General features: G+C 38.3%; 2 protein-coding genes across 3 annotated transcripts; both read right to left on the reverse strand.

Annotated features, from left to right (window-relative positions):
• Window positions 1–18286: 18286 nt before the first annotated feature.
• Window positions 18287–18844, reverse strand: LOC122734032 (sex-determining region Y protein-like). Its single transcript, XM_043974706.1, has one exon. It carries the CDS (start codon window positions 18827–18829, stop codon window positions 18287–18289), a length of 543 nt encoding a protein of 180 aa, XP_043830641.1. The 5' UTR covers window positions 18830–18844.
• Window positions 18845–27020: 8176 nt separating this feature from the next.
• LOC122733708 (E3 ubiquitin-protein ligase HUWE1-like) lies at window positions 27021–121297 on the reverse strand. Of its 2 annotated transcripts, none has more exons than XM_043974330.1 (78): window positions 121239–121297; window positions 119598–119675; window positions 119009–119056; window positions 118853–118921; window positions 118179–118278; window positions 116698–116798; window positions 116179–116329; window positions 115939–116066; window positions 114959–115099; window positions 114630–114735; window positions 111029–111151; window positions 110321–110422; window positions 109099–109179; window positions 107866–107972; window positions 107424–107601; window positions 105196–105287; window positions 104572–104783; window positions 97647–97704; window positions 95313–95489; window positions 93011–93256; window positions 92296–92429; window positions 92005–92105; window positions 91454–91648; window positions 90238–90454; window positions 87091–87213; window positions 86400–86634; window positions 83626–83856; window positions 80495–80617; window positions 79667–79762; window positions 78843–79112; window positions 76885–77037; window positions 76417–76544; window positions 76043–76124; window positions 70317–70493; window positions 69377–69530; window positions 68471–68829; window positions 64918–65113; window positions 62902–63069; window positions 62337–62479; window positions 61680–61746; window positions 59540–59754; window positions 58781–58992; window positions 57779–57961; window positions 56591–56763; window positions 54637–54785; window positions 53962–54037; window positions 53110–53208; window positions 52412–52560; window positions 52090–52264; window positions 50906–51131; window positions 50056–50234; window positions 49592–49681; window positions 49274–49422; window positions 48440–48485; window positions 47716–47982; window positions 47174–47426; window positions 46808–46941; window positions 44238–44452; window positions 43279–43567; window positions 43050–43152; window positions 40895–41441; window positions 39642–40206; window positions 38792–38910; window positions 38511–38667; window positions 37950–38082; window positions 37551–37753; window positions 37343–37425; window positions 35813–35909; window positions 35241–35396; window positions 34902–35147; window positions 34108–34225; window positions 33204–33344; window positions 31945–32232; window positions 31732–31837; window positions 31094–31211; window positions 29215–29396; window positions 27405–27595; window positions 27021–27286 (listed from the first exon to the last, which is right to left on the reverse strand). In XM_043974330.1, exons 1-78 carry the CDS (start codon window positions 121242–121244, stop codon window positions 27184–27186), a joined length of 12591 nt encoding a protein of 4196 aa, XP_043830265.1. In that variant the 5' UTR covers window positions 121245–121297; the 3' UTR covers window positions 27021–27183. The 2 variants fall into 2 exon arrangements, with proteins under 2 accessions (XP_043830265.1, XP_043830264.1); XM_043974329.1 differs by having other exon boundaries at window positions 37298–37425.
• Window positions 121298–122471: the final 1174 nt, after the last annotated feature.

The raw sequence follows: 122471 nt of genomic DNA on the forward strand, positions 1-122471 counted from the left end.
ACTCATCATCAGCCCACACAAGACCCTCCAGGTTTCTTTGAACTCCTCCTGCTCATCGTTTCTTACAGCACAATAGTATTCCATTGTATTCATATACCACAACTTGTCCAGCCATTCCCCAATTGATGGGCACCCCCTCAACTTCCAATTCCTTGCTACCACGTAAAGAGCAGCTAGAAATATTTTTGTACATGTGGGTCCCTTTCCCCCTTCCATGATTTCTTTGGGAAAAAGACCTAAAAGTGGTATTGCTGGGTCAAAGGGTATGCACAGCTTTATCGCCCTTTGGGCATAATTCCAAATTGCTCTCCAGAATGGTTGGATCAGTTCACAGCTCCACCAACAATGCATTAGTGTTCCAATTTTCCCACCGCTTCTCCAACATTTATTATTTTCCTTTTTTGTCATTTTAGCCAATCTGATAGGTGTCCGTGGTACCTTAGAGTTGTTTTAATTTTCATCTCTCTAATCATTAGAGATTTAGAGCATTTTTTCATATGGGAATAGATAGCTTTGGTTTCTTCATCAGAAAACTGCCTGTTCATATCCTTTGACCATTTCTCAATTGGGGAATGACTTGGATTCTTATAAATTTGATTTAATTCCCTATATATTTTAGAGATGAGGCCTTTATCAGAAGTACTGGCCTCAAAAATTGTTTCCCAACTTTCTGCCTCCCTTCTAATTTTGAATGCATTGCTTCTGTTTGTACAAAAATTTTTTAATTTAATATAATCAAAATCATCCATTTTGCATTTTATAATATACTCTATCTCTTGTTTGGTCAAAAACTATTTTCCTTCCCAAAGATCTGATAGGTACACTATTCCTTTCTCTCCTAATTTACCTATGGTATCACCTCTTATGTCTAAATCATGTATCCATTTTGACCTTATTTTAGTATAAGGTGTAAGATGTTGGTCTATGCCTAATTTCTGCCATACTATCTTCCAGTTTTCCCAGAAGTTTTTGTCAAATACTGAGTTCCTATCCCAGAAGCTGGAGTCTTTGGGTTTATTACTAGTGTCATTTACTACTGCATTTCCTGAGCCTAGCCTATTCCATTGATCTACCACTCTATTTTTTTAGCCAGTACCAGATAGTTTTGATGACTGCCGCTTTATAGTAAAGCTCCAGGTTTCGTACCGGTAACCCACCTTCCTGTGAATTTTTTTTCATTATTTCCCTGGATATTCTTGATTTTTTGTTTTTCCAGATGAATTTTGTTATTATTTTTTTCTAGCTGTATAAAATAATTTTTAGGTAGTCTGATTGGTATGGCACTGAATAAGTTAATTTAGGCAGTATTGTCATTTTTACTATATTAGCTCTGCCTATCCATGAGCAATTGATATCTTTTCAATTATTTAGATCTGATTTGATTTGTGTGAAGAGTGTTTGGTAGTTGTGTTCATAGAGTTTCTGGGTTTGTCTTGCCAAGTAGACTCCCAAGTATTTTATATTATCTACCATTACACTAAATGGAATTTCTCTTTCTATCTCTTGCTGCTGGACTTTGTTGGTCATGTATAGAAATGCTGATGATTTATGTGGATTTATTTTATATCTTGCTACTTTGCTAAAGTTGTTAATTGTTTCAAGTAATTTTTGAGTTGATTCTCTAGGATTCTTTAAGTATACCATCATATCATCTGCAAAGAGTGATAGTTTTGTTTCCTCCTTGCCTATTCTAATTCCTTTAATTCCTTTATCTTCTCTGATTGCTAAAGCTAACATTTCTAGGACAATATTAAATGTGATAATGGACATCCCTGTTTCACCCCTGATCTTATTGGGAAGGCCTCTAATTTATCTCCATTGCATATAATACTTGCTGATGGCTTTAGGTAGATACTGTTTATTATTCTAAGGAAAGCTCCACCTATTCCTAAACTCTCTAGTGTTTTTATTAGGAATGGGTGTTGTACTTTGTCAAAAGCTTTCTCTGCATCTATTGAGATAATCATATGATTTTGGTTGGTTTTCTTATTGATGTGGTTGATTATGTTAATAGTTTTCCTAATGCATTCCTGGTATAAATCCCACCTGGTCATAGTGTATTATCCTGGTGATCACTTGCTGTAATCTCCTTGCTAATATCTTATTTAAGATTTTAGCATCAATATTCATTAGGGAAATTGGTCTATAATTTTCTTTCTCTGTTTTTTGCTTTGCCTGGTTTTGGTATCACTACCATATTTGTGTCATAAAACGAATTTGGTAGAACTCCTTCTTCACCTATTTTTCCAAATAATTTGTATAATATTGGAATTAATTGTTCTTTAAATGTTTGGTAAAATTCATCTGTAAATCCATCTGGCCCTGGGGATTTTTTCTTAGGGAGTTCATTAATGGCTTGTTCAATTTCTTTTTCTAATATGGGTTTATTTAAGGATTTTATTTCTTCTTCAGTTAACCTGGGCAGTTTGTATTTTTGTAAATATTCATCCATTTCATTTAGATTGTCAAATTTATTGGCATACTGTTGGGCAAAATAATTCCTAATTATTGACTTAATTTCCACTTCATTGGTGGTAACATCACCCTTTTCATTTTTGATACTGGTAATTTGGTTTTCTTCTTTTTTTTTTTAATCAAATTAACCAATATTTTATCTATTTTATTGGTTTTTTTTTCATAAAACCAGCTCTTAGTTTTATTGATTAATTCTATAGTTTTCTTGCTTTCAATCTTATTAATTTTTCCTTTAATTTTCAGGATCTCTAATTTAGTGTCTAATTGGAGATTTCTAATTTGTTCTTTTTCTAGCTTTTTAAGTTGCATGCCCAATTCATTAATTTCCTTTTTCTCTTTCTTATTCATGTAAGCATTTAGAGCTATAAATTTTCCCCTAAGCACTGCTTTGGCTGCATCCCATAGATTTTGATATGTTGTCTCATTATTGTCATTCTCTTGGATAAAGTTATTGATTGTTTCTATGATTTCTTGTTTGGCCCATTCATTCTTTAGAATGAAATTATTTAGTTTCCAATTGATTTTCATTATACTTTTCCCTGGCTCTTTCTTATATGTAATTTTTATTGCATCATCATCTGAGAAGGATGCATTTACTATTTCTGCCTTTCTACATTTGACTATGATGTTTTTGTGCCCTATTACATGATCAATTTTTGAAAATGTGCCATGTACTGCTGAGAAAAAGGTATATTCCTTTCTATCTCCATTCAATTTTCTCCAGACATCTATCATGTCTAACTTTTCTAGTAATCTATTCACCTCTTTCACTTCTTTCTTATTTATTTTTTGGCTAGATTTATCTAATTCTGAGAGGGGGAGATTCAGATCCCCCACTAGTATAGTGTTACTGTCTAATTCCTCTTGTAACTCATTTAACTTCTCCTCTAAGAACTTGGATGCTATACTACTTGGCGCATACATATTTAATATTGATATTACTTCATTATCTATAGTACCTTTAAGTAAGATGTAATTTCCTTCCTTATCTCTTTTAATGAGATATATTTTTGCCTGCACTTTGTCTGAGATAAGGATTGCTACCCCTGCCTTTTTTACTTTAGCTGAGGCATAATATATTCTGCTCCAGCCTTTTACCTTTACTCTGTGTGTATCTCTCTGCTTCAAATGTGTTTCTTGTAAACAGCATATTGTAGGATTCTGGTTTTTAATCCACTCTGCAATTTGCTTCTGTTTTATAGCAGAGTTCATACCATTCACATTCACAGTTATTATTACTGACTGTTTATTCCCCTCCATTCTATTTACCCCCTTTGTACTTTCCCCCCCTTCTTTCACCCTATTCCTCTTCACCGACATTTTACTTCATACCCCTGCCTCCCCCGATCTGCCCTCCCTTTTTATCACCCCCCTCTCTTTTCTTTACCCTTTTCTCCCTTGCTTTTGTCCTCCCTTCTATCAGTCCCCCCCTTTCCCTTCCCCTTTTGCTTCCCTAAAGAATGAGTTGTTTCTTTATCCCAATGAACGTATATGTTATTCCTTCTTTGAGTCAAATCTAATGAGAATAGGGTTGAAACAATGTTCCCCCTCCTTTCTTTCCCTCTATTGTAATAGGTTTTTTCCACCTCTTCATATGATATAATTCATCCCATTCCACCTCCCCTTTCCTCTCCTTCCCATAGACTCCCTTTTTAACCCCTTAATTCTTTTGTATCATCACATCAAAGACAATTTATATTTATACCCTCTATGTAAAGTCCTTCTCTCTGCCCAAATACATTTATAATTCTTAAGAGTTATGAGTATTATTTTCCTGTGTAGGGATATAAACAGTTTAACCTAATAGGGTAACCTTTTTTTTTCCCCCCCTCTGTTTACCTTTTTAAACTTCTCTTGAGTCTTGTATGTTGAGATCGAATTTTCTATTCAGTTCTGGTCTTTTCACCAGGAAAGATTGAAAGTCCCCAATGTCATTAAATGTCCATCTTTTCCCCTGAAAGAAAATGCACATTTTTGCTGGGTAATAGATTCTCGGCTGCAATCCAAGCTCCTTTGCCTTCTGGAATATCATATTCCAAGCCTTGCCGTCCTTTAATGTTGAAGCTGCCAGGTCCTGAGCAATCCTGACTCTGGCTCCATGAGATTTAAATTGCTTCTTTCTGGCTGCCTGATAATTCTGGAATTTGGCTACAATATTCCTTTGAGTTTTCCTTTTGGGGTCTCCTTCAGGAGGTGATTGGTGGATTCTTTCAATGATGATTTTATCCTCTGATTCTATGATATCAGGGCAGTTCTCCTTAATAATTTCCTGGAATATGGTGTCTAGATTCTTTTTCTGGTCATGGCTTTCAGGCAGTCCAATGATTCTCAAATTGTCTCTCCTGGATCTGTTTTCCAGATCAGTTGTCTTTCCAATGAGGTATTTCACATTTTCTTCTATTTTTTCATTTTTTTGATTCTGCTTGACTGATTCCTGGTGTCTCATGGATTCCTTATCTTCCAACTGTCCCACTTTAATTTTTAAGGCATTGTTTTCTTCAGTGAGATTATGCACCTTTTTTTCCATTTGGCCAAGTGAATTTTTTAAGGCAGTGTTTTCTTCAGTGAAATTATGTGCTTCCTTTTCCAAGCTGCTGATTCTTTTTTCATAGTTTTCTTGTTTTGCTTTCATTTCTCTCCCCATTTTTTCTTCTACCTCTCACAATTGATTTTTAAAATCCTTTTTGAGCTCTTCCAGGAAGGCTTTTTGTTCTTGAGACCAATTCACCTTCCCTTGTGAGGCTTCAGATGTAGGCAATTTGAGGCTATTGTCCTCATCTGAGTTTGTGTTGGCTTCTTCCCTATTGATACAGAAGCTCTCAATGGAGAGGGCTCTTTTTTGCTTCTTACTCATTATTGCAGCTAACTTATTTATTTTTTAAGTTGAGGTCTGCTCTGGGGGCACCAGGGTCCCTGTTTTGGGCTTCTTGTGCAGGGGTATAGGTGCTGTGTGACCGGGTTTTTACTCTGAGGCCTTTATGGTGTGTGGAGATCCCCCTGTCCCGCACTTCCTGTCTGATTGTGCTCGGCCAGCCAGGCGCCGGACCCCGGCATCTGATCCCATCTGACCTGTTCGTGGCCCTCTCGACCGGTGCAGGTAGGTTTTTCCACTGTCCTTCTTGGCCACCAGATTTTTGAACCAGGTTCCAGGGGCCTCAGTTGTTCGGCTGTGGCCCGCAGCTCCTGCTGACTTGCCCCGACCCCCTAGGCGCTGGGTTGCTGCCCTGGGCTGGGCCTCCCTTTTGCCTGAGTCAGACAGACCTTTTCCTGAAGTCTTCTAAATTATCTCTGGTTGGAGGACTGTGTCTCTCTGTCTCTTTGCAGGTTCTGTAGTTTTAGAATCTGTCCAGAGGCTTGATTTAATGTTTGTTTTGAGGGAATAGGAGAGCTCAGGCAGCTTGCTGCTTCCTCTCCACCATCTTGGCTCTGCCCCTCGGGTGTAATTCTTTAAAGAGGAATTCCTAAGTATCCCAAACCCCTATCCCTACCCAAACCTCCTACCCCATTTTCCCCATGATATAAACTGGTGCCCAACGCAGAAGGGTATGGGAAATTTCCTCTTTCCTCTTGGCACACAAAACCTGGAGGTAGGAACCTCCCTTTTGGGTTTCTTTTCTCCCTATCCCACCTGACTCAACCTCCTGTTTGAGTCACAGAGAGGTGGAGACGGTCAGCTTTTGTGTGCGACAGTGGACGGGCAGCCTGGGTCTCCCTCCCTTGCCAAAAGCTCAGCTAGATGTCTGAACCATGCTCAGACCCTTGGACTCCATGTTTCTGGGTAAGAACTTTTGTGTTTGTGTGTCTGTTCTTTGCCAGTGCTCTGGTCTTCCACGAGACAGGCAGCCAGCGTCTCTATCCCTTCAGAAAGCTCAACCTAACATCTGAACCACATTCAGACCATTCTCCTTGGACAGGACAATATCTGGGTATAGTCATGGGGCAGAAAAGGAGTGTACTGAAAGGTTCACCACTGTGGTGCATCCTAAGAGATTGGACTAAATTAGAACTTAACAAATTTGAGAAAGAGATGCATGATCTATTATTGTAACACTGTCTGGCTGCAGTATCCACTAGGATCTCAAGGAAACTGACTTGGACATGGAAACTTTAACTACAATACAAGTTTGCATTTGGACAAGTTTTGCAGACATGAAGGGAGATGGACAGAGATTCCATACATATTGGACTTTATGGCTTTAAGCCAGAAATCAAAAGGAAAGGAACAGATTGTTATACCTTCCTCCTCTGGGACCCCATCCCCTTCTGCTCCTCAGCCTCATTCCTGACCTGTTTCTTGCTTAACCCCTTTTTCCCTGCCTGGTTTCGTACCCTATGGGTCAACCACTGTCATACCACTCCATGACTGAGAACTCTCTTTGCACACCAGCTGATCTCAGAACCAATCCCCTATGCCCTCCACAGCCAAGCTCCAACCACACTGGGAGTGGATGTCAGTATTCTTCTATTTGCCCCACCCAACAGTGGTCTCCACAACCTATCCAGCTGTACCCCTGTCACAATCTGGAGGAACTCCAAAACGTTCTCTATTCTATTTTTTTCATTCAGCAGTTGCTCCCATCTGCTTTACCTAATCTGCAGTTGCCTACTCCCATTCCTCCAGTCTCCTTTACCATTCTTCTAGCCACTCCACAGCCAAAGACTGCCAACCCTCCCCCACCTACCTCACAGACTAACCTGGCTCCTCCACCCAATCCTCTGCCTCAATCTCCACCCAAGCCACCTATTGTATTAGCCCCCTCATTACCTCTCCAACTGCTTTCACCCAGGTCCTCTCCCACTGCTCCCCTGCATCCATTAAGGGAATCTCCCATTGGGAAGGGTACAACATTAATGCATGTTCCTTTTTCCATGAGCAGTTTATCTCAGATTAAAAAGAAATTGGGGTGTTACTCAGAGAACCCCACAAAGTTCATAGATGGCTTTAAGTCTGTGATAGTGCAGTTTGACCTTTCCTGGACCAGTTTGCAAATTATTCTTGCCAGATGTTGTGACCCCAAAGAGAAAAAACAGATTTGGGACCTGGCTGTACAAATGGTTGATGAATACTCGCAGGTTGGAAATTGGGCTGGGGTTCTTGGAACTACAGCTAGAACAAGGGCCAGAAGAAAACCCAGCTCTTTTCATGAGTTGCCTCGTAGACTCTCTGAAGAAATAGACCAACCTAGATCCAGGAAGAAATATAGGAATAACTGTCTTCAATATTAATTTTATCAGCCAATCTGCTCCTGACTTTAGGAGAGAACTCCAGGAGTTAGACTGGGGTCCTGAAATCCCATCCTTACAACTCCTTGATATTGCTTTTAAGATTTTTAATAACAAGACCCTTGTGATAGCCAAAGAGAAGGAAAAGATGGCTTGTGCCTGCTCAATAGAACAGGCCTCACTAATAGCAGCAGCCATCACATCTGCTACTAGCAGATCTCCAGGTGGCCAAGATTCTGGAAGCTGCAGTAAACTGGGACACAGGAGTGGGGGACACCCCACAAAGGTGAGGCCACCTCTCCTACCTCTTTGTCTCCAGTGCAGCCCCCAAGAGGCTGGCATAGCAAAAACCCAGCTCCCTGCAGTTCAGTCTCCTGGCCAGCCCCTTGTCACTGACATCTCAAGTATAGGGATTATTCAGGGTTGACCTCTGAGTTACTTTCTCATTCAAGGCACAAAGTCGTGGGGATCAGGGAAAGGACCCTAAAATGTAGACAAATACTGCCTTTCACAGAACTAAGCTTTGATCTGATTACTTAACTTTTGTAAGGCCACACCCTGTCTTGCATTCAGACTTTCCAGATTCCACTGGAAAAAAAAAGCAACCACACTTTTTACTCCTTATCTGAAAAAGTCCTTTTTCATTTTTGCTCTTGTTGGCTTTAAATTTTTTTTGTTTAAGTCTGTTTCTTCTAGGCTCAAGAATTCAAGGCTTTTACCCACTGTGCCTATGTGTGTCCTCCTACCCTCTGGACCTCACAGCTCCTTACACTTGGGACCAGGCCTTCTCCATTTCTTCCTTCCCCCTCTCCTGTGCCATGATTTTTTCGACCCCACTCAGCATGAAGCAGTTTCAGAAGAATCTTCCCCTTTCCCTATATATAGAGAAGTGGGGAATGTTATGGGCCCAGGGCACCCCAGAAATTCTCTGGGGTACATCAAGGAACCTTCTCCTTGGAAAGTTAAACCAAAGGACAGACAGACCTAAAGAGATAAGTGGAACCAGATCTGACTGAGCTAGCTTCAGGACCTCCACCCTTCATTCTAGTCTCCCACAACCCTGGGGAGATAAGATTAGGTGTGGCTGCTGCCATTGTGTCCTGAGGAGATGGTTTGTGAGAGATCTGCAGCCACCCCTCACCCAGTTCCTCCAGCTACCAACAGTGGGGGATGGTCTTCCCTTACTAAGAGATCTTTCCACAGTCAGATGGTCACCCCCATCAGTCCTCTATAAAAGTACCTGCCTGTCTCCTGCTTGAGGAGATTGGTATCTCAGAGTCACTCTCTGTGCCATGCCTTTCTCCCCGTGAGAAGTCCAAGGATTTCTTTTATGGTTTCCCTTCCCTTCCCTTGCCCCTAAATAAACTACTATCTTATTCTAATTGTTTTTGTGTGCAAGAGGGTGTAATTCTTTAAAGAGGAATTCCTAAGTATTCCAAACCCCTATCCCTACCCAAACCTCCTACCCCATTTTCCTCATGAGAGTTTCAATAGTATGATATAAGTATCAACCCAGAAGCAAAAAGTACTTTAACAAATTCAGTTATGGGGGCAGCTAGGTGGTGCAGTGGATAGAGCGCCAGCCCTGGAGTCAGGAGTACCTGAGCCTCAGACACTTAACACTTACTGTGTGACCCTGGGCAAGTCACTTAACCCCAATTGCCTCACACCCCCCCCCAAAAAAAAATTTAAAAAAACAAACAAAACCAAATTCAGTTATAACAAGTATGGAGGAAATACAGAAGCATCATAATAAAACTACAGGATTCCAAAAAAGGGTTTGGCAAGGATGAGGACACCTGGGTGTCACCATAAGATAGGGACTTACTATCCTGTGGGAAAAGAAGTCACTAGGTAGGGTCTTTTATCTGCTAGCTATCTGGGTCCAGTTTGAAGTTCAGCTGAAGGATATTTTGTTCCTATTAATCCTATTAAATCCAGGGTTTAATTAAAAATACTTTTAGATAAGAAGGCACCTCCATAAAATCCAGGTGATCCATATATTCATATTAAGGGGCTTGATTTGGAGATGTCTTGATAAGGAGATTATCTGAATAATGGGGGTGGCAAATCAAGGTATCCAGTTTCACAAGGTTGAAGATCATGGTTGACACAGCAAATACATCATAAACTCAACTAAAGAGAGAAAAAGAGATAATCCTATCCCTACCTTTTTTTTTTGGAGGGAGGGGCAGGGCAATGAGGGTTAAGTGACTTGCCCAGGGTCACACAGCTACACTTGGTTTTTTTGTTTTGTTTTTTTCGGGGCAGTGGGGGGTTAAATGACTTGCCCAAGGTCACATAGCTAGTAAGTGTCAAGTGTCTGAGGCCGAATTTGAACTCAGGTACTCCTGAATCCAGGGCCGGTGCTTTATCCACTGTGCCACCTAGCTGCCCCTGTTTCTCAGTTTCTTATGCCCAAAGGATCAAAGTGATCTCAGATAGCTAGCAGATAAGTCCCTATCAACTGACTTCTTTCCCCAGGATAGTAATTCCCTATCTTGTAAAAACATCTGGGTATCCTGATTTTTACCAAACCCCTTTTGGAATCATATAATCTTATCATACTGTTTCCTTTAACTATGATACTGATTGGCATTTCATGTGTTCTTATTATAGCTGAAATTGTTAAACTGATTCATGTCATACATTCTTGTCAGTGTTTGCTTTTAAGTTGATTTGTATTATGCTGATGAGACTAATAACATCCTGTTTATATGCCATTACAAAAAAGGTGTCTTTGAGCTTCTTTGGAAGGAGTCTCTGCATATTTAATATGCCTGCTTCTTTTGGAGATAAATAAACTGGTACCATGTTTTTTCTATCTGTCTCTGATCTAGTTTCCCATGGGAGATGTTATGAAAATAATTTCTCTGATCTGTTTTCTGTAGGAGAAAAGCATAAAAACAAAAATTTGATTACACAAACTTTATCTACAGTTTCCCCCCTCAATAGCCACAAATGTATTCTTTTGTGTGTGTGTGTGTGTCTGTGTGTGTGTGTGTGTGTGTGTGTGGTTTTGCAGGGCAAAGTGACTTGCTCAGGGTCACGCAGCTAGTAAATATTAAGTGTCTGAGGCCGGATTTGAACTCGGGTCCTCCTGAATACAGGACCAGTGTTTTGTCCACTGTGCTGCTTAGCTGTCCCCACAAATGTATTCTTTAAGGAAATATTTGATAAGTATTCACAGCAGCATATAAAATGCTAGTCTTTTTTTTTTTTTTTGGGTGAGGCAATTGGGGTTAAGTGACTTGCCCAGGGTCACACAGCTAGTAAGTGTTAGGTATCTGAGGTCAGATTTCAACTCAGGTCCTCCTGACTCCAGGGCTGGTGCTCTATCCGCTGCGCCCCCTAGCTGACCCCCAAAATGCTAGACTTTTAATGACTGTTGTACATATTCTTAAAAAAAATTTTTTTTTTGGTGGGGCAATGAGGGTTAAGTGACTTGCCCAAGGTCACACAGCTAGTGTCAAGAAGCTGGATTTGAACTCAGGTCTTCCTGAAGCCAAGGCCAGTGTTTTTTCTACTGTGCCACCTAGCTGCCCTGCTGTACATATTCTTACCACTAATAACCATGCTGTTCTTTGCATTTGTTATGGGGGAAATGGGGTACAGGTTGGGGTTCTTAGGCATTCCTCTTTAAAGAATTACACCCTCTTGCACACAAAAGCAGTTAGAATAAGGTGGTAGTTTATTTAGGGGCAAGGGAAGGAAAGGGGAGGGGAAGGGAAACCATGACAGAAATCCTTGGACTTCTCATGGGGAGATAGACACAAAGCACATGGCTCAGAGGTACCAATCTCCTCGAACAGGAGACTGGAAGGTACTTTTATAGAGGACTGATGGGGATGGACCATCTGCCAGTGGAAAGTTCCTTTAGTGAGGGAAGACAATCCCCCACTGGTGGTGGCTATAGAGGAACTGGGTGAGGGATGGCTATGGATCTCTCAAGACATCTCTCTCTTTAGGACACAGAAGCCACAGCCACACCCAAAGTTATCTCCCCAGGGGTAAGGTAGATGAGAATGAAGGGTGGAGGTCCTGAAGCTAGCTCAGTCCAATCTGGTTCCACTTATCTCTCTAGGCTTTATCTGTCCTCTGGTTTAGTTTCTCAAGGAGAAGATTCCTTGGTGTGCCCCAGAGAACTTCTGGGGTGCTCTGCACCCCCAACACACCCCTCCTAAGTGTCATGGGGTGCACCATGGGGGTGACCATTACATAAGAAAGGAGCTCATAGACTCTTTTCTGAGGATACATAAGGGTTTTTTTTGTCCACTGGTTAGAGTGTTATCAGTTTCAATAATATTGTAATGGGGGGAAATGGGGTACGGGTTGGGGTAGGGGTTCTTAGGAATTCCTCTTTAAAGAATTACACCCTCTTGCACACAAAACTTAGTTAGAATAAGGTGATAGTTTATTTAGGAGCAAGAGAAGGGAAGGGTGGGGGGAGGGAAACCATGAAAGAAATCCTTGTGCTATAGTGGGAAATGGGGTACGGGTTGGGGTTGGGGTTCTTGGGAATTCCTCTTTAAAGAATTACACCCTCTTGCACACAAAACTTAGTTAGAACAAGGTGATAGTTTATTTAGGAGCAAGGGAAGGGAAGGGTGGGGGGAGGGAAACCATGAAAGAAATCCTTAGACTTTTCATGGGGAGATTTGGCATAAAGCACATGGCTCAGAGGTACCAAATCTCCTCGAACAGGAGACCGGAAGGTACTTTTATAGAGGACTGATGGGGGTGGACCATCTGCCCATGAAAAGTTCCTTTAGTGAGAGAGGACCATCCCCCACTGGTGGTAGCTGGGGGAATTGGGTGAGCAGTGGAGGACCATCCCCCACTGGTAGTGACTAAAGGAATTGGGTGAGGGGTGGCTACGGATCCCTCTTCAGGACACAAAGGCCGAAGCCACACCCAAACTTATCTCCCCAGGATAAGGGAGACCGGAATGAAGGGTAGGAATCCGAAGCTAGCTCAGTCCGGTTTGGTTCAGTTTATCTCTCTAGGCGTTATCTGTTCTCTGGTTTAGTTTCTCAAGGAGAAGATTCCTCGGTGTGCCCCAGAGAAATTCTGGGGTGCTCTGCGCCCCATGACACTTGGATTTTCATGGGGAGATTGTCATGAAGCACATGGCTCCAAGGTACCAAATCTCCTCGAACAGGAGACTGGAAGGTACTTTTATAGAGGACTGATGGGGGTGGACCATCTGCCCGTGAAAACTTCCTTTAGTGAGGGAGTACCATCCCCCACTGGTAGTGACTAGAGGAATTCTGTGAGGGCCGAAGCCACACCCAAAGGAGACCAGAATGAAGGGTGGGAATCCAAAGCTAGCTCAGTCTGATTTGGTTCCACTTATCTCTCTAGGCGTTATCTGTCCTCTGGTTTAGTTTCTCAAGGAGAAATTCCTTGATGTGCCCCAGAGAAATTCTGGGGTGCTCTGCACCCCATGACACCTATAAAAACCCTGTTTTCAGTCCCCCTCTTTTGGTATTCTTAGCATTTTAGTTTATGATCCTAAAGACCTTATTTCTCCTACATTGATTGTTTCTTAAATTTCCAGGTTAACTATACATATAATATAAATAAAATATATAAAGACAAAATGCACAAAACTGAAAAACAGAAAGTACATTCTACAAATGAAAACTATAGTTATATTCAAGGAATCAGTATCTATATCTAGAATATCTATTTTTTAATAGTCACATATAAGGGAATCAGATAATCTGGCCTCAGACACTTAATACATACTAGCTCTGTGACCCTGCCTCACCAAAAAAAAAAAAAAAAAAGAATTACACCCTCTTCCACACAAAAGCAGTTAGAATAAGATAGTGGGGCTGAGGAAGGGAAGGGGAAAGGAAGGGAAGCTAAGAGAAATCCTTGGACTTCTCATGGGGAGAGAGGCATGGCACAAAGCCTGTGACTCAGATACAATCTCCTGGAGCAGGAGACTGGCAGTTACTTTTATAGAGGACTGATGGAGGTGACCATCTGACTGTGGAAAGTTCTTTTAGTGAGGGAGGACCATCCCCCACTGGTGGTGGCTGGAGGAGTTGGGTGAGGGGTGGCTGCAGATCTCCCAAGCCATCTCTTCAGGACACAAAGGAAGCAGTCACACCTTTTCTTATCACCCCAGGATTGAGAGAGACTAGAATGAAGGGTGGGGGTCCAGGAGCTAGCTCAATCCAATCTGGTTCCACTTATCTCTCTGTGTCTGTCCTCTGGTTTAGTTTCTCAAGGAGAAGATTCCTTGATGTGCCCCAGAGAACTTCTGGGGTGCTCTGCACCCCATGACAGTTCAATCTATATTCATAACCCACAGTTCTTTTTTCTGGATGTTGAGAACATTTTCTACCATGAGTTCTTTTAAACTGTTTTGGATTTTTGCATTGCTGAGAAGAGCCAAGTCTATCACCATTGTTCATTACATAATGCTGCTGTTACTTTGTACAATCCCTGTGTTCTGCTTCTCTCAGTCAGCATCAGCTCATATTAGTCCTTCCAGTTTTCTCTGAGCTCTTTCTGCTCATCATTTCTTATAGCACAATAGTATTCCATTATATTTATATACCACAACTTGTTTAGCCATTCCCCAATTGATGAGCATTCCCTCAATTTCAAATTCTTTGCCACCACAAAGAGAGCTGCTATAAATATTTTTGTACATGTGGGTTCTTTTCCCTCCTCTATGATCTCCTCGGGATATAGACCCAGCAGTGGTACCACTGGGTCACAGGGTACGGACATAGCCCTTTGGGCATATTTTTTATTTTTATTTTTTAGTGAGGCAATTGGGGTTAAGTGACTTGCCTAAGGTCACACAGCTAGTAAGAGTTAAGCTAGCTGCAACTAGAACATTACTTTTAAGGTCAAGTTGCCTTTAAATTAGAACATCTTGATCCAAAGCAGCATTATTTCTTTCTTCCTTTTTTTTTTTTTTTTTGGTGAGGCATTTGGGGTTAAGTGACTTGCCCAGGGTCACACAGCTAGTGTCAAGTGTCTGAGGCTGGATTTGAACTCAGGTCCTCCTAACTCCAGGGCCTGTGCTCTATCCACTTTGCCCCCTTGCTGCACAGCATTATTTCTTAATCTGCAGAGCATTAGGCATAATTTTCCTACAGCAATTCAAGGCAATACTTTTATTCCTATTATGTCTTTGAGCAAATTGTTATAAAATCTAGAATGGTTCTTGTTATCTTGTTTTGCTACATTAACTATTAAAATAAAATACAGGGTACTATATTTTGAATTATTGTAATATTGTTACTGATTAGTGGTTACAAAGATCTTAGAATTAATACTGAGTAGAGAATTGTTGTCATGTATTTTAAAAATTTCCTTTTAGTCTGAAAATATAAAGAATATTAATTCTTGTAGTCTAAAATCATCTCTAGATCTTGTCTCTTAAGAATATACATAAAAATTCAAGAACAAAATCTTTTTGGTCGTTCAAACACTCAGTTGTGCCTGACTATTCATGACCCCATGCACCCCATGCACTATCTCTAAGTTTGTCTGGATCCATGTTCCATAATACTATCTATCCATCTCACCCTCTGCTGTCCTCTTTTCCTTCTGCCAAACCTAAGGACTCAAAAATAGAGATTAAGGATACAAAACAAACTTTGAACAAAAAGTACAGTTCCCCACCCCCAGAACTGGTTGGTCCTCTTCTTCATTCAGAAAGGATTTTATTCATATTCTGTTTAACATGTAGCAGTTCCAAGTGACTTAGAAAATAGATTAAATTTCATTTTTCAAAAGAAAATCATTAACAAATATATTTTAGATTGGTATTGAAAATCTGTTTTATTACATTTCTAGATAACAACCAGGCAAAATAACAGATCCACTGTCAATCCTCCTGTCTAGTTGATAATGTTTAAGGTAGTATGTTTCTGTATACAGAATGGTGGATATAAGGCTAGAGATTGAAATTACAGTTTAGCTATAGTTATATTATAAATCAGCAGTCCATTTTGATCAGCCCTTCAGATGGCAGATGCTTCTCTGTGTTCTTGTTTGTTTTTTTTAATTTGTAATAGAGAAGAGATAAGTGACCTTGGGAATTGCTCCTTTGGTAGGAGTATGAGCCTGGAAGTCATAATCCATCTCTCAAGGTTGTAAGGCTCAACTGTTTATCTCCTCAAAAGCTAAATTCTTTCATAGGATTTCAAAATCAGTAATGACAGAATAAAGCAAATTTGAAGAAAGCTATTAAGCTGTCATTTAGGGTTAAGGACACTCTAAGGGCAGTGAAAATATATGCTACTCAATAATTACCAGAAATATTTTATATTCATATTATTTTTATTATACTAAATGTAGCTATTTCCCATTAATTTAGAGATAGAGATGGAATAAAATGAGAAAAATATAAACTAAAAAAATCTCTATATAATAATACCATACTTTCTGTTTTATTTATTTCAGCATGAGATTTCATTCACAAATCAAAATGTTAGCAAGCCCCCACAAATACCTTTTAAGGTAGATGCTATTGTTAACCCCATTTTATAGTTGGGGAAACTGAGGCAAATAGAGAGTAAATGACTTTCCCAGGGTTACCCAGCTAGTAAATGTCTGAGACCAGATTTGAATTTAGGTCTTCCTGACTTCTGGCCCTGATCTTTATTTGTTGTATCACCAGCTGTTTATTGAGTAGCAGTTTTTGTGATAGTAAAGAATCAGAAATTATTATTATTATTATTTTTTTGCGGGGCAATGGAGGTTAAGTGACTTGCCCAGGGTCACACAGCTAGTAAGTGTCAAGTGTCTGAGGCCGGATTTGAACTCAGGTACTCCTGCATCCAAGGCTGGTGCTTTAGCCACTGCGCCATCTAGCTGCCCCCAAGAATCAGAAATTTTAACAAGTCTGTCAGCTGAATAATTAATTGTGTTACCAGGAGTGATAAAATACTATTGTATAATATGCAATGAACATTGAGATTGTAGAGAATTTTGTGAAAGCTTTTAATGATGGAGAATGAATTAAACAGAATTAAGAAAATGACATGTGCAATTTGTATAGTAATGCAGTTGTTCTTTTGAAGAGTAAAACAAAATTGGACATTTTGTGACTATATTGACCAAATTTGGGCAAAGGAAATTGATCTCTTTTTCTTTTCAGAAGTGGGTGATCTTTGACATAGAATATTGCATATACTGCAGCTAGGTGGTGCAGTGGATAAAGCACTGGCCCTGGATTCAGAAGGACCTGAATTAAAATATGATCTCAGACACTTGACACTTCCTAGCTGTGTGACCCAGGGCAAGTCACTCAACCCTCATTGCCCTGCAAAAACAAAAAAAAGAATATTGAATGCAATATCAACTTTTGGGGGAGTTTGGGTCTTTAAAAACAAACAAACTGATACCATAGATTTGCTGGGTAGAATTGGATTAGAATATATTTCAAATTTTTATTTCAAAACATTGTGGGTTGATGACTAAGATTGTTATAAATTTAAGGTCTTTGGTAAGGGTCTTGAGGTTGGTAGCTAAGAATGAAAAGTGTGATATGAAGGTATGGGATAAAAAATAATGATTGCTATCTATAAATTTTGACTGATTTAGTAAAAGTATAAAGAGGACTGCATTTTAAAATATTTTTCAACATTTATTTAACATATTTTCAACATTTATTAGTTATGACTCTGGATAAGTCATTTAATATTCAGGCAATATATTTTTATTTAGTATCAACTATATGCCAGCCATTGTGCATAGTGTTGGTCGTCTGAATCTGGAGCTTTAGTAGAATTGGATGGGATTATAGACCTTACTTGTTTCTGTTTTATACCTGAGAAAACTGAGATGTAACATACTTGATTCAAATTCAGTGAAATGAATTTAGATATTTTAAAAAGCAATAGTGGAAAACATGGTTTAGTGGAGTAAAAAACACAAACACCTATTATTTTTTTCCTGATAATTTAGAATTTTGCCTTTGACTAGAGTAAATTTAGGTCTGTTAAGAGTCTCTGTATATATTTGCAAAGCATTGCTATTTAAGTGAGAAAGTGCTTTTTAATTTTTAAAATTTAACGATTAGTAATATAAGCTGTTTAGTAGTTAAGAAATTTTAGATAGCGTAATAAAGATAAGAAATATACAAATATAAATAGATAAATTTGGTTTTGAAGTTGAAATTGAACCTGTCAAAATAAGTTTATTGTTTTAACTAAAATTTTTCATATAGTTTGTTTTTAATGTTATTCTTACTCATGTGAAAAAATAATATTTCTCTTTAACTTGGCAGTTGGGGAAGTTCACTCCAGCCTAAGTATATTAAGATAAATGCTTTTGTAATGAAATGTATGAAATCACAGACGAAGTGAGAAATTAAAGAGTTTGGAAGTATATTTGTTTAAATGTTTATTTCCATTATGTGAATTTTTAAAGAAATAAAAGGCACAATTTTGGGCATAGAAATAAAAGACAGTCACTTAGTAAAAACATCGTTAATCAAACAAACGGTAAGTTTGCTTCTTATGTCCACATAAAATGATATGGAAGGTATACATTAAAAAAAATTTCAATCAATGAAATATTAAAGTCTTAAAGTTGCTGGGCTTTCCAGAATTTAGAAATTCTCACTAGATTCGAGTTTCATAAATGAGTTAATGTTATTTACCGCAGTCCCGAAATTCTGAAAACAGCTACCCTGCAATGGCCAAATCTCTGTATTTTCTTGTTCAGGCGGCAGGTTTATCATATTAATCCAGTTTTCCAGGCACATGGGAGGGGGTTTGGTGCAGGCTGGCTGTGAGTAGTTGAAATTGGAGATTTCTGGAACCAATGTGGTATTTTCATAGGTTTGGGTAGTAAAGTTTTTTGGTTGTTGTATCAACGAATCTGTCTCTTTAATGCAGCGATTCTTGTCCTTATAAGTGTTTTTCAGAAATGATTTCGTTTTCCGTCGGGGCTGGTATTTGTAATCCGGAAACTCTTCCCTGTGTTTAGCGCGCAGCCTTTTGGCTTCATCAATGAATGGTCGCTTTTCATTTTCTGTCAGAAGATTCCAAGTAACCCCTAATTGCTTACTGATTTCTGAGTTGTGCATTTTGGGGTTCTCCAAAGCCACCTTGCGCCTCTCACTCCGTGACCACACCATAAAAGCATTCATGGGCCTCTTCACCCTACTCGATTCACTTTTCATAAACTCACTGACCCCGAAATCACTTTCCACAAAAGGTCTTTTTGCCTCACCCTTCAAGAAGTTATTCATAGCTAAGTCTTGCACTTCTTTTCACAGTCACCAAAAAGAAAAAAAAAATGACACTAAAGTTTTACTATTCTGAATAGAAACGGTATAGCGTTTTCCAATCTTCAGATTTCCTTTATTATTTTCTTTTCCCACATCCAGGAAATAGATTTTTAACACTTCTTAACCCCACCCCTAAAAAATTCCAAACCAATCTTATAGTCCCCTATCCACAATTGGTTGATAACCCCAGTTTTTATTCGTGACGTAAGTGTATTTACAGAAACAGAACAATTAAAAGCAAGCTAAATCCTTTGAAAGAACCTTATATTTTGTAAGAAAAAAATTTAAAAATTATCACCAAGTATCTTAAAATATGAAAATCACATAAGCTTATGTTTCCTCTTTGATTTCAAAGAACTTAAAACAAAAATCTTACAATTCATTTAAAAAACTTTTTCTATGAATTATTGTAACCTTTTAATTAAGCACACACATGAATTAAAGCTTCAAAACACATAAATCTCAACATCTCAAAAATTATTATATCTTCTTAAAATTTCCAAATAATTTCTAACATGTGAAGAAAACATATTGGAGTTTGATCACTCCAAAACAGATTTTAAAAGAATGAATTTCCTTTACCCTAAAAAAACCTTCTATTTGATTTGATTTGATGTTTTAAACATTTTAATTTAGTTTTGAGTTATAAATTTTATCCCTCCTTCTCTCCCTCCCCTCCCCTCCCCACTCCCTGAAGCAATCAGATTTATACTTTCAATTTTAAGATAAAAAAATATTAGTATTCTTCATTTTACTCTTCCACAAACTCTTATCTTCCTAAGAAAATAAAGTCATTTACATTGTGATAAAGAACTGCGTAAGGTAATCTTTCCAACATTTGAAATACCTTATAACAAAAAACCTACCTTGAATAACTTTTATATTTTATTTCATAAATGTACTCAAGAGGCAGCTAGATGGTAAAGTGAATAAAGCACTGGCCCTGGAGTCAAGAGGACCTGAGTTCAAATTTGACCTCAGACACTTAACACTTACTAGCTGTGTGACCCTGGGCAAGTTACAACCCTCATTGCCCCCCCCCCCAATAGCTTTTAAGGGGTGCAGTGGATTCAGAAGGACCTGAGTTCAAATATGACCTGAGACACTTGACATTAACCAGCTGTGTGACCCTGGGAAAGTCATTTAACCCTCATTGCCCAGAAAATTTTTTCCCCCAGCATCCTAAAAATAGCTTTTAAAAATACATTTTAACTTCAGATCTACAGCATACAGAAGTAAATTCCACTTAAAATGAACTCCCAAATTTAAAATAAAAAATATTTCATAAAAGTATTCTGAAAAAAAACTTTGTAACATACCTTAAAGGAATATAATTTTAAAAATAGGGACCAGATCCCTCCCATAGCACACACACAACATACATGGATTCAGTCATTTAAACATATTTTTAAAAAATTCACTAAAGTGAGAAATAATGACTATATTTCATAAAATCTTAAAAATCTATAAAACACAAAATGTATTTATAAAACACAGTGAACTGACTCCCAGGGTGAAAAGTATTACATATTCCCTCAGAATTCTAAAAGTAATTTGAAAGATTTTTATTATGTAGCCCAAGAGAACTCTAACCAGAGAACTTTCTCCTAGAAACTTGATTATCTTATTCCAAATTGTATTTTGTGTGATTAAATCCTTCAAGCAATCTGAAGATTTACCATAATAAATTAAACAGAGATGTTGACACCACGTTTCTGGTTGATATAATGTATATATTTCTTCTTCTGATAAAAAATGGGTTGGAAGTGTGGTGTATGTCTGATTTGTGAATTACTCAAATCCCAACTCTTATATGAGTTAAAAAACATGTTTTCTTTGTAAATTTTAAATTTAATTAACTTTGATTATTAATTTTATAACTATTGATAACTACAAATTGGGGTTATGGTATTTCTGCCAGGAAAAGCTGAAATGGAATGAGTCAGACATGACTGAAAATGACTCAACAACCACCAAGTATTAGTAATTTGCAGCATTTTTTTATGTAGCTCTTGAGATTTTGGATTTCTTCCTTTGAAAATTTAATTGGGGGGCAGCTAGGTGGTGTAGTGGATAAAGCACCGACCCTGGATTCAGGAGGACCTGAGTTCAAATATGGCCTCAGACACTTGACACTTACTAGTGTGTGACCCTGGGTAAGTCACTTAACCTTCATTGCCCCGCAAAAAAAAAAAAAGAAAGAACATTTAATTGAAGAATTTTCTTATAAATTTGTCTCAAAAAAAAAAAGAATAAATTTGTCTCAGTTTCTTTTATATCTTAGAAATGAGACTTTCAGAGAAGCTTGTTTCAAAGATTTCCCTTCTACTCCTTTCAGTTTCCTGCTCTTTTAATTTTATGGGCACTGGTTTGGTCTGCCATGTCCCATGAACCTTTGTCTTTTTTTAGTCATAAATTATGACAAATAATTTCTTACAGGCTCCTCTAATTTGTTTAAATGTTTCCCTTTATGTTTAGATTGTATAGCCATAGGACTAAGAGTGGGGAGGGAAGAAAAAACTGTACATAATTTTACTGTATAATAGGTGGGTTGTTTTTTTTTTTTTTTTTTTTGGTGGGGCAATGAGGGTTAAGTGAGTTGCCCAGGGTTACACAGTGTCTGAGGTTAGATTTGAAATCAGGTCCTCCTGAATCCATGGCCGGTACTTTATCCACTACACCACCTAGCTGCCCCTAGTTGTTTTTTGTTTTAATTTTTGCTGTATATTTGAAAGAAATAATATATTGTACATAGACTTGAAGCTTAATGAACAATCATCTTAAAAAAATTTTTTTTGTGGGGCAATGAAAGTTAAATGACTTGCCCAGGATCACACAGCTAGTGTCAAGTGTCTAAGCATGAATTTGAAATCAGGTCCTCCTGAATCCAGGGCCAGTGCTTTATCCACTGCACATTACCTAGCTGCCCCACAATAATTTTTTATTATTGTACTGTTATAGAAATGCTTGTTTTATTCCATAAATTAAAAATAAAAAACAAAAATAGTGTACTCATTTGCTGTTTACTTAGTTTCTACTAGAGTACTTTGAAGTTATACCAAATTTTCATTTAATAACCCAATAGCTGATTTCTTTGGATTTATCCACCACAAGGTTACTACTGTATATTGTGTAACTAATCTGTTCCACTCTATTTCTTAACCTCTGTATTGTTTAGATTTGGATACATGAGTAAACACCTTTTAGTCACACTTTACAAAAAAAACCCCAAAGAACATAAAAATTATGCATTGACTCTACTACATAAATTCTACCTGCATTTCAACATACTGATTATAAACTGACATGTTTGATGTCTGCACAACGTTAAAAAACCAAAACCAAACCAAAAAATCCCACCTCACTATGTCATTTTATCTTAAAATGGTTTAAACACATTTAAGTGCAGAGACTTTATAATAAAAGTTTAAGTCGTTATTGGCAATGACTCATCCACTGTATTAAAAAATGTTAACAGCAATCTGCATTTTTCCATTAATGTTCATACAGTGCCCTTCTGCTTCCCTACCTGTGGTTGAAACAAAAGCAGTTAGACCAAGCTCTTGGAATTAATTTAATTCATTTTTGAAAGATGAGAGAATGAATGGATAGAGCACCGGCCTGGGATTCAGGAGGACCCGAGTTCAAATATGACCTCAGACACTTACCCTGGCCAAGTCACTTAGCCCCAGTTGCCTCAAAAAAAAAAAAAAAGATGAGAGAATGGGAAAAGAAGTTATGTTTTTCAAGATAAAGTTGGCTTTACATCTTTAAACTACTAATGGCACTATGAGCAACAAACACAGTATATGATATAGCAAGTCTTGCTTGATACTAAAATAATGCTTGGTCACTTTAAAAATGATCTGAGGGGGCGGCTAGGTGGTGCAGTGGATAAAGCACAGTCCCTGGATTCAGGAGGACCTGAATTGAAATCCGGCCTCAGACACTTTATACTTACTAGCTGTGTGATCCTGGGCAAGTCACTTAACCCTCATTGCCCTGCCAAAAAAAAAAATTGGAGAAAATTGTAGAGAAAATGATCTGAAAAATTGTCTTGGGAACCTGTTCTGAATATACATCTAATTTACACAGCTTCATAAATAAGAAAACATTACTTTTTTTTTCCTTTGAAATCTGGTACTGCTAGGCTTCCTAATAGTTCCATTAAAAAAAAATTACTTTGAATGTTCTTATCTTTTTGTCCTAACACAAATTTTGTTACTTTTTTTTAGATCTATACAGCCTACAAAAAATGAGTTTTGTTTCTTCTTTACTTATGTTTATTCCTTCAAATTATTCTTCTTGCTATAGCTATCATCTTTTGGTAGAATATAGAATAGAAATGGAATAACGGGTATCTTTTCTTTATTCTTGATTTTATTGGAAACTATTCTAGCTTATCCCCATTGTAGATAATGCTTGTTTTTTATTTTAGATAAATACTACTTACTACTTTAGCTGCAACTCTATTTGTTCCTTTTTTCTAGTGCTTTAAAAAAATAGGAATGGGTGTTGTATTTGTCAAAAGGCCTTTCTGCATCTACTGATATGAATGTGTGGTTCTGTTGGTTTTACTGCTAATATGGTTGATTATGCTTATTGTTTTCAGTATATTGACCAAGTCTTTTATTCTCGGTATAAATTCATCCTAGTTATAGTATATGGTCTTTTTTTTTTTTTTTTTTTGCAGGGCAATGAAGGCCAAGTGACTTGCCCAGGGCCACACAGCTAGTAATTGTCAAGTGTCCAAGGGCAGACTTGAACTCAGGTACTCCTGAATCCACGGCCAGTGCTTTATCCACTGTGTCACCTAGCTGCCCCACAGTATATGATCTTTATGCTGTTTTTGTATTCTCCTTGCTAATAGTTTATAACTCAAAATTATTTTAAATTCCTTAATTGTGAATTGATTATTTTCATTTTTGCTACAGGTTATCTGGCTTACTTCTATTTCTTAATCAGTAGCTTATCCATGTCTTTCATTTATTTATTTAATTTTTTTTTTTGCCGGGCAATGGGGGTTAAGTGATTTGCCCAGGGTCACACAGCTAGTAAGTGTCAAGTGTCTGAGGCCGTATTTGAACTCAGGTCCTCCTGAATCCAGGGCTGGTGCTTTATCCACTGCGCCACCTAGCCGACCCCCATTTATTTATTTTTAAGAACAGTTTCTTTTTTTAAAAAATTTTTTAGTGAGGCAATTGGGGTTAAGTGACTTGCCCAGGGTCACACAGCTAATGTCAAGTGTCTGAGGCCGGATTTGAACTCAGGTACTCCTGAATCCAGGGCTGGTGCTCTATCTACTGTGCCACCTAGCTGCTTCTTTATTTTTTTTTAAAGGGACAATGAGGGTTAAGTAACTTGCCCGGCGTCACCCAACTAGTAAGTGTCAAGTGTCTGAAGCTGGACTGGTTTAAGGTACTTTTTATGCCATGTTTTACCTTTCTTGTGTTTACCTGACAAATTATACAAATGTAGAGTTAGCAAGTTATGAACCTTATTGCTTACAGCTACACTATGAAACTCTTTCCCCATTTAGTAAACTCAACATAAAATTTCGTCTCCAGGGAGAGCCCCTTTCAGTAAAGTAATAATTACATGTTATCAAATAATGTAAACTTATTATTGGCTATATTTTCTTTTTTTTTTTTTTTTTAGTGAGGCAATTGGGGTTAAGTGACTTGCCCAGGGTCACACAGCTAGTAAGTGTTAAGTGTCTGAGGCTGGATTTGAACTCAGGTACTCCTGAATCCAGGGCCGGTGCTCTGTCTTCTGCGCCACCTAGCTGCCCCCACATGTGAATACTTTAATGTCTTATATTAAAGTTGATTTTATTCACTACTATAGAAATGGTCTTTGCCTTACTCTAGTTCTAGTACTCTCAAATTGAATCTTTCTTTTTTTTTGGGATGAGGCAATTGGGGTTAAGTGACTTGCCCAGGGTCAAGTGTCTGAGATTGGATTTGAACTCAGGTCCTCCTGAATCCAGGGCTGGTGTTTTATTCACTGTGCCACCTATGTCCCCCAAGTTGAATCTCTTTTAGAATATCTTAGAAGATGGAAAGTATACCCATCAAAGTGAGATTTAAGACTGAAATAGCAGAAACAAAAAGGCAGAAGTGTCTTCCACATTTTATAGGGACCAAAGAGATAAGTGAATGAAATAAGAACATCTCAAGGATAAGTGGAAAAAAGTATGAGTACAAATAGAAGGGTTGAACTGAGAGAGCAAGAAAGAATATGCTGAATAAAAAAGGTCAGAATGCAATCTAAGATTAGACTAAGGGGCAAAAGAGATCTGAGACAGAAAGTTTTTCCTGATGTAGTGGATGTTTATGAATATCCAACATGAAAAAATTCAGTAAGAATACGTCTCTCAGGGCAGCTAGGTGGTGCAGTGGATAAAGCACTGGTCCTGGATTATGGAGGACCTGAGTTCATATCTGGCCTCAGACACTTCTTGACACTTACTGTGTGACACTGGACAAGTCTCACTGCCCTGTAAATAAAAAAGGGCTCTTGTTTAAAAGAAACAGAATGAAAAAAAATGTAGGGTACAATAGGTTTAGTGATAATATTTTTAGGTTATGACTCCAGTGCCAGGAATGGAATCAATAAAAATTTGAGTACAAATCTAGCCTTAGCCATTGCCTAGATATGCAAATGTGGGAAAGCCACTTATAATTCCTGCCTACCTGTTTCTGCATCTGTAAAATGGGAGTAATAGAATCTATTTCATAGGGTTGTAAGAATTACACTACTTAATGTGAAGTCCTTAAAAGCAGTCTGGTACATAATAATGGAAAAGAGGTTTGGAAAACCATGTTTAATTCTTTGGGTGAAGACACAAAATCAAAGAAATTAAAATGATAGAGTGATCAGTGTGTGATGTAGCACCAACTTGAAAATTAATTAAAACAATCAATATAACAGAATTAAAGTCTTTAATTGGGGAAGAGGAATTATAATTTGGAGTATTGCAGAACAGATGCTACGAATATCCAAAGATTGGAACTGAGGACAGGGTATATTTGGGGTAACAGAACAGAGACTGACAGATTTGAAGAGTAAGTTTCTCAGTTTCAGACAGGTTCATTTGCAGAACAAGCTAAAGATCAGGAAGAAAACTTGGGAATCTCAGGAAGAGGAAAATTTTGTGGGAGATTTATAAAAAATCAGAAGCTAGTATTAACACAGTCCTCACCACTTCAATATGAATTCTCTTCCTAACTTTAAGAATGAAAACCTAGAATTTTAGAGTAGAAAGAACCTAAGACATACATATAAATCACATTCCATAAATCCTTGATCAAATTCTAATTTGGCAGTTTTTTCCTTTGCCTTTTAGATATCTTCTTCCTTTGCAGTGTTCTTTGGCTCCAAACTTTAAAAACTCCTAATTTGGCTCCAGTTCACTGCAAAAAAATACATTCTTTTCAAGATAAGGATTTTTTTCTTCTTTGGAGGAGTCAAATCCTATTTTTGATTGCCAGGTCCCTGCAACCAAAAGATGAAAGATTCTCCCATTCCAAGGACATTGTGGGCATGGAAAAAGGGTGGAAAAATTCCTTTGCAGTTCAACATCTATTCAAAGTTTAGTTATCTTCTTTCTACCCCTTAATTTGAAAAGCAAATATTTATAAAAAGACAGTTTAAAAAAGCCCTAGCTCCCAATTCAAAGCTGGGGATAAAGGGAAAAACCTTTACTTAATGTTCAGTCTTTCATTTTAAACTTCATCTCCATACCACTGACACTAATTTCCCCTTTCACTAAATGTGCATATTTGATGAACAAATTAAACTTTGTAAGCAGAAAAATTATGTGTATTTATAAACACACTCAAATTTAGTTACCCCCCCCACTCTCTTATTTATGCTTATACATCAAAAATTAGTTTTTTCTCCTTTCCTTTATATCCAAAATGTCAATCCTTCTTAGTACAGTTCAGAATCTGTGGTACATGAGGAGTTTGTCTGAAAGGTGTTTACAGGGCTCCCACTTATGGGAAGGGAGAGGATTGAAAGAAGCAAGTAGTATACACAACGAGAGTTTGGTTTAATTTATTTATTGGTTACGCTTTCTCCTGTGGTCTTTTTGTGTTTTGGAGTAAATTTTTTTTGGGGGGGGCTTCTGCCTTTTCTTCTTTCCTTCCCCAAATCTCAGAGTAGAAAAAATAGCAACAGTGGGGAGTAGTGATGCACAGCCCTTAGGGTTATGCTAGCCCGAAGCCCTCTGAGCACTCCTGTATAGCCAGAAGCAGCATATGGCGTAACTTCTCATAGCTCTCATAAGCAGGAAGGTCCAGTTGATTAAAGCTAGGAAGAGGTGGAGACATAAGTAGAGAAAAGAGAACCTTAGAATTCTGAGTGATTGAATAGAACTGTTTCCCCATCCCAGCTTTTTCTAGTACCTACCACCCCTGTTGTTTCTTACCAAGTGTGAGCTGAAGGTAATCGGTCTGTGGATCTGTCATCACGGTGAATCTGGAACTTCTGAATACCATTCATTCCTTCAAGTGCTGCAAAGCCCTGAAGAGGTACCTTGGAAGTGCCTGTAACAAACTGCAGGAACTTGGCTCGGTCTGCCTGATCAAAAGAGCGAAGAGCTCTCCAGAACCACTGGATCTATGGAAAAAAAAAACGAAAAAAACATTCAGGTCCAAGTGTTAAAGACTTGAAGTGGCTGCTACTGATTAGAGAAATGCAAATTAAACCAAGATTGAGGTACCACCTCACACTTATCAGATTGGCCAATATAACAAAAAAAGAAAATAATAAATGTTGAAAATTGGGACACTAATGCATGCTGTTGGAGCTGTGAATTGATGTAATCACTTTGGAAAGCAATGGAACCATGCCCCAAGGGCTTTAAAACTGTATACCCTTTGATCCAGCAATACCACTACTAGGTCTATATCCAAAAAAGATCATGGAAACTGACTCACATAATACAAAAATATTTATAGTTGCTCTGTTTGTGGTGGCAAAGAACTGAAAGCTGAGGGGATGCCCATTAACAGGGCAACGGCTGAACAAATTGTGGTACATGAATGTAATGGAATATTATTGTGCTGTAAAAAAATGATAAGCAGGTGAATTTCAGAAAAACCTGTAGATTGAGAAGAGCCAGGAGAACCTCTTACACACTAACAGCAACACCATATGATGATCTTCTCTTCTCAGCAATACAATGATCCAAGGCAATTCCAAAGAACTCATGATAGAAAACATTCTCCACATCTCAAAAAAAGAACTGTAGGGGCAGCTAGATGGCACAGTGTATAGAGCACCAGCCCTGGATTCAGGAGAACCTGAGTTCAAATCTGACCTCAGATATAACACTTACTAGCTGTGTGACCCCTCGGCAAGTCACTTAACCCCAACTGCCTCACTTGGGAAAAAAAAAAAAGAACTGTGAAGTCAAAATGCAGATTGAACCATAGTGTTTCTATTTTTTTTTTTGTTTTCCTTTTTGAGGTTTTCCCCTTTTGTTCTGATTCTTTTTTCACAACATGACTAATGTGGAAATATGTTTAATGTGGTTGTACATCTATAACCCATATCAGATTGCCTGCCACCTTGGGGAGGGGACAGGGAAGGGAGGGAGAAAAATCTGAAATCAAAAGGATGTGAGTGGGCAGGCCAACATGATGGCAGAAGTGAATGTAGGTGGAAGAAAGTTGGGAATTCTGAGATCTAGTTAAGTTTTTTAATTTTTTTAAGTGAGGCAATTGGGGTTAAGTGACTTGCCCAGGGTCACACAGTTAGTAAGTGTTAAGTGTCTGAGGCTGGATTTGAACTCAGGTACTCCTGACTCCAGGGCCGGTGCTCTATCCACTGTGCCATCTAGCTGCCCCAATCTAGTTAAGTTTTAACTCTACCTCTGACAGAAAAATCTTGGGTTTATTTCTTCCGTTTTTTTTTTTCATTTTCTCTAAGGTATTTTCTGTTTCAAAGAAACTATGCTTAATGTCCTTCTGCCCTCTTAAATGAGTTCTGTTTATTCTCTTCCTTTTCATTCCTTAATTCCCACTCAGAAAAAGAGTGAGCTGGATCAGAAAGTCACTAGGATACTCTCCAAGTTCTGATATTTTGACTTTAGAATGTGTTTAGTTAGAAAACAAACTTAAAACAGCTTAGTATATTTATGCATGAACATGGGAAAGTCTCAGAAACTAGCATTAATTTTAAAGCCCAACATGGCACACAGGTGGGAAATATGAATTAAAACAAGAAAGTCTTACCTGGATGGAATTACATTGGTACTTGTGATACTCAGTGTTTGACTTTAGGTCATCAATGTCTATTGTGGGAAGTCCTGAGATTAGAAGTTCTAGTTCCTGTTCCGTAAAGATGGAAATGAGGCGCTTAGGGATAATTTCATAAAAGCCCTCCAGAAAGGCGGCCAGCTGTTTTCGGATTGCTCCTGCAGGAAAAATAAAATCCTTACATATGTCCTTAAATAACCACTACTCTCTTTTTAAATTTTATGTTTAGAATTTTTATTTTCCAAATTACATGTAAAAGCAAATTTTGACACCAAATTTTGAAAACTTTGTGTTCCAACTTCTCTTCCCTTCCTTCCCACCCCCCATCCCAAGAACTCAAGAAATTCATGGAAAACATCTCTACATTAGCTAGGTTGTAAGAGAAAACAGTTAAAAAACAAGACTTCAGATTAAGTTGTCCAAGAAAAAAAAAAGTAGTCTGTTTTCAGATACCATAGTTCTTTTTCTGTAGGTGTACTGCAATTTTCATAAGTCCTTCAGAGTTATATTGCCTTGCTGAAAATAACCACGTGCTTCCCAGCAGATCATTTTACACTACTGCTATTATTTTGTATATAGTACATTTCTCTCTGCCTCAGTTCATGTGGGTCTTTCCAGGTTTTTCTGATAGCATCCTGTTCATCATAACGTTTATATAGTACCTTAAACTTTATAAAGAATTTTCTTCACAATAGCCCAGCAGAGTAGGTACCATATGTTTTGCCATTGTAGTCAATCATAACTATTTCCCAATGATATTTACTCTATTTTCTATCTTATTTTGCCTTATTCCTCCTCAAAAGTGTTTTGCTACTGACTGCCCCCGCCCTTCATTCACCCTTCCCTCTTGTTCCTCTTCCCCCTCTACATTCCTGTAGGGTTATTCATACATACCTACCAATTGGGTGTGTATGAATAACCACTACTCTCATCACTTGCTTGCTATTCGGAATATATGACAATGCACTTCCTTTTTGGACTTTGGGCAAGTCACTTAATCCTGTGTCCCGAAAACAAACAAACAAACAAACAAATAAGAAACTTGTTTGAAGAATTTACAATCCAATCACGAGATACCCTTCTTCCCCCCTGCCCCCCCCTTTATTTTGGGGGGGGCAGGGCAATGAGGGTTAAGTGACTTGCCCAGGGTCACACAGCTAGTAAGTGTTGTGTCTGAGGCCAGATTTGAACTCAGGTACTCCTGACTCCAGGGCCGGTGCTCTATCCACTGTGCCACCTAGCTGTCCCCTGCCCCACTCTTTAAATCAATTAGCATTGCCATTTTTTCTTTCAGCATGTGCCAGGCACTGTGCTAAATAGTTTCCAATTGCTATTTTCCTCTGATCCTCCCAACAAACCAGAGAGAAAGATGCTATTATTATCTCCATTTTATGGAGGAATATACTGGAAGTAAATATGGGCTTGCCTAGGGTCACACGGCTGCTAAGTGTCTGAGGCTGTATTTGAATCCAGGTCTTTCTGCCTCTAGATCCAGCAGTATCCATTATACCCCACACCTGTGTCTAATTGTTGTTTGTCCCATATTCTCGAAGAGTACTACTACATTAGGGTGATGTCATGACTTGCAGTGAATTGGATTCAAGTGAGGCAGGGCTGTGAAAGGTCACCAACCTCACTCCCTCCTCCAGGGTCAATACATACATCAGGATGACTAAAGATGGTACCAAATGTTTAAGGCAATTGGGGATAAGAGGCTTGCCCACTGTCACACAGATAGTAAGTGCCTGAATTGAGATTTGAACTCTGGTCTTCCCAACTTGAGGGTCAGTGCTCTATCCACTGGACTACCTAGCTGCTCTGTCTCTAAGTACATCACAACTTAAACTTCACATACCTGTCATTCTCATCTGGCAAACCAAATGTACATATTCCTTTTTGTTCTCCTCAGTGACCAAAACATTAGCTCCATTCGGCTTGAGGTCTCGAACCTCACAGACTCCAAACTCTTGAACCTGAAAATAAACACCCCACCAAAGGAATTAAAACAAAAGAGAACATTCATTTTACCAAATGAAGCTAGTTATATTTTCAAAGGTTTTCAACTTCAAACTGGTTAAAAACATTTCAAAATCTCTTGCTTTTTCTTCATCTCTTTAAAACAAAAAAAGCAATTAGATCTGTACCTCTCAGGCCCTTGAGGTCTCAAAGAGAAAACATGTAATCAGGAAGATTGGCTTAAAACTGGGTGATGGGGAAAAAAAGCCTGGGGTGCAAAGAAAGGAAATAGAATATTCAAAAACCAGAAGGGTTTAGTTTAAGTTGATACCAGGGAATTATTTGCTCCCTTTTAGTCTTTCTTTTCTTTTTTTTTCTTTTTAGTGAGGCAATTGGGGCTAAGTGACTTGCCCAGGGTCACACAGCTAGTAAGTGTTAAGTGTCTGAGGCCAGATTTGAACTCAGGTGCTCTATCCACTGGGCCATCTAGCTGCCCCTCCCTTTTAGTCTTTCAAAAAGCCCAACCCCCAGTATTACCTCAGTACTAAAAGTAAGATCATATCCAAGTGAAGAGACATCATTTTCCAGCAGGTAGACTAGGCCCTGATAAAAGTGGTAGTCTTCACTCTCCATATCTGTGTACCTGAAGGTAAAGACAATTTACTATCAACTATAGAAAAGGAAATGGTAGGGTGAAGGCAGTGGAGGTTTGGGTTTAGGGAGAACTATTTGTAGACAATATAAACTCACCTGACTGACTTGCCTAGGATGTGCTTGTAGAAGGATCTAGTAAAGTAGCACTCTAGAAGACGGTTATCATAGACAGCCTTAGCCACAATTCGCCCAACAAACTTGAAGTAACTAAGGTGGTTGGGGTTACAATGGGAGGAAGGGTTGATGGTATAGGTGACACGGTCACCTGGTGAAGTCCGGAATAAGGCATACATAGGGTTAAACATCTCCCTTGAGATGATCATGTACCATTCCCGAAGGAGTCCACCAGCATCTTGGCCTTCTTCTCCTTCAAACACTATATACCTAATATGGGAAGGAGATAGAGAACAAAAATGTTATGTACTAGATGTATAATACTGACTTAAGACTATCTGGGACTAGCCATAAAATAAGCAATAAAAGAAAGGTAACTGTGTGACCCTGGGCAAGTCACTTAACCCTCACTGCTTTGCCTCCCCCCTACCCCCAAAAGACATAGCTAAAAGAACATTATTATTCATTTAATTTTTAACTCCCTCATTTTATTTTAGGGCAGTGAGGGTTAAGTGACTTGCCCAGGGTCACAAAGCTGGTAAGTGTCAAGTGTCTGAGGTTGGCTTTGAATTCAGGTCCTCCTGAATCCAGGGCCGGTGCTCTATCCACTGTGTCACCCAGCTGCCTCAACTCCCTCATTTTGGAGATGAAGTAGCAGAGTCCAGGTCGTCTCAGTGCTTCTATTTCTATATAGCAGAAAATGGAACAACTTAGCCAATGAATGGATTTTTTCTTTTGCAGGGTAATGACTTGCCCAGGGTCACACAGCTAGTTAGTGTCAAGTGTCTGAGGCCAGATTTGAACTCGGGTACTCCTGAATCCAAGGCCAGTGCTTAATCCACTGCACCACCTGGCTGACCCCCAATGAATGGATTTTTAAAGGTATGGTCTTTACATTTAAGTGATACATGCACATTTTAAAGATAAGGAAACTGAGGCTCAAAAGTAAAGTCATTTCCTGATAGTCACACATATGAATAAACAATCCCAACTATTTATAACCCTAACCCTAACCCTGAACAAGTCCTTTCACTGGAAGTCAGTTTTTCCCTCTCTGTAAAATGACAATTTGACAAAATAAACTCCAGACTGTTTTTAGGTAGCTGAGGATGTGGTTATTTGAAGCACTATGGGAAATCATAAGCCAAAAATGGTCAAATAATCCTTTGTATGTTCCCAACAAAGGTTTAATAGCTCTAGCAAAGCTTTCTGTTTCTATTACGAGAATTACTAGTCCTTACAATCGATTCTTCATTTCTTCAGGGGATTTTCGATGTAGCTCACGATATGAGTCTTCAAAAACATGGTCACGACGGACATGCACAGCCATGTCTTCTTTCCGGAGCCCCTCATCTAGGCGCTCTAGCTCTTGGCGGAAATATCTAGGAGATGGGAGGTGGAAAAGAGAAGAGGGCTGCCTTTATCAGCATAACAATGATTTTCAGAAACTATCAAAAGAATGTAGCTCAGGAAGAGGATCAATTGAAATAATATTTGCACAGCTAACCCTAAACATAGGTATTGTTTATCCTATCATGAGACAAAATGAGATTAAACCAGTCATAAAAATAAAGATCATGACAAGATAAATGCTTCAGGTCAGGGCTGGCCTAGAAATGTACCTTAAATGTACCTTCATGTATCTTAAATGACTATATGTAAATAGAACTTACTTAAATAGTTAAATATTTTGAGGTCCCTTTTGGTCCTGAGATTCATGAATTCTAAACTATTTATTCATTTTAAGGATAGGGAAAACTGAGACTGAAAGAAAAAAATAAACCAAATAAAAAAATAAGGTTCTATATAGTCAGTTCATGGTAGCCAGAACACTAGAATGAGATCTCCCATTTTACTGCTCTTTATGGTCATCTGCTATCTTTCTCTTACTGAAGAACTAATACTTTTTTTCTGTGAAAATGGTTGACAGATCATAAGTCTCTATGTGCTATGAAGGATGACATTTGAAGGTATTAAATTTTTTTTCTTTTTTCTCCATTCCATCATGTTTATCTCCTGCCTATTTTAGTACTAGTTTTGACATGAGTGAAAATTGCTTTCTATGTGGCCTGTATGCCTGATTCTCACTTTGGAATCTCCTTTTCCAGTTTTGACTTTTACCCTCCCTAATTTTCATGGACATACTTGCGTTTCACATCAAAATCAAGGACCCGGATATAGTCCACAAGGACAGCAAAGGGCCCATCTGAAAGATGTGTGGTAGACTGCCGTAGGATCTGGTTTAACACAGTTCGATGAGTTTCTGAGAAGAGAACAAAATGAATTTCAGTACACTATAGGACTTAAAATGAATATTATCGTAATGTTTAAAAAGGGGAAAATAAAAGACTTAGAAAGGAAGAGGTGTACATTAAAGACAAAAAGGCCCTTTGGCCCCAATACACATATTTTTTTTAAATGGTGGGGGTATCTTACCTCTTTATTTTTTTGTGGGGCAATGAGGATTAATTAACTTGCCCAGGGTCACACAGCTAGTAAATGTCAAGGGTCTGAGACCGGATTTGAACTCAGGTCCTCCTGAATCCAGGGCCAGTGCTTGCCCCCCCAATACATATTCTTTTAACCCTCACAACTAATTTCATTAGCCAGAAGAATTTGCTAATAATGTACATCCTTTTCTCACAGGTCAGTCCTAGTCTTCTTTTGACTTCCCCACATCCTGAAATTCTAACCACAATACCTTGTGAAAAGCCATGGTCTTATTCACAGTGCTCCTTCAGTTTCTTAAAAGGTGACATCAATTTGTTTCTTCAAACTGGTCTTACCTTTCCCTAGTTTCTGGTTACCATAATTATATCACTTTTTGAATCCTACTCATAAAAATCTCACCCCAATCCTGATAATTACAATCTCTGAACTAATATGAGAAAGTTTAAAGCCAGAATTAAGAACACTTTCAGGCTCTGGGGTTTCCTCACCAGCAAATCGAAGGAACTTCTGTGTGTCAGGTGGCAGACTGGAGGAGATATGCATAGAGGAAGGTTCCCTGGAGAAGAATGGGTCCAGGGAAGAAGGAGTAGCAGGGGTCAAAGGGGCAGGAGAAAGTGGTGGAGGCTCATCTTTGATGTGGGCAAGCTGGCTCTCCCGGGTGTCCCTTATAGGTGGCTTGCTCTCCCGTTCTGTTGCATGTACTAGAAAAAAAGCCTCAACAGCTGGCTGTAGCACTGGATGGGAGGGGGAAAAGATAGGTAATAAGGAATTAGGAATAGAGGAAGTGACCTAGGAGATAGACTAAAGTGTTCTAAAAAAATACTCACCCAACACTGCATGTTGGTCATGGGATTCCTCTAATTCTTTTAAACATTCACCCAGCATGTCCCAAAGCTCATCCAAGTTCAACTGTTCGCTTAGTAAGGGAAGGTCTGGAATCCTCTCTTCTCTTTCCTTCTCTCCCTGTTGAGGTCCTTTAGAACCTGGGGATGCCAGGAAGTAAAGAACAGGACTGAGCCTAGAGTGCTCAAAGAATTATTTGTTCTGCAATAACGATGTCTTTACAGCAAAAAAAGGGGGTGCTAACAAAGGCCTGTCTGATCAGAACAGATGGTGAGAGCATTCCTTTCAAATAAGACAGTTGTGTGTTTACCATAAATTCTTTATTCTTTTGTCACTCGTAACTAAGGCTTAGAGCCTAAATGTTCACTGAACCAAAAATTAGTTAATGCTTCCCTAAGTTAGAGAAAAGAAATTACTAATGCCCTCTATTTATCTGGCCTTGCCTAATAATCTGCTCTCAGTATCTCCCACTTTTTCCTACACTGATCTGTACTATCAAAGAAATAATTTCTATTATATATACACAATATAACTACTGTAGCAGAACAATACTGACCAATAGGTTGTACATCTTGAGTGCTAGGGGATGGCTGGTCCACATCCATAGGAGATTCATCTCTTCGAGCAGAAACTTCTGATTGTTCTGACTCCGACTGGACAAAATAAAAATAATAACAGGAAGTCTGGGTCTCCACTTTTCCTGACAAGGTGACCTTCCCACACATGAAAGAGTGATGTTCTGCTTTCTCCTAGACCCATCTCAGCATAATACTAATGGGAGTCCAGAAGTTTTTTTTTTTTGGTGGGGCAATGAGGGTTAAGTGACTTGCCCAGGGTCACATAACTAATAAGTGTCAAGTGTCTGAGGCTGGATTTGAACTCAGGTACTCCTGAATTCAGGGCTGGTGCTTTATTCACTGCCTAGCCGCCCCTGTCGTCCTTCTTTAAGCCCCCAAAAGTTTCTACCATAACCCTTCTATTTTCCTTATCAGTTTCAGAGGAGGAAAAACATTAAAACATAGGCTAGAACCAGGACAGACCTATTTAACACTCTTGACATGCTGTCACGAAAAGGACATTGAAGAGATAGCAGTGAAATTAAGAACTTGGTTTTTTTTTTTTGCAGGGCAAGGAGAGTTAAGTGACTTGCTCAAGGTCACACAGCTAGTAAGTGTAAAGTGTCTGAGGCCGGATTTGAACTCAGGTCCTCCTGACTCCAGGGCTGGTGTTCTATCCACTGCGCCACCTAGTTGCCCCAGAACTTACTTTTAAGGGAGGATTGAAATCAATAAATTAGTAGAAAGTCTGAGATATGAGCACATGATTCTTGAAATAGGCTCCTCTCTCACTGAAGAGTCAATTTTAGGCAGGAGATGGAGATAGAAGAAAAGAAATGACTCAGCAGAGAGTGAAACTGAGGCACCATCTGTATTATTATTTCGGGTTACAAAGACAATTCCCATTCTCTTAAAATCATTAGAGGGCTTTCAGTAAAGTACTGGGATTATACTTCAGACCTCCAAATTATGTTTTTTTTCCAGGGGAAAAAAAAGGAATTGTTTTCAAAGACATTCACTCCCTTGGCTTTTAACTAGATAATTTTTCACTGGAGAAAAAACTCATGATATGATACCAGTACTCTGATTTAGGGCCAGTCAACTTCCAATGTAGTCTCCCTTAAAAACTCCCTCTTTCCAAGGTTATTGTAACATAACATAACTTATCTGGCAGTGTGCCTCCCTAAAGTAAAGTTAGTGTTTGGGCCTGGAGGACGCTACACTAAGTGGGAATGGAGATGTGGAAGTGAGTGATGAAAAACTGAGTGGAACTAGAAAACCAGGTGACTTACAAGGAAAACAATAGAAATCTAGGAGAATTAAGCTTTAGGCTAAATAAGGAGAGAAAGAAAAGTGATTAGAACAAAACTATTTTCTAGAAAAAATTTCAAATATACAAATAGTATGGAAAAAGTTGACGAGAAGAACACATAGATGAAGAGAAGGGGTAAATGAAACAAATGAGAATCCCCAGGCATGCTAACCGTTGGTGCTTGTTGCTGTCTCCTCGCCCTTTGACCCTCACGTACCATTTGTATAATGGCATCAGCCTCAGCCTCCAGCTGCCGAACAGCTGCCTGGATGCTGCTAGCCGAGCCCAGGCTGGAAGCACCTGGAAGGAGTGATATGATTTGCAGACATTCAGTTAAGGGAAACATGATAGAAGTCTAATTATGGAAGGTTAGCTCTGCTACAAATAATCCCAGGAAACCAAGCTAATATCCCTCAGTTCCATACCTAGTCTGCTTGTTTGCCTGGCTTTCTTGTTAGCTCTTCGAGTGTCATCCCGAAGTTGAATGATGACTTGTAGTACCCGTAAGAAAAACTTCTGTGTAGATGTCTTGGATGTCAGCATGGACATAGAAGGTAGTTGTAGCTCCCGGCCACCCAAAGGACGTTTCTGAGAGGCCACTATCACCACATTCTCAGCAATATCAAACCTAAGCATCGAGAAGAAAAAAACACAAAACCTTAGTAAACTAGCTACTCTGGATAACCTTTTATGGATGTTTGTGAGATTATAAGACAAAACTTAAGCACAATAGTATGTTAATCTAGAGAAATGAAGACTCCATAAGACTTTCAAACTTTGAGTATATAAGGAAGAACTTTCTAATAATTCTGTATATTATTCACCTGCTCTGCATTTTCCCTTTCAACTTAGTGGCTTGTGGCTGTTCTTCAGGTAGACCATCTGGAGAAAGTGTCTCACAATGGGTTCGCCGCAGCTGTTCTAAATTGTATTCTCGAAGCTCAGCCAGAAGAGTCCCTGAATGAATATGTTAACTAGAGATTACTCAAGAGTTCTATTCAGAGATAAGGAAATAAAACTGTTGTGAGAAGCCAGACTGCTCAGGGGAGAAGAAAACATGCTCTGTGGAGAAACTACAAATTACAGAAAAGGCAAAATTTTGTTGAGTGCTTTTTGTTTAGTCATGATTTGTGGAAGATAAGATCATCCACAAAACCCCAGTAACACTAACTTTCAGGCTTACACACTCCCAAGTGCTTGTCTGATTTCCAAATAAGTCAAGTAATTTCTATGCTACAGGAATAGTTGTGCATTTTGTGCCTTCTGACTCTCATGTATGTTTGAAAAGATTTGTATCTTTGAAAGTCTACAGATATTGGAGTGCCCTTAAGAGCAAGGAAAGGGTAGTCATATTGGGTGACTACAAGAAGTTAAATTCCTCATACCAATCTGTTTGCAGAGAGTGTAACCCAGGTGTCTGGAACCATTCAAAAGCAGCTTGAGTACAGTGTCTCGGGTCAAGGGGTCCCCCCTGGAAAGCTGTAGTAAGACATTGGCTGCATCTTCCAGACCCTCCTCTGAACAGGAATGTGATGTCAATACCTAATAGAAAAAAGTTAGAAAATATGTGGGATTTAGGTAGCTACAAGTAATAACAACAGTCCTTCTGTAAAAGATACTGTCATTCATTTTTCCACCCTAAAAAAAAAAAGACTTAAAGGCCTACCTCCACAGAGAGTTGGAGTTGGTTTTCTGTTAAGCCTGATGCCACTATCTTGTCAGTACTGCTGCCACTTCCTCCTTCACCAGCCTTTGCTGGGGATCTGATGTTCTTAGTACTATTAACTTTGAGGAAACAAAAACGATAGGGGTTGTACTGAAGTACTTGAGCTGCTAATTTAGTTGTTTCCCATGTAACAACTGTACTGAACTTGGAGCAGTATAGCCAGCTTCAGTATACACTTTCAGCTTCTGGTCTTAGTTTTTCCTTTTAGATATATAATATAAAGGCTAGATGTTAACCCTGGGAGTCCATCATTCCTTATGTAGCTCCTGGGAAAAGCTTAGAATTTTAGGAGACTAAATCTATAACATGTCAACTCCCTATATTAAATCTTTCCTGATTGAGTCAAAATGATTTTTCTACTGGATTTCCATGTTTCAGTCTTTTGCCTCAAATGAAATTGTAGGTCATCCAAGGGGTAAGAACTCCTCTATTTCTTGTCTTCAACAGAAGAGAATACTGGAAAAACTTATAGAAACTAAACACAATCTAACTTCACAGGGAGCTTCCATATCTGAATGATATAAACAGCAAAACCCACAAACCCACAAACCCCCCCCCCCCCTTCAAAAATGTTCAGCAGTTTCCAGATAGAATAAAAAAGTTAGTCTTCAATTTCAACTTACTTGAGTTACTTCTTTTTTTTTTTTAAGTGAGGCAATTGAGGTTAAGTGACTTGCCCAGGGTCACACAGGTAGTGTTAAGTGTCTAAGGCCGCATTTGAACTCAGGTACTCCTGACTTCAGGGCTGGTGCTCTATCCATTGCACCACCTAGCTGCCCCTTCAACTTACTTGAAACTGTAGTGGAAGATGTCAATTCAGCAGCCGTAGTTACATCATCTAGGGCAATGACAGGTGTGACCAGGGCAGTGGCAACTGTGGCGGCAGCAGCAGTGGAAGCAGCGGTAGAAGATGTGGTGATGGCAGAAACAGTGGTGGAAGCAGCAGAACTACTGGTGCCATGGTTGGCCAGTATTTCTGGAATTTTGTTTTCTGGGAGAGCAATCGAGATGAGAGATAGGAGTCTGAGAAGCTTCTCAGTCAAGAGGGAGCTCCGTCGGATAACTGGGTGGGACAACATGTTCATGAGCTGACCCAATGGCGAAGCCTCGAGACTATATGGAAATGTCTCCCCCTCACCACCAGCGCTCACAGGTACAGACCTGATGGAATTTTTGCCTTTACGGCTGACATTCATGTTGTCAAGTTTTACCAACAAGTCCCAGAAGTCAGTGGAGATGCCACTATTAGTGGACTGCCCAGGGCAAGGGCTGCCGGCCTGTTTGTTGCTTCTCTCCCGATCATTCTCACAGTTTGTCTCTCTGGTTCCCTGTTGTGTGAAATGGCTGGGAAATACCTGCAAAAGAAACTGCACAGTCTCAATCAAGAAGTTTACAGAATGAGTTTATCTTAAACACAGAGAACTAGAATAGTTTGCTTGGACCTGGAAGACTACATACCCTGCATATCTTTTTGGCATTACTAAGATTGGGAAAAAGGGGCAGTGGTTATAAGGAAGAGGGTATAACCACAAATTGAATGTAACAAAGCAAATCCACAAAAAGCTACTGTGAAGATGGAAAACACTCATTTAACTCAGGTTTTCACTTTTGCTAACTTGACTGACTTTAGGATAAGTTCTTTTAACCTCAGGTTATTTAAAGGGACTGGGATAAACATTTTCATTAATTTTTTTGTGTGTTTGGTGAGGCAATTGGGGTTTAAGTGTCTTTAAGTTTAAGTGTCTGAGGCCAGATTTGAACTCAGGTCCTCCTGACTCCAGGGCTGGTGCTCTAACCACTACATCACCTAGTTGCCCCAAATGCTCAGTTGTTTTTGTTTTTTTGGTGAGGCAATTAGGGTTAAGTGACTTGCCCAGGGTCACACAGCTAGTAAGTATTAAGTGTCTGAAGCCAGATTTGAACTCAGGTCCTTCTGAATCCAGGGGCGGTGCTTTATCCACTATGCCACCTAGCTACCTCAATACCTTTTAATTTTAACCTATTATGAGTAGTTTGCTAAAAATCAGACTACAGGATACTCACCTTGGCTAACTGAATAAGTGTTTCTAGAACATGTCTGCAGACTACAGGTGCAGCCTGAGGGTGGATGTGGACAGTAGAACCGCAGCCAGCATGTTTTTCCATGTGTTTTCGACTTCCTGATCTCTGAATCTGGAATATATTAGTTCGGCAGCCCAAAGCTGCATCCATGGACACAGAGAGCCAAGAAAGCTGACTGGAACTCTTAGATTCCATCTTATGCATCAGGTCCAGGGACCGGTTGTCAAGGGTGCCTGAGGTACAACTTTTTGATGACTTCTTCCCCTTGTCCTCAGCAGCAACTGACTTGGGAGTTTCTATGCATAACTCACTCTCACTACTTCGCTGCAGGATGGAAAGCAGACTTCGGATAACCCAATGGCGTGTTTGTGCATGGTAGCAGAGGTTACGCAGGACCCTGTGCAGACGACTTGTATTTAGCTTGGGTTCATCAACAAAAAGGAGGACCAAAAGGCAAGACAAAGCTTCATGGTCCAGAAGAAGACGGCCACGGAGACGGAGAAGGCTTTCCATGTTACTACCTGAGGGTCTGCAAAATAGTATAAAATCAGATGGCTAGTTCTTGTTCTTCTACTATCTCCTTTTCTTTATCTCTGAAAAGGCCAACTGTTCATGGCTTTTCTTTTGTGGGTAATTTAATAATTTTATTAATAGGCCAGCAAATTATTAATAAAAGGATTGTCCATAGCTATCTATCTCTCTCAGACCAAAGACCCCTAATGGCAGTGGGGGGGGTGTGTGTGTGTGTCAAAGTTTATAAACCCTTCTAACTGTGGGAGGTCCATACCATAGCAATCACATCTAATTGGCTGACATGATTAGAAGTGGGTAATATTAAGATGAAGTCTGGGGATGACTTACTCATATCTTGGTAAAAAAGGCATAGAATGTAGAAACACAGTATCTAATTACTGAACAAATAGGTCTTAAAACAAAAGCCAATGAAAATCTATTGCTACAGAAAAATTTTGGCATTGGAAAGGATATCAAGAATTATGCAGTCCAACCAGTTCCTTTTATTGTGCGCACGCACGCACACATATCATTTTTGTTCAGGTCTCTCAGGTCTTCCCTTTGGAATGTCCTCATGGTATAGCACTGGGCCTGGACCCAGGAAGTCCTGAGTTGAAATCTGGCTGGAGAAAAGTCACTTAACCCTGCATCCCTCACTGGAGAAGGAAATGGCAAACCATTCTAATATCTTTGCTATGAAAATCCCAAATGGGGTAACAAAGAGTTGGACATGACTGAAAAACAACTTCAAAGTGCTTTAAAAAAAAAATCTACACTGCATAATCTGGTGCTGTGACATGTATAAAGCTTTTTTTTTTTTTACAACCCTTTGTGCCTCATCATTCAACTGAAAACATTCCATATGCCAATAATCTCTTATTTGCAAAGTCTGATGCCCTTTTCAAAATTATTTCTTCTAAACCTCTTTATAGCACATAACAGAAATGACTACTCTCTCCTTCTTGTTACCTTCTCTATGTTGTGATATTACTTTGCTCTTTTATTTGCTTTGCTGGTTCATTATTTTTATGTTGAGCAGGAACTGAGTACATTCCAGGATCTGTCCTAAGCTTTCTGCTCTACAGTATCTCATTTTGTAATTTTATTAGTGCAAAGGAATTTAAATTGTTATGTTTTTGTTTTAGTTGCTTTCTTTTCTTTTTTTTTTTCAGTGAGGCGATTGGGGTTAAGTGACTTGCCCAGGGTCACACAGCTAGTAAGTGTTAAGTGTCTGAGGCTGGATTTGAACTCAGGTACTCCTGACTCCAGGGCAGGTGCTCTATCCACTGCGCCACCTAGCTGCCCCTTTAGTTGCTTTCTTAAATTCCAGTCCTGAAGAATTCTCAAACTCAGCAAGCCCCAAAAAGGAAATCATTCCCAATTCCTCCCAGTCCTTGAAAACCTACTGTTCTTCTGAACTATCTTATTTTTGCTTATGCCATCACTTTCCACTTATCACCCTACTGTATCGTATTTGATCCTTTATGCATCCTCAGTCCACATATAGTTAGTTGTTCAATCTTGCTATTTCTATTCCCACCACATTTATCATATGATCCCACTTTTCTGCATTCACATAACAATCAACCCTTCTTGGAGCCTCCTGAATTGACTCACAAAATACCTGTTGTGACTGCTGGTTCCTCCCATTTGGAAAGTGCCACCTCTTTGGACAGCTAGTCGTGTGTATTGGACCCCTCGGTTGCCACTCAGACGACTTGTGAAGGCTGCCAAAAAAGGAGAGAAAGTTAGGAAAGGGCATAAATTAGGCAACAATCTTGACCATGGGGAATCAAAGAGAAAGATCAGTCTTCCTGGATACTCAAACAAAGAAATTCCCATGGCTTTTATACCTGGACTCCGAAGGATGGCAGAGAGTGCTGAAGTGCTACTGTGCCCAAATAACCTCTCATGCATAAGCTGTCTCTGCCTAGCTTCCTGCTCCCGCCGTAAGGCTTGGGCTTCTGCAGCAATATCTGGTGGCATAACAGCTAATACACTGTCTTCCATGTCTTCCAGAACACTGCGGCGCAGGTCTGATGGCAATGTCTGGATGAAGGTCACTGGGTCCACTGGGGTGTCTGAATTAGCATTTTGTGCCAGTTCTCGCCTTTGCTGCTCAGCTCTCTGTTGTGCTAAAACCTAAAGAAATCAATATATTATTGAAGGGAGTCAAAAAACAAAACAAAACAAAACAAAAAAAACCCTAACCAAGAAAGAGATGAAAAAATTAATCAGTCCACCTATATCCTCCATTTTATGGAATAGAAAAATTAAGGCTCCAAGGTAAATGGACTTAGTCTGCTCAGGTAATAACCAGCAAAGTATCATCCTCCGAACAATATAAAGGACTCATAGGAATTATGTATGTTGCTATCACTTAGGTACAATGAAGTGTCTTGCATGAATAGGTCCAAGAGAAGGGGATTTAGAACCATACCAGGACATTATTTTGGTCTAATTCTCTTAATTCATCAATGAAGAAACTAAATTCTAGAGCAATTTGCTCAAAAGCAAATAGACTAGGGCAGCTAGGTGGCACAGTGGATAGAGTGCCGGCCCTGGAGTCAGGAGGACCCAAGTTCAAATCTGGCTTCAGACACTTAACACTTACTGGCTGTGTGACCCCGGGCAAGTCACTTAATCCCAATTCCCTCACCAAAAAAAAAAAAAAGACAAATAGCTTTAGTATAGGTTGGATACTACTGAATGTACTGAATTTAAGGACCATAGATCTCTATGGATTTGATTCTTTAGTAAAAAGAAAACCTTTAAAGCAAGGCGTTTATGAAGCCCCAATACTAAAATGTACCTCTTCTTGAATAGCTGGAGGCAAAGCAGCCAGGAATTCAGGGCTCACTTCAGTCAAACTAGTGTTCCCAACCACAGGAGGAACTGGATTGGTGGTTGTTGGTGTGCCCCTTGCAGGGGGTCTGATGCCCAGTTGGTTTTGTAAGACTTCCCGTCGGATGTCATCTGGCAGAGCAGCCAAAAAGGAGGGATCTACACCCTCAGGAAGATTGATACCTAAAAGAAGATATCTAAGATTGTTCTAGTTCCTTTTACCAGTGAGTTTGCTCACTTCATTTCTTCTGTCTACCCCAATCTTTATTAATCTTTTCAAACCCCTAGTTGTGTACTATCAAGTCAAAAACCATTAATTTAATGCTTACTAAAATATAAATAAAAAGACAGTACCTGTTCTGAAGCTTATATCTTAATAAGGGAAGACAAAAAATAAGATAGCTGAGAATGGCGGGAAATAGGAATGAAGGATAGCTGGTCTGGGCCCCTTTTTTTTTCATCATTATATATAAAGATAAAACTTCTTTTTCACCCCTCACTTTTTCTCTCTCAATTACATGCAAAATTAAAAAACAAACAAACATTCTTTACAAAGATTTTTAGTTCTAAATTCTTTCCCTCATTTCTTAGAAGACAAACAATTTGATATATTCTTGAAGTCACGTAAAAACATAAACAATGGGGGCAGCTAGATGGCGCAGTGGATAGAGCACCGGCCCTGGAGTTAGGAGTACCTGAGTTCAAATATGGCCTCAGAAACTTAACACTTACTAGCTGTGTGATCTGGGGCAAGTCACTTAACCCCAATTGCCTCACTAAAAAAACAAACAAACAAAAAAACCCCCATAAACAATGGGGCAGCTAGGTGGTGAAGTGGATAGAGCATTGGCCCTAGAGTCAGGAGGACCTGAGTTCAAATCCAACCTCAGACACTTAACACTTACTGGCTGTGGGACCCTGGGCAAGTCACTTAACCCCAATTGTCCCACAAAAAGAAAAAAAAAAGAAAGAAAAAACATAAACAATAAAACACACCATGCCTCAATCTGTATTCGGACTCCATTTTTTTTTTCTTGGGGTGGATAATATTATCCATTAAGCCCTTTGTATGCTAAGAGCTAAGTCATTCACAGTTGATCACTGCCCAATGTTGCTGTTATTGTGTACAACATTTTCCTAATTCTGTCCACTTCTAATGTCTGAAATCATCTTGCTTGTCATTTCTTAGAGCACAGTTATATCCCATCACCATCATACCACAGTTTGTTTAGCCATTCCCAACTCTTAATTTTCCGTTCTTTGTCACCACAAAAAGAGCTGCTTTCGATAGTTTTGTATTGACTCTAACTTTTCTTTTATCTTGCTGAGATAAAGACCTAGCATTGGTATTAATGGATCAAAGGGTAAGCCCAGTTTCATACCCAAATTGCTTTCTAGAAACAGTTGGATCAGTTCACAACTCCAGCAACTGTGGATTAGTGTCCCAGCATTTTCCTTCTCTGTCATCTTAGATATAAAGTAGCACCTTGGAGTAATTTTAATTTGCAGTTTTCTCACTGATAGTGATTCAGAGCATTTGTTATGATTATATATTACTTTGATTTTTTTTCTTCTGCAAACTGTCTACTCATCTCTTTTGACCATTCAACTGGCAAATGAGTTGTATTCTTATAAACTGACTCAGTTCTTTATATATTTAAGAAAAGGTGGGCCTTGTTTCCATATGGAGGTCCAGAGAAGAATTCACAAACAGGAAAAAGGAGACAAAGGTGGAGAAAGAGAAGACAGGTTAAAAAAAAAATAGTCAAATCTGCAGTGAAGCAGATGGTCTTTGGCCTTATTCAAAACACAACTCCTAACAGGGAACCTTCTCCTAGGACATCCAACTTGGAAGCATCTTAAAAATCTAGTTTAACCCATAGCTGAGCAGGAACTTTTCTGGGGTGTCCAAAGTTCATACCAACCTCCTTTCCTGTTCCAGGATATTTATAGCACTTAACTGTTCCCTGTCCTGGCAATTAATTATGTACATTTTCTTATAGTAGCTTACATTGGTTTTAAAAATGCTTTCCTCAGCACAATACTGAGGTAGGGAGTTCAAATTTTATACTTTTTAGGTGAGAAAACACATAAAAAGCTTAATAATACGCTGAAATGACATGACTAATAGTTTAAGAGATTTCATGTTTCTAGACTTAAGAACACACATGAGGGAATTATATATGTGGTTTAACTCATTAACCAGACTTTCAGTATCACCAACAATGACCACTGAATAAATGCCTATTCTACAAAAATAGACATGAAACTTCTAGAAGGTAATGATTATTTCTATTAGACCAAACAAGCTTAAGCAACTACACTGGGCATCAACAAGATAAGACTATCATCAAGCCTGAAAACTATCCAAAGACCATTTATCTTTATTCCACCGACATAAACTAACAGAACATGTCTCTCACCCAAAAGAGGCCTTTTATAAAAGTTCCCAAAGTTCTCCTTGTTTACCTGATTATTTACTGTCAACTGACACTCCCTAGCATTATCTGAAAACATGTGCCATTACTGAGGTATCACCTGCAAGAGGATCATCTTCTTCACTGCTTGTTGAAGGCAGTGGCTCTTCTAAGTTATCCCTGGAATCTGCACCAGAAATGGCTACAGCAGAATCTCGGGTGGAGGAACTTTCAGAGGAGGATGCTGGAGGAGAGCTAGGTAAAACATGAAAGGGAGGTTATTCTGATGAGTGGAATACTTTGGAACAATCACATTCCCTTCTAAGACAAGAAACACAGTTCTTGCCCCTTTTCCCAATCTTCAAGGTCTTGTTGGGCTTGAAAAAATCCTTTGCTTCCTGGCACTTCTACTTTGATCCTCCCAAATTTAATCCGTCCTTGTAATTAAAAAAAAAAAAAAAAGGAGTTACATGAAAACATATTTCACCTGTCTTCAGTTTGCTGCTGGGATTCATTCGGCCCATCTCCACTACCCTGTGTTTCTGTACCAGGCTGAGGAATATCCACAGGAGTAGTGGTGTCTAACCCAGAGGGGTCTATACTGCTGGATATTGCACTGTCCCCAACTCCCTCCTCCAGGTTGCAGGATGCCAGGCTGCTAGTATCCATTGGGGAGCCTTCCAATTGGCTGCTCACGGCAGTTAGGACATCTGAATCCTCAGCTCTTTCTGGAGATGAGGCTGTGTAAAACCCACAAGAAGTCAGAGAATATAAATTCAGAAATCAATGAAAAACCTTGTTAGACAACAAACTGGTCATAATTGCTAGTAAACACCAGGCTTCCTAGTCTTACTTTATACAGAGACAAGAGACTACATTACTTATTGAATTATGTCTCATCAGGAGTAGAATCAGGAGAATTGGTGCTAGGCTTTTTAAATCCTCTTCTAGTTCTAACACTCTGTGATCCAAAAAATGTATGGAAAAAATACATTTTAAAAATGCAAAAGGCAAAAATTCTTTACTTACTTATTGTGGGAGCTGGTGATAATTCCATTTGTATCGTCTCTGTTTCACCACTTGGTCTTCTGGGATCTAAGAGTTCTTGCTGTACAGGCATCACAAGCTGTGAAGAGGACTCTGGTGTATTTGGCATGTGAAGCTGCTGGGAAACAGCTGGTAGGGGTGGCACAGATGCTTGTTGGTGAGAAGATTCCAGAGCAACAAGAGTGTGTTTGGGTCTAACTGAGGTGCCTTCTGTTGTAGCTGGGTAGTTATCAGGCCTGGAGGTCCTATCTTGTTTGGAAGAAAAAGAAGTTATATTAAAAAGAAACCTGGGGGGCAGCTAGGTGGTGCAGTGGATAAAGCACCGGCCCTGGATTTATGAGTTCCTGAGTTCAAAATCTGGCCTTAGACACTTGAAACTTACTGGCTGTGTGACCCTGGGCAAGTCACTTAACCCCCATTGCCCTGCAAAAAAAAAAAGGAACCTGGCTGTCACTGGTAAATACATTCAGTTTAAAAAGGGCCTGGTTACATGTAAGAGAACTCTATTTTCCTCACCTCTGTCCTACAGCACAGCTCAACAAAAGAACATATAGGGTATAAACTTAAACTATACAATCTTATCCTCCTTCCATAGAACACAGGGTTTCTTCAATTTTGGGCCACAGTTATCTACTTGGAAGAGGTGGGTAAAATATGGTAACCATTGATTTTTATAAGAAAGGTTGGAAAAAGAAGAAATAATTACCTGATAAATTTTGTTCAGTAGTATTACTTGTTTTGGATGCGGTACCCTTTGGAGGGAAAATATGGAATTTTGATTAACAAAAGGTCTTATTCATTTAAATTTGGAATGCATTATTAATCTATACATATTTATGTCACTAGAGAGTAGAATGTTAGTATAAAAATCAAGGTTTACTTTTGTACTTGTACAATTTTGTATTATTCAAATCTAAAAAAAATATTTGGTATATAGTACAAACTTAATGCTTTAAGTTTTCTGGTATAGTGAGTATAACTAAAGATACATTTTAAAAAGTGTGTCAGAACACATTGGGGATGCCATGAATATATATCTGAGAGGGCTAATCCCTTTTATGACCTAGTATACTCTACCAATTCCACCTAGCCCTGACTTTTGAGAGTAATTTTTTCAATAGTTCATTTACTTCACTAATTGTGACAGAGTAAAACTGGAACTGAGTTTAACTATTTACTATTGCTAAATCCAAGATGTTAGGGTTAGGGTTATATTTCCTGGTCAATTATAGGGTAGAGTTATGAACTATGAACTAGTTTTATCTAAGTTACTATCTTTGTTGTATGACCATATGGACTAAAGTCTTCCTTTGGGTTGGACTAGATGATATCAGATATGACTTCATGGGGCAGCTAGGTGGCACAGTGGGTAAAGCACCAGCCCTGGATTCAGGAGTACCTGAATTCAAATCTGACTGCAGAAACTCGACACTTACTAGCTGTGTGACCCTGGGCAAATCATTTAACCACCACTGCCCCCCCCCAAAAAAGAAAACAAAAAAGAAAAAGAAATGACTTCAATTAAAATAATTTAAGTAACCTGTGTATTCTGATCCTTATTCTCTTCTTTAGTCATGCCACCTATCTTAGTTTCTTCCTCAGCTAGCTGCTTCCTGCGTTTCTCTCGCCTCTCCTCCAGTTCCTCATCCCTCAGGGACTCCAGGTGATTGATGATGGGTACTTTCACCACTAAATGTGAGAAGACAGAGAAGGAATCAGAAACCATTTTTTGTTAAAGTGGAAGGATAAAATGAGATAAAGGGAACCGGAGATGAAGTTCTTCCTTGTTCACAATCTCCTTTGGCTCCCAAAACTCTACGGACCACCCACTTCCTATGGCACTGACCCTTAAACTCACCAGAAACACAGTCATGCATACTTTCAGCATCAAGAACTTTGCATTCTTCTGTCCACCGGGTTAGGGCTGTGGGAATGCTAGAAAGAGTTCCTGCGACAGGATGAAAAGGATTAAGAATCATTTCTAACTATTCTCTTACTCTCTTTATGCCTCCCTCCTGACGAATAAACCAAAGCTGAGGCTATATGAACAAGAGTATGAGAGCTAAGGGGTCAGAAAGTGTCCCTAATAGTGAAACCAAAGTTCAAAACAGGTTGGAATACTAATGGTTATGCAATTCCTTACTCTTTAAGAAAGCACACTAAATTTTGATTCTGTATACACAGTGACTAAATTCTTGCTCTCAAAGGGTTCCATTACATTTTCTGAAATCCAGCATTAGTAAGGAATATTCTTGTTGGGCTGTAAATTGATAGCTGGTAACAGAACAGGTCCTGCCCTCTGAACCCCACCCATAAACTTGCCTGCCTGGCTTGTAGCTGTGCTCTGATCATGGAAGAAGTCATCAAGCAATTCATCATCTGAACGGGCAATGATATGTACATCATCATTACCCACTAGAAGGCGTGCTCGTCCCCGGCTTTGAAGGGGGAGACTGCTACTAAGCTGAAGAATATCTGCAGCAGCAGAGGGACCCAGCAACCTGTAATCGCAATTTGACAACCATATCTCCAAGAGATTATTTTCCAGGTAAAACAACTCACCCTTGGTTATTCTTTCGCTTGTCATTACCTTTCTGAAAATAGCTGTATTTAATTTTTTAGTATTATTATCATGAGACTAATATTTAACTTGGGTAGAAAATAAGGTTTTTCTTTTCCTGATTCTGCAAACTATACAGTTAATGTAATCTCAAGATTACATTAACTTTTTGACAAGCTATGTCACACTGTAATGAAAATGCAAATATGTAAATGAGCATAAACTCAGATATATAAATAAGAGTTTAAGAAAACAAGCAAAATGAACGAATTGTATCCTCACTGCTTAATCATGTATTTATTTAGCTCACTTCACTGATTTCCAATTGTTAACTTTGATCTAAAAGATGCAATAACATAGTAGTATCACATCACGTGATTAATGTTCTACATAAGAAATGTAAAACTCATGTTAACTCATGTTTATGAATGAATATTAACATCTGAAATACATAGCAATATTAACTCTTCCTAACTTGTACAATAAATTCTTGGATTTTTGTACCGAAGAATGAAAAGCTTGCAGTAAACTGATTACAACATTATAATTTGGCAGAAATAGGAAGTCTGATATAAATTCCTAGGAGCGAAGATAGTCTTAGTGCAAACTCACCTCTGCAGAATGAGAGGAGGATTGGGCTGTCTATTTCCAGGGTAGTGGACATGGATCGTGTGGCCTGTGTTGGCAGTCAATTGCCTCAATGTCCTCTGGCTTCGACCAATGCTCTGTGCCAGGCGGGTGGTGGAGCCACTACCAAGGGTAAGGGAGCTATGATCTGCATGCCGTACCATCAATGGATGTGTAGTAGGGATGTTTCCTGGGGAAGGGGGTATATCTGCTGTAAGGAGATACACATGCGTTAGGAGTGTTTTCTTGATCCCTATATGCTGTCTTGGATAAAAGTCTGGGTAAAGAAAGAAGCTAAGATCTTTGTGGAGCAGAAAAAAGTCTAGGAAAATCATAGACTGTTAGAGCTGTTAGGGCACTAGGGATTACTGGATGAAAACATTTTGGACCCCCAAATTTAACAATATATCTATTTGGATAGTTTTTTAATGAATTTTTAAATGTGTTGTACTTGGGTTAATACAGGATTGAGGGCTGAATGATTCAGAAAATTCTCATTTGGACTGAGTGACAGGATCATCAAACCAAAAAAATCTCTAAAATATATTGTTGATATAACCCTAACCCTAACCCTAACCCAAAACTGAGAAAACTGCAAAGCTAAGAACCAAACTCCTTGTCCTTCTACAGAACTGCTACCTCATTTTCTAAAATCACCTGTCTCACTTAAAAATTCTTCTTTCAAGGGCAGCTAGGTGGCACAGTGAATAGAGCAACGGCCCTGGAGTCAGGAGTACCTGAGTTCAAATCCGGCCTCATACACTTAACACTTACTAGCTGTGTGATCCTGGGCAAGTCACTTAACCCCAATTGCCTCACTAAAAAAAAAAAAAAACCAAAAAACTTCTTTCAGGGTGGAAGACTCAGCTTCCTTAAGATCATTTGTAATGGCTGTACTTTGTCCTGACTTTTGAAAGTGCTGGTAGAAATATCTTCCATGGGGCATATTCCCCCAAAGATAAATTTAGTATATGTTTGGTTTAAGTTTTGGCAAAAGTTACATAACTTCTATGTGCCTCAGTTTCCTCATGTATTAAATAGTCCTAAAATCTAAATACACCGCTTTTCCTCTCCTCTAGAGGTCACTGTTTATCAAATCTGGTCATTTAAAGTGTTTATCGTTATCTGTAAGAGTTCAAAATAAATGACTCATATTGTGACTATCTTACTAGCACTGGAGAACATGTTGTCAAACTCAATTATAAGGTCATCTTCCCGGTCAAAGCGTTCAAAGCGGACCAGAGGAGAAGCATTCATGTCAGGATAATCTTCATCCAATTCCATCTCAGATCCATCATCATCCTCATCCTCATCCTCATCTCCTTCTTCACCCTCTTCATCGTCCTAAAGTAGAAAATAGGAAAAAATGGAACTGAAGTTTGTAAGCCTACTTCCTAGAAGGTAGAAATAGCAGGAACATCAGATGGAAATATACAATCAAGATTTATGCAACCTATTTCTGTTTATATCCCAACACTCTTGGTTTATAACCTGATCGTCATCATCGTCGTCATCGTCGTCATCATCGTCGTCATCTTCCTCTTCATCTTGACTATCATCTTCATCCTCATTGCTACCACTGCTATCCTCTTCCTGAGTGTGCTCTTCCTCATCTTCAGGATCCAAGATATTCATTGAATCTAAAACAAATAGCCACAGTAGTGAATAATGTCAAGGACTATAAACATGGGCTAATACATAGGCAACAACAAGTGAAAAGGGAGACTAGCTACCAATGGAGAAGGAAGAACCATAAGTTGGATCCCACTAGTGAGGCACAACATATTACTGCTATTTAAAGGGGTACTTATAGATCTTGTGGCCAGGGCTGGCTAGGGCTACTGGTGGTCTTGGTGCACCGCCCCCCCCCACTTTTTGGTAATATGCCTCCCTCTTATCTGCCACATTCTTTTGGTTAATGGATCTATATCACTGGGAGAAATGAAACAAAACAAAAACTCAGGTAAGACAAAATTTTAGTCAATTAGCCAATGTAAAACTGCTAACTTAAATTCTTCACCCAAGAACAGATTGGGCAACTTGCAGAAGTGCATGCACAGGGTTTGTGAGACATATGAAGATCAGAAGAGACCCAAATACTATCCATCTGGGTAGGTAAGAACCTGGAGGAAAAGAGTGCCAGGCTTGAAGGGCAAAGAGGGAGGGTCATTTTGCCTTTGCACTCTCACCTTCTCGGTTGGCCTGTAAGGTGGAACCCTGGCTGAGGTTGGAGGTAGCTTCATCCATCAACACATCCTCCTGTGACTCGTCCTCTCCGTTTCTGCCCACTGAAGGTTAAGAGCAGACCCCCCCAACCACTGAATAACTGGGAATGGTTTTCTTTTTCATCTTAGGTGGGCCCACACTACACCTTTATGTAGATCCTGTACCTATTCTTCTCCCAGAAATATTTCCTTCAAATGCAAATGGACCTCTAGCTTTTCTATTCATCAAACAGAACCACAAATAAGTTTGTCCCTTTTAGGAAGAAAGGGCACATATTACACTTATCCGGGGCTTCATAAAGTCTAATTTTTGAAACAAGATCAATATCATACTGCATGAATATTGCTGAATTCTGGGGAAAGGCAGATAATAATTACCATAATTCAAACTAAGAAATGAAATATTTAACTTGCAGCTCTCTTAAAGATTCTTGGAGTAAAACAGGGATTTTGTATTTGCTTTGCTGAGCCCTCCTTTAGCCAGACTTTATTTTTTAAATTTTTTGTGTGGCAATGAGGGTTAAGTGACTTGCCCAGGGTCACACAGCTTGTGTCAAGTGTTTGAGGCCAAATTCGAACTCAGGTCCTCCTGATTCCAAGGCCGGTGCTTTATCCAATGCGCCACCTAGCTGCCCCTTAGCCAGACTCTAAAATACTTTGAGATAACATTAAGGATGTTATTTCAAAGATCTAAGAAAAAGCCTAGCATTATACATTCTTACAAAATTAAGAAATCAAAAGAAACATTTTCCCAGAATTTCTCAAAGAAAGAGATATTTAGCAGGAAAGAAACAAATTCAGTTCTACAATGCTCACCTATGATTGTACTGTTTCCTGATCCACCATCCCTTTCAAGCAACTCATCTATCAAGTCCTCCAGGTCATTCTCCACCTAAGAACAAACAATATAAAAGTGAAGAAAATCTGCTATTCTGCTCAATATTGATACCTCTAAGGGGATAGCAATGAAAATGGAAATTTGTGGCCAGATGTAAGGCGTAAGTTACTTGTGGTCAATCCTCACATCTAGACTATTCTTTGGCATGTCAGTACTGACACATAATAAACAACATAAACGGCTGCATTTGCCAGGAACAGATGCAAACACTAAATTGCTTTTCACTTGGACCTCTTTAAAAAAGACTGTGTTCCTTTTCAGGTTTCGTAGAAAATTCACACTCACCAGGAGCTCAGAATTAAAAAAACAAACAACCAAACAAAAACATTTTGGCTTTCTTGAAAAAAAAATGACCACATTCATTTTATGGGTTGGAGAAGCAGGATGAATTGACTTTCTCATTTGCAAATAGGCATTAAGTAGTTGAACCATAATATTAAGAAGATGGGAATTATGGGTATATGAGAGGTGGAGTTAGTAACTATGGACTAAGATACGAACTCACTTTTATCATTGGACTGGAGTTTCCTTAGAAAAGTTCAAAGGTGGGAACACAAAGCAGAAGCTCTGAGATTGATTCAGTGTCCTCATACCTGCATCTCCTGGGTACTAAGTACCTCTGGTTGCCCAGCAATCACAAGAGTATCATTTTCAGTTTCTCCATCCATTATATCCCCATCTGCAACCTCTGTCTGATTAACGTCATGATCCTCCTCATGCACTTCTGCCTCACCAATTAACCCTGAAACAACAAATTTATAAATTTACTCAGTCCTTAATAGGCACAATGTGAAGATGTTAAAGATCACAAAATTCTTTTTTCTTCTCCTCCCCCAACTAGATAAATTTTCTCTTAGGAGTGAATAAACATGGCAGTTTACCATAAGAACTAAAGAAGCAACATACAGTAAAGACAAAGGTGAAGGAGAACTCAGTGAGGGCTTCAAGTAGTCATGGAAGAATTCCAATAGGGGTGGAAATGGAGCTAGATGTTGAAAGAGAAAAAAAGATTACAAAGGAAAGTTCTAGAAATGAAAAAAAAGATCAGGGACTGAACTTAGTGAGAAAAAAATTTGGCAGGATTCAAAGACTTGAAGAAATCAAACTCAGAAAGAACTAAAGGCAGAGAAGGCCTCAAGGAGAAAAAAGGTGGTAAGACTTTTGAAAGTAGCTTAGTGATCATATTGTCTTCCAAGAAAATAAAAAAGGACTGAAAGAATAACTCTACTTTATAAAAGGCAGCTAGGTGGAGCACTGGATAGACTTTGGAGTTAGGAAGCATTGGGTTCAAATCCATATTCAGACACTAGTTGTGTAATACTAGGCAAGTCTCATAATCACTGGTCTGCTTTAATTTCCTCAATTATAAAATGGGGATGATAATAGGACCCCATTTCCCCTGAATCAAATGAGATAGGTGTAATGTGCTCAAGCACCTGACATAGCATATGCCCTATGTAAATACTGCCATCATTATTGTTATTTTTATAGAATTCCTTTAAAAACAAACAGAAAAATTATATGCAAAGACTTAGAAAAATTGATGCAGAAAATCAGAATAATGTGCAAATATAACACTAAGTAATTCAGAGTATATGCAATGATCAATCTTGTAAGATGGAGGTTCAGAATGGTGTATGTATTATTAGATGTGATATGTGAGTACTGAGTAAATGTTTTTCTTTGTTCTATGAGACAGCTTTATTAAGAGTATAACAAAAACTTAAAGTTTATAGACCTAAATCATAGTATAAGCCTCTGCATCATTTTATACAGATGAAAGTTTTTTTTTTTTTTTGGCAAGGCAATTGGGGTTAAATGACTTGCCCAGGGTCACAAAGCTAGTAAGTGTTAAGTGTCTGAGGCCGGATTTGAACTCAGGTCCTCCTGACTCCAGGGCCGGTGCTCTATCTATACTGCACCACCTAGCTCCCCATTAAGATATGGGGGAGTATTTTTTTTTTTTTTAGTGAGGCAATTAGGGTTAAGTGACTTGCCCAGGGTCACACAGCTAGTAAGAGTTAAGTGTCTGAGGCCAGATTTGAACTCAGGTACACCTGACTCTAGAGCCAGTGCTTATCTACTGCGCCACCTAGCTGCCCCTACTTAGAATTTCTAATGATTGCTAACCCTTCCTCCAACTCTTCTCTTTGCCTATCTTTTGAGAGTACTATCATTATGACAGTCACCCAGGCTTAACCAGCTTCCTCAGTTTCCCCTATCCAAAGTATCCAATTAACTGCCTGTCTACCTCACTACCAAAGCTTCCACCTACAAAGGACTTAAAGAAAAATGAGTAATAAGATGTCTTAGTCTTATGTATACTGCTTAACCTCTGTATGTTAATGAATAGACTCACATTATGAAGCACCTCAGAAACTTTTCCTTATTTTATAATAATGGGGAAAAGGTTATTACTCCCCAACTTTATGTGACTTAAAGGCTAGAGGGACATTTGCAGGTGGTTTTTATGGGACAAAGTATAAATAGGGTAGAGAACTAAAGTGTACTCATTCACTTTCTATATTGGAAGCCCCTCTTTCCTACCTGGGTCCTGTGTGTTGCTGTTAGCACCTTGGGATGTTCCCTGGGCATCCTGCTCAGATTTGCTCTTACTGGAAGCACTCTTGCTGCCAAATAGACTACTAGGTTGGTTCACAATCCGTGACAATGTCTCCAAAGGCTTCAAGGCAGCATTGACAGTGTTGGCCATGTTGGGACTAACAAAGAAGAGAGGAAAAAAAGTGAGAAGATTAAAAAATTCTGGGTATTCATATAAAGCATGACCATCATCTGTAGCCTAATATGTGGCTTGTGAGATATATGAAGCAAAAAATGTGGAATAGAGTTTTTTTTAAGTGAGGCAACTGGGGTTAAGTGACTTGCCCAGGGTCACACAGCTAGTAAGTGTTAAGTGTCTGAGTCCGGATTTGAACCCAGGTATTCCTCACTCCAGGGCCGGTGCTCTATCTACTGAGCCACCTAGCTGCCCTGGAATAGAGTTTTAAAGCAAAGTTTTAAGGCAAAAATCAGTATGATTACTTGGAGGATTTAGTAAAACAAGTGACATGCCAAGGGTCTGAATGTGTATGAGAAGCAAAAAACACCAAGTTGCACTAAGAACAACATTTGGGAACATGGAGCTATAGGCTAGTTGAGTCACATTCTAATCAATTATAAAATAAGCAGATCCAATATTATTCATGACTTTCACAGTTAATAGTATAAACAGAAACACTATTTTAAGTAATTCAGAAATTTGTGTAATAAAGTGAATATAATATTAAATGTATCACTATAATTGACATTCCTTTTGTTATAACTGAATAAAAGGAATTTTTATTTCATCTAAAAGAAAAAAAAAAGCAGACCCTCAAATCTGGAAGAAGCTATAAAACATGCTATTATTTTTACGTTAGAGAGAAACTAAGGTTAATAGAACAAGACTGTCTCAAGGTTGCATATCCAGTCAGTAGGAATAAGAATCACAGAAATCATTATACTGTCTTCCAGGGAACAGAGATTTTTGTAGACTATTCTTGTGAAGGAGGATGAAAGAATGGTGCATTGTACTTTGGAATAACAGGAATGAAAACAAGACATGACTTTAGAGAAAGGTATTCAAGAAAAAATCCAGAGGAGACAGCTTCAAATGGAAACTTGTCTTTCAAAATATTTCATCTTTCTCCCTAGTCGTGCTATATTGCTGCCCTGGAAGCAGACCAAGAGTCTTACCTGGAGAGGTCTAGACTGTGTGGTACTCGTGCCAGGTCATTCACTAGTCCCTTCTTCAAAAAGAGTCTGATGATGTTATTCATGCCATTTTGTTGGGTCTTTGCTGTGGCAGTGCTGTAAAAGCTGGATGTGGAGGGACAGGACTCCATGATAGTACTGATGATGCACATCACCGCCTGGAGCCTGGTGAAATGAATAGTTCTAAGTTTAGCCTAGGCTTTGTTCCCTCCTCAAAATACATAATCTTGTAGGTACTTTAAATCTTTCTTATTTCCTTTTCTTCAGAAGTAACATGCAAGTATGTTTACAAAACTGCTTATTTATTCTAAACAAACAAGTTTTTTGGGATGGTCTGCTAAAAATTTTTTTGGCTTCCTACTATCTATAGACTATAAACAACTCCTTAATAGCAGGAAACTAAAAGTGAACTCTGAACCCTAACTGGGCACTGCTTAAAACATCTTTCACCTACTATTTTAGGACTTTCCCACAACACAATTGGGTTAATTACTTCCACTCTTTTATTCCTTGTCTTCTTTTGTGTTATCTTCACCCATCAGGTTTTAAACTTCTAAAAACCAGAACTGTTCTTTGTCTTTCTTTGTATCCCTAGTGCTTATCAGGCACTTAATATTTCTTTCTTTTTTTAGTGAGGCAATCGGGGTTAAGTGACTTGCCCAGGGTCACACAGCTAGTAAGTGTTGAGTGTCTGCGGCCGGATTTGAACTCAGGTACTCCTGACTCCAGGGCTGGTGCTCTATCCACTGTGCCACCTAGCTGCCCCCACACTTAATGTTTCTTGACTGATCTTCCTACAATTTAAGCACTGGACTCAGCACAGAGTATGTTAAGTTTCACAGGCTCCAAAGAACAGAAGTTAAATACTGCTTGCCTTTGTTTTTTTTGTATAGCCCTTAAGCTAAGAACAATTTTACACTTTTAAATTTAATAAAACCAAATGGACTCTATTTAGCTTACCTTTCTTTAGGCTTAGCTACTTACCTGGCATGTTTTTCTGTACTCTCAGCCATTGCTAGTGCTCGGCCTAAAGCTGCTTTCACTTCATTTACTAAAGCCACCTGAGCATCTGTCCCACTTCCTGCTACTGCCAGGCTGGCTAGAAATAGGCGGGCCAGAGCTGGAGTATCCTTGTCTTCTGCATTCTGAGTATGTGGAAGGAGGTGGTCCAGGACAAATGCCAGAACACTGCAGTCCTATAACATCATGAAACATAACCTAGACTCACAAACACAAATAGCTTTTTTTGGGAGTGGGGCAATGAGGGTTAAGTGACTTGCCCAAGGTCACACAGCTAGTCAAGTGTCAGAGGCTGGATGTAAACTCAGGTCCTCTTGAATCCAGAGCTGGTGCTTTATTCACTGCAACACCTAGCTGTCCCACAAATGCCTTTTTGACAGAACACCACTAACAACAAAAGCTATATTATCAGAGAGAGAAAGAAGCCTTGGGAAATGGAGTTTAATTTTTTCACTTCTGAGAAAATAAAGCCAATGGCAAGGAATGGGAATGAACTGATGGAATCAGGAGAAGAATTTTAGAAATCCCAATGCCAAGGTGTCTCTCCAAAGCCCTTTGGTATATAGAACTCAAGTTAAATCTGTTTTGGTACTTTAAACTGTGATTAAAATTAGCTAAATCATTTGTTCTATTTTAACCAAACTTTCAGCCTCCGTCTTCTCTGATACTTCCACTTTATCCCCTTCTCACCATAGAAAAAAGTCATTCAGGCACTCAAAATACCTCTTTGATTAGTTCAGATTGGCCCACAGTGTAGCTGTAATTGGCAATCAGGGTTGCAATACCAACATAGGACCTAACCAACTCGGCCAATAGCCTAAGGATGGTGGAGGTTGGCATTAGAGGTTTGCTGCCTTTGGCTTTCTGTTTGCCTTCTTCAAAGTCTTGATCTGCTTCCTTGTCCTTTTTCTCTTCCCGAGACTCTTCTGGAGTCAAAACTGTTGAGACAGACACGGACACTAAGGCACCCTTTCAGCTTTACAATTTGCACTTTACCAGAATAGTGACAACAAAAAGCAGATGAAAATTTAGGGGCAATGGTAGACACTTAAAGATTTAGAAATGAAAAAGTTTTTAGGTGGACCAGAGAAAATGAGCAAGAACGAAGAAGTCATGTTACCTGGGATGATATGATACTATTCATTACTTCTATCTTGCAGAAACCCAATACTATTAAAAAGGTCCCTCATTCTTAATGACAGTTAACTGTATTAAAAGGCATAATGGTTTTAAAATGGATCCTGTAATGCTGTATTTATTTCACAGGCACTAATTTTGTTATCAGCTTCTCATGGCCGTACATTGAGGCCATTTATAAGAAAAACAAAGTTCACCAAATGAAGATGACCATGGTTACCCTGCCTAGATAACAAATGCCATAATTTTAGTAAATCAATTAAAAAATTATTTTCTCTATAGGAATATTTTAAGGACCTAAACTAAACTAAATGACAACTCATGTTGCCCCAGGACACAGATTCTTGAAAGGATTTCAGGAGGTGAAATCTCCTGATACAATCTGATCAAGTTATCATTCCAATTTCTGCCTTTGCAGTGGTAGAATATCATGTCTGAAATACACTAGTTCCTCACCTCTGCCTGTTAAGAGTATTTATTTATTTCTTTTGTAGCACAATTTACTTCTTGAATGAAATCTTTCTCAAACCTCCAGATATTAGTGTTCTCTGTTGTGAACTTCAAGCTCCTGAGGCTGGATTTGAACTCAGGTCCTCCTGAATCCAGGACTGGTGCTTTATCCACTGTGCCACCTATCTGCCCCCTTAATTATATTTGCTAAACTGAATTTAAGACTTTTCATGAGGAAGAATAGACTCCCTTAAATAACATTTTTGGACAACTGTAGTTGTTACATAGTTTATACTTATTCCACTTATTTCTCCTAATTCTGCCTTTTTAGTTAAGTACAAGTATACTGTATTCCATCTGACATATCTTAAAATATTTCAAAACACTTATAATGGGCAAGTCACTTAACCCCCATTGCCCTGCAAAAAACCCCCAAAAACCAAAACCAACAAACAAAAACACTTATAAGCCTTTTCTTCTTCAGGTTAAACTTCCCAATTCCTTAAATTAATTTTCACATAACATGAACATGAATTCAAGTTCCTTCACTTTGATTCAGTGACATTGGACTCCTTCCTGTTGTATGAAGAAGAAACTCCATCTCAAATTTCAGGCATTTTTAGTGTTTTATTTTGTGCCTGGAACTCTCTCCCTCCTCATTTCTGACTTCCCTCCAGGATTATCCCTAATTTATTACAAAAATATTTTGTTGTATGTAGTTCTTTGCATGACCATCATCTCCTCAAGAAGAAGGGAATTTTTTGTACTTCTTTGTACCCTTAACACAGTTTACTGCCTGGAAAACAGGAGGTACTTAATAAATACAAACTGGTTGACTATCCAGATTGTTCTTCATTAGACCCCATTACCTTCACAATTTATAAAAGTCCAAGTTTCTCCATCATTTTTACATTTAGTGCCTCAAATAACAATAAAATACAGAAGGATGTAGAAGAGTAGACATATTTCTCTTAAAGAAGAAACCTGCACTAAAATCAGTCCACTAACCAGCGAGGGCTTCCAAAAATAAGTGCAGTGTAGCTAGCAGCACATTTCCCTTCCCCCAAACATTCTGTCCAAGTTGACATTAATCTATTAAAAATTACAACTATGACCTAAATCCTCCTAATTTAACCTCCACCTCTCAAGCTTTCTTGCAATAAAACTTTCTTAAAGGATTTGATTTGTTAAATGTTTTGGTATGACACTAACAGTATCTCAAGTCACCATCCCAAGGAACATTAATTATGGAAAGAACCCATCCCCAAATAATTACCTTCTCCTTGAGGGGTACCTGACTGAGGTGTCTCAGTAGATGCACCATCTGTAGCAAAGACTTGAGCCTAAGGGCGAAAAGAAAGAACTAGTACTCCTCACATAACATCATATAGAATCTAGTTAATGTTTTTTATTGCCTCAAAACAATGTGTGTGGGGGGGTGCAGCTAGGTTGGCGCAGTGGATAGCATGGGCCCTGGAGTCAGGAGAACCTGAGTTCAAATCTGGCCTTAGACACTTAACACTAGCTGTGTGACCCTGGGCAAGTCACTTAACCCCCAACTGCCTCACCAAAAAACCAAAAAAAGTCCACCAATGTGGGAAAAAAACTATTTCTAACCCTATATTGAGGAGAATCACCTTCTTGGTTCACAATAATCTTATTACTCAGAAAGCTTAGAAAACACTTTCCTTAAAATAGTCTGAAAGGAAGGTTTACTGCAGGGGCCTTATTCCCACCTCATTTTAAAGATGAGGAGACTAGTTTAAAAACTAAATTTCTTAAGCATGATTGCAAAGCTTAGTGTGAGAAATGTTATTTGAATCTAGATCTGATTCTCAGGGAAGGAAAAAGCATTTATACAGAGTTTCTTATAAGACAGACTTTACTAAATGCTTTATACTCTAACCTAATACATAACACTATATTAACTTACATTGATGGTGAAACCAGTGTGGGTGTCAAAGTCACTGCCTTGTCGTGTCAGTGACCTATACTGCTGATACACATCATCTCCCATGTCTTGCAGAATCTGGCTAACTTCCTGAGTCATCACTCCCGATTTAGGGTCAGACTTATCTGAAAATGACACCCACAATCCCCAAATACAAGTTTTTAATATCAAGATGTAATGGGGCCACTTGAGAAATGAACTCTATAATTTAAACCTTTTGCCAAAGAAGAGCTTGTTTACAGTCATATTCCTAGTCATTGGGAATGAAGACGAAAGTAGACTGAACACAAATAACTTACATCAAGTTTAGTTAAATTTTCCTGATTCATTTCTCCTATGCCTCATATGAAGTAGCTATTAGCTAGTATTATAGTATGAATTTAATGTTTAGCACTGTGTGGGCCTTCAACTCTTAGCTCTCTGGTTACAAATGTTATTTTGTCTAAACACTCTTCACTATCAAGGGAAAGCAGAAAAGCAAACTAAAATGTAGATAAAAGAAATCTGTAATCCTTAAAGATTCCATATGCTACTTTATGCCACAAACCTTCTTCTGGAGCATAGTAGGCTGCCAAGGCATTGAGCATGTCATATATCACTTCCTTGATGGTGTCAGGAATGACAGGTAGAGGAGAAGGCTTAACTGGGGTTGTCTTCACTAGCTGTACAGCATTTGGCCCTTTGATTCTTAGATTCTCAAATTCATCATCTGATGCTGAGCAGAAGTAGAAGAGGAAAAGTTTTCTGGTCATTAATGAGGATTATAGCTATACCACTATCCATATATTTCCTTAAAAAGCAACTGGGGAAAAACAATCCAATCACAACAAATGATTAAACTCCAACAGTGAAATCTTATGTTTAATTCTTCTATATCCCATTTGGCCCTTCATTCCCAAAGAAATATTAGGACCACTATAACTGTAAAATATAAAAATGGGAAATGAAAGAAGAGAAGACAAAAAAAGGCAGAGAAAAGTGACACAATATGGAGGAAAAATTCTTATTATCCAAATGAAAAATACTGCTGGGAGACTAGTCAAAGAATCCCAGTGATACTACAGAAAAACTATTGTATTTGAGCTCAAAGAAACTTGATTAAAATCCTGGCACTACAGGGGCAGCTAGGTGGCACAGTGGATAAAGCACCGGCCCTGGATTCAGGAGGACCTGAGTTCAAATCCGACCTCAGACACTTGACACTTACTAGCTGTGTGACCTTGGGCAAGTCACTGAACCCCCATTGCCCCACAAAAAACAAATAAATAAACAAACAAAAATAATAGTCGTTTAGGGGCAGCTAGGTGGTTCAGTGGATAAAGCACTGGTCCTTGATTCAGGAGGACCTGAGTTCAAATCTGACCTCAGACATTTAACACTTACTAGCTTTGCCTCACCAAAAAACAAAACAAAACAAAAAATCCATGGGCAGCTAGGTGGCACAGTGGATAAAGCACCGGCCCTGGATTCAGGAGTACCTAAGTTCAAATCAGGCCTCAGACACTTGACACTTACTAGCTGTGTGACCCTGGGAAAGTCACTTAACCCTCATTGCCCCCCCCCCCAAATCCTGGCACTACAAATCTGAAAGGTGCAGTCCCTCATCTGTAAAATAAGAAGCTGAATTAGATTACTTATATTGTCCTATCTTTCCCCTACCCCCCAAGCTCTAAAGGTTTTTGATTCCTTTGCTCTGATGAAGAAAAATGCCTTGCTAAAGAAATAAAAATTCCTTTAAGAATTATTACTAATTCAGAACTAAAAGATATAGTAGAGATTACTTATTGTCACTTTTTTTTGGGGCAGGGCAATGGGGGTTAAGTGACTTGCCCCAGGATCACACAGCTAGTAACTGTCAAGTGTCTGAGGCTGGATTTGAACTTGGGTCCTCCTGAATCCAGGGCTGGTGCTTTATCCACTGCACCACCTAGCCGCCCCCTACTTACTGTCACTTTCAACAGGAGGCCTCAAAGGATAAAAGGACTTGGGAATTATAAAATTGTGATCATCTAATTCAATCTTTTTATTCTAATCAGGGTTAAATTAAGCAGAATAAAAATTGTGTAGTCTAAATTGGCCCATTGCTTTAAGGCTCTCACAATCATTCCTGCTTTCTAGATTTACATAATTTACACTGACAAAATAAAATTTTGAAAGGTCCCACTTATTTGTGTCACCCTAGATTAAGAACAATCCCCTGAACACTACCAACCATTTTCCTTACGTTAGTCTGTTTAATTAGTTAACTGATTTTTGTTTACCCAACTATAAGTTTAGATAATATGTATTGTTTAAATGGGTTTTCTTTATTTTTAATACCACAAGAGGAGACAAGTAATCATTTGATCCTTATGAGAGTTCTGTGAGGTGGATACTATTATCCTTTTTTTTACAGCTGAGGAAACTGAAGCAAATAAGGGTTAAATGACTTGCCTGGAATCATACTGCTAGTATGTATCTCAGAACTCAAATCTTCCTAGTTGCCTAAGAAAATAAAAGTCCTTAACAAAAACTAATGCATAAAAGAATAAATGATGTTGTATTTTCAGAACCAGAAACTCACTAGTCCCAGAGCCTCTTGGAGCAGGAAGGGCAATACGGACACATCCACTTGCAACTTCAGTAAAGATATCTGGATTACGGCATGCAGCAGGTCCAAGAACACGAAGAATGTAGTTGATCTCCCGAGACCCAAGGCTACCAGACACAACCCCAGATGTAGTGCTTCCTGCTCCACTAGTAGCTGCAGATCTTACTACCTGTAAAATTTGAGGAAAGACAAACATAAGAAATTTTAACAATTTGTATAACCTCCAAAAGAGCCCATGGCATGTAGTTCATGCCAAAGTTAGCTCTTCCCATATAAAAAGGATCTGAAACATGAAGAGGAAACAACTGCCTATTCTACAAGTAACAATATTTATCCAGCAGCTGACTGGCAGGAAATTTTACAATAAAGGCAAGATGGAAAGAATAATCATGGTTGGTGACTCATGGTGAATGGCTCAAAGCATTTGCTTTTCACTGGACTAAAATGCACTCTCTTAACTTTACCTTGCAGAATTTCTGTCTTCCTTTAACATACTCTTCTCCATAACATCTTCTCATCAATCCTTTCATAATCTGAATGGCTACTGTCCTTTCTTCCAAACTGTGTTGTATTTACTTTTTCTAACACACGTGATTCTTTATTAGAATGTAAGGTTCTTATGAGTAGATTGTTCTATTTTTAAAAATTTATGGGACAGCTAGATGGCGCAGTGGATAGAGCACCGGCCCTGGAGTCAGGAGTACCTGAGTTCAAATCCGGCCTCAGACACTTAATACTTACTAGCTGTGTGACCCTGGGCAAGTCACTTAACCCCAATTGCCTCACTAAAAAAAAAAAAAAATTATATTCTATAGCCCTAGCACATAGTATATTTCAAGTGCATAAAGTCATAAAGATGGGAGATGACTGAGATGGGATTAAAAACAAAGTCCTATGATTCCAGATCCAGAACCTTGTTCTCTGCATTTGATAGACAGCTTTCCAAAATGTGTCAAATACTGATTATTAACCATGTCAAATTTCAAGTTAGAAAAAATGATATTCTTTTTTTTTTTTGGGCAGGACAATGGGGGTTAAGTGACTTGCCCAGGGTCACACAGCTAGTAAGTGTGAAGTGTCTGAGACTGGATTTGAACTCAGATACTCCTGAATCCAGGGCTGGTGCTTTATCCACTGCACCACCTACCCACCCCAACAAATTATATTCTTAGAATGTTATTTCCTAGGAATTTTTAGTTTCACCAAGGAAGGATTTATACAAATGAAGTGCCTACAACATTACAGTATTCACAAAAATTCTTTCAACTGTAGAGATAGGAGGAAAATATAGTATTGTAGAAGATGAACTCTATACAGTTAGTTAAAACAAGACTGGGAGCTGACTGGCTCAGCTCATGAGCTTCTTATTGTACAATTCAGACTTAAATAGTAGTGGCGACAACTATCATTTTTTATTGTACAGCAGACAGCAACAACAACAACAACAAAAAAAAGAAAAGAAAAAGGAAGGGCAGGAAAGGAAAATGGCTGACTGTTGGGGATTTACACATAGTTGAGGAAAGAAAGAGGAGAGACCAGGAAAGATATACCCAACTAAATGCAGAGTTCCAGTGAGCAGCAAAAAGAGATGAGTATTTTCTTTCTTTCTTTTTTTGGTGGGGCAGTAACTTGCCCAGGGTCACACAGCTGGTGTCAAGTGTCTGAGAACGGATTTGAACTCAGGTCCTCCTGAATCCAGGACCAGTGCTTTATCCACTGTGCCACCCAGCTGCCCCAGATGACTGTTTTCTTAAAAGAGCAATGAAAAGAAACAGAAGAAAACAATAGAATGTGAAAGACGTGCCCAAGAAAAAGAGATAAAGGCAACATTTCATGCCAAAAATGAACATGATAAAAGAATGGTAGGGATGTGAAAGGAGTGTAAGAGATTAATAAAAAATGGCAAGAATATAGAGAAGAATTATCCAAGCAAGATTTTAAAATAACCTATAACTTTATCAGTGTGGTTACTGATCTTGACATGATGGAGGATCAAGTCAAGTTGGCCTTAGGAAGTACTGCTAAAAATAAAAACAAAACAAAACAAAGCAAAACATCAAGATCATGGCAATTGGACCCATAGTTTCCTCTCAAAAAGAGGGAGAAAAAATAATCATGCCAGATTTTCCTGGGCTAAAAGATCATTTCAGACAACAACTGTAGCCATGAAATTAATTGTAAGGAAAGCTGAGTGCCATATAATCAACACTTTGGAACAGTGAAACTGGAGAAGACTTTTGAGACTCCCTTGAACAAGCAAGGAGGTCAAATCAGTCAGTAGTTAATTTATGAATTCAGGCTATTCACTGGAAGCTGAAGCTCTGTCTGAGAAGACAGAACTTCTTGAAAAAGACCATGATGTTGGGAAAGATTGAAGGCAAAAAGAAAAGGGGATGGAAGAAGATGAAATGAAGAAACAGCGTCATGGAAGCAATGGAAGTGAACCTGGACAGACTTCAACAGATAGTGGAGGACAGAAGGGTCCATGGGGTCAAGAGGAGTTGGGAGGATCTGAGTTCAAATCCAGCCTCAGACACTTGACACCTACTAGCTGTGTGACCCTGGGAAAGTCACTTAAACTTCATTGTCCCAGGAAAAAAAGGAGGGGGGGGGAGAGAGAGAGAGAAGGGACTCCTCAAATCCAGCCTCAGACACTTGATACCTACTAACTGTGTGACCCTGGGTAAGTCACTTAACCTTCACTGCCCCAGAAAGAAAGGTGGGGGGGGGGAGGGGAAGAGGGAGAGGACTCCTTTGGCTATACCTAGAAAGAATACAGAAGATTGCATCAAAAAGGCAAAATTTATGCCTTTTGGCATGAATAAGCCCTCTTTTGGGGCAAAGACTTGATCTCCCCACAATATTCCTACATGTTTACCAGCAATGCCAAAGAAGGAAAGGGCTATAGGATATCCAGGTATGAAAGAGGTAAAATATGGTGGAATGTATTAGTAAAAACCAAAACAGCAAGTCACAAAGTTATTATCAGTATACTGAAAACAGAGAGTTGTGAAATGAAAGAGATCACAAACCCAGCACAAATTTTTGATATGGCAATGCTTCAATCATATAGATAAAAGCACGCTCACAGGGTCTCTGCCTCATATCTCTCCCAGTCACCAAAGTGATTTCCTAAAGGGCAGGCTGACAATGTGATCCTTCCCCCTAGTAAATTCCAGGGACACCCTATTTATCTTCCTCTGTTAAATGATTCCCATTTATCCTGTATGTAGCGTGTTTTGTACATATATTGGTGCCAGGGATTATCTTTTCCCTCTTTTTGTATCCTCAGTCCAGTACTTGAAGTAGCAATCACTTAATAATAAATGTTTATTATTCATTTAAGTGATGCACTAGATATGATGTTCATACTACTTTCAGTAGAAGTTTGTTCTTCAAATTGCCAGTGCAGGTATTGATACATAAATATCTAGTCTGACCTGTTAAATTTATTCAGGGGAAATGTCCAAATTAAAGAGAAAATTGTGGAGAGTCTTAAGAAATAGCTGAGGAAACTATCACATACTTTTTCCATGGTATGATGAAGAGTACATGGGTCCTCAATGATGTGCCTCAAGAGAAGGGTCACCAGGGGTGTGAATCCATTGAAACCTGAGCTCTGGGTCAAGTTTAAGATCATCCGAGTACTCTTCAGCTCTGCAAACATCATTGCATATTTGTGGTTTCGAGTTAGCCTCAGGCAGAGGCGCATTGTGGCATGCAGTGTGTCTGGGTCCACAGGGACACCTAGCATGCTCACACAAGCTCGGATCAAGATGGTCACCATTTCTTCTGTAAGGCCCTGGATCAGGATCTCTGTGGACTTGTTATCCTCAGCAGTCATCTCCTTCTCAAGGTAAGTACCCTCTGGAGCCAAGGACAGTTCTGGAAAAGGGAAAAAAGGGGATGTTTAGGGCAATGCTCTCTTGCTCCTGAGTTAACACCATGGATGGCCTGAAAGCTGGAATGGGAAAGTCTTTTCCCTTCTGGTGAAAAATGAATCTTAAATCCTAAAATGAGACAGGCAAAAAAAGTGACAATTGAGTTAATATCCACAGTTGCCTGTTGAAGAGTGAATTATTAATAAGTTCATACTTGGTATTATGAAAAAGAAAAGGAATTTGCATTAAAACCTAGAAGCATATCATTACTGAATTGGATTTAGAGATGGAAGGAAATGTTAAAGTCACCAAGTCATGTCTAAAGTCCTAGAAATAGAAAAAATCCCTTCTCCTTCCATTCACTGCCATCAGATCTCTATAGTAAAGGCTCAGCTGGTTACACAATAGGTGTTACCATTAAAATATTTTTTTTTAAAAGTTCATGTTTGGGCCTCAAACTAGTAAGGGCATCCAAATTTTCAACAATATCCAGTAGAAGACTAAGTGAAGGCATAGAGGTCAGAGAGGGAGAAGCAAGACCATACTATTACCTTTTTCATCCTTTGGCTTGTCATGTACTTCTTTGCCTTCTTCCAAAGCATTCTCCAGTTCTTGTCCATGTGTATTTTTTGAGTTTCTATTTGGTCGTGGAACTCTTAAGAGGGTCAACATTACAGGGCGCCGGTTTCCAGTTTCTTCATTGACCTGGAAATCCAGATAACAAGTGACAGAATGCACAGACCACCCTTTTCCCAAAAGTGAAAATGAATTAGGTCTTCTATTAGTTTATACAATCAAAAAACTAACCAAACTAATAAATCCAATAAAACAAAACAAAAATAAGTAGGCAAGAGAAAATGTAACAGGGAGACCTTGATCAGAAGTGTAGGTAGAGGGGCAGCTAGGTGGTGCAGTGGATAGAGCACTGGCCCTGGAGTCAGGAATTCCTGAGTTCAAACCCGGCCTCAGACAACTAACACTTACTAGCTGTGTCGTGACCTTGGGCAAGTCACTTAACCCCAAATGCCTCTCTCTCTCACACACACACACACACACACACACACACACACACACACACACACACACACACACACACACACACACACACACACACGAAGTGTAGATAGGGACTGAGTTTTTCATCAAGGTGCTTTCTCTTAGCCTCAGCTTCAAGATACTTCCTGACTCCTTCTGAGAATTGTTGAGAGAATCAAATGAAAAAGTGGGTTGAAACCATAAGATAATATAAATATGTGAGCACTCTGAGAACAAAACTTTAAATGCTTAAGCAACTGATAAACAGAACTAAAATAATTTCACAAACTTGGCACTTTTCACTCCTGCATAAAAATTAAGTCCATCAATTTAGGAAAAGATTTGATTAAAAACAAGTGAAATCAAACATCAAAGTATCTCATCCACTGACATCTTATTTAATTGAATAGTATGTATGTATTATCAGCATAAAAAATCTCAATGGAGTTATCATACCTGGACCATTGTAGTGAACTGGACTGTGTACCTCCTTCTCCCTGCTGTGAATCGTACACTTGTTTCTCCAGTTTTCCAGGCTGTATCAATTGTGCTATTGTTGCTTGCACTATAGCTACACCAACGTCCAGATCGATCATCAAACCAACGCCAGTTATTGCTGTTAGCTTGTAGAAACTACACATTAAAATGCAGCTGATTAGTGAACTCAGAAGGCCTAAACCTATCTACCAATCACTGCCTTCTATAAGGTTGGGCAACCACTGCCTAGTTCCTTCCCCAACAACCACCTTGGACTTATCAGGCCCAGACTGAGATCCACTGTACTCTTCTCGCCCTCCTCTTCCTAATGCCTTGTCTAGGTCACCATCCTCTCTAAGATTCAGCCCAATTTTCTGTATATACCCCTTTGAGACATATTTTTTAGTCACCTTTGTTTCTACCATTACTGTTCTGTTTATTTATTCTTGTAACAATTTAGTAACCTTGTGAAAAAGATTATTTTTTATGGTCTCTCATACTCATATTCTTTAAGAATATCCACCCCCAAGGACTCTGCACCCAAAATTCCAAATTTAGATCCCTCTGCCACCTGAAATTTCTGTTCCACAGTGATTCATTCTTCTTTTTTTTTTAAATCTCTTGACTGGCTTAAAAAAAAATTAATAAAGTGTTTTATTTTTTCCCCATTAAATGTAAAGATAGTTCTCAACTTTTGTTTATACGAGCTTTACAATTTCAGATTTTTCTCCCTCCCTCCCCTAGACAGCAGGTAATTTGATATAGGTTTTATACACACACACTAACATTAATCCTATTTCTGCATTAGTCATGTTATAAAAGAAAAATCAGAGCAATGATGAAAAACCTCAAAATAGAAAAAACAACAGCACCAAAACCAAAAGAAATAAATAGTATGGTTCATTCAGCATCTATACTCCACAGTTCTTTTTTTTCCCTTGGATTTGGAGATCCTCTTCTATCATGAGTTCCCTGGAACCTTGGGCAAGTCACTTAACCCCAACTGCCTCATACACACACACAAACTAAAAAAAAACCATTGCACTGGTGAGAAGAATATAATCCAAGTGATTCATTCTTAATATCCTGAACTGCTTTTTATGTCTAATTAATATATTCCACTCAACCAAAATGATGGCAGTTGTGGTATACTAACAATCTGATTATTTCTGTTCTTTAAATAATTCATTCCTTGGGATGATCAGTATACTATCCCTTAAAAACGAGGCTCTACTCTTTCTGTCCAGATTTTTCTGTACCAAGTAAGTATATCATCATCTCCACCTCTTAAAATTTACTATCTTCGTTTCCCTCCTCTTTGTGTGAATACTTCCTTCTCAGCTTCCTTTATGCTACTTCATGATCCAAAATATGCACCCTAATTATGTTTCTCTAGGGTTCTGTTGGGTCACATTCTTCTATACAAAGCATGATTTACTAGAAGTTAGTGAACTTTAAACTATTCTGATTTCTGTACTTCAATGTAATTGATTGCTTTTCTAAACTTATGCATTTTATTATTTGCAGTTCAAACATTGTTCTGGCTTCATCAAATTGCCAAGAATAAAAAAAATTATGGATCCTTATTCAATTCCACTCTTCCAAGCTTCACTCTTTTTGTCAAAGTTACCATCCTTTCCTAGGACTAAGCCTTCTTTATATTGGCATTATTTTTGACTCCATGCTCTTCCTTTCTATCTGATTAGCTGCTGACCATTGCTTCCATCTTCACATTATCATCTCTTGCCTGGATTATTCCAAGTCTCTTAGGCAGTCTCTGCTCCAAGGCTATTAACACTCCACATGGTAATACCAAAATAATTTTCCCTCAAGCACAGAGATTATCACTTCACCAATTTCTATGAATATCTGAGATATAGAATAAAAGATATCCAATATTTCTCTTTTGAAGTTTGGCCTGAACCTTCACTTCCCGATCGATTCATAAAAATGTAGACAAACTAGTTATTTGTTGGCTCCTTATGATATTCCATCATCAGTCCTCTGCCTTTACAAAGACCATTATGAATACCTGGAAGGAACTTCCCCTTACTTCTGAATCATAAATTCACTCTTTCTCTAAAAGATGCATTTGGGGGGCAGCTACGTGGGGCAATGAATAAAGCACCAGCCTTGGATTCAGGAGGGCCTGAGTTCAAATCTGGCCTCAAACACTTGACACTTACTAGCTTTGTGACTCTGAGCAAATCACTTGCCCCAAAAAAAAAAAAAAAAAAAAAAAAAAGGTATTAGAAATGCACCCCCAGGGGCAGCTAGATGGCACAGTAGATAGAGCACTGGCCCTGGAGTCAGGAGTACCTGAGTTCAAATCCGGCCTCAGACACTTGATACTTACTAGCTGTGTGACCCTGGGCAAGTCACTTAACCCCAATTGCCTCACTAAAAAAAGAAAAAAAAAAAAAAAGAAATGCACCCCCCAGAGACTTCTGGGGTGGAGCCAAGATGGCAGAGGAAAGGCAGTGAGCTCTTGAACTCATGACATGCTCACTCCAAAAAACATTCAAATAACGCCATAGGAAAATGCCCAGAGCAGCAAAACTCACAAAAGAATGTGCTGAAATCATCTTCTAACTAAGGACAGCTTGGAAGATTAGAAGGAAGGAGCTGCTGTGCTGATACAGGACTTGAGCCCAATCCCACAGTCACCCTGACACAGATCCAGTCCCAGGAAGGCCTCATGAGAAAAAGAGGACTACCCCCCCGCCCCCCCACCCCAGCCTTTGAATCAGCTGAAGCATTGGGGGGAGACTACAGGGGTCTATGCTGGTGCTGAAGCAGAACTTGGATTTTTCAACCGTGCTGAGAACCAGGAGGTAGGCTTGAGTATCAGCGGCCCAGGTTGGGGAGGGGCGCAGGCTTATCGGAGCTAACAACCACAACACACAAAGCTGGTTGATTAGCAAGTTGGTCTGGGGTCATCTAAGGACCAGGGAACAGGCCGGGGGGAGTGAAGAACCTGATCCTCCTTAAATCGTAAGAACCATAGAAAGTTTCTTCAGTAACATGGAAGACCAAGGTGCACCCCCAGAGGAAGATGTCAACATCAGGGCCCCTAAATCTAAAGCTTCCAAGAAAAATATGAATTGGTCTCAGGCCATAGAGGTGCTCAAGAATGACTTTGAAGATAAAGTTAGAGAGGTAGAGGAAAAAATGGAAAGAAAAATGAGGGGGATGCAGGAAAGAAATGAGAAAAAAGTCAACAGCTTGAAAAGTCAAATTGGCCAAATGGAAAAGGAGGTACAAAAGCTCTCTGATGAAAATAATTGCCTAAGAATGAGGATTGAACAAATGGAAGCCAGTGACTTTATGAGAAACAAAGACACAATAAAGCAAATCCAAATGAATAAAAAAATAGAAGGCAATGTGAAGTATCTTCTGGGAAAAACTGCTGACCTGGAAAATAGGTCCAGGAGAGATAATCTGAAAATTATTGGTCTACCTGAAAACCATGATCGAGGAAAGAGCTTAGACACCATCTTCCTAGATATTCCCAGGGAAAACTGCCCTGAAATTCTAGAAGCAGCAATTTCTATTTTAAGACATTGAAGGGCAGCTAGGTGGTGCAGTACATAGCGCATTGGCCCTGGAGCCAGGAGTACCTGAGTTCAAATTCGGACTCAGACACTTAACACTTACTAGCTGTGTGAACCTGGGCAAGTCACTTAACCCCAATTGCCTCACTAAAATAATAATAAAAAAAAAAAGAAAAGAAATTGAAAGAACCCACCAATCACCTCCAGAAAGATATTCCAAAAGGAAAACTCCTAGGAATATTATAGCCAAATTCCAGAGCTCTCAGGTCAAGAAGAAAATATTGCAAGCTGCAAAAAAGAAAGAATTCAAGTACTATGGAAGCTCAGTCAGGATAGCACAAGATCTAGTAGCTTCTACATTAAAGGACCGGAGGGCATGGAATATGATATTCCAGAAGGCAAAAGAAATGGGATTACAACTAAGAATAACCTACCCAGCAAAATTCAGCATAATCTTTCAGTGGAAAAAAATGGGACTTTAATGAAAAAGAACACATTCAGATATTTGTGATAAAAAGACCCGAACTTTATGGCAAATTTGACTTTCAAATACAAGACCCTAGAAAACCATAAAAAATTGGAGCTGGGGGACATGCCTGGGGTCGTACAGTGGGTGACTGTCTTGTGTCTGAGGCCGGGTTTTGGCTGGGATTCCCCTGGATCCAGGGGTGATGCTTTGTCCACTGTGTCACCTAGCTAGGTGATCAGATCTTTAGGGTTAAATTGAGGGGTAAAGGGAATGCATGGGGGGGGGGAAGGGCAGAAGTGAAATCCTACATGAAAGAAACAGGAAAAGGCTTATGGAATGGGGGAAGAGATGGGAGAGGAGCAGGGCAGTAAATCAATCTTACACTCATCAGAAAAGGCTCAAAGACTTTAAACTCATCAGAGCTGCCTCAAGGAGGGACTAACAGAAACATCCAACTGGGTGTAGTGATCTGTTTAATCTGAGTAGTAAATGAGCCTAACACTCAACAGAATTGGCTGAAAGACCTCAATCTAATCAGAACTGGCTCAAGGAGGGAATAATGTATACACCCAATTGTGTGGAGTAATCTCTCTAACCCTGCAGGAAAATAGGAGGGGCAAAAGAAGGAAGGTCAGAGTGGGGAAGGGGACAGACAGAAGCAAATCTCTTTTGAAGAGTGATAGGATGAAAGAAGATGAATAATAGAATAAATATCATGGGGAAGGGAATAGGATGGAAGGGAAGCAGTTAACAATAGTAATCATGAAAAAGAGAAAAGGGAAAAAATTGTACAAAAAATATTTATAGCAACTCTTGGTGGAGGCTAAGAATTGAGAATCAAGGGAATGTCTATCAATTGAGGAATGATGGAAAAAGCGGTGCTATATGATTGTAGTTGAATGGTTTTGTGCTACAGGAAATGACAAGTGGGATGATCCCTGAAAAACCTGGAAAGACTAATGAACACTGATGTATAGTGAGGTGAGCAGAGCTGGGAGGACATTGTGCACAGTGACAGCAGTGTTGTTCATTGAGCAACTGTGAATGACTTAACTACTCTCAGCAATGCAATGATCCAAGACAATCCAAGCCTACTATGCACCCCCATAGAAAGAACTGATAAAAAGAACATTTGTGGATTGTACATATATAACCTGGTTGTAATCTTGTGGAGGGGGGAAGAAAGGGAGGGAGGAAGGGAGAGAAATTTGGAACTCTAAATCTTATGAAAATGAATGTTGAAAAATACCCTTACATGTAACTGGAAAAAATAAAATAAATGCTTGTTGCTTAAAAAAAAAAAAGAAAAAGAAAGAAAGTGATGCACCCTCAATTACTAATGCCTTCCTTTGAAAAGTATATTTGATAAACACAAATTTTCATATTAACTTTCTTATGGTAGGAATAGTTTTACTGTTTGTATTTATATCCTAGCAAGATGCCTAGCACACAGAAGACCATAAATATTTGCTCATGATAAAGTCTTGCTCTGGTATGTTACCTAAACCTTCCTCTTACTAGGGAAACCAAGTCATCTAGAATCATCTAGAGTTGAGCAGTCCAATCTCCCAGAAGTGGGAAAAAGAAATGGGTCTTTTCTCCTTCCCCTCTCTCTGGGTCTTCTCTTTGGTCTCTGGATGTGAATAGTATTCTTTAACTTTTATGTGAGGTAGGTTCCTTACCTTATTCATTTGTGCTCTCCTCTTAGAGGAAATAGCTGTTTTCTCATAGAAATCTATCAAAAGTAATACTGGAGTGATCCACCTGAAAAGAGATCAACTATAAGGAAAGACAGAAGACTGCCCCAGAGGTGTAAAAAAAACAAAACAAAAAACAACTAAGAAATATCAGGTCCTTGACCCGTGAAAATTACATGACCCTAAGGAGAATTGTGGAGAACCTTAATATACTGGGGTAGGCATGTAAGGGGAAAAAGAGGTAGATCTTGAAGGATCACCTCGTCTAAATCCCTCCTTGTATAGCTAAGCAAACTTATAAAATGAGGTACAAGAAAGACAAAGACCATTAGGCCTTCAGGTAATTAACAGCAACTCACTTTGGGGTGTGGACCTCTTTCTGCTCCTTGGCAGCCTGCAGGCAGGGCTGTACTACTTCCAGCAGTCTGATCAAGACGTTGAGGATCCCACTGGATTCTACTACTCGAGCACAGGACAGCTTCAGTTCCTTAATCAGAAAAAGCCCACATGTGTGAAGCAAGGAAGGATGGGTGTTATATGAGGGGTAGAGGGTGGAATTTTCATTTGCTTGTATTTTTAAAAACCTCCCTGGCATCACAAGGGTTAATCTTTTGCCAGATAGTTCTAACCTCTAAGTCTTTTGAGTCAAAAGGTTGTAGGTGACTTTAAAGTGCTGAAATTACTTTGACAGTCCCTGAGGACACCCTGAGATAGCTGTGAAAAATTCCTTCCACTCTGAAAGAAGGAAGATTCAGTCACAAGGCTTCTCTTTTTTCTGAGCCCTGAAGTCTATGGCTATTGAAGTTTGTCCCGACCTTGAACCTTACCTCAAAGAGCAATGTAAGCAGTAAAATCCTGGTAGCCAAATTTGAAGCCTGTGGAAGGGTGGCCATCTGGCTGATCCACTCAGACACAGTTTTAGTGTCACTAGTTGTCAAAGGAAGAGCAGCTTTGATCAAAACATCAGCTGCTTCCCATACCTATATCAAGGAGGAAGGAGATGAATCTGGTAACTGGGTTTCAGTTACCACACTTTTATAGAGTTCCAACCCTTTAGCTATTTAAGCCTGGATAAGAACAAATCACACTTGTAGCACTTCTATCACCAAGATATAAAATAGGTGACTTGCCTTTTTTGTGGCAACACAGACTCAATGAAAAGGGTCCATAAGGCAGCTAGGTGGTTTAGTAGCTAGAACACTGGGTTTGAAGTCAAGATAATTCATCTTTCTAATTTGTCCTCAGACACTTAGTTGTGTAAGTCTGAGCAAGTCACTTAATTCTGCTTCAGTCTCCTCATCTATAAAATGAGGGTGCTGGAGAAGAAAATGGCAAACTACTAGTGTATCTTTGCCAAGAAAACCCCAAATGTGGTCTTAGAGGGTCACATACAACTGAAACAACTGAAAAAACTGAGTCATAAAGGATGAGGGAAAGACCTACCACTGTCCAAATTGTTACCCATCCCCTTTTGCCTTTTTCTGATTATTACAAAGTTTTTTCCTTTACCAATTCCAAATCTGCCCTTTTGCAACTTCCATTGACTGAACATATTGTCTTCTTTTCTTTAGATCTGTGAAAATAGTGTTTGTGCCTGCAGCCCATCCGTTTTCTCTTCTCTAGGTTAGCTCTTCCCACTGTATTCATTCTACTGATCAGCATTTGTATAAACTAAGATATGTTTATCATCTCATAGCATTCATCCAGATACTCTACTGCTTAATCATTTCCTTACTAAACAGTGACAACTTCAACTGAACACAACACTGCATAAATGGGTCCACTCCTGTAGTCTTCCATGATTTTTAATTGCAGTCTAAACTTCATTGTCTTCCTAATCAAACTGCTTTATAACCAAATTAATATGGCAGCAAGACTTTAGCCCTTTTCCAGATAAATTATTATCGAATTGTCTCTCTTCAATTTTTCATCTGTGAAATTAACCTAAGATGCTAGTATTTTACTTCTTATTATCAAGGTTCTTCTGAGTAGATTTGATTCTATTCTAACCTGTTGTAGTTCAGTTTTCTAGTTTTCAGGAATCTTTTGGCCTTATGTCACCTGAAAATCTGATAAGCATGCCTTCTAATGCTTTTCTCTAGAAACTTTTGTTTCAACTGCCAAACTACATGGCTATTCAGAAACTCAAGAAATTAATTCTTACTCCTTCAAGAGTCATACACCCTTGCTTCCAACCTCTACTCAATCATGAATAGATTTTATGTTGCTCAGGACAATGGGTAAAGTTACAAGTGCTCCATTTAAGAACAAACCATCAGAGCCATGTGACAATGTAATACTCTGCCTGCCAGAGTTGATGATAAGCACACTGTCATTAGGTATTGAGGCAGGGAGCCTAGATGGACACTTGTCTTAGAACAGTGTAGAGTTTTGCACTGGGGTAGAAGAGAAAGAGATTACAAGTATTCCTGTAGCTCCTTCTATGTGCCATGCACAGTGAAAAGCTTTTGCCTTTTCTTTTTAAAACACGAATATCTCATTTAATCCTCACAGCATCCCTCATAGGCAGGTGCTGTTATTATCACCACTTCACAGTTGGGGAAATTCAGGCAGGCAAGTTGACTGACTTGCCCAGGGTCACACATAGCTAGGAAGTACCTGGGACCAGATCTGAACTTGGGTCTTCCTGACTTCAGGCCCAAATGCTCTATCTGCTGTACCCCCAGCTGCAAAGTGAACAAAGCGATCTTCAGTCCCCCTTCTTGTTCTAAGAAGCGAAATCACTGGGTGTCCACGTACCTTCACAAGGCACAGGATCCCTCACCTGATTGACCACCTGCTTCAGAATCATGTCCCGGTAATCAGCTCCATTGCGTTTGATGGCAGTCATGATCAGATCACACACGCGGTACACAGTATCTGGTAGTTCATCCAGGAGGTGGAAGCAGCCCGGTAACATGGTGTCTGTGAAATTATGCAGTTCTTCTGGTTCCAGGGGCTCAGCATCCTGAAATTTCTCCAGACATTTGGCCTCTTCCTCTTCCTGTTTTTCCCGGGCCTTCCGCTCTTCCTCTTCCTTCCTACAAGCAGCTTCCTGGAAGCAGGTGAGAGTGATCATGGGGAGAGAGAACAGAGGGAGCCACCACATTTAGAACAGTATTAAAAGTTTAAAACTTTTTCTGCAATTCAGAGACCGTGCACCAGGACTCTTCAGGTTGTGTGTGGCCAGCCACCCCCCATACCCACACCCACACACTGATCCCATCAACTAAAATAAGTCAAGCAACTACCATCTATCCACATTATCTTTTAGCGGTTCCAAACAGTTTTCTTCTAGTCTCCAAAACAGAGAACTTTTGCAGTGGTGCCAATATTCAACTAAGATTAATAGTGGAGCACATTATCAAAGATAACCAAGCCACAAGATTCCTGCTGAAAAACTCCTTATCAGATTTACTGGATGCCCACTACTACTTCTCAGGGAGAAAGAAAAGGTTTGGGGGTAGGGGGAGAGGAGGGTTTGCTATTGAAATGTGGAAATGGAGCTGACATTAGTAGTACTGAAATCTCTTGGCTGGACTGTCCCTTGACAAACTGCTTTCAATCCCAAACAAAACATTAAGGAGGAAATCGCCACCACCTCCTTACCTCAGGTGATTCTATTCTCTGATCCATTGGGATGTCTTGTCCCAGAGACATGGCAATGGCTCTCATCATTTGGTCCTCTTCTGACATGCTAAGATCCTAAAACAACATATTGATTCAATATTTAGAATCTCCTGAAGCCCCTTCAATGGTTAGGTTAGAACAGGTTGATGATTAATTTTCATACTGAAGCATTTATCTTTGTGCATTTGAAGTGTTTGAAACAGCAGGAACTATCAAGACCAACATACCAATCTCACATTCAGGACAGGGAGACAAGACTTTGCACAAAACCCATATGGGTTTCTAGCTAGGCTTTTAACCTGTATCAGGGTTCTTCAATGAACAGGGAAACAGTATCAGGAAACTCAAATCACAGAAAAGGAGTTAGTATATATTTAATTTCTTTTTCTTACTAAATTAAAATTAAAGCTTTTCCCAATGGGAATTTATTAACTTAAAAATTTCCACTTAAACTATGTTTTTGTTTTGTAGGCTGCTAAGTGCACAGTGGATAGAAAGCGTAATATAAGAATTCAAATCTTTTCTTACATGTTCAGTAGTTGTGTGATCATGGCCAAACCATTTAATCGCTTTGTCTCTGTTTCATTTATAAAATGTGGATAATAATAGCATCTACCTCTCTGAATTACAAAGATAAAATGAGGGAATTAGAAAAGTGCTTTGCTAATCTTAACATTCAGTCTGGCTCTCTATCTACTATAACATCTCAAATGGATGTCTGTGTGTATATTTTGGATGACATTTTAGATTTATTAGTCTTCAGATTGCTGACAATGGAAAAAAAAGTAAACAAAAAAGAAAACTTACCCTAACAACACCACCCATGAGTGGGGGGGGGTGTGTTAACAGGTACTCAGTAGCTTGTTCCATGGTGCTGGTGTTCAATAAGGCTTCCATTGCATGTTCTCTAGTGAAGCCCATGTCCATTAGCTAGAATGAAAATCGCCAAATTTATTCCTCATATGTATTAGAGTAAAGAAAAAGAGATAAACTACATTGCTCTGATTTTTTCTCTTATAACATGACATTTTTTCTCTTATAACATTTATATATATATATATATATATATATATATATATATATATATATATATATATATAAAAACCTATATCAGATTACCTGCTGTCTAGGGGAGGGGGGAGGGAGAAAAAATCTGAAATTGTAAAGCTTGTATAAACAAAAGTTGAGAACTATCTTTACATGTAATGGAAAAAAAAATACTTTATTAATTAAAGAAAAAAGAGATAAACTATAGAATCAAAGAATGCCAATGTTAGAAATGCCTTAGAGATAGATAATTTACTCCAAAGCTCTTATTTTGCCAAGGAAGAAATGAACATGTTGTCATCCCCCAAAACAGAACAAGATCTATTTCTACAAAAGTATAGCAGCTCTTTTTGGGGTGGTTAAGAATTGGAAACCAAAGGAATGCCCATCACTGGGGGAATGGCTAAACAAATTTTGGTATATGACGGTGACAAAATATTATTGTGCTATAAGAAATGATGGGCAAGATGATTTCAGAAAGGCCTGGAAAGACATGTTTGTACTGATGTATAGTGAAGTGAGCAGAACCAAGAGAGTTGAATCAATCAAACCCAAAATAATTTAAATGAGAAGGGATAAACAGTAAACTGAATAAACTCTGTTAAGAGTTTTTCATATCCAGTATACACTGAAAACAGATTCAATTATGTATTACAATTAGAATAATTTCCTAAAAAATAATTTCATAATAAATACCTGGTTAATAGGATTATAAAAAAGAAAGAGAAAAAAAGAAGTCCAGAAGCATGAAAAAGTAGGAGATTTTAAAGTTACACATTATATTCCTAAAAAAAGAAAAGCAAGCCTTACAGAATAAAGTTTTGTAGTTTCTTGTATTTTTTTTCAGGTGAGGCAATTGGGGTTAAATGACTCGCCCAGAGTCACATAGCTAGTTAAGTGTCAAGTGTCTGAGGCTGGATTTGAACTCAAGTAGTTCTGAATCCAGGGCTGGTGCTCTATCCACTGCATTACCTAGCTGCCCCTTCTTTTGCAAATTCTGCATTAATAGTTAGTAGGACACTGGATTTGGAGTCAAGAAGATCTGTTCTGAATTCAATCTCAGAAACTAATTGGTTGTGTAAGCCTGGGAAAGTCACTCAACCTCTTTAGGGATCTTTTTGTACTGGTTAAGATCAGAATAGGAAAAAAAAATTAAAGAAGCCTAGAGAGGTGGGAAGGATAGTAGATATTTGAATAAAGACAGCCAAGATCACATGTAATGAAAATTTCTTGAAACAAATGTTATATTAAGTTTTTAAGTTCAACTCTCAGTTAAAATCTCATCTTCTCAACACTTTTTTTTTTGGTGGGGGCAATGACAGTTAAGTGACTTGCCCAGGGTCACATAGCCAATAAGTATCAAGTGTCTGAGGCTGGATTTGAACTCAGGTCCTCCTGAATCCAGGGCAGGTGCTTTATCCCCCAAACACTTCTTAATTCCTATTTAGGCTGGTTCTGGAGTCAGGAAGATGTAAGTTCAAACCCAGCCCGAGAGAAAGAAATAGCAAAACCCACTCCAGTATCTGCAAGAAAACCCTATAAAAAAAGGAGTCACAAAAAACTGAAAACATCTGTAACAAAAAACTGAAAACATCTGTAACAACACTTATCCTGTACATAGCTATTTCCCAATTCTGAGCTCCCTGAGGGCAAGATCCGTCATTTGTCTTCCTTTGTATACACACCATAGGTGCTTAAGAAATATTTACTGAGCAAGTACCTACAAATTTGGAAGACACTCACTTAACATTAACTTGAAACACTGGATATAAGCTACAAAAAGACAAATTTGAGTTAAAGCTAAATGACCAACTCTAACATTTGCTACAATAGATCCTAGGAAGAAACAGAGGCCCAGATAATGTAGCATTAAGTCCCAAAACTTAATTTTATTGCTTTGCAAATTTTAAACCGTTTTTATCTTGATTCTCTTGCTCTTGCCCCATAATTTGTTTAAGAAGTTGACTATGTGGGTATCTTAACCAGGGTCTTATTATAATTACTCAGAACTTGAACAAAATCTCACAAATTATATTATACTAACCTACTACTCTACATAAGGCATACAAATCACTTGACAACCTGTTACAATTCTCCAGAGACAGATGTATGGTCACTAGTCTTGGACTTGAAAGTCAAGAAGACCTGAGTTAAAATTTTTTCTTACACATTTATTAGCTTTTTTTACCTTTGTTTCTTCATCTATAAAACTGGGATTATACCTACTTCATAGGATTTCCAGGAGACTCAAGTAAGAAAGCATATGCAAAGCACTTTGCAACTCTTCAAGTATTATAAATGTTAACTATTAGAAAGGAAAGAACCAGTAACTTTTTTTTTTAGCATAGACAACAATGTTGTCATATGGCTGACTTGTGCTTACTACTTTTTCTTCAGTTTAGAAGAGGTGCTTGTTGTTTAATTATTCATGGCCAAGGTGGTGCAGTGGATAAAGCACTGGCCCTGGATTTGGGAGGAACTGAGTTCAAATCTGGCACTTGACACTTACTAGCTGTATGACCCTGGGCAAGTCACTTAACCCTCACTGTCCTACCCTCCACCCTGCCAAAATAAAAAAAAAAAAAATTCACGGCCAACCCTTCATGAGCTTGTTCTTGGCAGAATTATTGGAGTGGTGCGCTATTTCCTTTGACAGCTCATTTTACAATGAAGTCAATAGGATTAAGTGACTTGCCCAGGGTCACACAGCTAGGAAGTGTCTGAGACTATAGTGGAACTTACAAATATAAGATCCTAGGCCCAGCACTCTATCCAATGTACCTAGTTGCCCAAAAGAGATAAAAGAGTGCTTTCTATCCCATGGGATGCTGACTTTGACTTTACCTCTCCACCAATTTACCTTAAAAGGCAGAAAGTGAGATATATCAAACCTGCTGTAGTTGCTGTTGGTTCACTTGAGGTTCTCGGCGGGAGGCTCCTTCTTCTTGTCCAGATTCCTCCTCTCCTTTTGCTCCCTCTTTTTCCTTGCTTAGTCTGTCTTGGATAACAGGCTCTCCACGAAGGATGTGGCATAGGATGGCCAGCATGGATTCAGCCATCCGCCCACCATAAACCTTTAGAGGTTTCCGGTTCCACAGGTTCTTTATGCAGATGAAGGCCGCCTATGAGGAATGGATATAATGAAGTGGGCTTTTTTCAGGGACAGCACCAAATGTAAAAAGAACTTCTATACCTGGAAGGAGTTAGAAGCCAGCTAGTGAGAGGGTGAGGTTTAGAATACTTCTAAGTCTGTACAGGTTTAGATAATACTGTGAAGAGTAAAGTTACTTCCTCTGTTTCTTTTTCCTTGTGTTCAATTTAAAAGTTAACACTAACTATTTATAGTCATATGAAAAAATGTTCTAAATTAGCATTATAGAGTTATAAATTAAAATAACTTTTTTTGGGGGGGCGGGGCAATGGGGGTTAAGTGATACTGGCCACAAAAATTGTTTCCCAGCTTTCGGCCTCCCTTCTAATTTTGGATGCATTGCTCCTGTTTGTACAAAACCTTTTTAATTTAATGTAATCAAAATCATCCATTTTGCATTTCTTAATATTCTCTATCTCTTGTTTGGTCATAAATTGTTTTCCTTTCCAAAGGTCTGATAGGTAGACTATTCCTTTCTCTCCTAATTAACCTATGGTATCACATCTTATGTCTAAATCATGTATCCATTTTGACCTTATTTTAGTATAAGGTGTAAGATGTTGGTCTATGCCTAATTTCTGCCATACTATCTTCCAGTTTTCCCAGCAGTTTTTGTCAAATACTGAGTTCCTATCCCAGAAGCTGGAGTCTTTGGGTTTATCAAACACTACATTACTAGTGTCATTTACTACTGCATTTCCTGAGCCTAGCCTATTCCATTGATCTACCACTCTATTTTTTAGCCAGTACCAGATAGTTTTGATGACTGCTGCTTTATAGTCAAGCTCCAGGTTTGGTACTGCTAACCCACCTTCCTGTGAATATTTTTTTCATTATTTCCCTGGATATTCTTGATTTTTTGTTTTTTTTCAGATGAATTTTTTTATTATTTTTTCTAGCTCTATAAAATAATTTTTGGGTAGTCTGATTGGTATGGCACTGAATAAGTAAATTAATTTAGGCAGTATTGTCATTTTTACTGACTTAATTCTTAAAAAATTAATTCCATATTCTCCCCTATTCTCGGTACTCCTAATCTCCTTTGTTCTCTTACTGATCTTTCCTTGACAAACCTCAGTCCTAGTACTCCCACTTCCTTTACTCCTATTCATATGCTACTATGAATGGCTAAAGTCACTTAACTATATTTACAGGGTATCCTAAAAAATCTATGTTAGGGTCTTATTATTACTCCCTATTTTACTCCTTCCAATAGCTATTCCCAAACTTCTTGTTTTTGCCCCTCATGCCTTCTTTCATAGAGAAAATTGAGGCTGGCTATTCACTGTGAATTCCCCTTTTCTTCATCTGATGACTACTCTGCTTTCTCAAGCCTGTCAATCTATCCAAAAGTGCCTGCTCTTTCATTTTCTTAAGCAGATCACAATCATAAATTTCTCTCTATATGCTTATGTAAAAAACAAATTAAAATGTAACAGATATTAACATATAATTATTATATAGCTCTCCTATAACTCTCCTCTCTCACATGCCTAGAAAACTGCCTCTTTTCTCTTAAACAAGTGTTACCGAAACTTTACATCTACCTGCAATAACTTAATTGCCAAAATCAGTGGTCTTTTCTCAGTCATCATTCTTGATCTCTTTTACATCTAATACTGTTGGCTACTCTCTGCATTTTAGTGACACTATTGTTTCTTGGTTCTCATTCCCTGTCTCCCAAGTTTCTATTATGGGCTCTCTTTTCTCTTGCTCACATTTTGTCATCTCTAAGCCTAACTAGACATTTATAACTGAATGTCTCATACATAAACACCTCAAACTCATGTGCAAAACAGAAATCATTCTCTTTCCCCAAATTGTTTCATTTTCTAAATTTCTTGATTTCTGATGAAAGCACCTCTGTTCTTCCAATTTCCTAGGATCATTCTTATTTCCTTAATTTACGTATCCAATTAGTCTCTAAACATTGTGGTGTCTCCTAAATAGCTCAGTCTATTCCTTCTTTTTAGTAATACAGTCACCATCTTAATTCTTGTCTATATTTATTTGAATGGCCCCCAAATTAATTTCCTTGCTTTAAGTCTCAGTTTCCACTTGCCCCTTCACTACATAGCCAAAGCTATTTGAAGATCTAAGTATTTTTCTCTACTACTCATTAAATTCTAGAGGCCCTCTATAATAAAATATAAACTTTAGATTTAAAAGTTCTTTACAGCCCCATCTTTCTAGTCTCATTATGCATTCATTACTTCAAAGGAAAAATAGTCTTCCTCAGTTTCTCTTTTTCTTCAAGACACAGCTCAACCACCATATTTTAAATCAGGTCTGTTCTAATCTTCAAGTGAAGATATATGTCCATATCTTCCCTAACAGGATAAATGCTTGTATTTTGATTTCTGCCTCTGTGGTCTATAGTACTGATCAATCTCTACATAGAACAGACTTTTCCTGTCCCCTTTGTTTATTACTTAATGAGTTCCTAAACAATGCTACTGATTGCCAAAAAATCCTACATTTTCTCTTCTAGGAATAAGACATCCCAAAACTCACCTTTTGAGTCACTACAAGAAAGCGAAGGGCACTGAACTGTGGGTAGTTTTGCCCCCCGGGAAGCTTAGAAGGGAGGGAGTGTGGGGATTCAAGTATAGTTGTTGGGTTCACCATTTTTTCTACAAGCATAAGCCAAGCATCTAGAAACTCTCCTGTGCCATCAGGTAGGTCTGGATGTTCAAGTCCCTCAGAAACAGGAATTTTGCCTCCCATGGAAAGAGCCCAGTTGAAAGTCCTACATAAGAGAAAAAAGTGATGAGAAAAATGTCACTGAGATGGAAGGGAACATTTCAGTACCTGTCAATTCCCCCTTTCTTTTATTATCTTTGTACCCAATTCACTGTTCTCAAGCTCAATTCAAATTACAGTGTTCTTTCTTATTCAAATTAAGTGGCACGTTTATAGTGAAATTTCTAGATATTCTTCAACAGAAGCAGAGATTCTGGGGTGGGGGGCAGGAATTGGGGAGCTAAATTATTAAGGTAAGAAACAGCATTATCTTCATCTTAGCAAAAGAGGATGGAACCAGTACATACTAAAAATATTTCCTTTCCTGGCACTCATAAAAGAGTGACTTGATAACTAATTTTCTTCCCTTAGAGAGTATGCCTTGCTCCAAGAAAAAAGACAAAGAAAATGTATGATTCAATTCTCAGGGAAGAAACCATTCAGTATATGGGGGCATTCTTACTCAAAAAGAGCATTGTGGCCACCAAAGCAGAGGAACTTCTGTAGCATGAGGTGATAAGGATATTTTCTCTCATCAAACAGCATTGGAGAAGTGAAGCCAACTGAACAGATGAAAAAAGTCAGCCTGTAGAAAAAAGCAAAGTGGGCTAACTTGTTCCCAATTATAGAAACAGAAAGGGAAGATAAACAGTATTAGACAACTACAGAATGTTAAGCCAGAAACTTAAAAAATCATCTGCATGTTAGAAGTTTAACTAATCACAGTTAAGGTGCACTTTTTTTTGCAGGGCAATGAGGGTTAAGTGACTTGTCCAGGGTCACACAGCTAGTAAGTATGTCAAGTGTCTGAGGCTGTATTTGAACTCAGGTCCTCCTGAATTCAAGGCCAGTGCTTTGTCCACTGCTCCACCTAGCTGCCCCAAGGTGCACTTTTTAAAAAAACCAGAACATAAGGCATAGAAGGGACCTTTGGACTCTGCACTTTAGAGACTTAACAGTAGAAAGTTCAACACACTAAAATTGTGTACTTTGCTCTAGGAATCCACTAGTTTGAATCCTATTGATCCACCAAGAAATAAAAGCTTAACCAGCACAAGTGTAGGACCTTCTTTGCCTTCCCTTATGGAACAGTAATCAAATTAACAAGAACATGGATACTGGAAAAAGTGTGATGAAGGAGGATGTGACTCTGGTAACCTCTGTGCGTCTCCAGATAAAAGTTCCCTTTCCTAGGCAACAGGTGGCATGACAGGTCATAAAATATAAAGCTTGGGAATCTAGGAAGCTCAAATCTGGCAAATCTTTGAAACTTATTTTCCTCATCACATGTAAAAAAAGAGCATGTTCACCCCAGGTCTGTTGTGAGAGTCAAAGGAAATAATTGTAAAGCACTTAAGCATATGGCCAAGCACATAGTAGGCATTGGTTCTTGAGGGACTAACTTCTGCCTACAGCATATGATACATAATAATACATGCTTAATATAATATTTGTTTATTCCTTCACCCAATCAGGACTCTTCATTTTACAAAGTACTTTTTTTTCCCTTTGGGCAGGGCAATGGGGGTTAAGTGATTTGCCCAGGGTCACACAGCTAGTAAGTGTCGAGTGTCTGAGGCCGGATTTGAACTCAGGTACTCCTAAATCCAGGGCCTGTGCTTTATCCACTCTGCCACCTAGCTGCCCCACAAAGCACTTTTAACTTCTCTATGCAGGTACTTTCACATTTACCTGACAAAATCTCTTCTGACCTCCAGTCCTGCACTGCCAACTACCTATTGGACATCTCGAAAAGGATGTTTAACTCATTATATCTCCACACTCCTCGAAACTTACTTTCTTTTCCCTCTTCTCTATTTTTGCAGTCCTAGCACTACCTAAGAATAATCATAGACTCCTCATATCTCACCCCTCACATCCAATTTGTTGCCAATACCTGTCATTTTTTCCTTTGCAACATATCTCACATATACCTTCTCCTCTGATACTGCTACCCCACTGGTTCCTAGACCAATGCAATAGCTGCTGAAGTGTCTGGATGCCTCAAATCTCTCCCTACTACCTTTCAGTCAAAAATGTGCCTTTTCTAAAGTGCAGGTCTGATCATGTTGACCTTGTAAGGGGCTAAAATTCTAGCTAGTCTGTCTAAAATATCTAATGAGTGGTCACCAATAAATTATAAGCTTTAGCAAGAGTTAGACTTTTAAGCATTTATTAAGGAGAATAAGAATTTGGTGAAGAGAAAGAGAAAGGCCTAGATTCATCTATCTATTAAAGGGAGAGAGCATTCTTAGCTCCACTCTCAACCAAAGTCCTGATGAAAGAGCGCAAGCTTGCCAGCCTCACCCCCTCTTCTTCCCATAAGCAAACGTCACCTCTTGACATCAAAGAGCTGCATGTCTTGCCCTCAGACGCCTTCTCCTCATGGCGGAGTGTCCTGCAGTAAGTCTTGAGCAGGTGGTGTCATTCCAATCATTACAACCTCCTACTCAATAAGCTCCCTATAGTGATAGCAAGGTGGTATAGACAATTGGATTCTGCATCTGGATTCAAGAAGACCTGAGTTCAAATCCAGCCTCTAACATCTGCTAGCTATATGCCTCTGGGAGGGTCATTTAACCTTTATTTCCCTCTATTTCTTCATCTATAAAATGGGGATAATAAAAGCACCTTTGTGGGGCAGCTAGGTGGTGCAGTGATAGAGCACTGGCCCTGGATTCAAGAGGACCTGAGCTCAAATCCAGCCTCAGACACTCGACACTTACTAGGTGTGTGATCCTGGGCAAGTCACTTAACCCTAATTGCCTCACCAAAAAAAAAAAAAAAAAAAAAAAAAAAAAAGCAAGCACCTTTTCCTCAGGGTTATTGTGAGGGTCAAATGAGATAAAAATTCTGATATGCTTGTAAAGAAATTGTAAAGCACAGTCCTGATGTAGATTAAGCACTATATACATGTTAGCCATCATTATTAGTTTAAGAATCAAATATAACATCCAGTTTGATATTAATATCTCATCATAACTTGTATCCGAAGACCTTTTAAGTTTTCTGCTTATTTCCCTCAATCCTCTAAGATCAAATGACCATGGCCTCCTTACTGTTTCCCATACTATGTTCCTACTCTAAATGCTAGGTATTCTTCTTTACTATCACTAGTGTCTGGAAATTTTCTCCTCAATTGTCTTATAACTTCCTTGGCTTCCTTCATGTCTCAGTTAAAACAACTTCTACAAGAAATATTTCCTAATCCCCTTTAATGCTAACCCTAATACTTTGTTTACTATCTCCAATCCGACATGTCTTGTTTGCACAAAGTTGTGAGTTCAAGAGTGGGAACTATCTTTCACCTTTCTTTGTATCCCTATAGCTTAGTACATATAGTTTCTGGCACTTAATAAATGTTTGTTGACTGAAATCTACAAGGTAAAAAGAAGTAGAAGACATAAACATAAGCACTGAATTCCAATCACAGGATAACTTTTTATTATGTTTTCATCAGCTATTTATGTGATCAAAAGTCTCTGACTTTATATCAAGCTTAAATCACCCTCTTCCTTAATTTTGGTGAAGTTACATAAAAGGTACACACACACACACACACACACACACACACACACACACACACACACACACTATTAGAGTGTCTCACCTGAATCTTGGTGTAGGTGTATAAGGGGGGGGCTGCCAGGATAAGCCCTTAGTAAGGAGTTTGGTTAGAGCTGAGGCTGTTGATCTTGCTGCAGGTGTTGGTGTTGTTGCAGTGCTCGCTGAATGATGGCTCCTCCTTTGTCGTACAGGAGATCCCACACAAAGTTTAACAAGGAGTCCAAAAAGCTCAGCAAGAGCTCGGCCTAATCTGGAGGAGGCTAAATACCACAAACATGATAGTCAGAGTGGGTTATAAGTGAAAAAATTAAATCATTTGCCAATTTGTTCTTGACTTGCCTTTAAAAAGGACAATTGTGTAAAATGTTCAAGAAACATTCTTTAAAAAATTTACTTTTATCAATAGCTAAGATCTGTACAGGAAAGGATGTAATAAATATTTTAAGGTTGAAATAAAGTAAGTGCCTCATTCTAGGAAAAACAAAAGCTCAATTCAAACAGTAAAAAACTCAAGGATTCACAAAATATTGACAATGAAAAGAACTAGGACACAGGTCAAAGCAATGAGCCTTACCTACTAATTGGGAATCCTTTAAAAAAAATATAAGTAGAGGGGCAGCGAGGTGGTGCAGTGGATAAGAGCACTGGCCCTGGAGTCAGGAGTACCTGAGTTCAAATCCGGCCTCAGACACTTAACACTTACTAGCTGTGTGACCCTGGGCAAGTCACTTAACCCCAATTGCCTCACTTAAAAAAAAAATATATAAAAGTAGATACATGGCTAACTGGGACATTTCCTGGTTTAATATTCAAAGGAACTCATTACCTTGCTAATCAGAGATTTCCTATCAAAAAACACATAAGAGTTTCTTGTCTGGAACATAGTATTACAGTGTAATGAATGAGTAATTTATAGAAACCACAGATATCCAGCCAAAAAAGTAGTTAAACTCTCAAAGGAATTTTAAAAAACCACACAGACCAGGAACAAAGCTATAATCTAAATTGTTCTTGTGGCTAATAGCTTGAACATAATAAAATTTTTCTATCTATAATGCCTAGGATTTACTGGATAACTTGTAATCATCAAATAAAATATACAACTAAATAATCCAAAAGTTATGTTAAAGAGATTTTAAGTTCAATTTACCTAAAAGAAACAGCATTCCTTTCTGTAAAGTATAAAGCTTTCCCAAAAGAAGGGAAGGCCAAGAATTCACTTCCATATGGGGCTGGGTGGCTGTAGTAAAATCACTCACCTGACAGCAAAGGCTTTATCTGTTTGATCCTAGCTGCCATAGCTGGTGTGATTTTGGATTTCCCTTTGGGGTCTGAAGTACTAGGCTCATCAGTTTCCATAGGTGTCAGAGTGTCTCCATCTAGTCCAATTCCTTCCAAAAGGCCGTGGGTGGAAGCTTCAATGATTCCTGCTGTTGATTCTTCTGTTTCTCCATCTATGAATGCAAAAGAGGAGAACTGAGAGACTGCCATGAATGAAAGTTGTTGCTACATTAGGCTAGTTTCACTAGCTCTCAAAAACAAAACAAAACAAAAATCCCTGAGGGTACTGAATGACCTATTAGAGACACTCAGTTTGATTAAATTCCTTAGTAATGAAAAGTCTTAAACTTTCTCCAAGGATAAACCTAGGTTCTTAACCCTAAACAAAAACCAGATATTTTCTAGAACTATGCTTTTAAAATTGAAGTAGGAAAATATTAACAAAAAGAAAGTTGTTATATAAATGTTCTTTACATGCATGTTATCTACAAAAAGAACTTGGGACATATATAGATCTTTTTAGGGTTACCTGTTCTCTTGACTCCCTGGGTTGCTGAACTGGCAATCTTTTCCTCTCTTGGAATAAGCTTCTGCATGTCCATTTGACCAAATTCACATTCTGAGGGGAGGCTGCAAATGCACCAGCAATGGGTTATGCTTTCTTTAACTCTACTAGAATGATGATACCCCTTTTCATTCAGTTACCAATTTTACTTGGCTATCCAGTCAAACAAAAGATATAGCCCTCCCATGCCTCAAACTACTAAATGGATTAAATAAATACTAAAGCAGGAAAATAGGATGTTATATTTCTTTTTACCTGTTTGGGGTACATAGTGAAAGTAAGACTGTACTTTCCCAGACCAGGGAACAATATAACTGGCTCAGCTTACTCAGGACACTGAGACCAAGCTGGGATCCCCACTGATTCACTGATATGGCACGGATCTCACTCTGTAAAGAAAGAAGAGGCTGATATTTCCCCTGAGCAGAAAAAAACTTGTATTACATTGGTTCTGGACTACATTATTCCTGCAAAACAAGACTTTCTCTTTCTTAAACCTGAAGTCAGTAGATAAATGCTAATCACTACTGCTTTGCACTTTGCTATAAGAAGAGGGTAATCATAAAGGCACAGTATTTTTCTGGACTAACAGCAGTGATGTTACTAGAATCTTAATATTCCTCGTGTCCCCATAGTTCCTAAGGACTTATTATGCTATGAGATTATGTGACTTTGAAACTGAAAATACAACGGAAAAGTATTATTCAGAGAAACCAGAAATCTATGAATTATACATCTGGAAGTAGCATTCAATGTTTTGTTGAATACATGGGTTACTTGAAGATCTACTAGTCTACTAAAGAGAAAGTGATGGCACCTTTAACCAAAGAAGATAGTAACTTTATAGAAACCCAGTTTTTCTTGAAATTACTTGAAAGCAAGACAGATTATCTATTTCCTCAGCAGAGAAGGCTTTCAGGGATGAGAATTTAGTCATGGGCTCAAGAAGATTTATCTCTGAGACCCTTACCTGTCCAACCCTGCAGGTATGAACAAACATCATGATATATGCATGAGCAGCTGTGAGAGCATGTAGAAGAGGTGTGGCCTGGGCAGAGAGAGTGGCATCTGCAACACTACCGGCAGAAGCAAGCTCTCGAAGTAGCACTGATCCCCCAGGGGATTCAATTGGATGATGTAGCAAATCCAAGGAGGAGAGGATAGAATCCAATTGCAGAAGTCCCTCTTGAAGGACTTTCGGTTCATGTGACAGAGTCTGTAACAGACAAAAGGTTTCATCCATTTTAAAGGGCAAATTTTGCTTTCTAGAGAAAGTAACTATTTCTTTTCTTACTTGAATGAGGAATGTAAACTTTATAGTCACTATTACAACAAGGACTAACTGGAATTGGAATGACTTCTAGAATCTGTTTAATAGTTGGTTAAAGCAAATTCACAATGCGGGCAGCTAGGTGGCGCAGTGGATAGAGCACCTGCCCTGGATTCAGGAGGAGCTGAGTTCAAATCCAGCCTCAGACGCTTGACACTTACTAGCTGTGTGACCCTGGGCAAGTCACTTAACCCTCATTGCCCCGCCAAAAAAACACAATGGATACAATATGTAGTAACTGGCCCATCGCAATGTTCTCTCATTGTCTCAGTGAAACCAGAGGTGACTCTAAATTTTTCTTGAATATAAATCGCTTGCTCTTAATGAGAATTAAGGTGTGAAAGACAGTAGCTTTAGATGGCTAACTAGACTGTGGAAAAATAGTATATAATTTTGTTTTTCTGAATGCCGTATTATGTGCGCGTGCGCGCGCACACACACACACACACACTCACTCTCTCTCTCTCCCCGCAACACATTGAAGGCAGATTACTTTTGCCTTTCTCTGTATCCCTGTTTAGCACGCCTGACCCAAAGAGCTTAATACAGTGTCTACTACGTATATAAGAGAAGCTGAGTGATTGATTGATTGTTGTGCTTACTTTTACAATATGCTAGCTGTAAGAAAATGATAATTTCCCTTCTGAACCTATATGGAAAGAACAAACTGAGAGGAGAAAATAAGGGAACAGCTGATATGAGGACTGGGTAAAAGACAGCAAAGAGCTAATGTTAAATAGTTGTTGAATTTGAAATTAGTCTTTTTTTTTTTAAATTTATTTTTTTGTGGGGCAATGGGGGTTAAGTGACTTGCCCAGGGTCACACAGCTAGTAAGTGTCAAGTGTCTGAGGCCGGATTTGAACTCAGGAACTCCTAAATCCAGGCCCGGTGCTTTATCCACTGCACCATCTAGCTGCCCCCTGAAATTAGTCTTTTTAAAGAAAACATGTTGGAATATTATAAAAACCCACAAAGATATCCAAATTCTTTAACACTAAAATCCTAGTGCTTGATATTTGGACCCAAAAGAGGTCAAAGATAGAAATAAACCTCTCACAGATACCAAAATAACAACTGTGTCTTTTTAGGATGTTAAAAAGTTTTTCCATTTGTTTTCATTCATTCATTCAGTTTAACCACACATAAGAGTCCAGAAGTTGTAAATGTCAAGTGTCTGAGGCCAGATTTTAACTCAGGTCCTCCTGAATCCAGGGCCAGTGCTTTATCCACTGCACCACCTCTGCTCCCGAACTATTTTTTTTTTTTTTGGGTGAGGCAATTGGGGTTAAGTGATTTGCCCAGGGTCACATAGCTAGTATGTGTTAGGTGTCTGAGGCCAGATTTGAACTCAGGTCCTCCTGACTCCAGGGCTGGTGCTCTATCCACTGTGCCACCTAGCTGCCCTGAACTACCTTATTTTCAAAAAAACTTACGAGTTGACTTATTAGGTAGGAGAGGGAAGAAGAAAATCATCATAGAAATGAATGTGATGTGAAACCAAAAGCCATCAATTTAAAAAGGGAATAATTTAGTTGAAAATTTTTTGGGAAAAAAAATGTAATCTATATACTCATTAGCTCTAAAGAGAAATGGGAGGGATGCTGGTGGCAGACAAGGTTAATTTTATTGCTTCTTATTTCTAATACATTTCTGCCAATGCCAGACTGTAATCAAAAGCAATTTGTGAAACATACCTGCTATTAAATTAATTTCTATTGTGTCCATACTTACCTGTGAAGGTCAATATGGAAGAACCAATCAAATAACAAAGACAATAATCAAATAACAAAGACAAATCTCATTTTTCATTTCAGTTCAAAATACCTGATCTCAGGAACAGTCTGTGATGTCTTTGGGGCTTGTTTTAATGTAGGTGGGGAAAAGGATCAAAATGGGAAACTACAAATTATATTAATATTACATTACAGACACATTTCTTACCAGTATAGATTTGCAGACCCCTGCCACAGCCTGGCAGGCAGCTGATGTTGGAAAGTCAATAGGAAGATTGGGGAGGCCCAAAATGGTGACCAGGGGTAGCAGCCCCTTTTGGCTCACAAACTCCTGGCAGTGGTCATCTGTTGTGTTGTTGCTTAGAATGGACTCCACAAATTTCATCTAAGAAAGAAAAAGTCAGACTAGAGTTGGCAGAAGATAACTTTAAACAGCTGAGGAAGGGGATGAAAGGAGAAAAGTTGTGGTTTTTAAGGAAGCCAAACTAAAAAGTTCAGTTAAGTTTTAAATTGTGGTATATTATCAAAACATTGCCTTGATAGAACCTCTGACATTTCTTCAATTAGTCATAATTTGTGCTATTCTAGAACCCTTTTCCTTACAGACATTCAAATTAAGCGTATTTTTTTAATAGGCAGTTTTCAGAGTTTGGAAGAAATCCAAGCTATCACCACTCATATGAAAAAACACTCTAAATATCACTAAATAGAGAAATGCGAATTAAAACTCTGAGGTACCATTTCACAAGCATCAGACTGACTAAGATGATGTTCCCTGCCCAAAACAAACCCAACACAAAAAAACCAAAAAATGCTATCAGGAGGGGAAAATTCCATTCTAAAGAACTGTTGGCTGATGTATGAACCAGTCTAACCCTTTCTGTACAGCAACGTGCCCTAAAAAACTATTAATCTGAACGTGCTCTTTGATTCACTAATACCATTACTATGTCTATGACCCAAAGAAATAAAAGAAAAGAAAAAAAAAGAACCTTTATGTACAAAATTATTTATTGAAGTTCTTTTACGGTGGCAAAGAAGTGGAATAGAAGCAAATGGCCATGAAACTGGGAAGAGCTGAAGAAGTTGTGGTATAATAAGAAATGAAGAGGACGGAACCATACAATATACAATAACAACATTCTAGAGATACTCAACTATAAGATTTCTGATCAACATAATGATCAACCACTATTCCAGAGCACTCAAGGATGATAACCATTTCTAGAAAGAAAGCTGATTAAACTGCAGAATAAAAACCATTTTCTTTATGGCTAATGTGGGAATTTGTTTTGCTTGAATATGCATATGTATAATGGATTTTGTTTTTTAAAAAAGATTGCCTCCTAAATAAATAAGGCATGAAAGAGGAAGATAGTGGAAGTCACTTTAAAACTGAAATTTCAAAATTATTATTTCACTCAGAAAAAGAAGATAACTGTTTCAACTGTTAACTCTTATCGAGATGGCCTAAACTCTCAAAGTTTTAATTTTTTTCTTTTCTTTGAGGCAATTGAGGTTAAGTGACTTGCCTAGGGTCACACAGCTAGCAACTGTTAAGTGTCTAAGGCCAGATGTGAACTCAGGTCCTCCTGAATCCAGGGCTGGTGCTCTATCTACTGTGCCATCTAGTTGCTGCTGGTAACTGTTGTTCAATTATTTAAGTTGGGGGGCAGCTAGGTGGCATAGTGGATAACTTGACCCTAGATTCAGGATGACCTGAGTTTAAATTCAGCCTCAAACATGTGACACTTAGCTGTGTCACCCTGGGCAAGTCACTTAATCCTCATTGCCCTCTCCAGTCCCCAATGTCATGTTCTCAATTATTTCAGTCATCTGACTCTGTGATTCTACTGGTGGATTTTTGTTTTGTTTTGCAAAGATACTGGAATGGGTTGCCATTTCCTTTTCCAGCTCATTTTACAAATAAGGAAACTGAAACAAACAGGATTAAGTGACTTGCCTAGGTTTACAAAGCTTGCAAATGTTTGAGGCCAGACTGGCACTCCAGGCCTGGCACTCTATCCGCTGTGACACCCACATGTCCCAAAGATAATTACAGTAAGGCAAATTAGCAATTGTCAACTATAACTAGGGATAGAATTAGATATAAAATTACCTAACCTGTTCTTTTGCTTCAACCTAAACTTACTCAATGAATATAATAGGACACATAACAAAGAAAATAACAGAAACAGCATTCATTTTGCAAAGGACATACAATTATAAATCATCTGAGTTTGGGGACCTAATTAGTTTTAATTTCATACACACAGACACAGCTCCCCACTGAAATCTGACTTGCCTTTCTTTTTATTTGTAAAGGTCTGGAGCCCTTTCAGCCCTTTATTAGAATTTCAACCCTAACTAGAAATTTATTCCCATGAAACAAGAACAATGGGATGGGGTTATTCCTCCTTTTGCTATCTACCAAAAACACAAATAAGGAAAGGGTGGTTTTGTTTCCTCTTATGTTTGATTGGCCAATTGATCCAAGGAATAAAATTCATCCTTACTAATACTGCTTATGATAAAACCTTACCACATTTAGGATGTAATCCATTAGTGGAATAGGGCTCCTTTCTTCAGTTCCAAAGACCCTGTTGAAGAAGAGCAAAAAATGTAGTTAAAGGAGAGATGAAATGGGGCAAAAGAGGGAAGACAATTTTATCTTTTATCCTTTTCATATCTATAGATCAGCTCAGAGAGAAAAGACAGTTTTCCTAAAGCAACTTGTTTTAGAGGAAGCATTATAAATATAGGAAACCACTTTTTTTGAAGGGTAAAATACCCACATACTTAACTTACAATGGTTCTGGATGTAAATCCTTTCTCCTAAAATTCAGAGCAGTTTGAAAATGCAACTGAATTCTCAAGAACATATAAGTACAGGCCTTGGATTCAGGAGGACCTGAGTTCAAATCCAGCCTCAGACACTTGACACTTACTAGCTGTGTAGACCCTGGGCAAGTCACTTAACCCTCAGCCCCCCCCTCCCCCCCCCCCCCCCCCCCCCGGCCAAACAAAAACAAACAAACAAAAACCAAATAAATTTAGGAAAAAGATTTAGTTCAGGGTAAAATAAATAGGGTTTTTTTTTTTTTGGTGAGGCAGTTGGGGTTGAGCGACTTGACTAGGGTCACACAGCCATTAAGTGTTAAGTGTCTGAGGCTGGATTTGAACTCAGGTCCTCCTAACTCCAGGGCCAGTGCTCTATCCACTGCGCCACCTAGCTGCCCCAGGGTATAATAAATAGTACAAATTTTTCAAAAGACCATAGCAACAAAATAAAATAGGAAGAGGAATTAGGGTGAATTGCAAGGTGGGTAAGAAATTCCAGACATGCTCAAGAAAAATTTGAATGTAGTTTGTAAGAGAGCTGGAATCAGGCCAGAACTTAAAATATTTTCAATTCTTTCCTTTCCTATATAGTCACTCCTTATAGCTGCTTTTCTTCATTGCCAGTTACTATTTTTGAGCAGTCTAATGACTTGCCCTTACCTATCCCTTCCAGAAAAGCTCAAGATGAATAGATGAGTAATACTGTTCGCACTTAACAAAACATCTGCCATTCTTTCTCCAAAAATCAGTAATAAAGCTTGTGAAGACATAGTTTATGTAGACCATGATGGGATCATCACTGGTTTGCCTTCTTTTAAGGCTTAAACTATGAGGAATTGCTTTGGTGATTTCAGTGAAATTTCTGTTGCTATGGAAAACACAGATGTGAATTACTTCTTTTAAACAGTAATTTAGTTTAAATTTTTTTTGGATCTCACTGTATTCTTCCCTGGAGCCTGAATGTAGCTAAGAATGTTTGGGTGGTCAGCTTATTCATAAAATTCATTGTTGAAGTGGGAGTAGATAAATGTATTGTGGAAAGAAGCCTTGGGTGACTTGGTTAATCAGACAAAGTAATCTGAGATACAGTGATTAAGATATTTTTAGAGGATATGGAGATTAGGTAGCACAAATGGATGCTTATAAAGAGCTTGAAAAATAGCAATAGTATCCACTGACTCTTAATTTCCCAATTTTAGTACAATTACAATAAATTAACAGAGTAGGTTATTAGAAGCAAATGTGAAATTATCTTTTGATCTTCAAAAACTCTGTCGTCAAGGCAGAGGAGAAGCATTGATAATGGGGGTAGAGGCTATTAAATTCTAAAAAGTCTTTGATTCATCCAATTTTAACTCCAGAGCATAGCTAGGTGGCTAACTAAATAAAGCATTGTGACCACAGGCTTAATCTCAATTTCACTTTAATCCCTACTTTTCTCAACCATAAAATGGAAACAATAGCACTTACTCCCTAAAGTTCTTATAAGAGAGACCTGTAAAAAGATCCAAGACAATTCCAAGGGACTATCCACTCCCACAGAAAAAACTGATAAAAAGAGCACTTGTGGATTGTATGTATATAACCTATATCAGATTGGTTAATGTCTTGTGGAGAGGGAGGAAAGGGAGGGAGAGAAAAATTTGGAACTGTAAATCCTATGAAAATGAATATTGAAAACTACCCTTACATTTAACTGGAAAAAATAAAATAAATGTTTGTTTAAAAAAAATATACCTGTAAAAAGTCTGACACAGTTGTTGTCTTTGATTTTCAAGAGGAACAATGGTTTTGGCTTGCTTGTAATTGTATTTAAGTGAAGTAGAGTTGCTCAAAATGTCAGAAGCTTCTGTGGTACACCTATGAAAATCAGTTTCCAGCTTCTAGGTGACCTAATGCCACATAAAAGGAATTAAGCTTTGGCTATGGACTTTCCTTATCAGATTACTCTAAGACTGTAATTACTGTACCACTAGGGAGGATCAACTGACACTGAGCATGAGATTGGTGTAAAAAGGTTCTATAGAAAAAAGGCTTTGTTGCTGTAAGAAATGATGAGCAGGAGTTCAGAGAAACCTGGAAGAACTTGCATGAACTGATGAGTGAGCTGAGCAAACCCAGAAGAACATTATACACAGTATCATCAACAGCACTGATCAACTGTGAGAGACTAGATTCTTATCACCAATCCAATGGTACAAGAAAGTTCCAAAGGACTCATGATGGAAAAGGCTCTCCAAATCCTGGGGGAAGAAACAAAACAAAACAAACAAAAACGAACTGTGGAATATGGATGCTGATCGGACCATACTATTTCTTTTGTTTTTGGTGCTGTTGGTTTTCTGTTTTGAGGTCTTCCCTTTTTGCTCTGATTCTTCTTTTATAACATGACTAATGCAGAAATATGTTTAATGTTATTATGTATATATAACCTATATCAGATTACCTGCTGTCTAGGGGAGGGAGGAGGGAGAAAAATTTGAAATTGGAAATCTTATATAAATAAATGTTGAAAACTATTTCTATCTGTAACTGGAAAATAATAAAATATTTTATTTAAAAAAAAAAGAAAAAAGGCCTTGTGCCTACCATCTAGTTAGGTATTTTGCCTGTTTTACTCATGGCTCTGCCTATACGACTGGTGTATAGGAGAAAAATTAGTTAAGGAAGGAGACAAGTATCAATTAAGTACTTGCTACATGCCAGGTACTTTCCCAAGCATGCTTAATAAATTTTATTTCATTTAATCTTCACAATTCTGGGAAGCATGTGCTATTATTATGCCCATTTTACAACCATAAAAATGTAGATAAAGTGACTTGTCCAATATCACCCAGCCATCAAGCATCTGAATCACACCTGAACTCAAGTATTCCTGACTCTAGATCCAGTTTATCCATTGTCCCAAGGTCAGGGCAAATATTTTTATACTGCTTCTTGGACAGTGTAGCCATAGGTCTGGTCACTTCTTCTGTAGCCAGAAAGAACAGAATTGGACATCACATGCTTCCTCTTGAACTGAATAATCAGGCTGATCACAGGTACCATGAATATATGACCATGGAACCTACTACATGAATGCCCTTAGCTAAGGCAAATTATTTAATTAATGTGTGCTTAATCAAACTCTCGGGGGCAGCTAGGTGGTGCAGTGGATAAAGCACTGGCCCTGGATTCAGAAGGACCTGAGTTCAAGTCCAGCCTTAGACACTTGACACTTACTAGCTGTGTGACACTGGGCAAGTCACTTAACCCTCACTGCCCCTCAAAAAAACAAAAACAAAAACAAAACAAAAACTCTCAATGCCGATCAGAGTTATCTGTCTTTGGAAGAACAATTGCCTCACCAAAACAAAACAAAAAACTTTAGTAAGATGACTAAAAGTAGCCTACTTGTTAAAAACCAAAGATGCAAATTTGTGAAGCAAGCTTCCTGAGGGAATACACTTCCATGGCCTGGCTGCCTTATAAACACAACTAGGGTTCTCCATTACAGAAAAAAACCTTGTCCTATACCTTCCTTCAAATTATGCTATATTTTGGGGCGGCTAGGTGGCACAGTGGATAAAACTCTGGCCCTGGATTCAGGAGTACCTGAGTTCAAATCCGGCCTCAGACACTTGACACTTATTAGCTGTGTGACCCTGGGCAAGTCACTTAACCCCCATTGCTCCGCAAAAAAAAAAGAAAAAAGAAAGAAAAGAAATTATGCTATATTTTTCTTTACTTTCATGGAAAAAAGACAGGAAAACATTATAATCTCAAAGTCTCCATCTCTCTTCTTCTCAATTCTCAACCATTTGTAGTCTGGTTTTTGACTTTATTATACAATCATCAATAATCTTTCAGTTGCTAAGACTGGCTGCTTTTAGTAAATCCTCATACTTATATATAAAAATATAATAAATTCTCTGCAGCACCTAACACTACCGACCACCATCTTCCCATGGATGTGCTTTTTCTTTTGGTTCTACCTACAGGATAGCTGCTTTTCAGTGTTTTCTGCAGGTTCTTCACCCATTTCTAGGTATCTAACTGTGGAAGAATACCAAAGCTATGTCCTTATTATCTAATACCATCTCCCTTGGCAACATCATCATCACTTGTAGGGTCAATATGTTCTCTTTTGTAAAGGACTCTCAGAAAGACATGTCTCCTGAAAATCAGTCATGTGCCACATGATTTACTTAAAATCACTCTTTTACCAAAAGGTTCTTATAGTTCCCATGTTGCACTCTTGTTATTTCTGCCTATTGATCTGAGTTTCACTGTTGTGGGGTTGACAGAATTCCAGTCAAATGTTTAGCTGAAGTCTAGAGGTGGAGGGGGATGGAGAAAGAACACTGAATATATTTCTTGAGTTTTTAGTAGATGAATTCATATACTGTGGGTTAGAAGAATTTCTAATACCTTCATTATAGAAAAAAAGAGCTGTGAGCCGGATAAAATACCTGAAGTAAGGAGGTGGTGGCGATTTCCTCCTTAATGTTTTGTTTGGGATTGAAAGCAGTTTGTCAAGGGACAGTCCAGCCAAGAGATTTCAGTACTACTAATGTCAGCTCCATTTCCACATTTCAATAGCAAACCCTCCTCTCCCCCTACCCCCAAACCTTTTCTTTCTCCCTGAGAAGTAGTAGTGGGCATCCAGTAAATCTGATAAGGAGTTTTTCAGCAGGAATCTTGTGGCTTGGTTATCTTTGATAATGTGCTCCACTATTAATCTTAGTTGAATATTGGCACCACTGCAAAAGTTCTCTGTTTTGGAGACTAGAAGAAAACTGTTTGGAACCGCTAAAAGATAATGTGGATAGATGGTAGTTGCTTGACTTATTTTAGTTGATGGGATCAGTGTGTGGGTGTGGGTATGGGGGGTGGCTGGCCACACACAACCTGAAGAGTCCTGGTGCACGGTCTCTGAATTGCAGAAAAAGTTTTAAACTTTTAATACTGTTCTAAATGTGGTGGCTCCCTCTGTTCTCTCTCCCCATGATCACTCTCACCTGCTTCCAGGAAGCTGCTTGTAGGAAGGAAGAGGAAGAGCGGAAGGCCCGGGAAAAACAGGAAGAGGAAGAGGCCAAATGTCTGGAGAAATTTCAGGATGCTGAGCCCCTGGAACCAGAAGAACTGCATAATTTCACAGACACCATGTTACCGGGCTGCTTCCACCTCCTGGATGAACTACCAGACACTGTGTACCGCGTGTGTGATCTGATCATGACTGCCATCAAACGCAATGGAGCTGATTACCGGGACATGATTCTGAAGCAGGTGGTCAATCAGGTGAGGGATCCTGTGCCTTGTGAAGGTACGTGGACACCCAGTGATTTCGCTTCTTAGAACAAGAAGGGGGACTGAAGATCGCTTTGTTCACTTTGCAGCTGGGGGTACAGCAGATAGAGCATTTGGGCCTGAAGTCAGGAAGACCCAAGTTCAGATCTGGTCCCAGGTACTTCCTAGCTATGTGTGACCCTGGGCAAGTCAGTCAACTTGCCTGCCTGAATTTCCCCAACTGTGAAGTGGTGATAATAACAGCACCTGCCTATGAGGGATGCTGTGAGGATTAAATGAGATATTCGTGTTTTAAAAAGAAAAGGCAAAAGCTTTTCACTGTGCATGGCACATAGAAGGAGCTACAGGAATACTTGTAATCTCTTTCTCTTCTACCCCAGTGCAAAACTCTACACTGTTCTAAGACAAGTGTCCATCTAGGCTCCCTGCCTCAATACCTAATGACAGTGTGCTTATCATCAACTCTGGCAGGCAGAGTATTACATTGTCACATGGCTCTGATGGTTTGTTCTTAAATGGAGCACTTGTAACTTCACCCACTGATCTAAAGTTAACAGAGTTATTCTATTCAGTCTTGTTTTTAAGATGAATGTTGTTGCACGTACAGTGTTAAAAAAGAGAAGACAACTGATATAACCTTTCTTGGAAAGCTGGGGAGAAAAGTTTATGATTCAAAACTGGAAGATGAAGGTATTGTTTATACTCTAAATATGGAAGTTTCCCATCCCACAACCAGAGCACACATAGTAAATACAAAGTTGATGTTTTGCACAACTTTGAAATGCTATATAAGGGAGAGCTATTAAAAACTACAATAAGAGAATAGGATAGTAAGTACTAAGAAACATATTCTCTATTAAATCTGTCTTTAATTTATACCAATAATCAAAAGTCAAATTTTAAGATCTCCTGTTCTACAAAGGAAAGAAAAGTTTAAAGTCATCATGTAAAGGATTGTTACTGGTTCCCTTGTATTTCATAAAATAAGCCTGTAAAAAAGTTATCTCTAGCTCTCAGAATTAGGTTAATGGTCTAATTTAACAGTGTACTAGAAGAAATTTTCCTAAGGCATTCTTGAATATATGACATTTGAATTTATACTCCTCATAAATTGTACAGAAAAACATTTTTAAACTTTAAAGTCAAACAAATACAACAAAATACAAATGAAAATCTCAATTATCCAACTTAAAGAAACAAAGGAAGCTATTTCAATTTTTAAACAACTTACAGTTAAGGAAACTGAGATTCTGAAAGAAGGAATTTGCCTATACAAATAGATTTTACTAGTGCCATTTATAATAAGAGAAACGATTTATAGATCTATGGAAACTTACTGTTGGTTTGCTTCAGTTTCATTCTGCTGAGTAGTACTAAAGCTCTGCATAGCTTGTACTTCTTCTTCTTCCTCATCTTCACTGGAAGCCTCTTCTGCAGCATGATTAGATCTTGGGGGAGGAGCTGAAGTAGTGCCATCAGCTTTTTGAATGGATGGTTTCTGACAAATATATTTTGGATCCTTTCCAAGATTACAGATTTCTTCTAATAGCTAGGAGGTATATAAGAAATTATATTTTAAAGTAATGTAAGTAGACACTTATGTGTAAATAAAGTCATGTTAGAGGACCAAGTAGATAAAGGATGGGGAAGAATGGAAAATTTAGAAACATGTATGATCCACAAAGGGCAGAAAAGATCAATTATTTTTAAGTGTATCTGTAACATTACAAGATTTGGCATGTTGACCACAGGTACCAAGAAACTGAATAAAGGACCAATATCTTATTATAGATTATCAATGATCATTACAGACAAACAAGGCACTCATAAGAGATCCAAAGACATCTCAGTGTTCATTCATGTAAGGACTTGAATGACACATCATTTGCTGCCCCAACTTCTACTTCCCATTCTAATAGGAGTAGCTTTAGATGCAAAGAAAGATTATTGCCCTTTCCTACCTTAATAATAGCAGTTGTAGCATCTGTTTTGAGTGTGGGCTGGTGCCTCATCAGTTCATCAACTGCACTGCCCAGATTGGAAGCAGTATCACCTAAAAAGCAAGGAAAGTCTTTAAAGCCTAAGAGGAGTAACATGTTTTTCATAATCTTAAAAGATTCTGCAAACAGGCAGAAAAAAAATGAGGTGAGAATAACTTTCTTAATTATTATTATTATTTTAGTGAGGCAATTGGGGTTAAGTGACTTGCCCAGGGTCACACAACTAGTAAGTGTTAAGTGTCTGAGGCCGGATTTGAACTCAAGCACTCCTGACTCCAGGGCTGGGGCTCTATCCATTGCGCCACCTAGCTGCCCCAACTTTCTTAATTATTGAAAAGAAATTCATACTCAGAAAAGCCAATACCAACTGCCCCTTTTGGTATTATGTGGAACAGAGGACAGAAATCAGGAAAATGAATTGGACTGGTAAGAATTTCTTAATTTCCCTGCCTCAAGTTTCCTTTGGGAACAATAGTCCATGTGTAAAAAATAAAGCTGCCATGTATTTTCCTTTAGTGTAGCTCTGACCATGGTATTCTCCCTTTTAAAAAAAATAGTGGCTCCCTGTTGCTTTTAGGAAAAAATACAAAGTCTCTGGTTAAGTTTTTCGAACCTTGGATGACTTATTGATTATCTGGAGAAGAAAATGGCAAACCCATGCAGTATTTTTTTGTCAAGAAAAAAAGGCAATATAGTTCACAGAATAATGAAGAGTTGGACTTGACTGAATAACGAAAACCAATCCACCATTCCAGCCTCACTGTATTATTATTGTTAACACACTTCAATCTTGCAAAATTGATCTTTTCTTCATGGAAGATACTCTACCTCTTGTCTGTATGATGCATGCTGACCAACATTTCACTTAGCACTAACTTTCTCATCTCTACATTTCTCTTTTTCTCCTCAGTGTTCAAGGGCTGAGCTGGATTTGGACTAAGGTACTCCTAACTCCAGGGCTGATGCTCTATCTGCTGTGCTACTTAGCAGTGCCCCTCCTCCTCCTGCCTTTTTTTTTTTTGAGTGATCCAAAAACAACTTTATTAAAATTGTGCATTTTTTCCATTTGAGAGGTATTTTAAAGTTCAATGCACAATACTGGCCTAGTGGTTGGAACTGTGGATGACAAACAAATAGTATCGGGTTCATGCTTTAGGAGAATCTGATCTTTACTTAATAGGGGAAGATTGATAGTATTCTCATTTAAGGTTGAATTTTATTTAACAGGTGTCTAGTGAAAAAAAAAAGTATCTCATGGAATGTTGCTTTGTTTGTACAAAAAAAGCAAAAATGACACATCTATCAGTTCAATAAATAATTCCAATAAATAGCATTTCAGTGGCACATAGTCCATAGGTAACATGGGCCAAAACTATACTCCATGTTTTTAGGGCATAAAATTTGCTCAAAATAGCCATTATGTACTAGTAGCTAGAATTCCCTTGCATGCTAATGTGCTCATGCTACTGAATATACAACTGCAGAAATGGGAACTCTTTGTTTAAGGCTGCAAGATTTCATGCTGGGACCAGTACTTCAAAGAAATGGAAACTTGGTATGCAATCTGGAATATTCCTATTCCACTGCAGAACAGCCTTCCTCATTTGGAGTGCTTTAGAAGGTTGAGTCTTGCCTAAGGCAAAAGGAACACAGCTTAAGAAGTTTTGGTATAGAGCAAAATGAAATGATACCTAATTACTTTTCTAGAAGAGGTGTAAAAGCTAATGCTGACAAATTATGTTTTTCTCCCCCAAGCCATGATGGGGACAGGACTATATGGGATAATGTTAAATCTACAAATGTTGCTGAATGTTTAATACATTAAAAGAGAAGCCTGGAGCTCCTTAAATAAGAGCATAATAATGAAGAGATTTTTCTTTTTCTTAAACTGCTAATAAAATTTACTGTACAGAATAGGCTAAGAATATCTACACATCTGGATATGTTTGATCTATCATCTTGCCATTACTCAAAGTCTGCACTAAAATATAAAATCTTCTATAAGAGTTTACCAAGGGTGTGTGTGTGTGTGTGTGTGGCTAGGTGGTGCAGTGGATAAAGCACTGGCCCTGGATTCAGGAGGACCTGAGTTCAAATCCGGCCTCAGACACTTGACACTTACTAGCTGTGTGACCCTGGGCAAGTCACTTAATCCCCATTGCCCTGCCAAAAAAAAAAAAAGAGTTTACCAAGGGGATCAGAACTCCTCCTTCTTCGCATAGCAGGGAGATAATCAGGAGAAAGTAGGACTTTGAAGAGACGTTCAAAAGGTTGACATTGCACAAATGATTGAAGACCTCGTGCATTCAAGCAAAGGGCACTGAACACATTTGGCAGGGATCCAAGTACCTCTCGGGTTGAAGGAACCTGAGAAAAAAGGAATACATGCAATATTCTAAATTTTGTAACTAAAGAGAAAGCTTTTCAAGTGATAGGACCTTGATATTCACTCTGCCTCTGTGAGTCACTCATTTAAATTCTCTTAGTTAATTTCTTTATCTATAAAATGAAGTATGGGAAAAAGGGTGGGGAGAGTAGGACTTTCTAGCTCCACAGCTGTTCTATGAATTAGAGAGAAGAATGCAAGAAGTTTCCTATCTCTGTATTTATGAACTGTCAAGAGAAACTCACATCTTTGATAAGGAGTGCATGCAGCATGACATCAGTAAGCCCATTGTCTTGCAAGGAGGACAAGAATGATGGCTCTTGAAACACAAATACAGTCACCACTTCAGTAGCTGAGAATAATGAGAAAATGTATTAGAACTGAGATCAAAGGTGTCTTGGAGATCACCTTTTTTCCAACTTAACCATCTCTTAAGCCCTGTTTGTCACTGTTTCAAGGATATATCTTTTTTCTGACACAACCATGCTTAAAAAACTTTTTTTAAATTAAAAATGTTTTTTTTTGTGGGACAATGGGGGTTAAGTGACTTGCCCAGGGTCACACAGCTAGGAAGTGTCAAGTGTCTGAGACCACATTTGAATTCAGGTCCTCCTGAATCCAGGGCTGATGCCTTATCCACTTCGCCATCTAGCTGCCCCTGACACAACCACTCTTTATGAAGTCCCTGTTTTTTTTTTTTTTTTGGTGAGGCAATGGGTCACACAGCTAGTAAGTGTTAAGTGTCTGAGGTTGGATTTGAACTCAGGTTCTCCTGATTCCAGGGCTGGTGCTCTATCTACTGTGCCACCTAGCTGCCACGTCCCTCTGATTTTTATCCCATTAAAACTACCTGATGCTTTTAGGCCAAAGAAACTGGGCAAAATCCCACCAGCACCTATAACTAGAAGTGCAGATAGTTGGCTGTGTTTGTGAATATAGGAAAAACCCATTTGTTACAGCTCTCCTTTTCTAAAAATTTTAAATTATATACCCATCAAAATATAATCCTCCCATCAATAATAAAAAACAAGTGTTTTCCCTAATTACTCCAAACAGAACGAATACCTCTCTGTATTCTTATAGGCATCAATTTGTACAATGCTCTTTATCATTAATATATATACACACCATCTTTCCTACTAATCCAGGTACCTCTGGAAGAAGTAAGCGCATGGCATTTACTGTAAACTTCCTTTATTTCCCTATCATTTTCCTACTCCTCCCACTGCAGATTATGTGTGTGTGTGTATGTATGTATATATGCATTTATGGACATACCTATCTTTCCTTCTATTCAAGTGCCAGTTCAGAAACTGAATTTTATTAAAAGTTGAATTCATCTAAATTTCATTTATCCATTCATTTAAAATTGAACATTTCAATCACAAGACTAAAATCAAGAGGAATTACAACTCTAAAGCCTATCTTACACTAATCCTTCTGGGTTTTAAAACACTTCCTTTCACAATCTCACTTACCTAGCAGGAAAAGTGATGGCCCATAGTATTCTGCATTGCTGATGATATGTTTCAAAGAGGTAGGCAAGGAGCCATCCATCACTAAGACAAAGACACAGATCCATCAATGTTCCAAAATTCATAATGAAGAAATCATTGCTCATATGACAAATGACACTGGACACCTCTACCACCCTTTACTTCTTTTGCTTTCTAGTCCTCCCACCCAGATTTTTGTTCTTTGTTCTTAACAATCTTCCTTCAATTCTTTATTTTTTGGGCAGGGCAATGAGGATTAAGTGACTTGACTAGGGTTACACATCTACTAAATGTCAAGTGTCTGAGGCTGGATTTGAACTCAGGTCCTCCTGAATCCAGGGCCAGTGCTTTATCCACTGTGCCACCTAGCTGCCTCTCCCTTTAATTCTTAAGTCTCAAGGGTTTAAACAGCTAGTGGGGCTTTTGGGTTAGTTTTGCTGAATGTATTTCAGGATGACTGACTTACTATAATAGGAAGACAAGTAAGAATATCATTAGATCATTAAATAATAAAAAGATATGAAGAGGATATCAAACCATTTTCATAGGTATCTTAAATGGATATTCAATGATTAGTAATTAGAAAAGATCATCGGGGCAGCTAGGTGGCACAGTGGATAAAGCACAGGCCTTGGATTCAGGAGGACCTGAGTTCAAATCCGACCTCAGACACTTGCTAGCTGTGTGACCCTGGGCAAGTCACTTAACCCCCATCCCCCCCCAAAAGATCATCAAGACTTAAAACAATTTGTGGGAAGATTGGTATGAAGAAAACAGAAACAAAACAATATAAATTAATTAAATGAAATCATTAAACACCTAAAAAATTTAGGCAAAAATAAACTCTTTTAAAAAAATGATAAAACATAAGCATATATGCACTTTCAACATTTTATTATTTATTTGGTGGGGCAATGGGGGTTAAGTGACTTGCCCAGGGTCACACAGCTAGCAAGTGTCTGAGGCCGAATTTGAACTCAGGTCCTCCTGAATCCAGGGCCGGTGCTTTATCCACTGTGCCACCTACCTGTCCCCAATCTTTTATTTTAAAAACGTTTTTCTTATCTAGTTTTGCCCTGTCTTAGTATTTGCCTGATCCTCCACTCAGATATTTCAGGTATCATTAGAAATGCAAAGCCAACTCTCCAGAATCACAGTCTATTATTAGCTCCACAAGACAACATAGCTGAACAAGGACTATTACCATGACGGATAGCATCTGAGAATGCAGGGTCTTGGATGGTCTTCTTAAGAAAATTCAGCATGGACTTGAGAAGTGCTGCACGTTGAGGCATGCACTGAGCTACTACAAAGGAAAACAAAGAGAATAATTAGTCCAAATGTATTCTTGGGCTAAAGTAGTAAATATATCAAGGACCTATAGTTTTATTAGCATGATGACTTTCTTCAGAGAAGCAATATTAATTGCTTATTAAACTGGTATATTACAAATTAAGTTATTGAGAGCTGTTTTAGTCAAAATATATTGCTGTGGCTAGGTAGGTGACCAGGATCATTTGTGCCACAATAAGGAATCAGAATAAACCTTCTGTGAAAGATGTGGTACACGAACAAGTGAAAGATAGAAAAAGTACATCATATGCAGTATTAGGACAAAGTGTGCAAACCATGCATCTGGTCATCTCACCTTACAAAGACAGAGGTAAAAATAACCCACTATAATGAAATCACTGATCTTGGAACTCAGTCAATTAGTCACATAGAAGGAAGAAATAGCCTTTGTAATTCAAACACAAAAGACTATTACTTCAAGTACAAAATGCAGACTGAACTATTTGAGATGAGCCTTTAAGGCCCCATTCAAGAATAAGATGAAGTAACAACTTTTCAGTGTAAGGAATAGCCTGAATGAACAAATGTAATGAACTCCATGTAATATATTTCTACATACCAGTAGGAGAAGCAATAGTGGTAGTATTACTGTTGATGAGAGCCTGAACCCTTGTTTCAAGATCTGGTGCATGTTCTATAGAAGTGGAGGGGCCAGGACTACTATCCATAGCTATATCTACAACTGAATAAGGAATAGGAAAACTAATTAGAACAAATTAAAAAATGCAAAGTATGAAAGAAGTCTCCTTATATATATGTATAAAAAAAAAATCGAAGGCATTTTCCAAATGATATAAAGTAAATGAAAACCAGAAAAGGGACTTTCTTGTGAATGTTATCTTTCCTTTTTGTCAGACAGTCTTCTTGATTACTCCTTTTTTCCCTTTTTTGTGGGGCAAGAGGGTTAAGTGACTTGCCCTGGGTCACACAGTTAGGAAGTGATAAGTGTCTGAGGTCGGATTTGAAATCAGGTACTCCTGAATCCAGGGCCAGTGCTTTATCCACTGCGCTAGCTGCGGCGACCCCCCACCCCATTACTTCTAATGACTTTTTCAAGGAGTGCCAAAGTGCACAGAGTGCTGGCCAGGGGTCAGGAATACCTGAATTCAAATCCTGACAGACATAATAGCCACGGGACCAACTGTTTTGTCTCCGTTTTTTCAACTGTAAAATGGCAATAATAATAGCACCTACCTCACAGAGTTGTTGTGAGGATCAGATAAGATTTTAATTGCAAAATGCTTATTACAGTGGCTGGCACATAGTAAATACTCTATAATCTTATATTTAATGTTTATTATTATTATTTTTTTAGTGAGGCAATTGGGGTTAAGTGACTTGCCCAGGGTCACACAGCTAGTAAGTGTTAAGGTCTGAGGCCGGATTTGAACTCAGGTCCTCCTGATTCCAGGGCCGGTGCTCTATCCACTGTGTCACCTAGCTGCCCCATGTTTATTATCTTTATAGAATCAAATTTGATGTTATTATCTTTATAGAATCAAACATTTTAGTATGACTTCATTTTCCCTTGCTCTATGGAGGTTTCCCTTTTTTGTTTCTAATAATATAACTGCTAGATTTGATGGCATTTCCTCTTTTTTCATATGCTTTGATCTTGATCTTCTGCTTTATTAGCTAACCACCTTGACTAACAGATCCTTTTCAGTTTTTTTTGGTTAATGGGTTATCAACAGTCACTGTCTCTCTCAAGAACAGGAGTTTCCATATGCTTTGCCTCACTCTTTTTCCTCTATTTCTCTTACTTTCTATCATTTTGATAAGTTCATCATATTTCATAGTCAATAATTGTTTTTTTTTGACCACTTAACCTGTGCCTTTAATTCCCTGTCTTCTTCAATAGTTTTGGGTTCCAATTTTTATCCCTTCTTCCCACCCTCCCTGAGGCAGTAACCAAATGTGTGATTACGTAAAACATCACCATATTAGTCATTTTGTATAAAAAAACTTGAATAAGAGAAAAAATGAAAGAGCGTAAAAAACAGCAGGCTTTAGTGTGTTCCATTAATATCAGTACTTTATCGGAAGGTGGATAGTATGCTTTATCATCAGTCCTTTGGGATTGTCTTGGATCATTGTATTGCTGAGAACAGTCAAATTTAACAGTCACAGTTCTGAATCAGACAATATTACTGTCTCTGTGCACAATGTTACACTGATTCAGCCATTCCCCAATTGATGAGCATTCCTTTGATTTAAAATTCTTGGCCACCAGAAAAAGAGCTGCTATAAATATTTTTGTACAAATAGGTTTTTTGGGGGGCAGCTGGGTGGTGCAGTGGATAAAACACCACTCGTGGATTTAGGAGGACCTGAGTTAAAAATCTGACCTCAGACATTTGACCTGTCCTAGTGCTGTGACCCTAGGGACGTCACTTAACCCTAATTGCCCCTCAAAAAAACAAACCAAAAAGGTGTTTTTCTCTTTTTGGGGATGTCTTTGGGACATAAACCGAGCAGTGATATTGCTAGATGAAAGGGTATGCACAGTTCTATAGCCCTTTGGGCATGGTTCCAAATGAGCTCCAAAGTCTGTAAATTTGCTTTTCCCCAAAATGTCCCTGTAACTTAAATCCTATCACCAATTGGCTCCTATAAAACCCCAAATGTCTTCCATAAAGCTTTACTTTGTTTACTTATTTCTCTTGAAGATACCACTTTTCTTGTAGTTACCCAGGTATACATAGTAGTTATCTAACTATTAAATCTTATTGATTCTATTTCTCCATTCTTCCCACTTACCAAGCCACCAACTTATTTCAAAATTTCTTATCTGGACTATTGCAGCAATCTTCCTCAAGACTATATTTCTGATTCATTCCTCACACTGCTGTCATAGTGACAAACCTTTATTATAGGTCCCTCTTTGTTACTCCCCAGTTCAACAATAACACTAGTTATAACATGACTTTGTAGTTTGAAAAACACATCATTGGGGGCAGCTAGGTGGTGCAGTGGATAGAGCACTGGCCCCTGGAGTCAGGAGGACCTGAGTTCAAATGTCACCTCACACACTTAACTCCTACCAGCTATGTGACCCTGGGCGAGTCACTTAACCCCAATTGCCTCAACCCCCCCAAAAGAAAACCACATCATCTTATTTAATACTAACAACAACCATGTTATATGGGGGCTATTTTTGTCATACATAGGAATTTAGAGAAGTTTAAGTAACTTGCTCAAGTTCACATAGCTAGCAAATGTCATGTTTGATTTGATCTCAAATCTTTGACTCCAATCTCAAAATTCTTACCTACGACAGTTAGCTGCCTTATCAATATTAATATTATTTCCCTAAGTAGAATATAAACACCCTGAAAACAGGTAATATTTTACTTTTTCTTTGCAAACATCTGCACAAAGAATATTATTAATAAGGGCAAACTAAACTTGTCTAAAATGGAAGTCCTTGAAATTCACTGCTCCTCTCAACTTCCCTTTATTTAATGAACCAGAATCATCATACTCAATGATATGAAATTTTGGCTACCTTGTGCACAAACTGCCTCATATTTTGCCATTTACATTTATTCTCAAAGTAATTAAAAAGTTCATTCTTCTTTTTCACATACTTAGCATGCAGAAGGTACTTTTTATACATCACTTTTTACATCTAGTATGTTCTCTACATTCATATGGTCCCCATTCTAATTGTTGAACCACACTGTCTCACTTATAGATAAAAGCTTCCTAAAAAAAAAAAATCTCCCTAAAATACAAATTTGATGCAAGTCATTCTGTTCATCAAAATTCTCCTGAATTTCAATTTCATATAGCATAAAATACAACCTACTCAATGTCTTCTTCTCTTCCAAACCTCCTTTTGCACATAGGCATTTGAAAAATGTGAAATGCACGTTTTTGGTTATAAAGTGAATTAGAGATTAACTAATGCGAAATTCTGTCTGAGCTCATGCTCACAGAAGTTATTTATTAAACACTAAACTTCATATGCTTATTAGACAAAACAATATTCAGATCATTTTTGACAAAAGGAAACATGAAGTTAAGAATACTGCATTCTGAATATTGCCTCTGGGACAATTAAGTAATACCTGATATTCAAAGTCCTCTCCCCCTGCCCCCCGGCACATATCAAATGCCTAATAAAAATTTTAAATACATGAATTTTTATAAAGTACCATCCATATCTGTCTCCATTTCTTCTCCATCTTGTGTAGTGCTGGGTCTCTGGACCTTTGGCTTGATCACAAAAGGACACTCTCTTCGGCACAAGTCTACTTCATGCTACATGAAATAGAAGAAGAGACCTGTCATTTTCCAGAAAAAAACATGAATTATAAAGATAAGTTTTGCAAGAAACTGAAGAGGTTACCCACTTTACAGAAGTCTGTCTCAGTAACAAATAAATGATAAGCATTTATTAAGTATCTGCTTTATGAAATAAATCCTTCTATATCTTATAATAACTCATGTAATGCGGTGGGGCAGGAAATCTCCAAGCAAATACCTCTAATCTGTAAATGAAGATGGAGAGTCCACTATGAGACTGAAAAGCTGCCATGTCTAGGTTGGTAATAAGGTCGACGACCCTGACCGCTCGAGTTACAAAGGTTATCTGGTCCTGTTCATCTCCAAGGAACTTTATGACCTATGTAGAAAGACAAGGGAAGATTCCTCTTTAAATAGCTGAGACCCAATTTAAAGGCAAATTCATGCTTTGCTAATAAACTGGTTGTACTTGAAACTTTGTACCTCAATTCACTCTTAATTTCTAACATGAAAATATGCAAGAAAATTAAGTAAATTATTCAGACTCGTGTTTCAGAGACCGACAACTGGAAATACACACACATACAAAATCAAAGATGGGAAAAAGGCGTCCTCTGAAAATACTTATGAAAGTGAAAATACTCATGATAGGTTATTATCTTATAATAATCAATATGAGGAAATAAAAAATACAGGAAATTTTGTACAAAATAAGTAGAACCAAGAAAACACTATCCAAAATGACCATAAAAGTGCAACTAAAAGCAAATGCTGAGAAACTGTAATGGTCATTTGTGGACACATAAAAGATCAGGTCTCATGCTTGCCTGCTTTGGTAGAAAGATGTAGATATACAAAATTTTGTAAACATTCTCAGTTTACTATATTCAGTGTATGGCTCTAAATTAATTTTTCTAAAAAGAACAGTATATGTAGAAATGGGGGTAATGTGAAATACTATCAGGAAAAACATTAGGATATAGAAAGAAAAACACTTATAATTATTTTAAAAGAGAAAATGATGAACATTTATTTATTAGTTACCATTTCTCTTAGTCACTGGGATATATACAGGGATAGAAATAATATAAATATTAATATATATAATATAAAAATACAAGTATACACATTTTTTAGTTACTTTGTTGTGAATTTCTGAATACAGATCTAAGTCTTGAGTGACCATTCTCTTTTTGCACAAATAGGAAGTAAGAGTACCTTAAGTAAGGCCTCCATCATGCCACAGGACACCAGAGCTTCACCACCTGCATCATAGCTGGCTAGGTGGTAGAGGAAGGAGAAAAGAGCAGTGGCAAACTGGTGAGGATATGGTTCCATTGAAGGATCTGTAAAAGACAGAAATGGAAAACGCATAATTCTAAATAAAAGTCTCATATTTTAGATAACACATTTTATCAGATAAAGTCAGGAAAAAAATTGCCTTTGCATTAATCTTACCAATCATGGCTTGGATACAATTTCGAACAAGTACAGGCAAAAATCCATGGTACGATGCAGTTCCAGTGCAGTCTATAATATTGCTAAGTTTGGGTGTCCTTTCCAAATGTACAATTGATGTTAATGTCCTTAAGGATGCTGCCTTAATATCCTATGAAATAAAAAAGTTACACAGTTCAACCCTAATTCCACCAATTACAAATTCCTCTTAAACATTCAAGGAATTAACATTATTTTGTTGAGCAAGATAGTGATATTTTCATAAAAATGAAAAGCTCAGACTTGGAACAACCTTAATGATGCTTATTTTAATTGATTTTGGACATAATACTAAAATGGAGACAATTCTGTTTAATACAGGGAAACATTAGCTTTGATCATCTATTTCTGTGATAGATTGTGATGCTAAGTGACAGGTTTAGATTCCTTCTCATATCTTATCATATGATTGTGGAAACATTTATGAATGAAATATCTGGGAGGCAAGGCATATAAATGTAATGAATAATAAATGCCTACCATGAGATGCTTATCTGTTATTTGAAGAACATCTACCAACTCTTCTATCAAGCCATTATACAGGATACTGTTTGCTGATTCTTGTAAGGCATTTGAATACACTATGAAAGGAAAAGAATAAAAAATTTGGTCAAAGCAAGGAAGATGGGTCACTAGCCAATAACTAATGGCTCAGAATGAATTGAACAGACTTCCGACAATTTAAAATAATTTGGGAAAGTCACATATATGAAGTCTCTGCATGAAATGTAAGATACAAGCTGATAAGGTGGGAAACTCTAGAAAAATATTTATTAAATGTACTAGCTGGAAAGGCACAGATGAAAAAACAAATCAGTCTTACCAATTAACCAACTTTTAATTATTTTTTTATAAGTGAGATTATCTTTCCTCTCAGTAACATTTTTTGGGGCGGTGCAACGGGGGTTAAGTGACTTGCCCAGGGTCACACAGCTAGTAAGTGTCAAGTGTCTGAGGCTGGATTCGAACTCAGGTCTTCCTGAATCCAGGGCTGGTGCTTTATCCACTGCGCCACCTAGCTGCCCCCTCAGCAACATTCTTGAATGTAGCAAATGTGTTACTGTTACAAAAACCTGAGTATTACTTAGGTGGTACAGTAGAGAATCAGGAAGAATAATCGCCCTAAGTTCAAATCCAGCCTCAGATACTTAAACTAGATGTGTAAACCACCTCTAAGTATTTAATTTAGCTTTATTCTCTCATCTGTAAAATGAAAATAAAATTAGCATGTACTTTCTGTTTTGTCTACTTTTCAGTGTCTTCTATCTCAAGAAAGATGTAGAAATGTTGATCACACATTGTGACAGAGACCAATAAAACAAAAACATGTCAATTTTGCACAAATCTAATAGAAAACAACTTCGACAGGTTTCAATACTGACTTATTTCCCTGTACTATTTAGAAATACAACATAATAGACAAAGACAAGTCATTTTCACCTTACACTAACTGTCTTTTTTGGTTCAATTATCAGCCAAAATGAAAAATATTTATTAGACGGATTCAAAAAAGTCTAAATGGAAAAAGCTGGCACATTTTGATGTTAACAAAGTGCTTACATGTTATTTCACTTGAGCCCCACAGTTCTACTAGACATTAGGTACTATTATAACTCACACTTATAAGTAAACTGAGGCAGAGAGAGGTTAAGTGACTGGTTTAGGGGTCTCACAGGAAAGTGCCTAAAGCAGGACTTAAACTCAGGTCTTCCTGAATTGTAGTCCACACATTGAGCCACCTGTCTTATTTAGGATTTTCCAAATATATGCAAACTAATACTTATTAGTAGTCCAATCTGCTTTCTTGGAAATCTCAAGACTGCTAACATTGCTCATTTTAACAATATTAAAATGTAATCACAGCCAGACAGATCCCTAGCATCAGCAAAAAGAAACTTAATGCAATAAGAATTGATATTAATAAGTAATTGTATACAATAATTAAGGAATTTTCTTCTTACCTAATATAGAAATTGCATGTAGTCTTGCCTGAACAGCTTGCAGTCTCTTCTTATGATTAGAAAAACTATGGGCCAGCCGTATATGTGTAAACAACAGCATCTATGATAAAGACAAAAATATATTCTGACTTTTTGCTTTATTACAAAACTACGGATACTTTTCCTGGGAAGCTCATTTTCCCTTTCATTCCCAGTGGGTTAAGCTGCCACAACCATGAATCTGTGGGGTGGTAGTAAGGATTCTTCATCTCCCTGTTTCCACTTGATATTTTTCAGTTGTTTTCAGTCATAACCTTGCATTTTTGAGGCAATTTGGGGTTTTCTTTGGAAAGATACTGGAATGCTTTGCTGTTTTCTTCTTTAGCTCATTTTACAGAAGGGGAAGTTGAGGCAAACATGATTAAATGATTTTTCCAGGCTCACATATAAGTGTCTGAGGCCAGATATGAACTCAGACAAACAAGTCTTCCTGATTCTCTACCATATTACTTAGCTGACCCACCTAACGTTAAAAAAAGTCAATAATCTATCTAGATGGGAGAAGAAATAAAGGACTGGGGGAAAAAGCTGATATTTATGGTTAGTTCTGTCCATTTTCATTAACTAAACATTCCTTAAACAAAATCTCATTTGAAATTCCCGCCCTTACCCCCAATTCTGTAAATAGGTAATACCTGCTTATCCTTTGGAATGCTGTACATTTTGGTAAGTGATTCCATGATTTCAGAAGAACTTTCTGAAATCTGCATCAGAGAGCAAGATAATGGTTAAAAAAGAGGTAGGGTAAAAAACACGTGACAACATTATTAATTTTTAAAGTTTCTACTTACTTTGTCAAGCTGCTCTATGTGAATGTAATGTAGTGTGTTACTGGTAGTCTAAAAAAAAAAGAAAATGCCAAAGAAGAGAGGTTTAAAGATATAATAGTGGGATACCTTTCCTTTGTAGCCAGGTTAGCACAATCTGTTTGGGAAAATCAATGTGCCATGGTATGAGCACTTAACTCAGAAATTCTTGCTTTATGATGTAGTCACTAGGAATAATAATATTTGATAAAGATAACTTACTTTTGCTATGTCAGTATTCATTTGAGAGAAGGGGAAGACTATTCTGAGTTATCAAAACCTAGAAACTGAATCTTGTTTAAGACACAGATTAGATTTCAGCATCTCATTTGAATTCTGACTAATCAAAATCTTACACAGAGGACACTATTGGCAGTGCTTCATGTGGGCAAGATAATGATGCTCTACATAAAGGCAAAAGTCTCTTGAGTTTTAGCACAATGTTATCCAAACTATAGCTGTTGAGAATACCTAATGCACATGAGAACCGATCACTCAAATAGAGCAATTTTTCACATCTTTTCCTGTTAAGTGATAGCGTAGACTCTATTAAACAATTTGGTATGAGACTCACCCTTTTTTCAACTCTGATCTCGGCCCCTGGGTCTGCATAGAATTCAAAGTGTAGTGTAGTTGCACTTGGTGGGTATTTCTGGGTTATAAAGCACAGCACAGAATTAGATACTGGACTTGGATTCTATCATATATGCCAAAGACACACTTCTCTCTGACCCTTTAAATTTAGCCCTTCCCCCAACCTGGCAAACCCTAGATTTTCAGTCTTTCCTGAAAAATGAGGGCTACACAGCAAAAGCAGAATAAGAAAATTCTGCCTATGAAACAAAAAATTTTTCTTATTAGGATTCAAGTGATTCCATGACTACATTTTGTAGGAGCACAGACTAAGACATTTTTACTGTAAAAATTTTCACATATACAGTAATGCTTCATTTATTTATTTATTTATTTTTTTAGGCAATGGGGGTTAAGTGACTTGCTCATGGTCACACAGCTAGTAAGTGTCAAGTGTCTGAGGCCGGATTTGAACTCAGGTACTCCTGAATCCAGGGGTGGTGCTTTAACCACTGCTCCATCTAGCTGCCCCCACTTCATTTATTTTTTACAAATTTTTTTGTGGGGCAATGAGGGTTAAGTGACTTGCCCAGGGTCACACAGGTAATAAGTGTCAAGTGTCTGAGGCCGTATTTGAACTCAGGTACTCCTGAATCCAGGGCCGGTGGGTGCTTTATCCACTGTGCCACCTACCTGCCCTGACAAAATATTTTTAAAAAATCTCCAATTAAATAAATATCAATAGTGAAGGCCAGGACACCGAAGAATGTCAATCAAAACAGTAAAGAAGACAGAACATTAGAAGGCTAACAATGAACAGATCAAACCAGAGGAATATAAATCAGGCATATTCTCAAAGAATAGATTAAACAATTAAACAGAAGGACTAATTCTTAGTTTGGCCATAGACTTTATGATGTGTCTGAAATTAGGGATTAAGAGGAGCTGTACTCAGTTAAGAACATAAGAAACATATGAGAAATAATGGGATTCTTATAATTACATAAATCTTCACATCAAAGGTAATACACTTTACAGTTACCACTTTAGGGTATGGGATGGCAAGGCATACATGATAAGAACCAGGCTATTTAACTGCACCAACAATTACTCTATAACAAATCAGCCTGCCATTCTTAAATTATACCAGTTATTCCAGAGTCCTAGCCTGGCTTCAATGGCACACTGCAGAGCTGATGAGTGTACCTAATGAATACATGACCATAGCATAACTAGCTCAATTAAATAATTAAAAAAAAAAGTTACTGCTAATTATAGCAATCAGTACTAATATATGACTACTGATCCCCCCCCCCCCCCCCCGCCAAGAATTACCCAAAACTACTTACTGTTGGGGAAAAAAACCAAATTACCAGAGCCAAATTTGTAAACATTCTAATCTTTATCTTCTTTGAGACTTAACTAGAAAGCTTAAACGCTACCAGAGAACAATGTGTAGATAAATTCACAGCATTTAGGAACTGTCTTCCAGAGCAGACTAAACTGCAGCTCACTAATGGATTGTCAGGTTCATTTAAAGAGTGGAGGTTTTGGTGCCAGAAACTTGCTCCTGAGAACTAGTTACAATCCAAATACAAAATCTACAGACAACTTAAGGAAACTCAAATTTTAAAGTGCTCACCAACATATGCAAATCTCTACAACATTCTGCAAGTCCAAAGCCATTTTCTTTTCCACCCCAGCTCTGCATGGAAGAAAAAAGGAATCACTGTTAAAATTTATATATGCCCAACATTGCATACTAATATTATTACAAGTTAATTCTGGCTGATGATAAATCCCCATTCATATAATTCATAATCTATACGAAGAGAAAACAAAACTTTAAGAATATTTAAATATTTTCATTGTGGAGCTTAATGGTTTTTGTAGTCATTTCCTGAAACCATCTATAGGCCAACCTGCAAATGTAATAACAATAAAAATATCTGCTTTCTTCCCTAGGCATGTTTCCAATATATAACAAATATACAAGAAACATCACTTACAAAATAATTCTAGCACTATCTATATTTCAAACGAATACTAGTCATCATGTCTCAAAACCAAAGCCCACAAGCTTACAGTGCTATGATCATGAAGAAATATTTCTGAACAGAATTAACTACAGTTGGAAGAGCTGGAGTTCAGATTACTAAAAGAAAAATTATATGCTTAGATGAAATGCTGACTTGAACTCTGAGGATACATAGATATGTATTTAATGGAAGAAAACAAAAATTAATACCTAATTATAGCACTGAATAAGAGAATGTTTCCCAATTAAAGAAAAAGAATAGAAGAATGGCTAAAGAAATGAAATACAGCAATCTGCTGCAAAAAAGAAAAACATGTTAAAGACATAATCATTTTCTTTCTATTAATCATAAACTACCAAGATTGTGGGGGTAGACAGAAGAATTAGACATCATTTCATCAGAACTGGAAGAGATACTGCTGGTGGAATTGTGAAAAGATCCAACCATTCTGGAGAGCAATTTGAAACTATAAGGAAAGGGCTACTGAACTGAGCCATACCCTTTGATGTAGCAATACCACTGCTAGGTTTATATCCCAAAGACATCCCCCAAAAGAGAAAAAGACCTCTTTGTACACAAATATTCTTAGCAGCTCTTTTTGTGGTGGCTAAGAATTGGAAATCAAAGAAATGCCCATCAATTTGAGAATGGCCAAAAAAGCTGTGGTATATGATGGTGATGGAATATTATTGTTCTGAAAGAAAGGACAAGCAGGATGATTTCAGAAAGGCCTAAGACTTGTATGAACTGATGTATAGTGAAGTGAACAGAACCAGGAGACTGCATAGTGATACAGGAAAAAGAACAGAGGGAAAGCCAATATGAATTAATCAAAG

The sequence above is a fragment of the Dromiciops gliroides genome, chromosome X (assembly GCF_019393635.1).
Source record: "Dromiciops gliroides isolate mDroGli1 chromosome X, mDroGli1.pri, whole genome shotgun sequence".
In the NCBI taxonomy this organism is placed as follows: domain Eukaryota; kingdom Metazoa; phylum Chordata; class Mammalia; order Microbiotheria; family Microbiotheriidae; genus Dromiciops; species Dromiciops gliroides.

Bases quoted from the DNA above. Each gene is read 5' to 3' on its own strand.
- LOC122734032 (XM_043974706.1), bottom strand. From the start codon at position 18,829: ATGAATGCTTTTATGGTGTGGTCACGGAGTGAGAGGCGCAAGGTGGCT.
- LOC122733708 (XM_043974329.1), bottom strand. The intron at 59,755-61,679 runs GTAATTATTTGG...CTGTCTCAACAG, and splicing joins AGGTACCCCTCAAGGAGAAG to TTTTGACTCCAGAAGAGTCT. The intron at 29,397-31,093 runs GTATGTGAAGTT...TTTTTCCTGCAG, and splicing joins TTGCCAGATGAGAATGACAG to GAGCAATCCGAAAACAGCTG.